The sequence below is a fragment of the Archocentrus centrarchus genome, chromosome 8 (assembly GCF_007364275.1).
Source record: "Archocentrus centrarchus isolate MPI-CPG fArcCen1 chromosome 8, fArcCen1, whole genome shotgun sequence".
Lineage (NCBI taxonomy): Eukaryota > Metazoa > Chordata > Actinopteri > Cichliformes > Cichlidae > Archocentrus > Archocentrus centrarchus.
In genome coordinates, this window is record NC_044353.1 from 13,581,454 (window position 1) to 13,725,632 (window position 144,179).

Here is a 144,179-nt window from a genome sequence, read left to right on the forward strand (position 1 = left end):
CTCAGTGCAGAGAGCTATCGAGATGAGATTCCCCTATCCCCTCAGTCTGGGACTGAACTCTGTCCTCCAAGATGACAGCGCTCACCCCAACAAAGCGGGATTTACCAGAGACTACCTCCAGAATTTGGGAATGGAGAGGATGGGATGGCCTGCCTGCAGTCCTGACCTCAATCCCATTGAACATTTTGGGCATGCTGTTCATAACAGACTGACCAACACAACCACATTGACTGACTTGCGACAAATGCTGGTTGAAGAGTGGGATGCCACGCCACAGCAATGTGTGACCAGCATGAGGAGGAGCAGCCAGGCTGTTGTGGTTGTGTGTGGTTGTTCCACATCATACTGAGGCTGCTGTTTGTTAAATGAATCAATTGTTAAATTGCCAACATGTCTTGTTTCTTCAGACTTCAATCATCCAATCCAATAACCCATACCAGACAATCATCAATAGCAATAATGGATCAAACACAAATGTCCTTACTTTTTGTGCTGTTTATTTTAACTTTTTTTTAAAAATTAAAAGCACGACTGAAATTTGCAATCTTTATGTCCAAACATAAATCATTTACAATCATTTACCCTTTATGTAAATATACATATGAAAATAGATGTAATAGAAGCTGAATGCAGTATTTTAGAATCCATTCATAAATTTCAATTTTAAAGATTGCAGATATGTTTGTGGCCAAAATGTTGTATTTCAAAGAAGAAAGGCAAGCGTTTTGGATTTGTAGTTAAATGATGTAGTGCGGCTCAGAGTACATTTTTGGCTTCAGAGAATCAAATTTGTATTGATTGTTCTGGGTTTTAATCTGGAGTCTTTTTGGATATTGAATGGATGCTGCTTAATAAAAGAGTCAAATGTGAAATAATCCAAATCCAGTACAGCTTTATAAGAAGGCCTTCGTTTAACTTTAACATGCAGTAGGATTCAGATGTTTTTGTAAAACTGCACTTCCTTATCACTATTTTAACCCAGTGCTTTACATAGAACACCTGATGTGGCAGTCACAGATCCTGTACTTGTTCAAAACTTCTCAGGTATGTAAACAGCACTGAGGAGCTTGGACCAAGTCTAGGAGCAGAGACAAACACTTTGCCAGGTACTGTAGGAATTTAAGATGCCATTATGAAACTTACGTCTTTTGACTATATTTCTACTTGTTGCTGTAGGAGCGCTAAACTAGTCTGAATAGTTTGTATTTTCTTAACCCTTTTCTACAACTGAGCCTTTTGCTATGCCCGTGTCACTGCGGCCTTAATAAAAAGGTTTAGATCGCACCTGAGTTTTAAAAGCAAGGGCTTCCCCCGGGTCTTCATCCATGTGTCGAAACAAACGAGTTTGTGAATCTCAGTGGACAGCTGGGAGTTTAAACGAGGCACAAAGAGGAACTAGAGATCTGATAATTACAGATCACTTCCTTGTCTCATTCCAAGGAAACAATGTACCTTATCTGAGCATTTTTGGAAAAAGGAAGTGTAACTTTTTGTCTCTTTCCCTAAGTCTGCTTTACCTTTCAGCAGTCAGGACATGTTAACAATGTGTATGAACAGCTGTTAGAGAACATAAAAAGTTAATATTAAATAGCAAAGTACTAAATACCATTTTAGCTGAGTATGTTATAAGTATCTGCTTTGATTTATGTAACTTTATTCTAAAGTCTCTAAACTAGATGAGGATCATTGCTGTCATCACTAAGAGTGGCAAATTAGATAGAGAACCATCTTGAGCCAGCTCTGTATTAAAATCATCGTGAATTTTCTTCAGCAGTATATCAGATTTTAATAATCATTATTGCATGTGTGGGTACACACAAACACACAAAACTCCTCGATGTAGCTGAACAACACATGCAAGAGATATACAACCAGATGTGTTCTCAGTAGCTAATTTTACTTCCAGATACATTGTGTTATTATCTGATTTTATCTTGCACTATTGGAATCATTGGAGGCATACGCTCACTGGTCATTTAATTAGGTACTCCTATTTAACTGCTCATTAAGACAAATATCTAATCAGCCAATCACATGGTAACAACTCTGCATTTAGGTATGCAGACATGGTCAAGATGACCTGCTGAAGTTTAAACCCAGCTCATAATTGGTGTTGATCGTTGATGGACTGATGTGAGAAGAGAAAATATCCAGTGAGCAGCAGTTCAGCAGTGGGCAAGTTATTATTCTACTTAGTAACTTGCAGTAACCATTCATCACACAATGCACACATCATCCAGTGCACCACCAGAGGGCAATGCAGCACAAAACAGAAAGCCTGTGGTGTTGAGATTGTGTGAAAGACAAATTCAGGGATCCTGTTGTTTGCTTTAATTCTACAGGATAATCCACTCAGTCCCATCATGACTTTTCAGGAACTTCGGAACAAACTGTAAGACATGCCAGTCAAGTGATTTGCATTTTACCATCTTAAAAAACTAAAACAAAACAAACAAAAAAAACTTACAGATCTGGTTAGACCAGCCCTGTTCTTTTTTTTTTTTTTTTTTTAAAGCCTGTCACGTCTGGCAGGTCTTGCAAACAGAACTGTGATCTGAATGCATTGTTGTGCCAAACATATTTGCTATTTCAAGATGAGCTCTATAGGTTCTCTATAGGCTCCTCTTGTTACTGTGTGACCCTTTATTTTATTTGAATTATTTTTAACATGCTATTTAACAAATTGTGCCTGAAATGACAGGTTTAAGGAATAGAAAAGAGAAAAGAAAGAAAAGAGAAAGGGGGAAAAAAAAGGGGGAGAAAAATAGAAAAAAGAAACAGGAAAGAGTGCAAGTAGGTAAACCAAATAGTTCATCACTTGTTAAACGTAAGATATTGACAATATTTGCAAAATTAAAGATTGTGTGGGGAAAACAAAATAAAAGAAGAAGCATAGTTACACAAACCAACCATTTGTGTTATTATGTGGGTGTATGTGTTTGTGTCATGAAATGTGCTTACCAATGAAGGCAGAAAGCTGCAGCCCCGCCCACCAGAAGCTAGAGGCAGGCAAAGAGAACCCCAGGTAGCCCAGGCCACCAGCAGCCCATCAAGACCTACGAAGACCCACGGGCCACTCATTCTAAAGACAACCGTACACCCCTCCCAGCAGACGGGGGAGGGGGGTCTCAGATGGATGTTTAACTGATTCGGCTTAATTCTTATTATGTTTCAAGAGAAACAGCATAGCATGTCAATGTAGTGTAAATCTTTTCAGGAAATACAAAACAAAATAAAATGTTCACATAAAATTTGTTCTATTTATTTTACACCACACATGGGCAATCACATGAACGCTAAAAATGTGACCCGTTTTCATGTGTTAGATGTTAGATTCTGATCTGTAAAATGTGTTTGACTTTTGGTGCCAGATAACATTTCACTCAGGACTGTAATAACTTCCCCTAGTTATATAGTAACTTTCACTCATCTAGATACACACACTTCCTGTTCGTCTCATCCATCAAATAACAAAGTCACAGCAGTAAGCAAGATAAAATAATCATCCAAAGTTTATTATGAATGTTAAGAGAATGGATTAAATAATTACATCATTAGGCAAATGTTTTATTTAACTTGGAATAAGCACTGAAGAAGTACATCAAACATGCCTTTGTGCCTCTTTGTGGTGTCACAATAAATAGAAAATACCACTTAAATAATAAAACAAACAAACAAACAAAAAAACATTTGCAATGGACTGTCAGCTATTTATTAAGGCAAACTCACATAACTAAAAGTCTAAACAGAGAGAACCAGCAGTGAATGTGCTCCGTGTATTTAAATGGTGGCTTACAACTTCATGTCAAATGATGCATGGGAATCCATGGCTTTCCAAACCAGCTTCTAAGAGCTGTAAATCAGGTTGCACCAACATTCACAAGATAAAAAGTTTAAATTTGTCTTTAGTTGTTCACTTGATTCATAAAGCTGACATACGCAGGTATAAAAACACTTGGGCATTTATGTGGTTTCATAATTATTGCACTTCTTCTTTTTTTTTTTTTTTACAGCAGTAACATAGTGGCCCCAAAACAAACATTACCATAGACTTTGCATGATAACTGAACTATGCACTATCAGCTTTTCCTACATTTATAACATTCACAGTAAGTAGTTTCTAGCACAACATTCCACACTGTCTTTATTTGCATCACTGCATTTCAGTCCTCACTGCAGTATCTCTGTGCTTTCAGTGTCTCTGTGGAGTTAACTGCGATGCTTACAAGACTAACAAAGAACAAATTTACTGACTCGGCATCTCATATTGAAGCTTAAGATGTATAACAACATTTCTTGGTTTGTTTCTGGCCAAATCTGACCCCTGCCAATCAGGAACTTTCAGCTCTTTTTTAACAGTTTCCTCTCCCTCAGTCTATTTTTTGGGGTGTTTATCTTCGAGCAGCTCTGCAGCACTATGACAGGAGGCAGCTGTTGGTTTTGTTCATAGGAGGTCGTTTGTTGCTCTCCTTGGGGAAGGTTTCCCGCCTCCGGCACAGTGATGGACTGAGTTGACTAGGAAAGTTGGCCTGGTGGAGCAGCTCCTTGAAAGCTTCCCACACGTTGATGTTGTCTTTGGCTGAAGACTCCAGGAAGCTGTGGTTCCAGTCCAGCTCCACAGTGGACACCACATCCTCGTTGGACACCTGTCGCTCATCGTGACGGTCAATCTTGTTGCCTATCACCACAATTGGTGTGTACTTGTCCTCTTTGATCTCTAAGATCTCGTCCCGCAGACTCTTGACTGCCTCCAGAGATTCAGGGTCATCCACGGCGTAGACGAGAGCAAAGGCATCACTGTTCTGGATGGAGAGCCTGCGCATGGCGGGGAAGGAGTAGCTGCCACTGGTGTCCATGATGGTGATAGTGACTTTGACACCCCCCACCTCATATTCTTTCCTGTGGAGCTCCTCCACTGTACGCTGGTGCTTAGGCTCAAAGGTATCTTTGAGGAAGCGTTGGATAAGGGCTGTCTTCCCTACTCCACCTGCTCCCAAAAACACCAGACGCACCTCTGTCTTCTCGTTCACTTCAAAAGACATATTGATGTGCTTTTTTTCTCGTAACTCAAATAATTTGCCTTTTCTTCTCTAGTCTTTTTCCCGGTGGCTGTGGATCCTTAGCCTGAGAAAGGTTTTGATGGCAGTGATGGAGTGGTTGTGCTAAAGAGGCAGAATGCATCTGAGTCTGCCTGTAAGGCTGCACTCCTCATTTATTTACACACATTACCTGCCCCCTTCACTCCCGGCCAATCAGCAGGGAGCAGTGTCTCTATCTTCAACCTGAACCAGCCAATCAGAGATGCATGTAAATCAAGTAGAGTAAGAAAAAAAAAGGTGATAGTGATGATTTCACTGAGAGGCTTTGTGTGCATTGCCGAAGGCATTCCTGGCTCAACATCAACCACAAATATCTCTGTTTATCTGAAAAATAATATTTCCACTTGTAGAAATATATTCATCAGGGGCCCATTTTCATGGTTGGGGAAAAGGTGGTTAATCATTTTCATCTTTTGCTTCGAGTTTGTTGTTAAAGAGTTTATTCTAAAACTTTTGATACTCGTGGAGTTTTTCTGCAAACATAAAAGTTTTAAAATTCAGTTTTTACTAGAATCAGGAAAAATCTGCCTTCTTCCACCAAAATAAACAAGAAAAAACTGTTAATTCAAGTGAACCACAGACAATTCTGAAAGATCAGCTGATGGATCAGCTTTCTATTTATCCAATTGGCAAGTCTCATATAGGACATACATTTTAAACTGCTTCAGCTTGTGAACACTTGCTGTGCATGCACAAGCCATTTTGCAACCCATCTTGGCCCAGTTTTGTTCTTTTAAGACTGTGTCTGACCCAGTCATATCTATTGTAACTGATCCCTGCTTTGTTTGGTACTAGTGGTACTTTATCCTCCCTATAGGTCCCAGGACAGAACAACAATGCCAAATATAAATTACTGCAGATGGAAATAATCCTCTTTTGACTTCAGCTGTCCTCGGTGAAATACCGGAATTTACAGTAGGTATACAACAAAGTGAAAAGGTTGTTAAAAAGGTGAAAAAGAAAGTTTTCATTGTACTCAATGCACTCCTGTGAAAAAGTAAGTACATCCTTAGTGTGTCCATAGAAAATAGGAGAGTAAGTAATAGCCAGGAAAAAACCCAAGAGCTTTATCTCAGACTCTACAGGCCTCAGTTAGCATGTTAAATGTTCAAGTTCATGACAGCACAATTAGAAAAAGACTGAACAAGTATGGCTTGTTTGCACTTGTTTGCCTCCTCTCTATACACAACGTGGCTGCACAATTTAGTGTTGCAATAGTTGCACCTGAACAAACCACAAGACTTCTGAAACAATGTCCTTTGGACCAAACTGGAAATGTTTGGCCACAGTGCACAGCACCACATTTAGAGAAAAGCAAACACAGCACAGACAGCTCATACCAACTGTCAAGCATGATGGTGGAAGGGTGATGATTTGGGCTTGTTTTGGAGTCACAGGACCTGGGCACCTTTCAGTCACTGAGTTGCCCATGAACTTCTCTGTATACCAAAGTATTCTGGATAAAAAAAGAGGTCATCTGACAGCTAGAAGCTTGAAGCACTCTGTCTAGAAATGTGATCCTTAGTCTGTCATTCGTTGTTGACTCCAACTGTTTGCTGGGGAATGTTAACAGCAATATAGTGGCTAGTTGTGCAAATTAGCACACTTCTATTTTGAAATGCATTCTAACTTCAATACTTCTAAAGTACAGCACATGATCTTATGTTAGTTCTACTCATTAGGATTGAGTACTCATTAGTTTGTTCTTAGTTCTAGCCATTTTGAGTTTTGTATTCTAGTTTTTTTGTCTCCATGATTTTATTCACAATCTGGGTTCTGCTTTCTTTTGTAATTTGTAAGTAGAGTTGTTTCCCGAGGTCATTTTCCCGGTCTCCTGTCTTCTGTGTCAAGTCTGCATTTCTGTGTCCTCGTATTTAGTAACTTCCTGTTTTATTTTGCTAGTCTCTTGTCTCATATGCATTGTGTTTGCTTCCCCTTGTCTCATTACATATGACGTATTTACCCCAGCTGTGTCCTCTCTCCCTAATTACCTCATATGTGTATATTTAAGCCCTTGGTTTTCCTCAGTTCTTTGTCATGTCCTCCCTCATGAATTTGCATCTTCCGCTCCGTGTCTTCTCATTCATTCCTATATTTGGGTCCACATTCTGCCTGCCACACTTCCTACATATGACACATTATCAATTTTTATATACAAATTAAGTTTTTTTGTTAAGCCTTTTAAAACATCTACTTCAGGCTTCTTAGACGTCAGATACAGATGTGAGAATAGTAGCAGCACCAGCAGACCTTTACTTTGGCGGGATGGGGTATTGAGTTGCTGTTCTCTTGGAGGTGTTGGTTTCTGTTGACTGACTGAGACAATGGAAGGAACACGCTGTTCTCTGAACACACGGTCTTTCATTTGATCACATGACTACACCCTTCAGAACCTGATGCTCTGTTAAGCAACTATGACTTTTGTACACTGGTTATTTGGGTATTAATCAGCCATAAAAGAAAAAAATAAAAAGCTTATTTTTGATATTTAACTATGATTTGCTCAGTACATCTGTCTTCACTGTCCAAAGCAAAATGAAGGATACAGGTTTGTTACCTGATGTTCACCTAACTTCCAAAACAGTTTTAATTAGGGCATTAGGAGCATCAGTTGTGTAAGTGCTATAATACTCTACAACTGTTGCATAAGTTATGTATTATATTGAATACCTATCTGTTTATTTCTGACTGTTAGTTCAGCAGGGTGTGTTGATATGAGCAGTAGCCCAGCCCATCAGTCAACACTCATGATGTGTCATTAGATGTTTCCTTGTTATACTACATCGGTTCAGTGTCACTGCTATATACCCAGATGTAAAGTCCAACTGTCTCTATTTAGAACTGTGAAGTCTGCACTGTGTGCCACAACCTGAAGTACAAAACAAACTTCTTGTACTAAAAGTAAAAGTTTAAAGTTTATATGTGTGTTTGTGTGTGTTGGTATGTGGTCTATGTGTGCTCGCGGTGCCTGGGTGCCTCTTTGGCGTGGGGGTGGGGTGAGGGGGCAGTTCTTGGGTGCCCAAAGCCTAGGGCCATGTTCTCACTTTATGCTGGAGGAGGCTGACCTCTGGCAGGGTCAAAGGCCTCCCTCCTTCTTCTTCTGGGGTGTGTGGCCTCGAGTCTTCAGAGCTACTGGGGGGGCTGTGGACGGCCCAGGTCCCTTGGGTCTTTCTCTGATTCTCTCTCTCTCTCTCTCACACACACACACACACACACACACACACACACACACACACACACACACACACACACACACACACACACACACACACACACACCAAGATTATTCGTGTATCTGTGGTTTCTTATTTTTTTTTCTTTTTCAGGTGCTGTGTGTGAACTTCTACATGTATGTTTTGACCTGTGCTCTGTCCCCTTATTCCTTTATTTTCTTCCCTTTTCCTTTTTTCTTTATTGCTCTTTTTTCCTGCCTGCCAGCACTGACAATATCATATTACACATGCACTTGTGTGAATAATAATAGGAATGGATAAATAAATAAATTAAAAAAAAAAACACTAACAAGAGAAACCTGTAGAGAATCTTTAGAGCTCATCTTGGAAAAGCAAATATGTTTTGCACCACAGTGGCCTCAGATCATGATTCTGCCAGACAGGACAGGCTTAAAAAAAAAAAAAAAAAAAAAAAGAATTGTAAAGTTTCTACTAAATGCCAGAACTTGAAACGCAAAACAACCTACTTGTAGTAAAAGTTGTTATAAATGTACATTTATATAGATACTGATATAGAAACTGATTTTTAACAAAAAAAAATAAATACTGTATTTGTGTTTAGTGAATTCACAAACAAAGGAGTAAAAGATAAAATCAAGGTGAGCTAAGGCCAAAATGAAAAAACAAACATTACCGTCTAACAATACAAGCTCAGACAACCTACCCAAAAGTGTCAAACCAAAATACAAGCGCTTACCTCCCTAGACTAACAAAAACAGGAGGAAACAGCTAGAAAAAGAAATGGTAGTTCATCCCTACTGACTTCCTTCTAAACACTGATCAAACTTAAGATTACGCAAGTCCTGGTGTTCCTGGCTGGGTGAAAGGGAAGCAAATTATCCTCTGCAGGTGGTGACCATGTTGGCTCCATATATTGGGTGTGGTCCTCAGGTTGGAGCCAATCATCTCTTTGCTTTAGCCTTACCACATCAATCCCAGCTGGGCACCTCCAAAATCTAATTAGCATACACTCATTCCACACAATACAGACATTTGCATCATAGGAAAACACCAGATGCACAAAATGAAACAAATTCGACAATAGTTGTAAGACTTCTGGAACAAGGTCCTTTAGAGAGAGGAGACCAAAGTGGAGATGTTTAGTTGCACGGGACCATGCTTGGCAAAAGCCAAACAGCTCACACTAACTGTCAAGCACGGTGGTGGAAGGATGATGATTTGGACTTACTTTGGAGCCACAGGACCTGAGCACTTTGCAGTCGTTGCGTCCTCCATGAACTCTTCTGCATACCAAAGTACTATAGATAAATATGAGGTCATCTGTCTGACAGCTAAAGCCTGGCCGGAACTGGGTCTTGCAACAAGACAATAATTGCAAGCACAGCAGCAGCAAATCTACAACAGAATGGCTGAAAAAGAAAAAGATTCAAGGTGTTGCAATGGTTCAGTCAAAGTCCAGATCTCAGTCTGATTGAAATACTGTGGCAGGATCTTAAGAGAGTTGCTGTTACAGGTATGACGTAGCAGAAGGTAAATCCGTTCTTCATCTGCTGCAGGTTGTGGTTAGAGTGGCCCGTAAGCAGCACTCTAACCAGAACCTGCAGTTCAAGATGGTGGAGTTAGAATTCATCCACTTTAGGGACATGATCATCTATGTAGAAGAAGCTGATTGAGATTAAGGATGACCCTAATGGGAACCTGGCCAATGAGCCTTCTAGGAGCCAGAGGGGAAGGGCTGGAACAAGCTATTTAGGAGCAACAGAATTTTCAAAATAGAGGATATAGTCCACTAGTAAATTGATGAGGTGAAAAAGGGAGGTGAAAGGTGTTCTACTAGATGGATCTATGGACTTTTTTGGTTTAGTTTTTGTATACAGAAATTGTACAGTTGTACGGACCACTCTCTTTAGAAGATAACAGTTTCTTTGAGGGCTTCCAGTTAAAATACTTTGACTTTGATGCACTGTCTCATTATTTTCTTACACAAACACATTCTCTCACAAACATGGGCATACTGATCATCAGTCGGACACAAGAAACAGCATGACAGCATATTATTTCAGGACTTTGGCCCAAAACGCACATCATTTTCTAGCACTGGCTGAAACTTCAGAATATTCAGTCTCCTTTGTCTTAATTTATTTTCCTATTTTACCAGATCATCTTATTTATTTATCTTTTTTTTTTTTTTTGCCATTTCTTTAAATCCACCTTTTTCATTCAGTAGCTTTGTGATTTTTGAAAGAACAAGAGCACCCCACCCCCCACCCGTCTAACACTGGCAACAGGTCCTCTGACTGTCCTTTGACTCTGGAACATCATGTCCTGGATAATGAAAGGTGCGATGATGGAGGGGGCCCAAGCAACATACCCAGTGGCGAGCGGTCTCATTACTCCTCTCTGTAGCAGCGGGTCTACTTAGCATTTGAGAAAGTATTGTTTACTATGAGTTAAAAGCTTTCATCTCTATTTCTATTTAAATAGAATATATATATATATTACTTTACATGAAGAAATCTAAAGCATCAGCCATTTAATGCTTTTTTTCCTTGAATCACATATTTATTTCTTTTTCATATTTCATCAAGTTCTAAGAATTAATCAATCTATAATCAGCAATCTCCACTTTATTCTTTTTCACCATGAAGCAAGGCAGCAATGACAGTTATGGCTCTCCTGCCAAGGTTTACAGTGATTGAAGATGAGCCTTTGTGTGCATCAGATTTCTGCAAGGCTGACTGACCATTGCAAAAACCCACTGAGTGGGAGACATTCACAGAAGCATGCATGTGGATGTGTGTGTCTTATGTGTTTGCATGCACTCAACAACAAATCTTTGAACATCCTGAGACACAGCTAATAACATTTGGACTGGGTGTACCGGGATTTCGTTACGCAACCTGCGACCCTGAAATGCGAAGACAGCAGTGTAACAAGGAGCGAGACAACACGTACATTTAATGCCCACTATGCTTTTTATATGTTAGCTTGCACAAACTGTATGGAATATAATGGATGCATTATAAGTGGAGAAAGAAATGTTAGCTATCCCAGCTGATATTGTTAATATACTTTAGTATATACTGATTTTATTTTTATCAATTAAATCATGATTAGTCTAATCATTTTCAAATGATTAGTCATCTTTGTTTATGCCAGTAGTTAAGGATTATATTGTGTTATGTATTATACTATATGTACTATACTATGTAAGTGATAAGACACAGCTCACAAAACACACCGTATATTATTTTATATATTTGCAATGATTGCTGGATATAATTGTTGTTTTGTAATAAAGGCTTCATTACTGATCACTGACCCTGTTCTTATTCCCAGTGCATCAAACCCTGCAGCTTTATTGAAGCTGCTGATTCCTCAGAGATACACACAAGGTATCCTTTGGCAACGGAGCCATGAAGCACCTGTCACCACAATACTGAGACCACTTTCACTCCAGACTCTTTATGGACAGTTGCAGGGGTATCCTTTTTTTGTGTCATTTTCCAATATTTGAATGGTTGTATTTTAACCCAAACCATAATCTTTTGCTAAAACTTGCAAGTAGTAGTTTTGGTGGCTAAAACCAGCAAAATCAACAATCCATAATGGAAATCAGTTTTATCTTTATAATGCACAGCACAGCAAGTAAAAACCAGCTACAATATTTTAACAACCTCAAGTGCAAAATGTCAATAACCATCCGAATAATGGGTGAAGATGGATTACAAAGCAACCGTTTAATCATTTAGAAAAGATTATCAATTGTTATTTTATTAAACGATTAGCTGAAAAAAGTCATTAACTCTTAATTTGATGGTTATTGTAGAGTTACAACATTTGGTCTTGAGTCAGTGGCCCACATATCACTTTGACAAGTTAACTGAAAGGGTGGTAACACGATCTTAAAATGAGATTTAGAGAGCTTTCATAACCTGAGACCTTTTCCAACATGTTCCTCTGTGCTCAGTACTGTCAGGTTATGAGCTCCTAAGCCTTTTGGTCCCTCATGTCTAAAGCATCAGAAAGCCGTCTGCAGCAAACTTCTTTTTAATTTGAACGGTGCTGTGCAGGTTTCTACCTGAAGGTTTTAGGATTCAGTACTTAGATTTTCTTGATGAAAGGTGTTGTGTTTAGAATAGCTGCTATATTAAACACCATACCTTCACTTCGCTGAATCCTCCAGCAACATTATACTTTTAAAAAAGGTGTAACTTTTTTTTAGCCAGGCACAACCATCTGCTCCCCCAGCAGGCATTACTGCGACTGTTGGAGACCCAGAGGGCAGAAAATAACTGGATTTCTTAAAACTTCAGAATATCACATCAGAGTGACCTCCGGGTGAAAGTGTACAATTATATTCATAGTCTGCATTGATCCACAACCCCCACCCCCCACCCCATCTGAGTGCGCTGGTGTGTGAAGCCAGTTTTTTTGGTGCTTTGCCGCTGTAAATATTTATATATCCCTGACCCAATTTCTCATTTCAAACTTTATGGAGTACTTTGCTCACAAAGTATATGTGGGGTGGTATCAGGTGAAGCTTCTTTGTGGGGGGTAGTGGTGATAGCCTAAAAGGATGCAGGATGACCACTGTAATGACTGACTGCACACAATTCAGGGGAGCTTCTCAAAGGAGCTTCTCAGTTCTAGAAAATAGGATTTTTTTTTTCCCACTGTCAAATTGTGAGCTCACCCGAGCTAATGCTATTTCTAAACCTGAACTGACTGACGTAATGTTCTTAGGAGATCTTTTTTAACCACAGTGACACAAATGAGGTCCACTAATACCAATAATATTAAAAGCTAAAAACCTAAGTGTTGTTAATGATAAAATACTAATGATAATGATAATAATCCATTGCACAAATATGTCAGAAGAGCAGGCCAGGTCTTCTAATGGTTTCTCTCAACCACAGTCAACCTGAGTGACCAAGCACGTGCGTCTTTAAAGTGTGTGCCTAATGACAGGGTTGCAAAGCTCAGTATTCAGTCAGGCCTGAAAACTACTGACCTCTGTCACATTCAGCACGTGCAGACTTGTTAAGGAATGTGCTTTGGTCATTGTTACTTCACTTGAAAGCTTCACCTTCACATGTCTCCCATGCAGGAGTCAAAAGATAGGAGTCAAAAATGCTGCTTTAATGCAGAAGCCTGTTACAAAAATGCAAAACACAAACAAGGCTGGACTGGAGCCAGAGATACAGAAACTCAGAGGGAAACATAGGGAAAGCAGGGAAACTGAAACTCCAGCATAACCCAAAATATAATTCCAAGAACACAGAAAATCATAATTGTGAGCTAAAGACAACACAAACTCACACCACTGGATACAAGACCCAGGAACTGTGACAACCTCAGTGCCAACATTTTGGGCACTCTTCCATGTCTTTTGTCCTGTCTCTCTCCCCTCAGCCCCAACTGGTTATGGCAGATGGCTGCCCTCCTCTGAGCCTGATTCTGCTGGAGGTTTCTTCCTGTTAAAAGGGAGTTTTTCCTTCCCACTCTCGCCAAGTGCTTGCTCATAGGGGGTCGTTTTGACTGTTGGGTTTTCTCTGAAACTATTGTAGGGTCTTTACCTTACAATATAAAGCACCTTGAGGCGACTGTTTGTTGTGATTTGGCACTATATAAATAAAATAGAATTGAATTGCACAGAATTTTTTGCAGACAGACAGTATCAAAGATGGATGTAGCTTCTGTAGCTTTTTTTTTTTTAAAGAGATTTATCTGTGGTTTCACAGTCAGACCACACCTCTTTGTCACAACTGCTATTTGAAATGATGCTCTCATAGCTTAATTATGAGACTTCACAAATCAGTGGGTGATGTCACAGTAGCTACGCCCATCTTTTATACTATCTGTGGTGGAGCACTAAATTGTGAGTCCAGAGGTGGAGTGGTTAATGCATTTGCTTGGCAAGTGAAAGGTTGCTGGTTTGATTCTAGCTGGAGACACAAACACCTGTTGGGGTTATGTAAGGAAGGACATCTGGAGAAAAGTTCTGCCAAATCAAGCATGCGTAGTGACCCCTGTGGTGTAGTGCTAAGTTATGTATTAGCTAACACAATCTTGGTTAGCATGTTGCATCCAGAAACCATATTGGAGCTGTTTACTACTCATTAAAACACTCACAAAAACTGATGCACAAATGTCGGGCTTTATTGCACAAAGGACCTTTTTTTTTTTTTTTTTTTTAATCAGATAATTTCGTAAAAAGGCATCAACACCAAAAAATACCAGAGGTCCAGTACAGGAGCTGAGTCCTGACAAAAAGTTAACCACAGCTGTCTGTGTTGGGAAACCTGACAATTAAGGCTGCCACACCCCCTAACAGCGGTATCCAGGTGGATGTGTTTCAAAAAAAGCTCCTTCCCCCTAAGAAGGGGGAAAACTAGCCCCAGAGGCCAAAACCAGGTGGTAAACATTGTTTTTAATGCTGCAAACATGGGAATTTTAACTTGGGACTTTGTGGGGATTGACTCTTTTTGGATCCAGCCTCAAGTGGCCACTAGAAGACTGCAGCTTTGGCTTCATTGTCCACTATTTGATTTCAGCCCATTAATCTGGTCTACATACGCACTTTACACTAGTATGTCAACACTTGAAGCCTGCATTGCCCATAAACTGAAAACAGATAATTATTGCTGAAACATCTTAACTTTGGCAATGAAAAAATATTAGCATATTTGTAAATTTGGGATTTAATGTGGGATGAGAGATTACTGCTATTTTCTAAACAGTAACATATAACACACAGAACATATGAAAATAATTGGTATTCATAGAAATATAAATCTTCCAAAATTGCATAAGATTCTTTAAACAAAGAGCATATGATTACTGCACCAGGAAGAAGATTAAAAACCTGACCTTTGTAAAAATCATAATTTAGCTCCTGGATTACTAATAGAAACCATTATATCACAGTCATGGATTAATTCAGTTTTCAGTGCTGTTATTTTTTTCTGAAACAATGCTGTGTGATAAGTGAGCGCTGAGCTACATGACCTTTGATTAGTGCCACGAGTCCAAAACTAATTTCAGTTTCAGTTATTAAGTTGATGAAGTTTAATAAAATAACAAACTTAATTACACACCGGATTGAAATGAAAAGAGAGACACAAAATTAAAATATGAAAAAAAAAAAAAAGATAATTAGACTTTCAGAATTAATGAGACTTTCAGATCCAAGAGAGTCATATGACTTTCTCTTTAGTTTTATCTTTTTTTCATGGAAACACATTAAACCTTAATTCAATGAAATTTGATAAATTTAAATAAGCTGCTTGGGGTGGGCTTTTTTACCTTCCCTGGCACTTTGCCTCCAGAGTTTCATGTCTTACAGTACAAAGTGTATGTGTCAGATTAATTAGATATACACAATACCCACTTGTCTAGTGCCTAGGGAGTGCTGATCCAAAATAAACAACCAAACCATGCAAATCAAGTTTATACTGGCACAAAACACCTCCAGGAAGTAGCAATGTGATGCTTTCCAAAGTCTGGCATGGCTTGACTTCTTGACTTCTCTCGCCTTAGAAGTGCAGCTGTGGGGGATTATAAAACTTTAATAGGTTTTTTTAAAAAAAGAACTAACTTGACCTTTTTTTAAATCAGCCAGTGACCGACCCCCCCTCTCTGATCTTGCAGTTGCTCCAAGATTGCCTGACAACAAATGTTAAATCATTGTACCAAACACTTTTGTTTAATATTTTGGACAAATTCACAACCAAGAAAACAAAGCATGAATGTGTAAAACATGTATTTATTGAGACAAACACATTTTTGACACCCTCCAGCTATGTTTCAAGCAAGCTTTCTTCAAATATGCAACAAGCAACAAGGACATGTACATATTCATAACTCTAACAAGCATGACTGGCAGGGATGATGTCATTTGAGGAGGGATACTCAAACAAGGATGTATAGGATCATATTTTTTATTATCTTAAAGTGAAATTACCTGGATGTAAACACAAAAGGAAGTTTTTATAGATTAAACGTTATTATAGATTACTCAACCTTTGCGTTATTTTTTGTACAGTGTACAAAAGTTACCGCATAGCTGCATAGTTGTACATGTGGCAATGCTGGATTAATGAAACACTTCATTACTACAAACCTGTCTAACTCATCTGACTGCACTCTGAAAGGTATGTGATACTGAGTATTTGAAGTACTCAAAATACCTCATGATACTTAATACATAATATTGTTCAGACATAGTATTTGTAGCAGTGCTATGTAAACTCATAGCACTACCTGGTCGTTACCTGAGACCTGTGAGCGGATACTACAACGGACTTAGGGCTCAGTCACAAAGGGGCCTGCTGGCGACCACCTGGCAACCCTGTAGGTAGGGACAAATGAGTACTCCCCAACTGGCTGAGAGTGGTGGTTGGAGGTTGCTTGCAGTTGCTATGAAATCACTTGCTAAGCCCCTGTCATGCAGGTCAGGGACCTCCTGGTAACCACTGCTTGCTAGGGAAAAATTTGTAATCTCAGAGTGGTTGGTGAGTGGTGCGGGAAGTTGCTTGTTGTCGCTTACAGGGTTGTTGCAAAGAGGTGTACAATGCTGCACTGAAAACCTTCTTGTGATCACTTTGGTCACAAGCAAAGCAACCTCCAGCAACCAGTCAACAACAAGTTGGGGAACACTTATTTTTCCCTAGCGACAGGTTGCTGGGGGTTGCCAGCTGGTCTCTAGACCTGAGTAACTGAGGCCTTAAACGCCATCCACAAAGGAAGCACTTTGCATTGCTTTGTTGGTGATAGTTGGTTGCTAGCAGACATTACAGGCAACGCTTATCTAGTTAATCCTCTAATGTATTTACCACCTTTTTCACATCTCAATCAACAGTCTCATGCAAACACAAAAAAAAGCTTACATGTGATTTTTTTCTTCTCAAAATGTACAATCTTTGGCAGCACAGTTTACAGGCAGAATCCATATAGAAGAAACAATAAAATGAGTCAGCCATCAGTGAAAAGTTATGGGAAGCTCTGGAAATGTTTCACAAAGAAGCACTTGACCTTTAGATCTGTCAGGAAAAAGGGGAGTTAATTTCTTGCATTGGTACTGTACATAAGCCACCACTGAACAGAGGACTGTATTTGTAGGTTGCATCACTGTGCGAGTGAATGCTGGAGAATCTTAAATGTCATCTGTATGTATTCTGTTATGAAACCAAGAGCAGGTTTCTCAAGTGTCTATTTGTGAGTCTCATGCAGTCAGTGTGCATAGACATGTTCCATCTAAACTTTATTTCCACTGAAAGGTGAACAAGTAACCTTTGTTATTCTTTGCACAGGCAGGCCAACACTCAGAATAAAGAATCGCATGCACCGGAGGTTTTTTCTGCTGACTTCTGTTTGCTGTGGTTCAAACCAGCAGGAGTGCTGGCGCAGCCGAAGCACAGATCTCCTGTCTTGTTCAATAACATCAAGCAGAAGACCAGCTGAGTTTATTGAACTACTCCAAACATTTTGTCTGAAGAGTTTACTGTGAACACATGAATACAGCAATGCTGACAGCTTGACAGTTCAAACATCATGTTAAGAGTTTATAGGGTTTTTATAGTACCCAACAGCTGCAAAAAACTGTATTTCTCTTATACAATCAAGGTTAAATTACAGCGGCAGATTATTAGCATCTGTGGAGGACAGACACTTTTGTGATCCAACTTTTTTTTTTTTGCAATCAGTAATTTTTTGTCACCCTGAGGTGATAAATGTCCTTCTGTCAGGGTTATATGCTATCTAGCTAAGCACTATGCAAATCTGAAGTGATGCCAATGATCCACTCACCAGCCATCCATTAACAACTTATGCAACGAGCTATGTTGGTGGAAATGGTGAATAACAATTCTCTTGGGGACCTAGCCTGAATCACTACATAGATGTAAGATACTATTTTCAGTCTCTAATCAAATTCAACCATGTACAAGATAAACATGTCCTCTCATCTATTGTTTTGAAGGTCCTGCATTTGCATTGTGCCTCCCAGGACCTTCTTCAAGGTGAATGCCTTCTTGAAGCACTGGCAACTTCCAGCATTGAGTAACCTTGGTGGTATTTACATCAGCATGACTGAAATGGAGCAAAATGGAGCAAGGGTCTACCAATACTGTTTTTATTGTCTCAATTTTACCATAATAATTAAAAAAAAAAAAAACATATATATATATATATATATATATATATATATATATATATATATATATATATATATATATATATATATATATATATATATATATATATATATATATATATATATATATATATATATATATATATATATATATATATCTTTGGTACCAACTGAGCATAAATGCCACCGCTTACCTGAGTATTGCTGCTGTCCGTGTCTATCCCTTTATAACCTCAGTGTTCCTTCCTTCTGATGGTTGCTTCCAGCAGGGTAGCTTAGCATGTCACAAAGCTCAAATCATCTCAAGCTCTTTTGTTTTTCAGCATGACAATGACTGTACTGTGGCCTCCACAGTCACCAGATCTGAATCCAATAGAGCGCCTTTAGGATGTGGTAGAAGAGGATCTTCTCATTGTGCATGTGCAGTCAATAAATCTGCAGCATCTGTGTGAGGATATCATGTCAATATGGACCAGAATCTCTGAGGATGCTTCCAGCAGCTTGTGTAAACGTCACTCTTTAGCTGTTATTTCAATAATATTTTTAGAGATTCAGGACAGGTTACAGCCAAATAGTCTTTTTTGTTTATGAGGGTAAAATGACCTGCAAGAAGTGGTGTCCAGTATCAGCATGGGTCAAATTCTGTAAATACTTCAGTGCTTATATCCTTGTGTTGTTTTAAAATGTGATAAATAATAAAATTTGCCATGAAATTGAAGTGTCAGAAAAATCTGACTAAGAAGCATTCTTTCTTAAGTATGCTCAAGATAAAAAAAAAAAAAATCTATTCAAACTGTATAAAAATAAAATCTAATCACATACTGAGTGAATAATCTATATAATATAATAATTTTTAAAGTTAAGCAGCGCTTTGGGGTTTGATACTGTGGCACACACAGACAGTGACATGTTTCACCTCACTACTCAATTCAGCTCTTCTCAACTTCTGGCTGATTTTCCAATGTAGGTCCTAATGTTAGTGGGCTGCCAGCTGCACTCTGCAAACACACAGGTAAGCACACACCCACCCACCCATACATACACTGCCCCCCTGCTTTCAAGGTGGAAGTGTGAAAATTCTCAAGTGTCGTGAACCTCGTTGAGAAGGTGTAGTGGTTGGAGTCTGTGTTTGGGTTCCAGGACACATGACCCGAGGCTTTGTTTGACTGTGTAATGCAGCGAGATAATGGATAGTAATGTGACCAGTGACCAGTCGACCAACTGACTCAGAATCACACAATGAATTCTGTGTTTTCATTTAAAGGGAACAACTTATTTTAGCATTGCTGTCACTCTATCCTGTTTTCCTCACAGCCCTGCAGGGACAAATTCTTTGAATTGTAAATAAGTTATCTATGGTGATTACCTGAAGTGTATTTTACATATTTTTAAGATCTGTTATATGCTATATACTGTGTTTATAAAGATGTAATGTGAGGGTTCGGGATATGCCACTGATTCTCTCTCAACTAAAAGAAACAGCACGATGGAGATGATAATTTTCTCAGCAGCCTCTTTGTTTACTTCACCACACTTGTGTACAAGACAACTTCCTTGTTCCAACTTCCCGTGTGACTCACACAACCAATCAGAAGCCAGAAACTCCTAGCTTTAGGTAAATGTGGGAAAACCACAAAGGTACATTCAACACAGTATTAAAACTTCACTGAAATGTGCATCAATAAACATCCTAACGTACTTACAAAAACATGTAAACGCTAAATATAAATGCAAACATGTCTATGCTTAGCTTCTGTAACCACATCTCTATAAACTAACTGAAGTATAAGTTTACCTCTAAACTTTACAAAGATAAGACCATTAATTATTTAAATTCTATAAGTGCTCTGTACCTGTGCCCCAATTATCTTTTCAAATACAGGCAAAAAAAAAAAAAATGACTGGTGATACATTATGTTCACTTCTATGTCAAAATTTCCACTGTGACTCATAAAAAATATTACCTGCAATCATTGTCAAATGGATTATTTAGCCACTGGAGTGAAAATGTTATGTTTTGCAGTTGATTTGATGCACATTACAGCACAGCACACATCTAGACCTATCTGCTCGTCCAACCATGATGACACAGGAAAAATGTTTTTAAGTGTGTCTACGAGCCACAAAAATGTTGCATGACCACAATCATAAAACTGAAGGAGTTAAATGGAGTTCTCTCCTCATTCATGTTTTTGGACCATTGACCTTTAGCTGTTCCCTGTTCCTGTGTGGGTTTTCTCTGGATGCTCCAGTTTCCTCCCACAGTCCAAACACGTGCACATTAGATAAATTGGTGATTCTAAATTGGGCGTAGGAGTGGATGCAGACAAGTTTGTTTTACTCTTCGTTAGCCCTGTGATGGACTGGCAGCCCATTTATGGTGTACCTAGCCTTCGACCGCTATCCAGAATTATTAAGTGGTTAAGAAAATAGAGGTTCGGTCAAATCTCACTCTTGCAGTCAACAGCAAAGATAAATACATAATGAGGCTGGCAAAACTTTTAAGCAAGAGCAAAATAATTTTGTATGTGTATATGAATCTGTAGAAACAAACAGAGGAAGGACAAGAGGAAAGAGAGTGGACATGGGTTAGGTTACAGTGGCTGTTTTGCAGTAATGAAATTTGCTCATATTTCAGGAACTTCATGACTGATGATTCACAGAGGCAGGTGCTGATGCAATCAGAACTAGAATAAATGCTTTTTCAGATACACATCTTCCTTGTTCCTTCTACTTTACGGCTTGCAAATGTTTGCTCAAGCATAACGATCAGATGTTAAGAAAAAGTGCTACAGTACGTTTGAGGGATGTGAACAGTCTGTCATCTATTGAAAGAGAGAGAGAGAGAGAGAGAGAGAGAGAGACAGAGAGAGAGAGAGAGAGAGTAAATAACATGCACCACTGAAGCTTCTGGAGAAGCGTGCTATTCTAAGAATCAGGATAAGGAGGGGTTATGAGTTCAGGTCTGGGTTCAACCAGTCCAGTGACCATCATCATGCCATCAATGCTGTCACTTCAGCATCTCTAAGCAGTCTTCACTGTGATAATATAATATATGCAAAAACAAACAGACTATAATCATTTGGATTTGGTTTAGAACAATAACCAACATGCCAGTAGTTAAAGTTTATAACAATGGAGCCTCTCTCTATGGGGCTTTAGCAACTTAGTAACTTTGTAACAACTTAGAAACTAGTAAGTTACCAGTTAAGAAATTATTGAACTAGGTACCCCCTGTCTTAAATATCTTTAAACCTGTCAGCACTATTGATCTTGGATTGTTTATTCAAAGTCTTTATTGTTCCGTTCCTTCCCTTGATCTCATTCCTCGTCTCCTTTATAAAACAAAATTTCTAAGGATGTTTTCAACACTGTAAGCACTTCTCTATAAATTGGTATTTTTCTGCCACACTGATAATCTTCTATTATCTGTGATCTACTGTTGTAAAGTGACTTCTAGAGAAACCCAGCCTATATCTGTCTGTTTGTGTTACAGGCTGATTTCTAAGATTTCTAAGTTTATTGTTTGACATAGAAGCAGTTGATTGACCACTTTGCTACCAGCAGCAAACACGATCAAATTTAGTCTGGGCTTTGCTTCAACCTCAGTAAAAAAACAGCCTTGGTCAAGGTTATTAATGACTTTAGAATCAAATGTGACAGCTGTAATTCTTGTGGATTTAAGTGTGGCATTTGATGGTTTTCACTGCAAGACTGTAATTAATTTGAAATGCAGGTTGCCCATCTGGATCAGCACTTGATGGGTTTGTGAACATATTTTGGCTCATGTGGTGTCCTTATTTTTGGCCCATTAGACTTGTGGCTGTGGCAACTAGATCAACTTACATGCATTGTATTCCATGCTGACTATGCTGACTAGAGACAAAAAAAAAAAAAAAATCCCAGCTCACCCTGCGGGTGATCTTTTTGTCCTCCAAGCTTGGGTCCTCTACCAGAGGCCTGGGAGCCTGAGGGTCCTGCGCAGTATCTTAGCTGTTCCCAGGACGGCGCTCTTCTGGACAGAGATCTCAGATGTCGTTCCTGGAATCTGCATTTTGACCTCTGGACTTCCAGGTTAGACTCGGCACAGATGTTCCTGTATACTATGCCGGCCACTTGGTTGTGGTGTTCCATGTATGCCCTTATGTGGATTGTCTCAGGGGCATCTCTGCACAGCCTGCACCTGGGGTCTTGCCTTGTGTGGTAGAATCTTGGGCACATACACTAATTTCATTTCTGGCAAGAATGCTTGAGAAACAGTTATTTTAGGAGTTTGTTGTAATTTGGTTTTGTCTTTATTTAAAATACTGGATATTGATAAAACACTAACATCTATCGTTGTCAGTATAACTGAATATTTGTCATGGTTCTGGGTGTGTTACCCAACATTTTGTGTTTTTAAATTTTTCAGTTTTGCTTATTTCATTATCTTTGGTGATCCTTGGTTTCTTTAATGTTTATATTGTTTCATGTGTTCTTAGTTCATTCCTAGCTCCCCACTGCTTTGGGTTATTTCCTCCCTCGGTGTTCCTCCCCTCATGCATCAAGTCTCTTGTGTTTAGTCCATTCATGTGTCTTTCCCTGTTTAGCTATCACAATTCCTGTTTTACTTTAGGAAGGTTGTGCTCTTTGTGCGTTGCTTTTAGTTTTACTTCCTTGTCTCACCCTTGATTTACTTCAGTTGTGTTTTTCCCAAGCTGTCTCTACTTCCCAAATCATCCCTCTGTGTGTAAATTATCACTTTGTCTGTTTTCCTCACCCCAATGGGTTCCAGTGAGTCTCCTAGTGTCATGTTTCCTTAGCTTTCAGTTCTTAGTATGTTTTCCAGTTTTGTAGTTTAGTGTCCTCAGTCGCCTTTTCATATTTAGTTCTGCCTTCAATGGATTACAATTTTCATAAACTGGATGATTAATGTGCAGAACTGTCCTTTTAATTAGCTGCTTAACATGCTCTATATGAAGACATAATCCATTTGTTTTCCCTTGCAGTGTGTTCAGCCTGACTGTTAAACTACGCCTCACTTTGTATAAGTAAATGCAACTAATCCTCTGTCAAATAATGCCTAGACTAATATGAGTTTCACCTTTGTTTGGGAGAGTGCTGTACTGCTGCTTGAATTTAAGTGCTTTTCAGGCATATCTAATTGAGAGGGCCTCACTCGTCTGCAGCAAAAGATGAAAAGGAACAAATTTGAGAAATAGCAATATATTCCTCTCATGGCTTCAGTGGCTTTGCATCACCATGGAAACAGTGTTCTACCTAATAGGGAGACAATCAAAAATAAACTTGTTGTCTTTGCAAACTGAAAGAGTAATGTCATAGTTTCCAGGTCTGGTTAATCTGACTGTACGTACTGTTGCTAAAAGTAAATTTGGTTTACTGGCTTTTTTTTTTTTTTCTGTAATCAACTGTGAGTTGATTTTAGCAGCACACTGCATGAGTTTGCAGACAGCATGGTGCAAGGTGCAGTGAAAGTGAACATGAATGACAGTTACCTCCCTGAGAAGTTGGAGATGTGCGGTCTGTCACCTGCAGTTTTTTAATCTAACAGTTTACTGCCACTGCCGCTCATGTTCCACTCTCAGAAAGTGAAAGTTGTCTATATTTATTTGTTGAGGTGCTCAGGGCGCCTCAAGATGCTTTTTATTGTAAGTTAAAGACCCTACAATGATACAGAGAAAAACCCAACAATCAGACGACCCCCTATGAGCAAGCACTTGGTAACAGTGGGATGGAAACACACCCATTTAACAGGAAGAAACCTCCAGCGGCGCCAGGCTCGAGGAGGGGCGGCTATCTGCTGCGACTGGTTGGGGGTGAGGGGAGGGAGATGACCAGTTCTTCATAATTCAAATGCATATGAATTACAAAAGGCTAAACTACCATGGCGTAGACAACAGATATTTACTGAAATAAAAATCGAGACTATTGCTTAAAAAAAGGTCAAGAATGTATGAAAGTGCCCAGTCAGCTGCAACTTTGGCATCTACACAAACATAATTAAAATGTTTTAATTGGTTCAATGGCACAGCAAATCCATCCCACTAAAAAATAAAAGGTCCCAAAATTGAACATGCAAATTGCTGTTAAAAATGCAAAAACAAAACTGTAGGCTACCTGTATGCTGTTCATCACTGATGACTTTCTGGATGGCAGTGCTTTGCAAACACACACCTACACATAATTCTTGTAATTATCTGTATATTTTATTATTTCTGACACAACCTGGAGATGCAGCCTACAAACCAGTAAACATCCTCTGCTTGACAACACTCATTTGCATATAAATGTCATGCATAATAACCATTAAATGGAAATAGAAACTTTGTAACTCTAATGTAAAAAAAAAAGGAACAGTGACGTCTCATGGCATTTGCTGAAATGGCCAATGTTTTATTTTTATTATGAGGGGAACTTTTTATTGTCTCATCAGTTGTATGATTTTAATAAGATGAACCTCAACACTCCTCTTTTATGGAACCAAAACCAGTACAAATTCTGAGCATTTGGCTTTTTGCACATTGCAGCACATAAACAGGTCGATATGGAGCACAGAAGAGAGTTTGCAGGCCTAAAGTTTGGGTCCAGGCATTGTTCAGATACCTGGAAACTAATCTGTGTTGATCAAAATTGAAGCTATTCCCTTTGGTCCCTGCCTCCTCCTTAAGCCGCGCTCCCTCCGCCTTGTTCACAATTTCAGTCCCTAGATTGAGTGGCACACAGTGCTGCTGCACACTGCTTTACAGCTGTTTGCATTTTCCAAAGCATGCCTTTGGAAAATTTGCTCCGAATGAAAGCTATAGATTTTATTCACCAGGTTCCTGATCAGACACTTTGCAGCATACAAGAAACACTTCCCCTTTAACACACACGTGCTCATGCACTCACATTTATTGAAAAGTTCTACTGCCTGCTTCCCTGTCTCATTGATCTCAAATGAGTCTTTTATCTCTTCCCTGTGTTCTATCCTCTGTAACTAATCTGTAGTGTGTATCTGCTCAGCATCTCTTCAAGTCCTCTTATTTATTATCTGCTTGAGCAGCTTGCTTTACCAGCTCAAAAGCCCTGGGGCTGAAGGTTTTCTGTACGTAGCTCACTGGGGACCAACAGCGAGTCAGAGAAGCACATTTATATTCCTATCCAAACAGGCCATCATTCACCTTAACTTCCAAACATTTGAGCAGCAGAAAAGTTTTCCCAAGTGCACCAATGTGTGAACACAACTGTGTCATGCAATGGCTGCACATGCTCTCAGTTCACTGATTAGTGACTTTTTTTTGTTATCTCATTCCAGTGGAAACTACTGTTCTTTTGCTAAAAGTTCAAGTGCTTGAAGTGCAAAAAAAAAAGATTGCGGACCAGTTCGTACTGTCTACTTCTCAATGGCCACCTAAAAAAAAATAAAATAAACTGGGTGCTGTTTCTATCTTTTCCCACCAAGCAGAGAAAGATGCAAAACAAAACAAACCTTATGTGTGCAGTCGCACAATGGCAGAGCAAACATGTCTGGTCACAGTAGAGGGTGTACACTCACAGTTGGATGGTGTGAAGTCTGATATGAAATTTATGAAGCAGTTTTACTTGCCTTATTTGCAAAAAGCTTTCATAATGTACATTACATTTACTGCATTTCACAGTTTTATGTAGTAAAATTTAAAAAAGTAAAATCCCCTATACACAAATCCCCTATATCCAATGTCCAAGCAAGATACAACATCAGCCACTGTACATTATGCTAGAGTCCACTTATGATACATTTGAATTTGAACTGAATTTAAAAAACAAAGGCAAATAGGATAAAATAACATGTATGACTTTTAACTGACAAGCAAGTGGTTAACATAAAAAAAAAAGCTTTAAATTGTGCCCAGTATCTAAGTAAATGTGAGCATGCTGATATGGTTTCTCAGAAATGTTTTGGCATTTTTTTTTGATGATATACCAAGATTCACATGCTCAATCATGTGAATCTCCTTTTCACAGTGAGCAAACAGCCATTAAACAAGACTGGGCAGGCAGGTGGATTCACTGAATCTGCAAGGTGGAGATTTTCTAAAGGTTGCCTTCACAGAAGCTTAACATGAATTAAACTGTTCGCATCATTTGGACTAAGAGATACTAATGTTAAAAGTTAATCAGTCTGCTTCTAGAGAAGAGCATGCCCACCATATTCGAGCGCACTGCACGGACTCTTCACATGACGAGAAATATGGAATGCTGTGCTGCCATCAAGTGGGGAGCGCTGCTTTCAGCGATCAGTGCTGTGATTTTAAATGAAGCCGTTCAGTGCTGCCAGTCCTGATTTAAGTTAAATGGTGATTTTGCAATCTTCCTCTCCAGATAAAGATTTACTAAACATTTCAACAATTCTGCAAACTTATTTCTCACCACATAAGACATTTGCCCAAATGTTAACATTAAAAAAAATAAAAAATCTCTTGACAAGTAAGACTTCAGTGGCTTCTGGCAGCATTATTCAACGTTTGTTCCCTTAATGATACATCATAAGATTCACCATGACGATTCCCACCACTATACATGCCGACCGCACCAAACTTCCTGATGAGCCAGTAAGACTCAAGTTGTTCACCCTTCCTTTGCGGATGTCAGATGAAGGATTTATGGGACACTCTGTAAAGATAGAAGACTCTTAGAAAGAAGAAAGGAAGCCACAATAATGCTAACACCCATTAAAAGTGAACTCACCTTGTATTGTAACAGAAAAGTTTGCTTCCTTTGTTCCTTCCCTTGCACGCAGTTTGCAGATGTATTCTCCCTCATCAGCTCGAGTTATATTGATGAGATTCAGGATGATTGAAGTCTCATTTTTTCTTTCACACGGATCGTCATGGACAATTTCATTACCTGTATATTCACATAATGTTTTATTTCTCACCCAGATAAATTTCTTAATACTCATTGAGCGCGATGAACTGGCGTTACATAACAATGCCAAGTTTTCTCCACACCGTGCTGGACCACTGGACCAAATCTTCAGCTCTATATTCTGGGCGCCTGAAATACCAAAGAGAGAAAACACAGTGTTATGAAGAATCCATTCAAGTTACACACTTAACCGTTTTTTCTATTAACAACACATCATAAGATATATTGAATTTTATTTATTTCAGTATTCCAATGCAACAATCAGGATGTTTTAATTAAGTAATAATTGTCATCTCTACGCAAGTACTTCCTAATACTTCTTCCTAACCCTCTTGATGAATCTGTTTACTAGGATCAGTAATCAGTAGGTATTCTGTGTCTGGATTACAGTTTAATCTGATTTCAGGCAAATGTATCCAAGTATTGCCAGCAAAAAAGATTTAGGATTGTCCTAAAGGAATTGTGACTTTGGGAAATACTAACTTTATGCCACTTTCTTTTTTTATGTTTGTATCGCGATAGCTGATGCCAGCAGCTCATCAGCTTAGCTTAGCACAAATAAAGAGACGGCTACCTCTGTAGGATTGTAAGTCCCCCTACTAGCAGCTGTAAAGCTCACTAATTAATGTGATAGGTGTGTGTACAAGTAGATGTTGTTTATGTTGCTTTTAAAATCTCACCAGTGACTATGGATGAAAATTAGCTTTGGTTGACTCTGGAGCATTTGCAATAATGTTTATTAATGTTACTTAATGCTAAGTAAGACAATCAGTTGCTTACTCTAGGTATTTAGAAGGATCACACTGAAAGCATGCAGACTAGAGTCAGTCACACAAATCAGAAGACATTGAATTTATTAATGCGATAGGAAAATCAAGCTATTTGGAAAACAAGGATTCATGAAGGAAGACAAATGCATAACTATGTTAGTGTTACTGTTATGTGAAGATGTATGTTCTGTCAAAATGTATCAATATGTGAATGAGGCAGTTATTTTAGGAGTTTTCTGGTTATTATTCCGCTTTTTACTGTTATTCTAGAGTTCTAGTAGAGATATTGAAAGATCTAAGATTGATACTGATATTTGGTGATTTAAAATTAAGAAAAATATCAGCTGATATTTTTTTTTCTTTACAGACACATGAATCATAAACAGAGTTCCTTAACATTTGTTATTTGTAGGTATTTATTTACTTGTTGAAATTCTGCCTGACTCTGCAAGGATCAGCTAGCTGTTGCTTCCTGGTGTTCCAAATAAGCATGTTTCCAACAGGGAAGCCACAGAGTGCCCCCTGGTGGATAAACTATGCAACATCAGCACTCATAACATAGTTGGAAGGTGTGTTCCCGTCGCTTCTTCCTTTTTTTTTTTTTTCAATTATCATTTGTTGGCAGATACCATCAAAAATATAATATTAACCTGCTAATTATAGAGCTATAGTTCCTGGTTAGTAGTCTTGGGGTTTATTTATATTTGGTTTCTTGTGTTTTCCTTTCATTTTGGGTTATTTTCTAACCTCCCCCAGTGTTTCCCTGTATCCTGTCTGCATGAGTTTCCTTAACTTTGTGTGTGGTTTAGCTCCCTTGGTGTTCCCTGTTTTACTTTGTTAATGGTTATCTTGTATCTTGCTTTTCCCCAGCTGTGTCCTCTACCCCTGATTAGCCCTCAGTGTGTTTAAATGGTTTCATCTCTCTTTAGTCCCCTGTCAGCGCGTCTGTGTATCTATCTTTGCTTGCTCTCTGTTTTGCCTGATTCTGGATTGCTGTTTCTGACTTTGAAGTAGTTTTGGACTCTGTTTTACAGCCTAAACAAATGTTTTTTCTTCTAGCCTGTCTTTGACTCCTGCGTTTGGATACTTTTCCCCATGAAACCTAATATGTTCATTATTTCCACTACAAAGAACTGTTTTTGAAGCACCATAGACACTTCCTGATGAATGTTAGATCACAAGAATATACTCATCTGGAGCTTAGTAAATATGCAGAGAAAGAGAGCAGCATTTTTTTTTTTACACTTTTCTTTCTTTGCACCTACAGTAAGTTAATGTGTGCGATTTTAAAGAAGCTCACAGGTGTCGTTTGTTATCTTTGGTCTGACCAGTTCTATTTCCCTGTTTTATGGTTATTGTGCTGAGCAAACTAGCTGCTAGCAGTAGGTACATATCTGCCATACAGAAATGGGACATGTAGGCTGTCAGTCCTTGTGGTTCTGCAGAAAAGCCACACTTGCTATTCAAGCATACCACACACAAACTTAAGATCATGATTTTACAGGAGATGATAAAAGCTGTCAGGCAGAGAGATAAGTTTTCAAAAGCTACTGTTGTGGGCATTAAAAATAGGTTTAATTCAAGGTTGAAAGAAAACATTTTATTCCAACCAAACAATGAACTGACATTTGCTAATTAGTTGCTCTTGCTCTACCCAAGATTTGATGGCATACACTCTCATACTGTATTCCAAAAAAGGTTTTGGTAACAATTTCAGCAGCATAGACGAAGTTAAGTGAATCACACCTATTCTTTCATAATTACCAGTCTGTTATTAGATCATTTTCATTATGGTCACTAGCAAGAGGACCAGCTTGACATGGTTTACTAGAAATGCAAGTAGCTAACAGAGAAACCAGTATCTGACTACAAAGCAAGTTTACTGTCTTGAGGTGCAGCACATTTACACTTTTCCTGCTTAAAACAAAGACTTACGGGCAACACTGACAATTGAAGTGAGCCAGAAAATGGAAACGAAGGCAGAAACATGTTTCCATTCAGCAGATGAGGAAGCCATGGCTTTAACCTGCATGAAGAATCAATAATTTTCCCATTAGATAAACCAGATAAAAGCCAAGCACAGAGAGCTGCTACATGGAAGAAAACAGTCTATACGTACCACGGTGCTCGCCTGTCTAATAAATGTCTTTCATCCACGGTGGATATCTTTAGATCGGCTCTATTTTATGGTGTCACAGCACACGAGCAAAGACCCAGCAACTCATTCTCTGCTTCTTAAGGTGCTTCAGCTCAGGGTATCAAATTTACACATAAGCATGAATAGACATGCCCTGTAGTGCTTAACAACTCCAGCAGAGAGAGTTTCCTCTTCCTTATGACACAGCCTAGAGGAATGGCTTTAATACTCGCTCTTACAGAGAGTTTGTTTATTTTTCATCTTATTTTGCACTGATTGGCTTTAGCCTTCTTTTCTGATTGATTGATGCATTGATATTTTATCAAATTTCCAACCAACTGAGCAAATGTAGGCATATTTATATATCAGTTGTTTGAAAGAATGTGTATTGCTTCATGTGTAATCTAGGCATTTTCTTCATCTCACATATATTTACCATGTAAACAAGTATGTTTGACTTCATAGGTCAAAGCCAGACTTTGTTCATTTCTATCCTTCATGCAGACCTTTGGAAAGAGAAATGGATTTTTCTGTCAGAACCAGTGAGAGCACAGACGACACGTCCCATTTTATTCTAATAGCAGGACACGCAGTAACATGATTTTCAATGAGCTTATTTAATTTTAGTTTACAGAACTTTGGCTAACATCATGTTTTTGCAATGGCTTATATTGTTCTGACTCATTCAAATGCAAACTATGATTCTCTGGAAGATTAGTGAAAAACAAAAAATGTGCTGGAAAAACAGACACTGTAGGTGATTTTCACTGCATCTCTGACAAAGACTCAACATGTCCTTTCCCCTCAGTATGTGGGGAGTGTCTCTGATTGAATCTAAGATCAAATTCTGTGGAGCTGAATTTTGCTGAGCTTTCACAACTTGAGCTGGAATCTTGGCCACGATGACTAATGAGCAAACTGTGAGGCTGTAATTAGATTAAGAAAAGGACTAGAGAATACAATGCTGGTTTTGAAATATTCTGCTGTGTGTGTCCCCTGCTGACTCCAAACGAATAGATTTTCTGTTTTACTCATAAATAGTTCATACTTAAAGTTTAGTCAGTAGTTCTGTAGACTGCAGCAACAGGTATATTGCATTTTAGATTTGGCCCTACCATTTTCTGTATGCTACATGTATAAAAATAAGTGCATAAAAACTGTATTTATTCAGTGAGCCACCATTGTTATCATCTGTAGCAATGATGGCAAGAAGCATGATCTACTTTCATTATTTACAAAACGCAAAACTAAAAAGGTAGATCAGGAGGTACAGCAGGTTATCCATGAACTAGAAGATCAGTGGTTTTGTCACAATTGTTGAACTCCAAAAACTGGCCCAATAGACCATCAGTGATATTTAAAGTGCTGTATTTATACAATGAAAGTGCTATATGCAGTCTTATTTAAAAGAGTTGCCAGGAGAAAGCCTCTTCTCTTTGAAAATAATGTGGCAGCACAGCTTAAGCTTGCAAAGTTTTGTCTGATGAAAGGATAAGACATCTGAAACAATGTCCTTTGGACAGATGAGACCAGAGATGTTGGTACATGTTGGACAGCTCTACATCTGTTGAAACCCAAACACAGCATGTCAGCAAAAATATCTCATACCACTGTCATTGGGGTGATTATTTGGGCTTGTTTTGCAGCTACAGGGCCTGGACACCTTGCAGTCATTCAATTGATCTTGAACTCCTCTGTATACAAAAGTATTCTAGTGTCAAGTATGGGGCCATCTGTCCAACAGCTAAAGGTTGTTTGATCCCAAACACAGCAACAAATTTATAACACAATGGCTGAAAAAGAAAATAATCAAGGTGCTGCAATGGCCCAGTCAAAGTCCAGACCTCAACCTAATTGAAATGCTGTGGTGGGATGTGACATGTTCATTTATTTGCGAAGGAAGAAACCTGAAACACTTTAATTAAAAAAAGTAAGAGACAGCCCTGTGTGTGTGTGTGTGTGTGCTGTCTCCCTCCCCCTCTGAGTCCATGTTCCTCACTAACCATAGCATTTTATACCACTATGCCACTGTCTACATGTAAACGGAGTCTGTGTGCTGGGGGTTGGCCTTTGTCATTGATCTTGTACAGTGCTGGTTTTTCATGACTCAGATTCAGAGATAAAGCCTTGTACAAAAAAGCACATCTTCTCCCCTGATGTTTCAATTAATCAATACAGAGCAATCTTATTCAGATTAATAACAGAACATGGTGATGTTTTAATTGTATGTACTGTGGCCGAACCTTCAAGATAAGACACAAGTCTAATATTTAATGTATGTATTTATTTATTAAATCGTGTGTTGTTTGCTTCAGCCACTGTTTATTAATTCATTTACAGGAGTTTACTTTTAAACATTAATCATTTTATTCTTTGGGTTAAAAAATAAAACCCCAACAGGACCTTAAGAGAGCTGTGCACAAAAACACACAAAATTCAATGAACTGAAGCAAAGCTTTAAAGAAGAGTGGGCCAGAATTCCTCAATAAAGGTGTGAGAGACCACTAATGTAATACCAAAAATGATTACTTCAAGTTATTGCTACTAAATGTGTTTCTACAAGCTACTGGATCTTTACTTTCACAGGACTGCAGAGAGTGAAAAACTCTTTTCACATGACTGTTACTGTGAATGTGGGCTCTGGTGTAAGCTATCATGGATGAGGTGAGGAAAGTGCTATATAAATACATTCAGTTTATTTATAGACAAGCATAAAGTGGTTCCCATAAGTGTATCAGTAACTGAAAGTGAATGTTTCAAAAGTTGAGAAAACTTTAAGAACAAGAATAGTAATGGGTAATGGGTTGAGACGTGGGTAAGTTATAGCCTCAAGCATATTCACAAATCACACCCACAAAGTTGTATTTTGTTTTGTTTTGTTTATTGATTCTAGGGATAGCTGTGTATTTTAACCCAAATCATAGTCTTTTACTAACCCTAACCTGTCCTCCAGTCCTCCTGGCTAACTCACTGACTATAGAACATAAAGCCAACTGGTGGACCTAAAAAGGTAGGCTAAAAATAGTAGTAATAAATCAGGTTTTTATAGCACCTTTCAATAAACTGCAAAACCCTTTACACATAAAAGTCAAAGGCTTCAGTGAATAGGTGGCATATAAACTGTTTATTGAAAACATCCAGAGATGGGGCACTGTGGATTATCAGAGGGGATCCTATTCCAGAAAGTGGGGGCAGCAGCACTAAAGGCTCTGTCCCTGAAAGACCGCAGTCTGGTGTCAGGGGTGGAGTGTAAGCTTTTATCTGTAGACCACAGAATCCAAGATGGGGAGGAGAAGATCAAATAAATACTGGAGAGCATGCAGAGATTTGTAGGTCAGGAGGAGGAGATGTGGGACTTAACTGGGACGCAGACGAAACAGGACAGCATCACAGTCGTCCAGGCAGGAGGTGATGAAGGTGTGAATAATGGTTTGAGCTGCACAGCCTGAGAGCATTGGCCAGTGTCTCAAGATGTTCTTTAGGTGGTAGAAGTGGATTTAATATGTAATGATAAGGTGGAGTCCAGGCTGCAATCAAGATTGTGGACCTCCCAAGGTGGTGAGATAGAATGTCCATCCATGTTAAGGCACAGAGCAACCACTTTCAAGAACAATGACTGGAGAACCTTAACCAAGAGTTCAGTTTTATTGTTGTTCAGTTTGAAATCCAAGCAGCTGACAAGGGAAAAAGGATGGAAGTGGCTTGTTTTGTGCTGAGATACAACTGTCAGCATAGCAGTGGAAACTTAGCCCATCATGGTAGATGATCCAACCAAGTAGGGGCACGTAAATGATGAAAAGAAGAGGTCCCAGCACAGATACTTGAGGGACTGGAGCAGAGGGAGAACATGAGTCTCTTCAGGTGACACAGTGAGTTCTCCCAGAAAGGTAAGACTGAAGCCAGCAGAGTGCTACACTATTGAGTCCAATGTAGTGAGACAAGCGGTCAAAGAAAATGGAATGAAAGACTGTCAAAAGCTGCAGAAAGGTCCAAGAGAATGACAATGGTGATATGGCCAGAGTCTAAAGCAATGAAGAAGTAATTTGTGATGTTGATGAGAGCAATCTTAGTACTGTGATGTGCTCTGAAGCCAGACTGAAAAGGTTCAAAGGGTTAATGGATAGACGTGCTGCCAGAATTGGGCAGCAACTCCTCTTTCCAGGATTTTACTGATGAATGGAAAGTTTGGGTGTTAACTATGGAGATCATCAGGGTCCAGATCAGGTTTTTTTGAGAATGTGGGAGGCAACAGCTGTTTTGAGAAGTGAGGGCACCTGGCTGTTTTCTAAGGATTTGTTGATGATATCAACCATGATGGGACACAGGGTAGATATGCAAGACCTGACCAAGGTTATCAGGACTGGAGATGCAGAGGACAAGTGAAGGACTTAACTTTGATGACTCAGCTCAGTAACTTAAAGACTCAGTTTCCCGTACAGGGATTATGTCTAATCATGGACTAAATACTTTTTCCTATTTTGGGCTTCATTGACTTTTTCCTTTTAGTCTAGGACCATGCTTAATCCATGACTGGGAAACTGGCTGAAAGAATGTCCAGTGGAAAGAAAGAGTAGTGGGCATGCCGAGGCAGGAACAGAACAGTCAGGAAAACACAGTGAGGATGGGATGAAAATGGGAAGACTTTGTATGTGACAGTAGTTGTTCAAGGATTGAGTCCACTTTGGAATGGAAGAAGTACAGTAACTTGGAAAGGAAGGTTTTGACAGGTGTCCCAATCCTGTATGCGATCCATGGTCCTCACCAGCATCCCACCCCCAGCACTCCCAGCAATCATCTACCTTTCAAGAGGGCAAAATGCAACACAATGAAATCCAGAAACCAAACACTCAAGCAAGGACAGATAAACAAGCAAGTGGTGGTCTATTCTATGAAGACACCCCCACTTCCATCATGGCCACCAGAATCACCAGACCCCAACAATATACAGAGTGGTGATGGGAGCCCACACAATCCCAGAAACCCCAAGTGGCTGCAACCTACAGCGAAGACCAAGCCACAGTGAGCATATCTTTACAAAAGAACTGAACACAATATTTGTCTGCCAGAATTTGGTGTTCATTTATTTAAGGAAATGCTTTTATATGTCATCATATTTTGGAGTGTAGCAGGTTAGGACCCAAATACAAGAAGCTGCAAGACAGGGTTCAGAAATGAACCATTTATTTGGCTGGTAAAAGTCCCAAATATAAATCCAAAACAGAGGCAAATACTGATTCAAGATTACGACTTAACAAAAATCCAAAGGTGCAGATAAACAGACAGGCAAGGGCACAAGCAAAGTGAAGCTTTAACCCTTTAACAACCAGCTTTTGCTGTTGATATGCCCTTTAACAATGTTTAACACTGAGAACATCACTGCTGACATGGTCGCGCCAGCACACTTTGCATTACACTAATTATGCAACAGTTTGTCCTATTGGAAAAATCCAAATGGTTTCTGTAAGCTAAGAAATTGCACTTCAGAGCCAACATGTGGTTATTACAGAGATATCAGTTGCGCTCTTGCAGGAAGCCCATGAACACCAACACATTTGAAACACAAGTCAGCAAGGATACGGTCATTGTAAAAAGGTTAAATAAACACAAGAGGTAATCAGGGAGACTGGAAACACAAGGGTAACAAGAAACAGCTGAAATTAATCAAGGATAACAAGACAAGGGAAGTAAAACTAGGAACAAGACACAAAGCTCAAACAGCTACTAAAAAGACAGGAAATCACTGGATAAACACAGACAAGACCCAAACACACTTAAACTTGACACAGAAGAACAAAAGGTGGAAGGCTATGAAACTAACACAAGAGACTATAAAAAAAATGAACCCTAATCAGGATACTAATGGAAATAACTAGGAAATAAAACAACTAAGGCTCAAGATACTAAGGAATGTGAAAATCAAATCTAAACAATGAACAAACTAAGAACCAAACAGAACCTCAAATAATAAACAAGAAACCTCAAAACTGGCTCCAAGACCCAGGATTATGATGGATGTATATTCAAAATGAGTCTAAAGATCATGATGTATTTAGGTTTCTGAAAGATGCTCAGGATAAAAACCTGGCATGAATTGGTGATAGGTGGGGGGCTTGTTTCCTGTTAGACACAATGTTAAGCTAAATATCATTAATAAGGCACATGCATGAGCTACAGTTTTTTTTTATTATTATTATTATTTTTTTTTTTATTCAAGAACAACCAAGTAGCAGCCTGTCTGAGTTTGGGAGATTCCCCTGCTCACTGATTCTTAGTGAATGGCATGTCTGGCGTGTTTCAGCTCGCACTCTCGCAATATGAAAAATATACTCACCTGAATGAGTTCAGTGATGAAGTTATATATTCTAAATCAACTTAAATCAATGTCACATGTCTTGAGATTTCCCATATATCATCCCAGCAAAATGAGGAATAGCCATCAACCAAAAGAGGGGAGCGGTCTGTTCGTCAATACAGTACGTCATGATGGTGCTGGCAAAGGACTGAAGTGAGCCAACATATATTATTCAGTGGACCTAATAGCAAAAACCAAACGAGCAGCTTTTAAATGTTACAGCTGCAGTAAACATGTTGGGGCAGATGGAAGGAATGTTCATGGCAGGCTTCAGTGTTTTCAAATAAGGATTCATATTGCTCCATAACAGCAGGAAAGCCACTAACATTAAGTTTAGAAATGGCTAGAAATAAGATCATTTCCATATCAGAGTAAATGTTTATACTTGGTTTTCCTTAGTCAGTTTTTATAAATAAAGTTCCCAGTCTACAGAATGAATGGAAAAAGCACCTGAAGGTGATTTGTATTTTAACAGCACTGCACTATGTAAAGCCTCAATTAAAATAGTCTCCAAATTTATTTCTGTTTATTTATCTTAAAGTTCAGAGCCACTATATAGTTTTCACTTCAGAAGACAAACATAAAAACGAAGTGCACATTTATGCTCATGTTGTGCCTACAGCCTTGTTGATGCAGTAAAGCACCATGTGCAGTTAAGTATTTGCTCTTTTTTTTTTTTTTTCTATTTTCTTTGACCTCAACAGTGTGGTGGAAGGTAAACACTGTTCAGAGAGTTCAGACCTGTCTATTGGGCAGTGACTAATTCAAAGTTTGCCTTAGGATTTTCCTCCTATTACAGCTTGAGACATGCTGCGTATGTTGAGGTCTAACAGTCCAGTATAAGGGGATTTAAGACTCAAGCCCTCAGTATTACTTTTGAAGGAAAAGTGATATTTGAGGAGCCAAACCTGGCAAGAAATCACCCAAAATCCCCTAAAACTTTGATTTTTCCAAAAAGTGAGCTCACTCCTATATTGTATGCAAAGAAAAATGAAACTATGAAAGCTGAGTGTGGCTCTGGCAGCAGCTGAGGCAAACACTCAGGTGTGGGAGGAGTTCAGAGAAACCATGGAACAAAAGCAAGACAGTAAACCTTGAGGTGATTCTGGCTAACAATTAGGGGGAATTGGTGCTTGACTCACACTATATGCAGTGGTGATAGGGCACTGCTGACTTCAAGATATAGTCAGGCAGTGGAAAAAACACTTTGAGAATCTCCGCAAGCCCACTGACACACCTTCCATAAAGGAAACAGAGTCTGGGAATGAGGGGCACAACTTGTCTGTCACTGGAGGTGGATCACATTTGCCCTGAATTCTTAACGCTCTGAAAGTTGTGAGCCTGTCCTGGTTGACATGTTGTGTGGAGGTCTAGAGTGGTGCCTCTTGATTAGCAGACTGAGCAATGCCCCAGAGGGGGAACCAGAGGATGTGCTTCAACAATGGAGGGGGTCTAGTTCAGTCCATGCAACCATAATCATCAACATCCTCCAAATCCATCCTCCAAGACAGTCCAAAGATTTTATCCTTCCAACTGCTCATGAGATTTATGAAAATGGCAATTTCCTTTTCCAGCAGGACCGAGCACTTCTCCACAGTGCCAAAACTAATGCCAAATGGTTTGCTGACAGATTGTTACTGTGCTTGACTGACCAACCAATTCACCTGATCCAAACCCCACAGGAACTCTGTGGGGATTTTTTTTTAGGAGGAAGATGAGAAACACAGACCCAAAATACAAACAAGCTAAAGGCCGCCATCAGAGCAGCCTGGACTTCATTAACACCTCTGTAGTGCACAAGCTGGGCTTGCAATAGCAAATTATGAACATTACCTAAAATAATTTAAATACTCGTTCTGATTAATTTGATGTTTTTTTCCCCATTATATTTGCAGTTCAGTGGCTTAGGTTGTGTTTTATTTAACCCTTGTGTGTTGTTTGGGACTGCTGGATGCAGTTTTAATGTTAACCAAAAGAAAAGGTATTCATTCACAATTATTTCAACCTCAGACTCCTTACCTCTGGCTCATTTCCTATGAGAACCAGACATTTTTAGTAACTTCACACTTTAGGTCACCAATCTTTCAAGAGAGCCCGGCAACCATTCACAACTACGGTCAATTTAGAATCACCAGTTATCCTAATGTTTTTGGACTGAGCACTCAGAAAGAACCCATGCAGAACATGTAAACTCCAACAGACTGGATTCAAACCCAGGGCCTCCTTGATGCGAGGCAACAGTTCTAACCACTGCACCACCCTGCTTCCTGTACTCAAGTATTCAAATTAATAATATATGACTGAAAGTGTGTGGCAACAAATATACACAGGATGAATTTAGATGTTAATCAGACTGGGTCTGCCTTACATTTTATTGATTTTGTGAAAGTATGATGTATTATTCTTTATGTACGAGGCAGCTGCCACCGACACATAGGCAGAGTGATGCAAATTCATAAATGTTTGCCACCAAGCCTCTGCAGAGGGTCAAAGAAGAAAATAAGTCAGCTGTAAAGATACTTTATCTATGCTGGATCATGTGGTGTTTGTTGCATGCATATTTTATTTGCTATGACATACACACCCATTCAGCACTTAATGGTTGTGAATCTTGATGGAACTGGTTAAATTACCATTAAGACTGATGCTTTGCTTGGACTCAACACCAATATCAGTGCATCAAGTGCTATGCATCACTTACAGTACTGTACAGCTGTTTTTCTTTTTTATGCATTATGATATTCATGCCTCTGTAGAGGGGATCTATTTGTGTGTAGTAATCTGCAAAGAACCCCATTGATGGAAATAAATCACTGAGTGCTGCAAGTGAGTATGACAGGTTGGTAAAAAAATGATAAAATAATAAAGAATTTATATGAAATAATGTCCATAGCTGAAGTCAGTCAATGTCAGAAGACTGTCGCTCTGACACGAACTCAAAATGAATTAATTGCAGGGAAACATGTTGAATGATGTGGTTTTGACAGCTGTTATAAGCGGAAAGAAATCCAGAGTCAAAACAGGCCTATAAGAGTCTGTGCTGTTCACTTTCCTTCAGATTAGCAATGCGTAGCTATATATGTGCGCTTGGCTTTTGAAAATGTGATATATGTGCAGTGGAACTGCTTTTAAAATATAGCTTTAAATGCAGCTACATTTTTATAGTAATGTGAAAAAATTATTTCAACCAACAGCTTTTTGGACATATCTGGGAGAGCAAAGGTTTGATCCTCCTTGAAAAAGTGCACGCAGATAAAGGTGCTATATGAAAAGAAATAACACAACATTTACTTCTTTTAGTTATTTTCATGAAATTTACATTTACCTGTTTGAATTATACACTTTTATTTGTTCTTCACTTGCTCCCAAGACATAAAAATGGAAATATTTACAAGTTTGTCAAGTGGCCAGCAAAGTTGATGTCAGTACTCTCTGTTTTAGAACCATGTGGCCACACAGAGGTCGATAGAACAATGAAATTGCTTTAAGATTGCTTGCAGCAAGCAAGTAAAATAAAGCATGATATAAAGCTCCCACTGCTGAAAATCTCTACCTCTCACTTATCCTTGGAGGCCCAAAGTGTTAAAAGGGTCTCTAAAAATCTAAAGGCTGTCTTATCCGTGCCCCAAGGTTCTTGGGGGTCTTCTCGCAATGAAGCAATTTTCCAGCAGGTTTTATAAGTAGTGATTGCTTATCTCACACATAACTCGCACCAAAGCAAGTTAGGTCTGCAATGTAAGTTACCATGGTGATAAACTCTTTTTATAATGTGAAGTGCCTTTGTGACCCTGGAAACCCTGGGTTAAACCTGATGTTACCACACTAAGACCGCACACCCTTGTCGAGCATACTGTGAGAATGTATGAAAAACCATGAATCATGGCCACAATTACTGGGCATTTCAACAAGGGCACTGGATATATGGGGATGTTTCAGTGCTTCAGGTATTTGTGCTGCATTGAATGAAACTCAGCAAGCAAAGAAAGTTACGTGGGCTGAAGAACTGTGCACTCTTTTGCTGCAAAGCCAGTCCCTGATTTTCTCCCACACATCTTCTCCTGCTAGACAGACACCAGAAAAAAAAGCAAAAAAAAAAAACCACACAGATGTACTAAATTCACTAGAGCCGAATTTTATATACTGCGACCACAGATATGAGGCTTAATAAATGTGATTTTTTGCCAATAGTCTAACACATTCTTCACTATTCCCAGGTGTATATTTCCCTGTTAAATACAAACTCAATGTTTAGTATAACACTTTTAAAGACTATTTTTTTTGTCCTTGGGCATCTGCCTCTGTGAATTTTCAGTAAAGCAGAGGGAGTCCAAACCAAACAGTGGGAGGGGGAGAGAAACAGCACTGGAAGTAGATACTCAAGAGACATGTAAACAGACAGAGAGAAGAGATTGTGAGATTAAGACAGTTAGAGATAGAGAGGCTGTAACGGTACGCCAGTAAAACAGCAAATATCGTGGATAATGCTGAGACGGAGGGGTCACTGTAGTCACAGTGACCACAGTGATGGTTTATGACAAGAAGAAAATCAAAGGAAGATATTTATTGTAGCTGATAAAAGTCCCAGGAGAAGAGGATGGCAAATAAAAGAGAGGAAATGAAAAGAAAGAAGATAGTGTTCGAGATATTAAAGAGGGTGCTGCTGCTAGCGGAGTCTGTCTCTGGGATTAAAAGAAAGTACAGCCAAAGAAAGTTTAGCATTTATTTATGAGTGATATCTTTGTGTCTAACTCAAAACATTTTTGTGATTAGGAAAATATATATAAACAAATTGTATCCCAAAGTCAGTATTTTACTCCCCTTTTATGAACTAAAGTATTGTATTTAACAGTAGTTTCCCTCAATCTGATTTTCAGGATTTTCAGGTTCACATCCAGAAACATAAAGCTTAATGGGAGTCCAAATTCTGGGAGTGCAATGACCACTTGAAGATGTTTTCCTGAAACAAGCCTCAATCAAGCTGGAAAATCCGATGATTAATAAGCTGAGGGTTTCTAATTCTTCTAAAAAGAAAAAAAAGAAAGAAAAAAGAAAAAAAGAAAAAAAAAGGCTTAGCATTTAAAATGGGTGAGTTAACCAGGTCCTACAGCAGCAAAACACTACGACAGGATGAACCTGCTCACACTCAGCTGCGAGGACAATGTTTTTCATGTGCATCACCTGTTCAGCAAGGGTCTTCTCCTTCTTAGACCAAACACACTGGTGCTGTACGATTTGAATTAGTTTTAGTTTAATCTTTCCACAGAAGAGACTCTCACATCTCTGCAGGCCCAGCCAGATGTCTTCTTGCACATTCAAGTCCACAGTGATGTGTCAGAAATGTAACACGGACAAAGGTTTTAGGCACAGCAGCCCTGTTTTGTTGCTCTTCTCATTTTCTCTACTGATGCTTTTGTTTCTTTTTCTTCTTGCACTCATTTTCTCAGCTGGTGTTTTCATTTGCCTGCTGCACCATGTGCTTCAAACTCTGATACGATGCTGCTGTTTCTCTTAGAAACCAATGCCTGTAAATAAAGAAATGATCTTTTGTCAACTTTTGACGCAACTCCATGTTTGCTATGCACACACACACACACACACACACACACACACACACACACACACACACACACACACACACACACACACACACACACACACACACACACACACATATAAATGGTAATGTTGAGAAGGGTCTAATAATTGTGACTTGGTTGATATAACAAAGTTTGATTATGTCAGCACATACACACTTTCGATTACAACTGTACATTTATGTGCTCGTTTCGCTCAGTTATGCAGCTACATGCACATATTGCTTTCAGATAAAAAAAATTATAAATAATATATGCATAAAATAAATATCATATTAGCTCTTATAGCACAGACACACATAATGTGCTGTCTGTTATGGGTAGCTCCTGCTGGGATTTTGTGTCATTCAGCCCTGCAGTCAGTCAGATGATGACCTGTCATGCTGTCATTTTACAGTAAGTGAATGTGATCTCACCGGTGATGAATTTTAAATCTCAGCTAGGGCTCGTAATGTCAGCAGAGCCAGTCTAACTGGGCTGCAGGCCAAGAGGCAATGTAGCAGCAACAGATATAGCCAAGACCCAACATAGTGAAAGCAGTTTCTATAGCAACACAGGATGTTGTTGTCTGCCATCCATTAGGCTGACAGTGAAAGTGGCCCTGGACAGCTTTTTTGTTAGTGAGTTGGTATTCACACTTTCCTTTATGACTTTAAAATGGCTTTTTTTTTTTTTGTTTTGTTGTTTTTGCATTTCCTCCTTATAAATAATAATAAAAGAACAATGCAATTGGCTCAAGTGTCTAAAGGATGGCACCAGATTTAATGTATTTAGGTTTCCAGAAGCTCAACAGAATAGCAACTTCTTATTCCTGTCATTGTCACCATTCATTTTTGAATGTGTATAATCCATGCACTATTTGATGTACACTCAAAATTACTCACTATGCACTGTCCAGTGATGTGTGTTTAGAGTTAGGTCAGAATGAATTCAACCTGCACATCTTAAGCATCTTATCTTATTTTGATTTGCACAGCTGTGTGCAAATCAAAACAAGCTCACAAGAGGAGTCTAAGATGACGTTGTTGTATTCTATAGTCTGGCCGCTGGGTGTCGCTGCTGATCTGCACTCTGCCTGCAGGTGGAGCTGTCCTGGGTCCTGAAATGTCACTTCCAAAGGAAGCAGTTGCTGGTGTGGTATCACGAGTATTTCTGAAGACTGTTAATACTGTTGGCACTTCTGTGTTGAAATTATATGTGCTGCAGCTTTTTCAGTTTTCATAGCGCTTTCATGACATGCTTGGGTAGAAGTTCTGTCTCATCTCCTCCTCTGCTGCTGGAGCTTTGAATTCAACTGCACCTAGATGCATTTTACAGATCTTTGTATCGATACTAGTTTTCTATCTGCTTTAATCAAACAACAGCTGCAAAGGTGCAGTCTTTCCAACAGTGCCAGCCTGCATGAAGGACGCATTATTCTTTTCCATAACACCCATCGTAAAAGCATTTTATAGAACACAGTAGCTCATGTTCTTCTCTGAAAGCACACTTCACTGTTTTATTCCCTTACAGCACACCATATAGGACTCTTCACCATGTCTTGTCTCCACCGAAAGGCCGCTAGTCGTGGCATTATGCTTTAAAAAATCACCTGAATCTGCGCTTCAGTATGTTGGAGTATTTTTTTTTCTACTAGAAAAACGCCTATACAGAACCCCCCAGCTCATCCTCTTACACCAGCAACTCAGGGCGCTGCATTACATTTTCTTTGCAAGAGGGCATTTTATCATGTTTTCTAGTTTGCGGTGATGCTTCAACAAGGCACCGACGCATTTTATTTCACTGAGAGGATACTTCTGAGGGCAATCGATTCCAAAGTGTTACATATAGAGGCGCTCCATCCACAACTGAGAAAAACATTACAGAACTGGGTTGTGTTTTCTCCTTTGTGTGGGTAATTTAGGGGGCAGCGTATTGTCTTCTCAGGTTATGGTAGAATACTCACTTCAGTTATTGCAATTTTGAGAGAGGCGCAGTGCTTGTTTCGTTGCCATACCCCACTAAAATGTAAAATAAATACAGCTGTTTTGATCCTATTAACCTTTTCGAAATTATTTTAGATTTGCGTTTTTTTTCTATATTCATTCATCCATTCGTTTATATTAAGCATATCAACTTTTGTGTTTTAGTCCGAATCGTTAGATGGCGCTATCAATAAAATATCCACTGCTAAAGAGCCACTCGTGTAATAGGGAGAGTCAGTCCTCCATCCACTCAGAGTAATTCAATGAACTCAGCAGTCCTGGGTGCTTGCGCTTAATGTCCCGTATATTCCCAGGACAATTAACAGCATCAGCGCTAAGATCATAACTTATTAAGAGACAATCAGGGCGCATATTGGTGCCCATTTGCGTCTCTTCCGTAGCCGTAGAAGGACTATCCACCCGCTGTCTGCAGGACCCACCGGCAGGATTTCCGCTGAACTTGTTCACAGCACACCACGAGCAGCAGTCAGGCTGGGAAGTTGCGTTTTTTTGAACGCACCTCCCGTCGGTCTTCAGGACCCTGGCTGAAAGTTATGCTTTTGACGCCACTTGGCACGCAGACTTGCACAATGTTAGACAGACCCCGCGCTTTCTATGTGAGTGGAAAATGATCGCAGCGAGCAGCGAGCTTTCCATTATGCTGAGGAGATGCCTTCTCACTTTCAAACCGTTCAGGTAAGAACGCGCTGCCTTTGGTTTCCCACAGCTTAAAGGCTTTCAATTATTTAGTAGGCTGACTTTTGAAATGATAAGATGAGAGCACATTTCCTTTGCTTTTTGGCAACGTTTTCTTTTCCTCTTCTTCTTATTGTATTCTTGCCGCAGCGTCAAAGAAAATTAATGGAATTGAAGAGAATGTAGCAAAACACTGCAAAATTATCGATTAGATCAGCATTAGAGGAAATAAAGCTACATTTGAAAGCAGTGTTTCTTTCTTTTCCAGTAGAGAAAAAGTTCAGAGCTTTGCAATTAATTGGAGCAACGGGGTGGCCACTGTACCACAATTAAAATTTGCTTACTCAGCTAAAATTCTCCACACAAGCAGCTGGAGAAGCAGTGGAAGCAAACCAAGCTGACACAAACTCATTAAAACTTCTGAGTTTGACAACACTGGCTAAACTCATGAACCAAACAGCTCCACATAATTAGTAATCATAACTATGGCCATGCCCTCTATGTCTTTGAGATTTTAAGTTTCCTGATTCTTTGCAGTTTTTTTGTCGTGATGCTCCACATCATACCTGACTCAGCGTGCCACTAAGAAACTCCCATGACCACACTGCAGAGTTCAGTGGAAGGTGCAGAGAAGAGGTGTCACTGTAGAATTGAATCGTTGCTGTTTTCTCTCACACTCCTATGCCATTCTGAACACAAACCCCAGTTTTTTTCCACCATTATCGCACACATTTGTTGTGGCTCTATCTCACACACACGCACACACACACACACACACACACACACACACACACACACCCACACACACACACACACACACACACACACACACACACACACACACACACACACAGACACACAAACACACACACACACACACACACAGGCTCTAGCTGAATGGCTGCAGTCAGCTTTCAGCCTTATCAAAAAATAAAAACCTGCAAAAAGGTGGATAGCATAGAAGTGTGACGATCTGTCTGCTCCATAAAAGGATTGTTTCCAAAACACTTTCTCAGCACGACTGCTGGAGCGTTCAGAGGAGCCAGTTTTAAGTCAATTGCACCAAAGCATTTGTTTTTAAAGCTTAAGAAATGTTTGCCATGCTCTCTCCAATATGCAGCCATTTGCCTGTAATAGAATGCTTTTGTTTTGGAGTTTTGCTCACTGAGCACAGTGTGATGCAGAAAACCATCCATGTAATGGTTCATTTGAAATGACACAGTCAAGCGAGTAGAGTACACAATTTTTGGGGAGGGCTTGACTGATATGATACGAATTTTGGAAAATGGGACCAAAATGTCATAAAGTATTCAGCGTCCTAAGTTTAAACTGAACGCTGCTGCAGTTCTTCTGTGAAATTACACCATCTGGCTTGCTTTTTTTTTTTTCTTCCCCTACTTTTCTGCCCTTGTCTGTCCTCTGTCCTCTGCTTCTTTTTGTCTCCTGAGCTTTAACCTTGGCTTTTGGTCTTAATGTCACAAATCGCCCTTTTGTCTCCATCTCTCTCCTGCAGGATCTTTGTGGTGGGGATTGGCTTCTTCAGCCTGTGCTTTCTAATGACTTCTCTTGGGGGCCAGTTCTCAGCTAAGCGGCCCGGAGATTCCCCCTTCACCATGCGAGCTGAAGGTAAGCCTGCGGTTATACATCAGTGCTGTTCGGTAGCCTGTGACTTCAGTGGCTGTGCCTTGCACTGGTAATGAACAGACTGGAAACATGCTGAGAGCTTCATGGGGCTTCCTTGATTACTGCCAGCGAACTGACAGACCTGCTCACTTTGCTCATCAGGAGTGCATCGGGGGGTACTGTCGCCTGGAGAGGCTCCTCTCATCTACACCACCATCACCATTTTTTTTTTTCCGTCTACTTTCATGTCACGAACCTTTTCTGACCTGGTGGGACTTGATTTAGTTGTAGCTGAAAATTGACTCAAGGTTTTGTCCATCTTTACGCTGGTTATTGTACCCCGCATGTGGGCAAATAGTGCAGAGCCGCACGGTATGCTGTGTAGAGGAAGTAATCTACAAGTCGGACACATCCTGCAAGCTCAGGATGAAAAATCAGTTATTTCAAGCATCTAAAAAAGTGAAGTTAAAATTACTGCTGCTAATCATATTGAACCTTTACCGGAGATTTCAAAGATGATGTGATCATTGGAGAGCTGAAAGCTGCAATGTTTCAGGGTGACGGCTTCAGTTATCACAAGGTAATTTTAAAATAACAGCAAAGACTTTGTCATCACAGATATCCTTCAAATGAAAGCCACTCTTGAAAGAAATCCAAACTATGCGCAGCCATCCCTCAGAGAAACCTGTTATCTTTCAGGGCACGTCCTCTGTGTTTGCGCTATGTGCCTCTGCATATAAACCACTACAGCACAAGCCATTTGGGAGAGTCACTGTTAGCTTTTGGACTTTTGTCTCTCACCTTTTTATCACCGCTTGGCACATTGTTGACACTGTGTGTCATCCTCTGTGACAGAGACCAGCTGGCATTAGAAGAAGCAATGCTTCTATCCATTGCAACCCATCCAAGGACACCAGTTGTTACTAGTTTGTGTGGATAACACACTCCACTGATGTCATTTCATTTCTATTCAAATTATACAACAGTTTTCATCTCATCCCTGTTGAATAATCCAGTTTGGCTCTATGTCAATAAGTAAACAGAACATTGCTGTGTGTGTGTGTGTGTGTGTGTGTGTGTGTGTGTGTGTGTGTGTGTGTGTGTGTGTGTGTGTGTGTGTGTGTGTGTGTGTGTGTGTGTGTGTGTGTGTGTTTTTTTGTTTTGTTTTTTGTTTTTTTTGTGTGTGTAAGCTGTAAACATAATGTTGACTTATCCAGCTGAGCGACTAACTGCTATGAATGTCTTGGTTATTCAAAATTTTTAATAATGCTCTCACTACAAGAAAAATCAGTGTAATTCTGAGAACATAGATGGGAATGTTGTATCAGATGTCATCATAGGTGATAATTTCAGAGATAACACCCATTTATGAAAGGGTATATGGTGATCTGGTTCAAGGTGAGGGAGACAGAAAAGGGAGAGTGTAAGACAGGAGAGCTGTCTGATTAATTAACCACTCACAGGCTGCAGTCAAGGGAATCCATGAGGCCTCTGGCTCATTAAACGCTGCTAACCAGGGAGAGCCCAACCATGTAAAGGCTCATTCTCCATGCACGTTTCTGTGTTTATGCACACATGCAAGTTTGGGAGTGAGGATTAGTGGACCAGGAGTTAGCATAATGAATTAGCTGGGATGAGTTTCTTGGTGGAACGGTACCTTGATAGTGCTTACTGTGGCCTTCACACCCATCCAGCCTTTGCACTGGATGGTCTGGAAAGCTGCAGGAGATAAATGAACACGTGCAATATCACTTGACCACATGTTGTGGCTCTTTTCGATTTCATTGTGATAATTTCATAAATAGAATGGAAGCACCTTAACACCCACAGTACTTTTAGTATTGATCAAAATGGCCAGGCTGTGCAGAGAGGAACCACTACTCTGTCTGCTTCTCATCTTGTGAATGACAATAACTGCCTGAAGAGCTAAAGATGTGGAAAAAAATGTAATTACTGGGTTGCTACCTTCTGTTTCTCTCTCCTGCCTCGATATTTCTATCGTTCTCTTGTCTGTTTTTGACTCTATTTTTGCACTGCTTCCATGTATGTGATGATCTCTTTGACACTGCACAGCCTGAGACAGAGAATTGCAATAAGATACACATCTCTATCCAGATTTAAAGTGCATGCACTTCCTTCATAACTTCCCTTTGAAAGTACAGGAAACTAATGATGTGGAAAAAGTAACGGGTGGTGGTGGGGGAGACTATTTCTTCCAGGGTGGGGTGCCTGAAAGGTGGAGGCGTTTGATCCTACATATCTGAAAGACTCCAGAGGTGTACCATAGCTTTCTAATAAGCTCTTTGAAGACCACCTTCACAGTGTGTCCTTTTGCCACGGGGGTCTTGATGTAGTTCAGCCATAAAGAGAGAAATGGGCCTAGCACAGTTTCAGGTTTTACCCTGCTCAGAGCAAGACTAAATGGTCCGGATGTTAATGTGCTCTTCATTTTTACATGCAAGCTCCATTACCTGAGTAGCTTTTTTTATTTTTTAACTGCTTTTCCTGCACCCTGTGGATTTAAATCCATTAATTTGGCTCTCCATATTAATTAATGAGTGAATATTGATGAACCTTTGTATAAATTGCTCCTAAAAGATTAATAAAGTAATACAAAAAGGAAATAAAAATAATAATGAATGATTACAAGCTGCTTTACCTTCATAAACTGCTGAGTGATGGCAGGGCAGCAGGTGTGCAAGGAGCATCGTTCAGCATCCTGTTTACTGCCATCCTTTCAGAGACACTGATGGAACTTTTTTATTTCACAGCTCAGTAATCTTCACTACATGATGAATGAAAATATGTGTTTTCTGACATCAATTGCAGCAGGGGTGTGGCATCTGCATATCTAACAAAGCTGTGAATGTGAGTTTTTTTTTTTTTTTTGAATAAAAGTTTGATAATGTTCTTGAAATTTAAGCACTGTCCTCCAGCATGTGTGTGTTTTCTACTGCTGGAACTCCAACAGTAGTTGTGAATAAATGGGAAATGATGGCACAGGTGACTGCCTGGATCTGTGTCTGACAAAGAAGAGGTGTGGATAAAAGATGACTGCTCACTGTTCACACTTTTGCCTGGTGGGGGGGGGAGCGATTTTTGTCTTGGATTGTGAGGCGGATATGACAATGGAGCCACTGATTGCTGTTTGTGACAGTTGACTAGATTCACCCACTAACATGTTTTCTGCTTCTCAGATTGTTATTTACAGCTTTCTGGCACTGAGCATCTTTTATTTAAAGACTCATCATCAGGGCGTACTGATGCTGATTTTATTTTATTTTATTTTTTTTTTCTCCTCTTGTTTTTTGACGTTAAAATAGACACATTTAGGCAGAGATAATGCTCATATAATGTTGTTGCTTTAGCCTAGTATAAAGAAGACTGTTCATTATTAGGCTTGCACTGACTGGACTGTTAAGTAATACTGTTTTGTGTGTACATGTTAGTTAATTAATTGTGACTTAGGGTAAAATAAGTACAACACTTGATTACAACTTTCTGTAAATTAGCTGCAGTAAAATAATTGCCTCTGTTGGACTGTGGCCATGGAATATGCGCATACACTTGGACATATCTGCTCTTGTAAAGGCAAAAGAGCGGAGGAAAAAACCAATAGATTTCACACGAGCACTTACAGCATACTGAGTTCTGTGTTAGATGAAATTATTATGGCAGGCTGGTTGACTTCAGTGCCTTTTCTGAGCGGATATAATACTGATCAAGTATTGTCACTTATGTGAGCTGCAAACTGGGTCAGGAAGTTCACTTTCTATTCTTGTTGTTTCTCTTTGCTTCCATGTATTCTTTTTTTTGTGTGTGTGTGTGTGTGTGTATGACTGTATTTGTGTGCAAAAACAGGAAATATGTTTATGCAGAATAGTAAGCAAAGGATAAAAGTACTACACTCCCATCCTGGAAAATAATGTTAGACATTCTGCAGGGACACACATTCAGGGTGCAGGGACATTCTATTTCTCAGTGAACTGAGTTGTATATGTCTTCAATAAGTGTACAGTACAGAAGGTGAGCATTTGGACAATTTATGGAGATTTTAGGAAGATTCCACAAGTGTCATGGATTTTTTTTTTTTTTTTTTTTTTTTTAAAGAGTTAGGCCCCTCTAGTTCAGCAGTGGGCAATTGATTTTCCCAAGGGGGCCACATGAGAACCTGTTGTGGAGGACCGCCGAAGTAAGCTGAACTGCTCAATATTAGTTTTACCTCTTTATAAGCTTATTGATGCAACTGTCCACAGCAGGTTCTCATGTGGCACCTTGGGAAAATCAATGGCTCACCCCTGCTCTAGTTGGTGCACTTTTAACTATTTTGAGGAGGTCATCATATGATACTATCACAATACATTCCCCCAAGTAAAGTTAGTGTCAAAGACAATAGTCGACAGTACAACACATCAGGATATCTGTGGAAGTGAAGAACACAGAATACCCCTAAAGAGAAAATCTATTTGATAAGGACCACTTTGGGGAGTCATGATGTAGTGATAGGAATCAGTTTAGTGTGCATACATGTCAAAAAAACACAAAAACTAATAACTGTCTTTGTCACCTGTCCCCGATGAGTGACCACTCCTACTCAACAGAGCCATTTAAGAACAAAATGACCTCACTATGGGTTTTCAGTTTCTCTGCATCAACTCAATACAGCAACTGAACATAGCCTGGCTGCTTTATTTCCAGTTTTTCCCTTATCTGGGAGGGTAGACTACACATACACAAGTTGTCAGTTAACCTAACATAAACTAGAAGACCCACAGAGTAATACGGGCAACATGAAAAGTCCAGGCAGGTTTTAAACTCGGATCTTTCATGCACCAAGGCAACAGTGCAAAACAATTCACTACCGTGCTGCTTTCTTATAATAATAGATAATTTTCCTCCCTACAGGCATAAACAATTTTTTTCCTAAGGTCTTTGCTTAGGCATAGTTCAAAATAAAATAGTGGAGACTACATCAAAGTTTTAAGGATCAGCTTTAATTGGAGTAGAATTACAAAATTACCCAAAGAACTGTTTGTGAGAGAAACCTGTTTCCCCAGGAGTTCAAAAGGAACTGGAGACATGTTTACCAAACGGTTCATAACAGCTGCTTGTTGTTGGAATGGTGGTTCATGCACAAAAGAGCTCACGTGTGGCTCATGAGGTTGAGTGAAATTTGAGTTTCTGCAGTATTTAGCTTGAGGATCAGATGCCTGTCAATTTAAAGCATAAACATGCAATCATATATAGGGGAAAATAAAACGGAAGCGATACAAAAGGTAGTTGGTAGATGGCACAGCACAAGCTCAAAACTCTGTGACCTCACTCACAGAAGGGAGGGTAGGGGGTAAAACAGAATGGTTCGTGACCCAAAAGATCCCATCCCATCTGTCAAACATGGTAGGGCGTCTGGCATGGATCTTAAATGGCTCCCAATGGAACTGGCACACTGCTGACAGAAGCTTCAGGATTGATGCAGATCTATGTATAGGAGCATTTTTTAAGCTTATCTTCAGAAAACTGGCAGACTTGAAGGAGTGAATTTTATCACTCAGCAGGACAACAATCCTAAACCAACATCCTATGCATCTAAAGAGCTTTTGCGGAGGTCTGGCTGAGTCAATCACCTGATCTGCTGAAGATTTAGGCGTTGAGACATCACAACAAGCAAAGCTGGAGCTGGCTCTGCTGAAGGCCTCAGAGATTGTAGGGGATGATAGCTCCCAGACTTCACTGAATATACAGGATTTTCCATAAAATAATAAATTCTTTATTGCTATCACTAATGTTTGGAACTGCGTCTTTAAAGAGCTATATCTTACACATAGTTCTTTCAATATTAACCTAAACCTACTCAAATGAAAGCTGAGACTTAGCACTTTTATGTAGTCTCCACTTCTTTTTTTAAAACTGAATGTGCTGAAACGTGGAGCTTAGGGAACAAGAACTGTAAATATCCACAGATTGTAAATTAACAGCTTCCGTGCTGCTGTTCAGAATAAAATCACACAATCAAAGATCTGATTGAAATATAGTTTCACATTTGCAAATTGATAAAGGTGGAAATTCTGTAGTGTTTCACTGTGTGCAGTGTAATCCAAAAATCATCATGCTTCTAACTAAATGTGTTGGTTTATCTGCATACTGTGGATAGAAGATTAAGGTTTTAATTGAAGTTAGAGGGAGTCGTGTTTTAAAAAATAGTGCAGGTTGTTTCCATTTTTCCAGGCTGTCAGGCATAATAAGAGGTTGGAGCTGCACACAGAATAAGTGACAAAGGTTTTCTGCTCTAATAGCTTCTGGATCTGGCAGCTCCCTCACATGTGCCATAAAGCAGAGAGCAACTCAATCTCAATCAGCCTTTTCTGTAATGAATATTTGAATTTGCAGTGAGAGGACAGGGGGAGGGTTAGCTGAGCATGTCTGAGTTCAGAGCAGGAGGGAATGTCTGATTTTTATCCTGGTGACAGGTGAGGTGGAGAGGTTCAGCTCTAAGCTCCCTCACAGAGAAACCTTGCCAGCCAGAGTGCGTAGCAGGGATGATTGGACTTATTTATTTAGCTCTCAGTGGTGCTAATGGGAAAGAAGAATACATTCTTGAGTAAAGAACAGACAGTACACATTGCTGCAATCAATAGTTTGGCTGATAGTCTTTTACTTGATTCATTTGATGTTGACATATATGTAGATACCATAATTTTTAATCCCTTATTTTGGCCTGAAAAATCCAGTGTCAGTTGATCTGTACTGTTAAATCTGACTTGTAGGAATTACAGCCATTTTTTATACACATTCCCCAATTCTGGTTCATTCTTAAAAATGAAAGATCAAATAAGACGACTAAAGTGGATGTTCACAGAATTATTTCCATGGTTGAGAAAAACGACTTCACAACATCTAACCAAGTCATTAAAACTCTGGAGGGAGAAGGTGTGTCATTGTTGAAGTCTACAATTAGGAGACGCCTTCATGTATGCAAATACGGAGGGTTTACAAGAAAGGTGCAAACCACTGGTTACACTCAAGAACAAGAAGACCAGATTAGGCTGCAGAGTTCCAGGGAGGAAATAACAGAAAACAAACGAGCAAAATCTTTGGACACATGAAACCAAGATGAACGGGAAGAGAATGATGGGAATGAGAAAAGTATGGAGTAGGAGAGAAATGGCTTGGGCTCCAAAGCATACCACATTTTTTGTATGGCTGCCAGTGGAACCAGGTCACTGGTGTTTATTGATGATGTGACTGCTGATAGAAGTAGCAGGATGAATTGTGAAGTGTACAGGGCTGTACTCTCTGCTCAGATTCAGCCAAATGCTGCAAAATTGATCGGACTGCGCTTCACAGTGCAAATGGATAATGACCGAAAGCAAACTGCAAAAGCAACCCAAGAGTTGCTCAAGGCAAAGAAATGGGATATTCTACAAGGGCCAAGTCAGTCGATGTTATAGAGCATGCTTCTCAGTTGTTAAATATAAAACTGAATGCAGAGAGACCCACAAACAAGCAGCGACTGAAGGTGGCTGCAGTAAAGGTATAACAGAGCATCTCAAGGGAGGAAATGCAGTGTTTGGTGATGTTAGTGGGTTCTAAGCTTTATGTAGTCACTGATTGCAAAAGATTTTTGACCAAGTATTAAAAGCAATCATAGTATGTAAAATTATGTTAGTTTGTCGAATTAATCTTGCACCTCTGAAAATGAGGGACTGTGTTAAAAATGTTTAAATAAATACTTTTGTTAAACTTGAATTAAAGCTGAAAGTCTGCACTTCAGTCACATCTGGATTTTTTTTTTTTTTTATTTAAAATCCAAAGTGGTGGTGTCCAGAGGGAAACCCTACAATGAATATATGTCATATGTCAAATATGTCATTGTCTAAATACTTATTGACCTAACTATATGTCCGTATGCTAGGTAATTAAAGAGACCCGAGACTGCTGTTAATGCATCTATATTAATCAATGAGCAATGCAATAAAACAATGCTAGTCTACTGTTATGGTAAAATTCACACTTCTTCTTCTTCTTTTTTGAAAACGACACATCTCCAAACTCTTTCCGTGCACCTTTTGCAGCTTCAGCTCTACCTCTGTTACACTTTGGGCTCTTCTGCTGTACCCACACAGATTTATTCTGTTTTTAATATTTCAAGCTCTATCAATGATTCTCATTGATCTCTGATGTACAGGTGGGCAATATGACCTAAAATTTATAAAACTGTATTTTTTTTTATTTTTGTTTTGTCTTTTCTTTTACAAAGGGATCTAAACATAGGTCTTGAACCCATTTTTTTTTTCTTCAGACAAAGGGACTTTCCTCCCAGACATTTATCCTGCAGATTAATTAACAGTAAACTACCCCTCTCTTCATAACCTAGTGTTACCAATACAGCCTTGACCTTCAGCCTTGACCAAATGCAGCCTTCAGGAAGACATCCTTAAATGGTGGTTTACTGTTAGCCTGCATTTACCTCAGCATGGAAAAATATTGGGGGAAAAAAGGGGCACCAAAAGGAAATGATGGGTTGCCTAACAAAATACAAATGGGATGAAGACAGCACTTTTTTCCTGGAGCTTGTAGTTACAGTAGTTTAACCTGTAGGAGTGATGGCTATCCGGAGATGGATTTCTTTCAGGGTTTTCTGGCAGAAAGGATCTTTTTTTTCAAGTTTTTCCTTTAGTTAGGCTCACACAGTAAAACTTGGTGAAATGTGCAAACATACATGGAAATACATTATATGATGTATATGAGGGAGTTTGTACAATTCCAATGATAGATAGATAGATAGATAGATAGATAGATAGATAGATAGATAGATAGATAGATAGATAGATAGATAGATAGATAGATAGATAGATAGATAGATACTTTATTGATCCCACAAGACAAATTACTGTGTTACAGCAGCAAGAAAATAATACAATCTATGGTAACTAAACATCAAAGTGAGTGTGCCAACAATGAGTGCAAAACTTTACATATAGAAACAAAAACAGATAAAATATAAAAGCTTAGGTAAACAAGAGTTACCTACACTGAGCCTGAAAGTCAGTGTTTGGTATGACCACCTTTTATTCTTCAGCACAGTCTGAACTCTCTGAGGCAGCTTTCTTCTCATTTCTTTAAGTGGTCTTCAGGAACAGTTCTCCAGGCTTCTTGAAGGACATTCAAAGCTCTTCTTTGGATGTTTCTGCCTTTTTGTTCTGTTCTCTGTCAAGATGATCCCACACTGCTTCAATAATGTTGAGGTTGAGGGTCTTGACTGATAGTGTGTTTTTAATGTATGCTTTAACTGCATTAGCAGTGTGTGTTCATAATTCCATCAATTTTGACAAGATCTCCAACAAGACTGGCTGAAATGCAGCCCCAAATCGTAACAGAGCCTCCACTGTGTTTGACAGATGACTGTAGACACTCACTGTATCTCTCTCCTGACCACCTTTTTTTTAGGCCTGCCTGCCACTTCTTCTTTTGTCCTCCACTCCAATTTCTTTTTCTTTTTCTTTTTCTTTTTCTTTCCTTTCCTTTCCTTTTCTTTTCTTTTCTTTTCTTTTCTTAGGATACACTGCAGACATGCTGAGATATGCCACATTTTTTTTAAATTAATTTTTTTGTGAATAGCTCTTTGGGAAAAAAATACTATTTCATACCTGTCAAACTGTGTTCTATTTGGGATTTTTTAAAGAGCCATCTAAAGAAATGGGAACAAATGATGTCTTTACAAGAGGATCCCTGTAACAAAGTACCTAAACATGTAGACACAACACTGGCTCATCCCTTGAGTTAGGTGATTTTTTTGTTTTTGTTTGTTTGAATGTTTCATGGGTCAGTGTTTAACAATTTAAGAAAAAAAAATGCTCTCAGTTGTGCAGACAAATCTCCTGCTGGTCCTTCTTCATGTGCCTCTGCATTCTTTTGTTCCCAGTTACAAATCTGTTGCTGATTTAAGCAGACTTGTTCTTGCAAACAAACTAGGCTTGACCTTTTCTCTGAGCTCACTCGTGTTTGCCATTGTTGCAGTTTGTTTCTTTATAGTGACTGTATTTTTTTAAATTAAGTAAAAAAAAAAAATAAAAGCTTTTTATTCATTTTTTCTCTTTTGTTTTGTATGTAGTGTCAAATCATAATAACAGTCATCTCACAACAATTTTTATTGCATGCTAAAGACTCCACAACATGTTCCATAATTCCAAGGAGGCACATACATTTCAGTCCTCCTCCTAGCTTGATCTATCAGTAAGCTAAAGTTAAACTACCATCTTTAAGTAGCATCTGCACACTGCTCTGTCTTTTACAAGAGTATGTATAAGAAATGCCCACATAAATAAATCACAATCAATAAATGTGGAATTTCCCCCACATTTTTTAAAAACAATTTACCACTATCCGGGTAACCACACGTGTACATCATCATATTAACCTTTCAATAAGTCTGTGTAGGAGTTTGGATGTTCTTTGTGTGCCTGTGTGGATTCTCCCTGGGTACTCCGGCTTCCTCCCACAGTTCAAAGACATGCATGTTAGGTTAATTGGTGATCTGAAATTGGCTATAGGTGTGAATGTGAGCATAAACTGTGGTCTTTCTCTCTGAGCTAGCCCTGCCATTGACTGACAACCTGTTGCCCAGTGACAGCTGGGAAAGCCTCTGTCTCAAATATTAATTTACATAGAATTACACGAAGTACCCATGTCATCCTCCCAAAAACCTGCCGATAGTGTTTCTCCCAGCACATTTTGGGACCACTTTATACACGTCTGTGTCTTTGGCTCTTATCTTGACTTGCAAGTGCTTTATTGTCCTTATTTGTGGCATTCATTAAAGCAGTGTTGTTTAATTAATTTGTTATGTAGGAATTTCTCTTAAAAGAGCAGAATTTGCAGCCATGTCACATACAGAGAAAATGTGAAGACTGTGACTTTGTTAAAGTTGCCCAGAGGTTTGCAGGAGGCAACAGCAATCAGACATAAAGCATAGTGTGGGCTGCACATGAGCACGACATGCCCTACTTTTTTGTCATGCTATTTTGCAACAGAGTGCATGGCTCTTTGGTTTTTTTTGAAGACTGAAGCAAAAAAATCTGTAATGACTATGAAGGGGATAGGTCTGTACTGCTTTATGAATTCAGTGTCGAGGTCATATTTAAATCATTAAAGGCAGTGGCACCTCTCTGACCAACTTGTGCTTCACACACTCAGAGCCATTTTCTGAGCACATCAACATTTTCTTGGCCCAGGCGAAATGTTTCTGAAAAAGCCCAAAGGACAAGCTTTGAATGCCACTGACTTGAAGACTGAACATGTAGGGTAAAAGCAAAATTTGCTATTGTAGGCTCAAACACTGCAGCTTAGATGGCACATAAACAATTTGCTGAGGAACTATGGCTAGAGGGCAGAGACATGGCCTAACGTATTTCAGGGTGCTGATGAGAAAGCTGTGTACAAATGTGGATCAAGTGATGGAGAAAGAATGGAAAACACTGAGGGCCTCAGCTAAAAAGATAAAAAGATGCCGTATACTTGCAGACAAGCTGGGTAAAAATGCTGGTGTTGAACTTCTACATGGAGCCTGTGGGCGTTGGAAAGCAGTTGTTTATAGCTGGTCATCAAGTCTTCCAGAGCGCACATAGCAGGCTAAAGTAAAAATGGTGATCTAACTAGAATTTGTTCATGATATTGATTGTGCCACAGCACTCATGAAATTGAGTCTTTAAAGGAGATTAGCTGTTGCTAAATCTGCTTTTTTATTAACCAGCTGATGAGGAATGACACAGAGGAGGCTCTACATTAGCACATAGATACACTATCAGCTCCTGCTAGACCACTGTCGGTGCACTCACATCTGCATGGGAAATAACACACTAGCTAATGTTTCCCAAGAGGTGGCAGAAAACAGGAGTAAAAAGCTGTCTGATGAGCAGTTGATTGCAAACATATATAAAGCTTAGTGCTGAAAATGCACTGTGTAGGAAAGGGTGGGGGTACGGTCTTGGTAATAGTGATTTACTTGCTCAATGTGTGAGAGCGGGATCAGTACTGTGGAAAAAATGTGAATTCTTCAAACACTTTAGCCCAGAGGCTTTGTTTAGATTTACTGCAGCGAGTAGACGGCAACTGATAGGGGATCTTCTGAACTTAGCAAAGAGTCTGAATCCTCCTTATTAAGACACAGACTTTCCTTTTCTACAATAATCCCTTTAAAAGATGGTTTTAAAAAGTGGTTGTTGTTTTATTTAATTTTCAAATAGACTTGAGCGTTTGTTTATATGGCCTTACATGCTCCAGTTTGGACAGCGTGCTGATTTGCTACTAGGTATCTTCTTTCTAATCTCTTTAAAAAAAAAATAATCCTGGTTTAGTCTTTCTAAAATTGTAGTATTAAACTGCTGCTATAAAGCCCCAAATCTGAAAGGGGAATTTATTTATTCTCTTTCTTTCTGCTCATGGAATAAAAATTTGTTGTCTAACTACTGAATTATTCAAAAGGAGACATCTTTAGGCCAGTTTCACTGAGGATAATAGGAAAGACTCAGCCAACGAAGAAAATATGCGCAGGCAATAGAGGAAGGTATATCAGTGCAACATTTCTGTGAACCTTTTTTCGAGAGGCTGGATAACTCCTTTTAAAAAAAAAAAAAAAAAAAAACTCTCACAAAGAGCAGGAGAAGTTAAGTTTTTCTCCTTTCCCCTTATTTTATTTACTGTTGATGTAATGCAGTTTATTTATTTATTTTATGTGAAAGGTGACTTTTCTGGGGCCAGTGATAAATGAACACTGACAGGGGAAGTGAGCCTGCACACAATGCAGTTTCTAAAGCCTAATGCAATTGATGAGGGAACACTCAAAGGTGAGGCTTTATTTTCACTCTCCGAGAACAATATGAGGCTGTTGTTAGTTTCTGATTTTTTTTTTTTTTTTTTTTTTTTTTTTTCAGGAATTCAGGTCACAAATTCATTCAAGTCCCAGGAGTGGCACTGTTTATCTCAGTTCCTTAAATTTTCCTCATCAAAAGCGACTTAAGACCTACTGCCTGAGGCGGATGAAGCTAATTGTGTTTTCTTTCACTTCATGCATTTACATTTTTTAAATAAATACATGGAGTTGAGCTTAGTGTGATTGAAGCAAACACCAGAGGGTCAGGACCTTGGCTCAGTAGTGGTGCAGTCTGGGACCTGACTTGACCTTGTTGGCTTTAGCTGCAAGCCCGTTAATTGATGAGGTATTTACAAACAGCACCCTTCTGGGTTACCATCCGTCAGGTCATTAATAATCTGAGCCAAGCACGAAAACAAATCCAATACTGTGAATCCAATTTGACCATTCCTGTGTTTTGTTAGTGCTGGCTCCCAGTGAGAAGCCGGATTTAGTTGTGAAGGATGAAATAAAATAGAAAATAGACTGAGATGACATTCACAGGAACCAGAGTCAACTGGGTAATGAAATAAAGTAATTTAAGATGTAGACTTTGAGAATCCATGCTCCTTTGTTGTATTTAAACTGGTACTATTGTCAATATTCATTAAAGGAAAAAAGTGTTTAGAAATGTTGCAGTGGTGATGGACAGGCGGACAGACGAAGTCAGGCAGGAGTCTCTGTGGAATATGATGTTCACAGACAACGTTGTGATCTGTAGTGAGAGTAGGGAGCACGTGGAAGAGAGCCTGGAGAGGTGGAGGTATGCTCTGGAGAAAAGAGACATGAAAGTCAGTAGAAGGAAGACAGAATACATGTGTGTGAATGAGAGGGAGATGGGTGTAACAGCGAAGCTGCAAAGAGCAGTGGTAATGAAGATGGATGAGTTTAAGTACCCGGGGTCAAACAATGAACAGTACACAAGAGAGGTGAAAAAGAGAGTTGCAGGCAGGGTGGAGTGGGAGGAGATGAGGATCAGAGGTAATTTGTGAGAGAAGAAAAGTAGCAAGAGTGAAATGGAAGGTTTACAAGATGGTAGTGAGGCCTGCTGTGATGTATAGTGGCACTGAGAAAGACAGGAGGCAGAGCTGGAGGTGGCAGAGTTGAAGATGCTCAGATTTTCATTGGGAGTGACCAGAATGGACAAGATTAGAAATGAGTGCCTCAGAGAGACAGCTCAGGTTGAGCAGTTTGGAGACAAAGTTAGAGAGGCAAGGCTGAGATGGTCTGGACAGGGCAGAGGATGAGGACAGTGGAGATACTGGATGAAGGAAAGTGAAAATGGAGCTGCCAGGCAGGAGGAAAAGAGGAAGACCTTAGAGACGATCCATGAATTTAGTGAAGAGGACATGCGTGACAGAGGAGGATGCAAGGGATAAGGTGAGATGGAGGTAGATGATCTGCTGTGGTGACCCCTAAAGGGAGCAGTGGAAGGAAGAATTCACACTCAAATGATATCTGTTATTTCCATTTACCTCTTACGCCTCATCCTGTTGCTCTTAATAGCATCATCCTCTTTGTGCCTTCTTTCTGATTTATTTGGTACTGTATTATAAGTCACATAGTATTTGCCTGTCTCTGTGTATTTCTAGTACTTGGTGGCCAAGAGTCTCGTGGGGTACTGAGGAAAATCTGTGACATGCTGGAGGTAATAATGAAGAGGATGGATGCTCTGTCAAAACTTGGCAACACCACCGACACCCACAGGCTGGATGAGCTGAGCTTGGCCCTGGACAGGTACAGTACAGCACTGGCCTGCATGATGATCTCTTTGCTGTCACCAGACAAACACCTTTGATTAAGAAAAAAATTCACTGCTGCCCTTCAAGGTTGGACCTGAAAGGTCAGAAACAAATGAAATCGATAAGCATCAGGAAATTTTAGAGGTTGGTAAATTAAGTACAGTGTTTTTAAACATTATTATTGTTATTATTATTATTATTCATTTTAATTCTACCAAGAGTCCTTACTTTATAATCAGTAAAATCAGAGAAAATTCAAGATATACTGAATGTACATTGTATTAAATGGGCTTAAAATCAAGAAAAAATTCAGCATGAAAGAATTTTTATTTTGGCTCTGAGTGAGTCACATAGATCTGAGTCTCCAGTACCTATCAACTAACCTTACTTGGCTTGGCTAGTGCATCTACTAATGCACTAATGCATTATGTATTAATCCATTCCAGGCTTTCTCAGATATGTATTTAGGTATTAATACAGCAGCTTCACGATTTCTTCTGTAGGCCCCCGAAATCACAGAGGCAAATATTCAAGTCCCCTCCATTCCCACCCCACTCCCACAGTGCATCCACATAAATCCTTTGTTTGCAAACCTCTCTAGAACTTTTTGCCTGAAATCAATACAAAAAGACAACAGTGTGTGTTAAGGAATAAGGTACTCTGTAAAGTTTTCTAGTGGTTCAGCTTTTCTGTCAGAAGCTAATATTTTGAGAGACACAATATTACTGCCACAGTAATGCTAGAAACCCTTTGATATAAGATCAAGGATGCATGTTTGTTGGCTAACTGAGGTACAGAATGGCATCATGAAAGACAGGTCCTGGATGAATAAGATGTCCATAACAGAGGTTCTAAGAACTGACAAACAAATGCTCACAGCTCTGACTAAGAAGCTGATGAGATACACCAGAGAAGCAGAGGCCAAGAAAATAAATGACCTGCTCTCCAAAGATCCATCCAGCATGTACTCTCAGCAGCAGGGAAGCAATATTATGAGAGCAGCAGTGCCCAGAGCTTAGACTGAACAACACTGGAAGAACATCAAGGGGAAAGAAGGTCACACAACAGTGACACAAGGTATCATGAGCACAGCTCAGAAGGGCACTGGAAATAAAACCAGAGGGCTAAAGTACCAGCTCCTGGTTGATAGAGCAGTACACCTGGACTCTACAGTAAGACCAGGCAGACCAACCTGAGCACTGAGATCTTGATTTAGTCCTCTTTACAGAAACTCTCTAAATCCTTTAGGTTTCTTGGCTGCTTCTTAGCAACTTGAAACTTCAACTTCCTCAGCAGATTTTCCTTTTTTATTATTATTATTATTATTATTATTATTATAGGATTGAGGTCTGGAGACTGGCAAGGCCACGCCATGACCTTAATGTGTGTCTTCTTTGCCTTGGTGGTATGTTTTGCATCATTGTCATTGTGGAAGACCTATCCATTTGTTCTTTATGTTTCCTTGGCAACTGACCTTTTCTTATGCCAGCACTTGCTCTAGGTTTAAGGATAGGAAGCTCCCTCCTGTTGGTGCTTTTGCTCCCTCCTGTTGGTGCTTTTGCTCCCTCCTGTTGGTGCTTTTGCTGTTAGTTTTCCTCTTGGACATCATCGCCGTCTTCCTCACAAACAGGAAATTTCTCTCAAATTCACTTCAGAAGAGCCTGATGTGTTGCGCCTGATAACAATGACCCATCTGGTAATCTATAGAGCGATCTGCAGGGATATTTTCTATTTATGGTATGTCTGGCCACTGTGTAATTGATTCAGAGTGCAATTAATGAACAAAGCAGAATTATAGCACCTCACCTAACCTGACCCATGCTTTTCACAAGTGTGATGGAATTTTTTTTTTTTTTTACTCTGCTCTGGCTAACGCTCAACATATTTATATTTCTATGTTACACTCAGTTTAGTTTTCAGTTCAGAAAGCTCCCTGAATATACCTTCAGTCACATACTTCTAACAATCATTTAATTGGCCTCTCAGGGACTAAACTGGAAATGTTACAGTGACAAAGGGCAAAGAGTTTGAAAACCAGGCACACATGCTGCTACTTTGTGGGTAAGGGTTCACCCTTGAGGTTAGCGTAAAATCTTTCAGCAGGAAAAATTTTGCCCACCTGGTATAATGCTGAGAAAGTAATTAAGTTGTCCTCTTGCTCTTCAACAGCTGATAGTCTTTCCTCTTCCCCATTAGTGTAAATATGAGGTGTGTGAAACAACCAATGTCTGTTTGCTCAGTAAGAAGCTGTGTGTGTGATTTCTGTACTGTATTGTATATCTGTGTGACTGCCAATTAATTAGTGCTGACCTGCTGCAATTTAAAGGGTAGAAAAAGATATGTGGCTACCACTTGCCTCTTGGGCACTGTATGGACTGAAGTGAATGAAATTTGGTTTTAAAATTAGTTAAGTTATGCATATAAGCACACTAAGATTGCTTCCCCTGACACACGCGTGCACACACAAAATAATAAATGCTGCCTAAATGAAATCAGAGTTTTGCTGCTTGATCTGCATCCGGCTCTGGACCACTGTTCCATTTGTTTTTGCGAGTTTCCCGGGTTTACATATTCAGAGCTGTTTAATGAGCAATATAAATTCCAGAAATACTACTATATAACAGGAGTGCTCATTTGAATAATTCATTTAAGTGTCATGTAAAACAGCAATGATACACCGCAGTAAAGCGGTTCCTCTAATGAATGTTGGTTGGTTACGGCGCAGACAGCAACCATCATTAAAGTTGTGTGCTGATGTGCAAAAGTTTAAGGTCAAAATTTACTTTTTCTTAGTTTTTTTGCTTGTCAGATGTTTATGAGGCAATGTGTTGAGCTGTGCAGAAATGAGGATCGGACCACGAGGATCATCTTTAACCATTTTAACGGCTTTTCACCAGCAACTGCAAACATAAAGTATTCCTGCAAGGCAAATCTAGTAATTGCAACATATAATGTTATTACAGGGCTACTTTTTCTTTTGAAAATAGTGCATATCTTAAATATAAGTGTAAATAAATTTTAAAAAATGAATTTCTTCACACCATCAGCACTAATGCTGAATTTATTTAGTTATTTGGTTAATGATCAAGAGGATATCGATCTAAGTTCTACACTAGCTGTAGTTACAGTTCAGTCCATAAGTATGTGGACAATGACATATTTTTGTAATTTTGCCTCTGTTCACCACCACACTGGATTTTAAATTGAACAACCAAGACCTTCAGTATAAAATTAAAACTGTAATTTAATACTTTTGCTAAGCCCCTTGAATTAAAGCTAGCACATCTTGATTGGCTAATTTAAATCCACTGTGGCGGTGTACCGAGGCAAAGGTTGCACACGCACACATATAGACACACACCACAAAAAAAATGTCATTGTCCAGATACTAATGGAAAATAAAAGGCTTGTCAGGTTTTTTGCTAGCTTTTGCAATACTTATTGTAGCTGCAAGAGGCTGCAGTTAGACATTAAACACAGCTGTCAACTTGATTTATATCTGGACAACAACTTGCTGAAGTAGAACACTGGAAGGGTTGTTGTGAGAAACCTTAGAAAGCCAGGTGAGGAAGTCTGAGAAAGGGCCAAGACAACAAGGGTAGCAGTTCATTCAGATAACAAAACTACTAAGGTGGGGTGAACTGTAACGGCTGTAGGATCAACCGTTGCATTCACCAATGGCTGATCCTACAGGCATCCTTTAGCAGGGCAGGTAAAAGTATAATATCCAGAAAGTCTTGCTAGATACAATGTGAGCAAGTATAATCACAGAAAATGGCCAAGGACTCCGTCTAAAGGTAAGTGATATCTTAAATTTAGTGTTTGAGCTTAAAGGATCATTTAGGTTTTATTTGCAGTTGTGTATGGTTATACTTGCAATATAATATCCAGCAAGATTCCAGAATTTATTTATTTTTATTAACAAAACTGCTTTGGTTAATTAATAGAACAGAACTACTTCCTTAAGATCATTGGATTGTTTTACATATACATCCAAATGTACATGACACATAGTACAAGCGAGTGAATACAACTTCTGGAGTGTATGTGATAAAAACAAGAGCAATCACATTGACCAAGAGAATTAAATTCCCCCCACAGTAACCAGTCCTGAAATTGTCAGGACTGTGTTGACTGTACTGGTTATGGTTTTTATATATGTACACAGATCATTTTTCTTATCTGCCAGCCCACACACAGATTTATAATTTAAAAGCAATCAGTGAGAAAGTCTGTGGGCATACAGACACAGTTACGTAATTTCTACATTCAGTTATAAAATGTAAAGCACAATGGTAGAGAGTATTTAACCTCTTTAGGTGCTTATCAGATACATTCGAAAGAGAAGGTCACAGAATGTAAGATTTTTTTTTTTTTTAAGTTTCAGAAATCAAGTGTGTCCTTGCCTGGAAAAGTTTATTCCAAAAAAAAAAGAAAAAAGAAACTTAATTTAGGTTTCAGCTTGAACACAAGTTTTTCAATGTGAATTTTAAATAACAAATTATGATTTATAATGACGCCTAAATATTTATATGTTGTAACCATTTCAATTTCAGTCCCTTGAGCTGTTTTGATGGTTTTGATGTAAGGATGTTTATATGTAAACTTTTTGCCATTTGAAAATAAGATCAAGTTGGAGTTTCCTGCATTAAACATCAACTTAAGCTGAGTTAAATGGGACTGAACATCAAAGACAGACTGCAGAAATTGGAGGATTTGTACTAATGAGGGGAGGAACGATAGGTAACTGAGTGCTCTGCATAAAATGACAAGTTATGAAACACTGTGGAGGAGTTTTAAAGCAAACTCTTTCACAGTAAATGTAAAAAGCCTTTCTGGCAGAAAGGCCTGAAGACAAACTTCTCTAATAGACATGCAATTAGCATCTTTTAGCAAAATTAGCCGCAGGTTGCTTAGAAAAATTTCACTTAAAAATGAACATGTTTATTTAAATATGTAAATATTTTGCATTTATTCTTAAATGTACTTGATTTGTGGATTTCCTTTGTGTATTAAATTAAATTCTGAATACCTTTGGGTTTTCATACAGTTGGTTGGATAAGAGATTAGCAGACATAGAAGACATTTTTTTTCAAAATTCATACTGCAAAATAATTTACACATCAGTTAATAATCAAAAATCATTAACAGTAGAGCTGCAAAACCAAGCAGTATAATCAGTTACACAAGTTACAGAAATGTATCAGTGGTTTCATTACAAGCTTCATATATAAAGTGCATAGCTGACTGCACAGGAATTTTAGGTATTTAAAAATATTTCTTTTCAAATATCAGCAGAAATTAATAAATTTTGTTCTTTTCCCTTTTTTATGCCGAGTCATATAATCATTGCATAAATTCTTTAACAAATGGGGGATACTCGAGTGCATTCCTGTGGTGTTGGAGCAAATATTAAAACCTTTGCTCTTTTCCTTTAAAGGCTTCTGCTAAGACTGCACGTGCATCAATAAAACTTGAAATATATTTTGGTATGCTTATTTTTTTAATACTCATTTTGGTATACTTGAAAAACAGTTTTCACAGGATTTGATGCAGTTCTGTGAAAAACTAAATGCACCCCATGATTCAGTAGCATGCAGCGCCACCTTTTCAGGCATTCTGTTGTAGAAATCATCACCCCTCCACTGACATGCTTGACAGTTGTCTTGTAGTTGTTCAGATCCAACACTGCAAACCTAAGCTGTGCTGTCAGGTTCTTTTAGAGAGGAAAGGCTTTCTCCTTCCAAACAGGCCATACTTGTTCAGTCTTTTTTTTAATCGTCCTGTCATGAACTTTAACATTTAACATGCTAACTCAGGCCTGTAGAGTCTGTGATGCAGCTCTTGGATTTTTTTTGCAGTTTCTCTGAGCGTTGCATTCTGAGTGTTTCAGATAATCTCCGGTTGGATTTTTATTTTTCTATTTTTGTTTGTTTTCTGACATGCCACAAATTACAGGACAATCGAAACTATGATATTGCAGAATATTGCACTTTTCTTTTTTTGTCTTCAACCTGTTTCTTCTTCTTTTTCATCCACCATGTTGTCTTCTCCGTTGTAAATATTGGTCCCTGATTCTTTTGCCAGCAGCTTTAGGCACAGAGGTCAATGGGAGTGAAACACATTTGCGAAACAACCTAATTGTCTTCTGTTTTTATTTCCCCAACAGACCCCCAGTAATATGCTGAGTTACTATATTTTCCCAGCAAAATAAATTATCTTTTAGTGTTTTAAAAGATTTTCACGCCTCAAGATCATGATAATTAACATTTCTTCTTGTAGTTCACGCTTACTGCAAAGAGTGGGAAAACAACAAACACTGCTGAATGGAAGGAAGTTATCGTAGAAATACGGCATCATCTTTCATCGAAGATGCCTGTTTACGATTCACATTTAAAGAGAATTCAGGTCATTAAAAAGTGGTTGTGTGTGTTTGATATGCTTGATCAGGATCCAGCCTATTGGCCTAGTGGAGCGGATCCAGGCCATAGCCCAGAACATGTCTGACATGGCAGTTAGGGTGGAGCAGATCCTGCAGCGCAGCATAGCCAACAGCAGAGGTATGATTCAAAATGCACACACACACACACTTGCGTTCCTGTATGTGAAGAATGCCAAATATAGCTGCAGCCCTTCTGATGAATCCTCCCGTCAATCTCAAATCCATCCAATCTGTAGACCCTTTTCTCACTGCCCACATACTTTCAGCCAAACTGTCAAGTCTGGATCCACTTTAGCACTTGGATGCACAATTTATGTCTAACAGGCACTTGCTCGTTGGTCATATTGAACATGATAGACATTATTCACAGAACATTACCCTGGAGAACAGCAATCCAAACATGCAATATCAAAACGAAGCAACTTCAGGACATCTAAATCACTATGATGAATTGCTGCCTCGTTAATGGGATCCGGGACTTGTCAGCTTTCTTTATTACCCTTCATTCTCAGTTACTTTATTGGAGAAAGAATAGAAATCAGTGTGATTTAATTCACAGCTCAGTTCCTCCTCTGTATCGCCACCTTGTACTTGACTGAAAACAATTCAACACACCGTCCGATTAAAATATGGCGGATCATTTTTTTGTCGTCATAATGGCCAGAATCATTTAAATGGGGCTGATCTGGTTACCTTTCTCACAGCTGAATGGCAATGGCACTTTTCTTTGTGAGAGGCCTGCTGTTATGATGCTAATCAGTAAGAATAGCTGCCAATTATTTGCTGTTCATTGTGCTCTTTGATGCTTGGTAGGTGCTGATGGAGGAGCTGCAACTCCTTTTTTTTTGATTAGGCTTACTGGTGCTGGGGTTTAAGACAGGAAAGAGGAAGGGGAGAGATACTCCTCACAACAGGAAGAGGCAAGAGAGGAGAAGGGAAGAAGCAGGGGGTTAGTGGGAGTGGATTCTGAGTTTTATGAATCACGCTAATGCAGTCTATCTATAGTAAATCCAGCGAGCTGGCTGGTGCAGAGATTTGGCCATTTAGCAGAGGAGACCAAGCTTTTACAGGAGCTTGTCTGTTATCTGCCTTACTCTATAATTTATCTCTGTTCATCCCAAAGGCTGGAGGATATACAGTATACTTTAATACAAAAAATAAACAGACTTTAAGCCCAGAGGGAAACTGTTGGGCTTTGTGCAACTATATAAAAGCTATAATAAAATCTAACATAGTGACAGGGTTTATAAAATATTTGACACAAATGCAAAACAAGGATTTTACTCTGGTTGACAAAAAACACAGTAGATATTTTAGATGAATGTTGTCATCATGTTTCACTCACCTTCCTCTCCACTATATGGACAAAAGTACACGGCAACCTACACATTACACCTGCAGAAACTGCTCAGCCAGGGAAACCCATGCCATGAAGCTTCCAAAGCACAGTTTTTGTGCTGATGTTAATGCCAGAGGAGATTGGAGCTCTGTAGTTATTGACTTAGCAGAGGAGCAGAGGGTGGGGATTTTTAAGCACATGTGCCAAAGTGGCTGTGGTACCTAAATGCTTCCACTTTGCAATACAGTTTCTTACAGCTGATCATGGAATATCTAGGGGGGGGGGGGGGTGTTTACAAAATTCACAAACTGACTTGTTGCAACAGTGTTGTCCTATTACTGTAGTATGCTCAATGTCAGTGAACAGTTAAGAACCCATTCTTTCATTTGTAAAGGCAGACTGCATGGCTAGGTGTTTGGTTTTATACACCTGAATACAAGTTTAAGTGTGTGACCCAATACTTCTGTCCATATAGTATTTGTGTTCAGCGTGAAGAAAAAAAAAATCTCAGCAATGCAGCTTTTTCTTTGTGGATTAATGCCAGTGTCTGATGAGGCTGGTCTTTTGTCAGAGTGTGTCTTTAAGCTTTGATAAACATCCTGCATTTTTCTTTTTCTCCAGTTAGGGACGGAGCATTCGGACAGTGTGAGATTCCTAAAGATCCCCGTTATCCAGATTGCCCCAGCAAGATGGATGTAAGTCTTTATATCTCACTTAAGTCCAAACAGAGGAGCAGTCTGGTGTTTCACCTTGGTACAAGCCAACATAAATCTGGTATAATGAAATAAGGGGATGTTTAACCCTCAAGCGACCAGCTATTTTAGTGTCTAAAGTGATGTTTTAGAGAATAATTTTTAATGGCTATATTTAGGTTTATCATATACATCTTGTTTTGCTCATCATTGTAATTGATTATTTATTATTTCCAACCATTTTTATGCAAAAAGGAGTTAAGTACACTAATTGTATGAACAAGGTTTTTTTAAACAATTTTTGCCTGTTACGTCTTATAAAACAAATCATCTTTGCTTCTATAATACTAAAAAATGAAAAGAAAAAACTTTGAGACTTAAATTGAAAACTTACTGTAGGAAACATTTTTATGACTAAAAACATGACAGTGGCTTATATAATATAAAAACCATGAAACCCCCATTTGGTCACTTGGAGGTTAAGGGCTCTTGGTGGAAAACTGGGTCTAAGCATTGGATTGTACTGCCTAATAAAAGCAAAGAAAAGCAGACTATAAAAATGATGAGTAAACTAAGTTTCATAAGTACACTTGGATAAAAAAATATACTGAATGACATAAGGTTGTTTGAAAAACAGATTGGGTAAATCAGCAGCAGTAGCAACTAAAGAAAATAGGAAAATGTCATCGTGCTTTATGAACAGCTGCTTGTTCAGCATACTGCTGTCGCAAAGAAATGTGCAATGGCTGTGTAGGACACATGTGTGCAAGGAAAACAGTGTATTTATGAAGCAGGCCTTCATCATATCAGTTACATGTTATATGAATGTATTTCAATATAGACTATATGGACAAAAGTACTGGGTCACCTACACATTACACTTACAGGAGCTGCTTGGCCATGGAAACCCATGCCATGAAGCTCCTGGTGTACAGTGTTTGTGCTGATGTTAATGCCAGAGGAAGTCTGGGATGCTGCAGTTACTAATTCAGCAGAGAAAAAAATATCTTTGGAATGGAATTTAGTGAGTTTCAATAACTGCAGCTTACTGTGGAGAACACTGGATTGGAAAAGTTTTTTTTTTTTAGATTGACATCAAAAACAAAAAAACATTTGCTGACTTACTCTGTTATGTGAAATAAACAGCATCATAAAACTACTTCATAAAATGGATACTTAGACAAATTACATTTTAAAACTAATCAGGACTAATTAAAACTCAGAAGTGGAATCAAGTTGAAGCCAAAAGTACAGACCCCACTGCTAATAGCAAAACCCACACTCACATGAGGATGAGCAACATTATGGATGACTTAATCAGCAATGTCTTTGTATATGTGATGCAGACAATCGCTTTATCTGCTCAGTATGTTTTCATGAACTGGGCTGACTGAGAGAAATGTCTGGATTCCTGTTATAACATAGTGATTCTTGGCAAAGTCATGAGTATTTCCCTATGTTATTTTGTTCCCTCACATCATGCGTTTACTTAGGTTGTTATCCTGGAGAGAAAACAGTTTGAGGTCATGGTGAAACAAAAATAAAAGCAATATTCATGTCTGCCATAAACATGTTGACAGAGGACTTCTTGAGGTCTAGGCCAAAGTGAAGGACAAGTCACAATTCCAAGTATTAGGAAAAAGACAACTGGAGAACAACTTTTTTTGTTGGTGGTGTAATTGTGGATTTTCCTTTTGCAAAGGTTGTCCAGTGTATCTTAACTATTCAACCTCAAAATAGGTCTTTTCTTTCCAGTGGATGCGTGCTCGTTGGACCTCTGACCCTTGCTACGCTTTTTATGGTGTTGACGGCTCTGACTGCTCCTTTCTCATCTACCTGAGTGAGGTGGAGTGGTTCTGCCCCCCGCTGGCCTGGAGGAATCAGACTGCTACACCTACCTTGAAGCCTCCCCCCAAGAGACAGGTGATATAACATTTTCACACCATTTGTTCTAATTACACTACAACACAGTTAGCCGAACAATAATTAGGAACAGAGTGCAAAGGGACAGTGATTTAGAGGCTAAACATTTGCCCACTACTGCCCAGACATTGATCTAAACCCCTGCATGTGCAAACACCAAAAACTTGCCCCTTTTCTGCAGAATTAAGGAGAATCCCTGTTGCTGAACTAAGGAATCATGCAGAGTTGTGTCCACACCTGTGTAATAATGAAGAAGAACTCAAGGGGGGTGGTGCAGTGCTTTTCAAGTCTAAATTCACACTGGCAGGTCAAAACGGGGCTGATGCTCCCCTGAGGAAATGTGTGGTAGTCTGCACTCACATGAAATGTCACCAGTGGTGTCTATCTCAAAGTTATCGCGTGCCTAAAATTGCCAAAAATTATATGAAATACATGAAATTGACAAATAAAAATAAAGTAAAATGTTGAACGGTATGTGCTTTGATGTTACACGATTCACTGGCCGCGTTTGTTGATAACTTGCTCCTGGAAGAGAATAAGCAGCTGTAAATTATCGCTCGGGGGGTGCTAGGTGTCGCTTCCAGTTTTCATTGCTGTTTGCATTCCTGCCTCATTTGATTTTTATTTTCAGCATCAACACATGATGCGCTGAGCTTACAATCACTCTGCTAGGTCTACCCATCCATTCGCCCCCGTCCTCTCCTCAGTGTTTCTCCCCAGAGTAATACACTGCCAGCAATGATGGGCCCTGACGTGAAGTCTTTCTGCAGCTCTGCCTTCTGCTGTAATTGCCAGCCGGTACTCACTGGGAATATTCCCAAAGCATCCCTTCAGTGCTCTGCATCTTGTTTTGCTGTACACAAGTTGCTCTTGAGGGCAATAATCCACCTGCATTGTAAGAGGACAGTACAGATGTATGTATTTTCTTTTATTGTGTGTGTGTTAGGGAGAGACAGTATATTTTTTTATTTTATTTGTGGCCATCACTTTCTGTTCTCTTCTAAGTCTTTTCAGCTCTAAGAAGAAGTTGCATGATTGATTAATAATTCTATACTGGTAATGTCTTGTGATGCAGTGATTACACTGGGCAAAGGAGGAGATGTAAAATATGAGCGGATCTTTATAAGGAAACTCTGTGAATCCCTCAGGCATCCTGTCCAAGAGGCCTAGCCCCAGGGTAACAGCCTAAGATGTGAGAGGCTGTCTGTGCTCTGTACACTTTTGACTGCATCCAATGAAAATGGCTTTATAACATCTAATTATTTTTTTTTTTAGTATCTCTCATCCATTCAACTCAATACCAGCCTGTTCTCTTTTTTTCTGGTGTAAAATTCAAAAAGGGAATTATTGCATTTAAAGAATTAAATTAAATATTGGCTCATGAAAAAGCCACATCTGAATTTCTGTACAGTTATTATTATACTTTACAATTCCCTTTTCTCTCATGTCATCCAGGCTGTTTTTCAGTCTGACATTGGGACTCTGCTGGAGCAGGTGGGCACCGGGAAGGAATCTCTGAGCTTCATGAAGAGACGCATACGCAGGCTGGCAGCGCAGTGGGCCTCTGCTGCTCGGCGGCTGGATGACAAGCTTCGCAACCGCTGGAGAGAGCAAAAAAGGGTGAATATGAGGAACTTTCACGCACAAATGCCTCTGCGCACACTGGAGGATGGAAAAGTGTACAATAGAAGGAGACGCCTGTGATGTGGTTTCATCTTTTCAAAGTGTTTTGATAGCAACAGACAGCAGGATGAGTGCTCAGTATAAAGCGTTTTTCAACAGAAGTTCTCTTTTTTTTTTTTTTTGCTGTTTTTTTTTCTTGTTTGTAAGTCTGGAAACATATTCCTCAGCTTTTAATTTGATGTAAATCCATCTGGTTAGGCACTGAAGGGGAAAAAAAAAAATCTCAACACAGAATATTTTGAATCAAACAAACTTGCCCACACAGTAGACTAGTAAGTCACCAGAACAGTGCCATTCTGCTAGAATTTATTCTTTTTGCTTAATCTTAACCTGCTTGGTATGAATTACATTATGCTGAGTTACCGGCATAAACACAGACTCAGAGTAACTCCTGGCAGGCACTGATTTGCTTTGATTCCCTTTCACCTCTGACAGCTGTGTGTCACAGAGTCAAAAAGCTGCTCAAACATATGTGCAGAGAGAAGGCACTGACATTAGATCTGTTCTGAAAAAGAATTAAACCAAGAAAATGCTTTTTAAAGCCTTTTAAACTTAAAAATAGAGAGTATTTTGCCCTTATGGAAAGAATTTGGATTGTATATTAAAGAATAAAAAGTAAAAGTTCCATGCCTGTCACAAAGATTTATGTTAATTATGTCATAAAATAACAATGTGTCATGCAGAATGCCCACAGGATAGAGCCATCTCAGATTTCCCCACCACTAGACTTTCATCTGAATTGCTAAGGTATTAGCTGTTTCATATCTCAATGACGCACTGATTAGTGTGCTGTTGAAACTTCTGTTGCTGCCTGTGGGGTGCCAGCAGTCTGCTTTGCCTTAGGCCACTTATGTTTTTGGTCCAGAGCACAGGATTAAAAAAGTAAACTGTTTTTAACAACTACAACCAAAAACAGTTGAAAATTCAGTTGGAAATTCACCTTAGAATAATGCAGAAACACACAATTTAGAATATTAACTGTTTGTTCTGTTCTTAATCTTAGTTTAGAAAAAACTTAACATACATTTTTTTTTATGTCTCTTTCATTCTGATGTCAGTGTGAGCACAAGAGTAAAGTACTACCTATTCTACAGTATACCATAAACTGTATATCAAAGATGGACTATAGACAATATAAAACATGGACATAGCTTCCAGGGCAGAAAAGGTTGTAGGGGTGCATTACACAGACACAGATACCTTCTAGCTAGTTCTAAGTGGTATGCTAATGTAATGCTAAACTTTCTCTCACCAAAACTAGACTATGGTCTTCCTGGACAGGCAAACATGGCTGAAACCCTGACATCATTTCCTTGGTCAAACCTGGGTCTGAATCATAAACAGACAAATACTGACACTGTTTCCACATAGAAACGAGATCCAGTCAGATAATATTGTAATGAAGGAATTAAATGTCTGAACTAATTTGGTTTATACATGGCTATGAACAGAAAGCCAAATAATTGAATAATTTCTTCTCCGTGTACAGTATTTCTGTGGCATGTTGTTGTTTTTTTAAAGCCACTTACACATATGTAAATTCTGGTGATCATAAGGTGTTGGACTGTTACATCGCCTCTCCCAGATGTCAACATCATAAACCCAATGATGTGGCCACTTGAGTGTGAAGTCAGTTAGCTCAGCAGGAAGAGAAATGGGCCTGGACATGTGAGATTATGAGTTTGAGTCACCACTGAAATATGTTTCTCATTCTTTCAAGAATATTTTATTCTAATGGACAGTTAGCAAAAGAAATTCTTGAATACAGGTTTAACAAGGACATCAAGGTAACCTTGATCCAACCAGCAATTCTTCAACAATGAAATGTTTGCTGGGCTGTTAAGCATTTAACCACACAGCAAAGTGTAATATTTGCTTAAATAAAAAAAATGTTTTCAAAGGCACCAACAGTACATTAGCTAGCCTAACTAGCCACCTAGTCAGTACCTGTCACTCAAAGTGGTCACTTACTTATGCATAGCTTAAGGCCTTTATTATGTACATAAATAAATAAATAAAAAAATAAAACGTTATTAAAATAAGCTATACAGTGGTCAGAAATGGATAAATTAGTTATTCCGATCAAAACTGTATCAAGTTGTAGACTTCTCTGAAGTAAGGCCCTTCGACATAGTCTGTCGAACATGACTTTCTTTTGGAGTCACCCTCAAATGGCCATTAGTCCTCAGTTCAGCCTCAGAGGTTACACCTGTTCCACACCTGTTAAATACCAGCTTTCTGTGCAAAAATGCACCATAACTACATAATTTGCATATATTTAATAATACAAACACAAAAGGCTTCAATTTGTTTTTCCAGCAGCAACATGCATCCCCAACACATCTGCCTGAATGCCGTGTGTGTTCTTTTGTAACATTTTATTAAGAAACCAGTGTCCTTATACATACCTTGCTTCTCATTATCCTGCTGTTGTAGTACAGACCTTAGTTTCACAAGTTATTTTTAGTGAGATGATGTAGCCCATTCTGAAACTTTTTTTGTAGCTAAAATGAAATGTGAGGAATAAAAGAAATTGAGATTTGCTGAATTTTGTCTTTTGTAAATGAACTCCCATTATCCTGTCATTATATTATGCGTGTATTTGTGTTTCTTTCATCAGGCAGTTTTCAACTGAATAAATCAAAGTTTGTTCTGTTAATAGGATTACACTCATCCCAAATGCCACTTTCTTGTTCCCCACTGGGAAAAGACAGCTTTGTTTACTGTAATGTCTGTGTGACAGTAATAGTTACTGTCCATTAACCAGACCCTGCAGGCTTGGCTTCCTTTGCTGAAACACTGAGTGCTGTTGAGCAAACAGAAATAGACTGATTTCTGTGAAAGGGAGATCTTTATAGAATATCTCGGGCCAACCTGTCTGGTTTTCTGATTCCTTTACTGTTTCATGGTACTCTGTGCTTTTAGCGTTTGAGTGAAGAACTCCTATTCACCTGCTACTTCACTGTTGAGTAGGTATGACTTGGCATCCATGTGATGCTTCAGTAAGTTATGAGTCACTGGTGATGAGTCTTTTGTATGGTTTGTAGTCTAGCTAGAAGCAAGCAAGGGACTTATTTTTATCTTGAATAGAAAGGATTAAAAAAATGCATGCATTGCCAACTGCATGTTCTTTTAGGTTATAGGAAAAAATTGCTTGTTGAAAGAGTGGGCAAACAAAGAATGGTTGGAGAAAAGTGCATGACTACCATTCATTTACAGGTTACCCTTGCTAAGGGCATGCTGTCTGGCAGTAATGCATGGACTGCAGTGCAAGTTTGTTTGCTTTGTTTCTCATTCTCCTGCTGGTGCCTTTTGTTGTTTCAAAGACAAAAACTTTACCTGTGTGTTTTCACATATCAACTAGACATAAAATTACACAAAAAGCTAAAAGCTCAACAGATAGACAAAGTGTTGCATGTCCAATATCTAGTGCAAAGAATAGTCTGGAACTATTAAATATGTATAGACATTCACCACAGCCAATGCCATTTGGCTGTTCTCTGTGTCAGCAGAAGAGGAATCTAAACAGTCTGTTGACTCAGATTGGATTTTAACAGTAACAGTAATGATAAATTCCTTCAGTGAGTAATACAGATGCATTCCAGCAGCTAGCAGTTTAATTTTCAAGCCACAGAAATGTTCCTTTGCAGGAACATTTCTGGGATCACGCTACTTTCCAGTCACTACTAGTTCAATTCTTCTGCACTTACCACTGCCCAAAAAATCCTGAGGGCAAGTAGGGTCACACTGTGGTCTGAGAAGTGAGTGTGGCAACGTCTCGCTGCAGTGCTTCATGAAGCACATCAAACTACATGCAATGTGTTCCCTCTGGTCTTAACATGCTACTATGTTATTGTCTGAACACCTCACATCCCCCATGATAATCACAGGGAACAGTTCGAGCACTAAAAACCCATCATTTCCTCCTTAACACCTCAGGGATACCAGGCCTCTCCAGGCAGTAGAACTGTCAGCATCAAGGGCGTAGGAAAGAGTTTACTATTGGGGGGACACATACCGGAAACCTGACAGATCCGTAAATACTCGGAGCAAAGCATAAAAAATGCCATTTGATCTTTTACTTCCTTCTTTTTCAAATGTTTCTTGGAAAAATAGTGTTGTGTACACCTATATTATTGCATGTATAATTTACATATATATATGTTTTATAATCATAAGACTTGGACAAACCACCAAACAAAATGGCTTGAGTCTTTTATGAAGCATAATGACCATGTCATTCCAGGCTTACTTTAACAGCTGGCCACACTGGTACTAGTACAAAGGAGTATTAGGGCCACATTGAGAAAAAAAATTGTGCATTTTGAGAATAAATTTAAAATTTTGAGAAAAAAGTCGAAACGTGCAGGTTAAAGTTGTTTCAAGTCAAACTGCCACAACATGTCTGTTATACCCTCCAGAATGTCTTGTACTATGAGTTACTGAAACTATACTTTAGAATCCGTTTTAGTAACAAGGAAATGATTTCTCTTTTAGTACATAAACACGATGTAGTGATAAGTATGAGGACGTTAAAGAGAGTGCAGAAAGCTGCATCTGCTCAGAAGGAAAAACCACACAAACTGGCAAAGGTTAGATTCAAGGATGGCTGCACCTTCGTACAGTACAGAGGGGACATGTAGAACCACAAGACACAATAACACAGCTGATCAAGCTGTTTCTACCCAAGGCATTTTGTAGAGAGTATAGCAGCTGTGGCTGTTATTTGACTTGAAATGACGACTTCAACGATTTTGTCTTTATTATCAAAATGCATAAAATGATTTTTTTTCTCAATGTGGCCCTCACACTCCTTTATATACTAGCAAGCTAAATATTTCAGTAGCAGAAAAATAATTTAGTAACGCACAGAAGTGCAAAGTTTGATATGTTTTATTGGTTGAAAACATTTAATAATGGTCAAAAATGCATTTATGTAGGTTGACTAGCAACAGAACTGGTTCTTTAATTAAACAACGTTCTGACATGAAAGAATCCTCACAGATAATGTAATGAACAAATTATTCACTTTTAAGTAAAAAAAAAAGGCTATTAAAATATGCCTATTCAGTTTGAAACTCTGATCTAATAAATCAAAATAAATATCTATAAAAATAATAATAACCAAAAGAAAAATAAAAGTGATACCTCTCACATTTAATAGACAAACTGTGTGCCTCTTTACAGCCCTGCATTTAGCCAAACAAAAGGTTAAAAACATTGGCCTAAGCAGAAGAGCCAAAATGATTTTTCCGCCTCTCATTTGAAATTCATTCAAATTGACTTCTTGTCCAGTAAGTAAACTTTATCCTATGTATGAAAGTAAACTGACAAACAACCAACTTCATGGTAACATTCCCGCAGACCGTTTTACCTCATTCAAAGAGTTTCTGACTCTGTCTTTAGGGGGGGGGAGCGAAGTGGCATGACGCTATGTTGCGCCTTCAAAATAAAAGCACGCGAATTAAAAATTTTTTTCTCCGTGCTGTAATTTTTGGGTGGGACAAACGCGCCTGCCCCCCCCCCCCCCCCCCCCCCGTTCCGACGCCTATGGTCAGCATAATCAGCTGGTGAGGATTTGCTGTTACTAAGAGTATAATGCAAAGAAAAAACACTAGTAGGCTTGTAAAACTTGACTTACAAGACTTGAAAAATAAAATGGAATCATTTCACCGTCAAATAAATCACAAGCAGGAAAAGGCAACTGTATCAGGTGTTATAAAGTAATTTTTAATAAAGGACAAAAAAAAGAGACACTGTGAACTGCTGCAAAAGCTGCCCACTCAGCATGGTGCCAGGATAAAAACATTTATTCAATAGTATTATTTAAATCATATCTAAAGGGTGTCATGGTGGTGGAGTCTCGGCTCACAGCATGAATGGTCTGGGCTCAAACCTGCTTGCCGGCTGGGCGTTCTGTTTGTGCCTGGGTACTCTGTCTTCCTCCCAGAGTCCAAGACATGTTAGATTAATTGGTGATACAAAATTTGCTGTAGGTGGGACTGTCTGTGTTGCTGTCTTAGCCCTCGGATGGACTGGTGATATAGCCAGGGCGTACTCTGCTCTTGCCCACAGTCAGCTGGGATAGTCTCCAGCCCTCCTGCAACTCTGGCTTGGATAAGTCAGGAAACATGAACAGATGGATGGCTTTCTCTAAATAAACTTTAGCTTCACTCGTCTACTCATTAGATCTGATTAAAAAAACCTTTTACCAAATCAAAGTTTAAACTCTCCCTTTTGCCCTACAACTTTATAGATCTACCACCATCTTCACTGTTATGAAATTCTCCCATAAATTTCTCTTTAGAAAAGAGAAGAGAAAGAAAAGAGAAAGGGAAAGAGGAAGAAGAAGAAAGGGGGAAAAAAAAGGAGAGAAAATAGAAAAAAGAAACAGGAAAGAGTGCAAGTAAGTAAACCAAATAGTTAGCCACTTGTTAAACTTAAGATATTGACAATATCTGCAAAATTAGAGATTGTGTGGGGAAAAAATAAATAAATAAATAAATAAAAATAAATAAAGAATAGTTATACAAACCAACCATTTTGTGTCATTATGTGGGTATATGTGTTTGTGTCATGAAATGTACTTACCAATGAAGGCAGAAAGCCGCAGCCCCGCCCATCAGAACCCAGAGGCAGGCAAAGAGAATCCCAGGAAGCCCAGGCCACCAGCAGCCCTCCCATTCTCCCATAAATTTCAGTTGAGAAGTGAAAATGCTTTGTTGTTCATTCTAGATGCTCTGCAAGAAATCAGCAACTCGATCGCAGTCCTTGTGTCTACACACTGGTTTTGATCACTTTTGAGTGCGATGTGTAAACCGAACCATTCCTGTCTTTAAATACATAATCATGACTTTAGCTAAGCCCTAACTATTTGAAGGAAAAATTACAATTTCTAATATTTCTAAAAACCTATTTTTCTTTGTCTAATTATTGAACATCTATTGATAAAGTCACCGTCTGCTGATCATCATTATGCTCTGTTTATGTACTTTGCTATTTCATTTTTTCAGTGTGTGTGCAAATTATAAAATTACCCCACCCCTTACACCAAACTGAGATTTTTCTTTTCCCATTGTTGTTGTGGCATCTGATATGTGTGGGTACAGCTCTGCATGCTAAACAGTTTTGAGGCTCAAGCTGTTTTGTGTTATCAGTGTCAGAGACAGTACATGAATTTATGAACTGAAAAAAGAAAATCCTCACAACTTGTGAGTTAATGTTTGGTCTACTTTTTTTTTTTTTTTTTTTTTTACATTTTTCAAAACACATGTAATGGAGGAATAATTAAAAATTCAACATTGCCCTCTGTTGAAAAATCTATTTTTATTACATATTTAACAGCCTGTGAAATCTATCCATCGTGATCAGTAATTATAATGACTCGTGTATTGTTGTGCATATGAATTATCCCTGCACAGGTCAATTTTTATCTTAACTTCAGTCAGAGTTGACTGTATTTTGTGGCATTGCATAGTGTGAGTATGCTGTCAGTCTGTTTTCAGTGTGTTTGGGGCTTTTATGTGGATTTGTTACATATTCAGTATTTAAAATGTGACCTCACTGATCCATGGCTAATATCTGAATAGATTTATATGTGAATTCTTTGAGATATCTAGGAAAATTGATTTCACAAAATTTCACTTATTCCCCATGCAGTACTGGAGATTGTCTGAATAGAAAAGTCAAAATTGATGGGAGTAACAGAGCTGAAACACTGTCTGCAATACATTAACAAAACATTGTGCTGTGGTGCACTCAAATCCATTCCTCTCTTTTGCCTTGACTTTCCTCCTCTTCCTTCTGCATTCAGATTCTTGTCCATGTGGGTTTTCTGACAGAGGAGTCTGGGGATGTCTTCAGTCCCAAGGTGCTGAAGGGAGGTCCTTTGGGCGAGATGGTGCAATGGGCCGACATTCTCACAGCCCTTCACGTGCTGGGACACAACCTCAAGATCTCATTTTCTCTCAAGGAGCTGCATGGGTAAGTTAATATAAAACATTCATAGCATCCATAGCTTTTGTGCTGTGGTGTGAATTAATTCAGTTTTGTGTGAGGGCATCTGTGCGGGAGTCATCTGCTCTTTCATAACGGTTAAAAAAAAAAAAAAAAAACTGAATGAAAAATGCTTTGTTGTTCATTCTAGATGCTCTGTGAGTGATCAGCAGCCCTATCGGAGTGCTGTTGCCCACACTGTTTTCGATCACCTTTGGCCACACACAGATAAGCTATCTCCTCCTGCTGTAGAGTGCTGTTTCAGCTCGAGGGCTTGACAGCATCTCTACAGCTTGTGTATCTCCTCCCTGTCGCATCTCACTGACTCCTGACTGATAGCGGGCTCGTCACTTGTCGTCACAAACATAAAGGCTTATGACAGAGGACATACAGACCCATATACACAACATGTCTCGCAGTCAGACTGACAAGCTGGTTTATCTAAAACCAAGATTATTAATTGCCACAGCGAGGTGGTGGAGTACGGGAAGTTCAGAAAGCAGGCATGTCCAGTCCTGCCTGCTTGGACATTTACTCAGTGTCGTGATCTTTTGGAGCTGCCCGGCTTCACGCTGGCTGCTCAGGAAAATGACTGTGTACAAGTCTGGATTTGCTGTTGCTGCTTCTTTTTTTCTTTACCAGTGCAGTGATGTGATCCCAGAGCAGACAGGCTGATGATAATATGCACTGGTTATTGAGCCATTGCTGTAGGGAAGAGGCAAGGGCACTGATGAGTTAGTGCTGCCCTTTCATCGTAAATTTCAGGCTGTGAAGAAAAGCCACTTTGATAAGAAAAGACTAAGGAGATCAGTGAGGTGGGGAAGCCACTGTGGGAATGCTTCTGCTCGCCGTGCCATTATTTACCCCACTAATTGGTGTCATGGTGTATTGAATCACCGCAGTCTGTTTCCATTGGGAGCAGTATCAAAAATGTTTTCAAAATTGCAGAAGTTCTATAAGAAACTCACAACGAAACATTAGCCAAGGTTAGGACCAATTCTTTCAAACAGCTGAATATAACTCATATTTGTGTGTGTTTACATTTGAGTGTATGCGTTATAGAAAGAGAGAGACCATTGTGTTTTTTTTGTTTTGTTTTGTTTTTTCTTGTACCATTCCAATAATCAGCAAATGAAATGTCAGTCATTGTAGAAACATAATGGAGAACTAAAATTAGGGATTCTTGGATGCAACTTCCAAAAACATAAACATTTTTAGATCTGCCTCTCTAGTTTCACGGCCTTTAAAAATTGTCCAGTTAATGACAGATGCTGAACATCCATCAATCCCTTTGTGGGGCGATTAATGAACAGGAAAGGAGAACATTTTTCTCCATCCCGTACTTTAACTCTCCCACACGCTATTAAATTGACAGATCGTTATGTGGGTTGTGCTCCCACAGATTCCCTCAGGCATGTATCTATTTACATTTCCTACCCTTCACTTTTCCACCAAAGAGCTGGATGGCCTGCTGTGGTGCTTATGTGGACAGCCCTGTTGATATTTTCAGCATTCTCTCTGATAGGCAGATTAGCCGTACTGGGATTTTACTTACAGTGGGAGGCCAGCTTTTGGTTTGTATCACACAATTGTGTCTGATTAGCAGCATTTGTGTTCTCTGGTGACTTCACTGTGTGGTGACTTTGGCTGGCATCTTCCATTTATGGGCCTGCTCAGACAAATCAATTATCCTCACACAGTACATTTTTAGGCAGATTTTTTTTTTTCCACAGAACGATGCTTGTTTATTTTCCCTGCAGATGCTCCACTGAGTTTTCTTTTGGTTTTTTTGTGCGCAAAGATCCACTGATCACTCCTTCTTGGGAGAAGAGGCTGAATTAATAAATATTAATTCAGCATCTACTTTAGCATCTACTTTATTTTACAAAATCTGTTGCTTTTTTTTTAGTGTTATGTGTCACTTAATATTTATCCAAAAAGATGGGAGAACAACAGATGGCATAGATGTTAATAATTATCATCTAGGCATTGTCAGGTGAAAGGGGTACATGTCATCTTAATGATATTTTACCTGGGTCTTTTGATGGCATGAGAAAGGCTTTTGGCATCGTAAACTCTTCCTGTTAGTTTGATTTAAATAGTTCAAATATCAGATAGTTTGTGATGAAATTTTGCACATATACTTCCAGAACTCTGATCATACTTTTCATGTGTAGCTTTGAGTCAACTTTAGTAGGTTCTTTTTAGTACTAATTAGTAAATCTGCTAAACATTTGTGTCACTGTGAACATTTTAGCATGCTAATGTTAACATTTAGCTTAAAGTACTGTTGTGAATGGAATATAGATAAAAGATGGACGTAGCAAACTTTCCATTTGTCTATTTTCCATCACTTATCCAATTCAGGGTTGCAGGGTCCTTGCTATACACTGCATGACTGCTGTATGGAAATTAGCTTATGAAAGTGTGTCAAACCATTAAATCACATTTTTGAGTTTACCTGAGGATATTTTTTTCTTTAAAAAATTACTTGTTTTGGTTTAGAATGTCTAATATGGAGGGATTCTCCTGTCTTGTAAGATAATGGTTGCACCATGGTAAATGTCAGTCCTTTTTTTTTTTTTTTTTTTTTTTAAATGTCCTGTTGTCCTGTTGAGTGCAACATTTGGAGTGACTCAATAGTCCAAACTATGCGGGACAGTCCCTTCTGCACAAGTTGTAGATGAACTTGAAGACGAGAGCCTGGGGATGCTATCTCTGCACCCTCCGTCTCCTTCATTGTCTTCTTTCCTCTGACTGTTGATAAAGCTTTTCATCACCATTTTTTGAGACCTTCATATATGATTTGTCACCAGCAACTGCAACCTTCAGCAAGTGCCTCTCAGTTATCTCGGTTGATTCCTGTAAGTGCCTGTAAGTGAACCAAGCTGAATAATCTTCCGTCACTTTTGGTGTGTACATGGACACCCTACGAGGAATGTTTGACTGTTTGAAGTTGAAAGATACCGAACAAAGTTGGTGGAAATACACAACTTTGTTTCATACAACTCTGGATGTATGAAACATCTGCATAGAACAACTCAGGCTTACTTTGTGGATCAGGTAGTAACATGAGCATTACCATCTTGTCTTTGGAGCCAGAAAAAAATCAAGGGAAGGTCATCAGCTTATGCTATCAAGCTTGTTTAATAAGGTGCATCTACGGCATGTATAGGTCAAACACACATAAATACCTGCTAATTATTGCTGAGTAATATGCAAAATAAATACAGGCTGTTAGCACACAACAAGTCCTATTATTTATCGGATAATGGCATTAAAATGCTCTAAAAGGAACATCATCACTAAACAAGACTAACTGGACCAGTATAGCAGATAGTTAGCTGCCTAGTAGGCACCCAGATCACATCAAGGTAAAATCATTCCACATGATATAAAATACTTTGAAATGGAATACATACTGAACCTTACCCATTTCTACATCATAAATGCAGAATTGCATTCTGGAAATGTTGAAATGTATAAATGCAGACATCAATTCGAGACATGAATCTTGATGCAGGAGGTTGGCTCATGAAATAAGAGCCAAAAAGGCATATCCATTTAAAGGCAGGCAACCATTACTAAAAGAGCAAGAGAAGAAATGCAGTCTCTGTCACTCTTCCTTACCAGATTTGCTCTAATTGAGGTGGAGGCTGAAGTGGCCTTGACATGATTTCTGTCTGTAACATCGGCACTTGTCGCGCACAGAGGGGAGGGCCCTACAGTAGCTTGAAGAGGCGCAAAGACAGCTGTCTCTTCTGCTTGGGGATCTCCCCTCATCTCCTCCCAGAGCGACACGGGTAATTAGCCTGCAACAGAGCATGGTGTCTCAGCACCTGAGGAGCGAGAAAACACAGGAGGGAAAGGAAAAAGAGGGGCGACAGCCACACACTGTCAGGTATAGGAATTTCTGTCAGCAGAGTGGAGAAGTAATGTAAGCAGACACTTCTATGAAACAGTGTTGTCATCCAGAGATAATCTGAAGAAAACCAATATTTCAGTGCTTTTTCAAAGAGAGTCCCTGTCCTCCACCCACAGGATATACACCACAGCTACAGCTACCGCCACATATCTCCCGTGACGATTCTCGACTCTCTGTGTCCATCTCTTTCTGAAACAGTGTTTGTTGTTTCTCAGGCTCTCCTACTTTTCTATGCTATGCATAGCCATTTCTAGATCAGTTGTGTCTAATCACTTGACAGAGCCCATTAACACAACCGCCAGGTAATTTCACCCTGTTCCTGGCTGCAAACATGAAGGCGTGCTTGAATTGTGAGATCACTAACCCTGAGAAATTATTTAACAAATGTCAAATTCAGGGTCAAATACGTCTGTAATCCACCAGCCTACTCCAAACACTGGAATTAATGACAGACGTGCACAGACATTCAAAAATATAAAAGAAGAAACTTGAAATCAAAGCATTTTCGGCTCCGACAAAGACCCCCCATTACACTGCAAGTCTCAGGTTGTGCTTCTCCATAAGTGCTGATGCATTCTCACCCAGCAGCTTTCTGATTGATGTTTCTGTGGTTTAAGATCAAAGGCAATGCAGCAGCATTGTTAAAAATAGCCAGAGTAGACATCAGTGAGATAACGTCATAGTGATTTGTCTTCAGTACAGGAAGGAAAATTAAAATAGCAGGGATTTTTTTTTTGTGTGTGTTGCAACCATAGTGAGATATTTCTTCATTTAAGATTATGATTGAGCTTTCAGTTTCTAAGTATGATATTCTTAGGGTTCTGAGTTTTTGCTTTTTTTGCCTTTGTGCCTGCAATAGCCATGGATGGAGGGTTTATCCCCTTCTCATTTTTTTTTTTTTTGAATGCCACAATCTCACTATTCAAGGATGAACTGCTTAGATTTTGGTGATCTAAAGTTAGTTCACACAATGCATTTTTTTTTGTGGATAACCCAAAAATGTGTATACTACTTAAACATCTAATGGGATAAAATGATTAAGTGATGGCAAGTTATGTGCATAAGGTTAAAGAAGTAAAGGCAAACGCAGGCGAATGCAGACGTAACCTGCAGCTTTCCTGCAGAGATACAGAACCTTACAAATGCAAGCTGGTAAGTCTCGTTTCCATGTTTTCACTGAAGTTTTAAAGGCAAAGCCAGATTCACGTAAACAGATTTTCACACGGATTTTACATCCCTAGACATCCAAGATTGTTCTCATTTTTGCAACATGAGGACACTTTCAAGAATAAGTCCTCTTGTGACTTCGACAGCTCAAAGTGCTTCAAGAATAGAAAGTGAGGATAAAAAAAATAAAATAAAAAATGGGGCAAAACCACCAGTGAGCTGCTGGTTTTTGGTCTATAGTACTTCTTAGTGAGTACAAAAACAACAAAAAACTTTAAAATTCATTTTCCCAGATGTTTTAATTTATTTATTTATTGCTTTTTATTTCATTTTTCCCCCCCAATAAAAAAGCAGATGTTAAACAGTTTTATTTTTTTGCAGAATAGAGAAACATATTGCATATTTATGCATTCACACAGCTGTTCAACATGAATATGAAGAGAGTATTTCTCGTGTTGTGACAGCCGCCATATTTTCATTAGCCGTTTGAAGACGAAGTTTGAGTCAGACAGTGCACATCAAAGTGGCACATCAGCTGTTTATGATCATAACAGAAACAGCATATGAGTATTTGTCCCCCTCCTTCTGTCTCAAGTGGTTGATTAGCATGCCAGACCCCATTCCCTCTGCCAGGCCAGCTTTACAGAGAGTGACCCATGTCATTCCCCTCACGCTGTGAGCCCTCTCTCCAGCTGCCCTGCAGCCCTCAGTAAACTCCTTGCTTCCAGGCTCGGCTCCTCATATGTGTCGGAAAATCTGCCTCAGCCAATTCCCCTCCCTGCTGGACATATGCACCCTTTAAGAAGTAACGCAATGTGACTGTGAAGTCGCTTTCACTCGTTCATTTCTCTGGCTCTCTTCCTTTCCCCAAACTGTTGATTTGTTATGGTGCCAGTGGCCAGCTGTGCAACAGAGAAATTGTGCCCAGTGGTGGTTGTCAAGAGGAGTAAATTTATGCAAGTCTTGCACCTTTGTTCTTCACTTTGCAGTGTTCCTTTTATGCTGTCCTTATCTCACAGCTCATTCCTACTCTATGAAGACTGAGTGGATCATTAAAACCCAGAGCTTATTTTCAGTGGAGCTCACATGTATTCTGTGTGTCCAAAAAATGTATGCACAGATCATTTTATTCTTTTTTTAATGAATAACAGAATAATTTACCCTTAAAATGATTCGTTTTCCAGCCATAGTCTACATCTTTGTTCATATTCCTTCATTATGATGAATATGGCATGTAATTTATTCTAAGGGAAAACGGTAACTGCATTTAAAAAGTAGGTCTGTGTTTGGAAGGCATCACTGAGCTTGGTCATGGATGTACTGCCTGCTTATGAAGTGGAAAATAAATTGCATTAAACAAAATATTTGTTGTAATGTGTATGTTGATGTGATGACAGTGGAAATGTACTTCATAAACTGTGGCTGCACAGACAGCACTTAGGATGAATTCATTGGTGGCTTTGGTCTTTTCATGGGATTTGCTGCTAATCATAAAAAAGATAAAAATAATGCCTGCCTTATCCTTTAATCTTGTGTGTGAGGGAGATAAAGAGAGAGAGTTGTTTGTGTACTAATGTGCATACTATGTGTGCCTGAGTTACAGTATGTTTGCACTCTCGTTTCCACACTCCCAGGCCCTTAATGCACTTTAATCCCTTTACACTTCCCTTAAAGTTTCTCTGGATTTGCATATATCCAATTAAACCTCTGAACAGCAGCAGCATTAGTGGATCTATGAGGAGCAGAGGCACATACAGCTCTGCACTCAGTCACTGTAATACAGCTGCTCTCACATTAATGCATGTCAGCATTACACTATGAGAGCTCATACAGGCCATATTTCAAACTAACTCCTACAGTGAAATCTTAGAGATACAATCACGCAAAGTATCAGCAAGGGAAACCACACAAAGTAGTGTACAAATATGAATCTATGGCTCTGTATGTGTGTATGTGTGCTCTTATATAGTGTGAAAATTAATGTTTTCGTGCTCGGAGAATGGTTCTGTGACAGCAGTGTTGTTTTGTTGACTAGCTGTCCATCACTTTATTTCAGAATGACATATCTTGACTGTTGCATGACTTTTCATGAAATTCAGTACATATTTTCCATGTCCTTTGCTTTTTTTTGCAGTAACATATCCAATTTCATTGTATGTTTCATTTTATGCCTACAAAACTAATAATACTCCTTGCAGCTTTATTTTTAGTGTAAATACAAACTTATTAAACTAACACGGTGGACAAGCTAAACAGCTGCATGTTAGAATTAAAAATACTGATTTCCAGCTTTTAGCTCTAGTACCTGCTCACCAGAGACTGGAGATAAACGATGGAGTGAGCCTCTGTTGCTATCTTGGTGTTTTGAAACCAGGCATGATGAGCAAGAAACTAAGAAGTTTAAGGACAGTGCACACATATATGGTTACAAAGGTAGACCCACTCTCACTCTGCTGATTACTCTGCTTTTTGATTTAATGTGGATCATAATGTACAAAATTAACATCAGGCTGCATTCAATAAGACTTGAAACTAGAATTTGAGCACATAAACTCATCAGAAAAATGTTTATTGAGGTCATAAATACATTTATATATAATAAATGTATTTATGTATTATATATGTATATATATACAATATATAATAAATACACTTATACATTGTACAAAAAAGGACTGTGCATATATATATAATGACACCTATTTAAAAATTTTTGCACTCACAATTTTCATATGTGTATAGATTTAGATGTGTATATAGTCAAAATATCTCTTTAGTCTTTATACTTTTATGCCTTTAGTGTATGTTATTGTGTTTTAGGTTTACTCGTTTAAATGAAACGTTGCAGCTGTAACAATAGTAATTTCCCTTGGGATCAATAAATTCTGATTCTGATGATTGATAATCAAGGAAGCTAGAGAAGCTTCTGCTATTATGTAATCAAACTAGTCGCCCCCTGCTGACCATCGGCATTTACACTTTTTTAGTAACAAAGACACAAGTGGAAATGGAGTTCTTAAATAAATGAAATTCATTAAATGAAGTGAAATTAAATAGTTTTTATATATATATACTATATATATCTATATATCTATAATACTATATATATTCTCTCTATATCGATATATCTCTATCTCATCTCTCTCCTATCTATCACTAATATATCTCTCTCTCTCACTCTCGCCCCCGTGCGTTTCCACCAGCGTTTTTCTTACTTCCTGATTAAGTGTCTTAACCACTAACACCCACTAATAGATTCAAGCTCAGGAAGTGATTGATTTGGTGACTTTGGCTTTTACTGTGTTTAGTTCCACTGCAGTCTTTAAAGGTCCACATTTTGATAGGTTGGTGTCAGACAAGGCTTTTAAACACTCCTTTGATCTGCTGTTAATGGTATGATATAAAAGATCTTAAAAGAAATGTTCCACTTATTTTTTTTTTCTTACACCTCACTTTATAATGATGGTCCATTGTCACCAAAGTAGAAATGTACTGTGTGTGTGTGCGCGCTGAAATGCCTGAAACAGAAATGGAGGGCATCAGTTACTCAGAATACAGGCATGCCTATAAACCCCATAGAAATGTCTGAAAATTTAGGTTCATGCCAGGGAAAAATTTGTGTTTGCTTGGAATTTGGCACTGATTACTCATAAAATGTGATCTGATGTTCATCTAAGTCACACTGAAAGTCAGGCACAAACTAACTAAACCAATTAAAGACAAATGGGTACACTGCTGATGCCTTTATTGAATACAGTACAAGTTGGGAGAAGTGAGTAAACTCTTAAATTTATGCAGTAGAACCTCACTTAGCAACAATAAGTGCAAACAAACATTTCCTGTAGCCACTTAAGAGACTTAAAGAGGAATTTTTGGCCATTCCTCCTATGGGTTCTTTTTCACCTCATTCAAGATTGTGTGTGATCTTTCAAGGTCCAAACACCTAGAGTTAGGAGCAAAAATAACCAAACATTGTATGGCTCTAATTATAGGAGGGACATATTTACAACAGACACATCTGGATGCATGAAGTTGCTTTTCAGAGTGGCACTGAATCACAAAAATGATGTATTTTGAATATGTTGTCTCTTAATTTATCTTTTTCCTTATCCTATAACTTTATTTCAATAAAGAGAGATCACTGAAAAATTTTAGAATGGTTTATTTGAAGCCCTCCTACATAGCACAGTGGATATCAGCTGTAGTAGGAAGTAGGACAGGACCCTGTGGGGGTCTATATGATGGTGGTGGTGGAGATGAAGCAGGTGGAGGCTTGGATAAGAGTTTGCTGAAGGACCAGGATGATGTGGAGGAGGCGGGTTGCTTAAATGGAAGTCTGAAAGGCAGAATGATTACCAAGATTTAAAGCACAGGGGCCACCTTCTGGAAGAAAATCATTGGATCAGAGTGATGATGATGGAATTGAGTCTGACTGCGTGGGAAAACAGAAGCTATGCAAAGAATAGACAAGCAGCCCGAAGAGCCAGCAGTGCAGACAGACGAGTGACTGCGGGTCTTTGTTAGTGAACGTGTGCTTTTAGCTTCATGCTGTCATTGTTCCTATATTTATCATCCTTAGTTCTCTCTTGGCTTTCACTAATCTGTGAAACACCATACAATCTATTTACCATATATAAAGTTTACCTTATTGTAAATCTGTCGCCTGCTTATGGTTGTGCTGTATTGTATCCACCTGGCTGCATACTGCAATTTAAGCGTATAGCACAAAAATCCAGCTTTAGTGAAACACCCTTTTGTTTGTGTAAGTGCCGAGTTGCTTGAGTGTGTATCTGATGAAACTGCACTTTAAATATCGCTGGCTGACCCTCTCCTGCTCATTATTCCCGTCCACTGTTGAGGAACCGGCTGCCCCGCTGGTTTCCACAAAGCTGCCGTGCTGACTAAATATGTTCTCTGTCCAAAGAAAGATCGATGGCTCTTCTTTTGTAGGTGTGTGTGTGTGTGGTGGATGCTGGGTTGTACGGGATTTGCTTCTGATTCAGGTAGTAAAAGAATGGTAAAATGTAAGGCCATGGATTTGTGACTCCAACTGTTAGCAATTTTTCTCAAAGGAAATGCTTAAAGCTTTTTTCACCGGACCCTCCAGCCTTTTGTTGGTATTTCTGTTGTGTCTTTAGTGCAATTATAATCACCCTGAACTTTAGAAATATGTTTTCATTGCTTTTGTTCACTTTGATGGCAGGCAGGGATTCATTTGTCTTAGAAGCAAAAACTTTGAAATGCTTATTTTTGTTCTAATCTCAATATTACATTTTGCAAATCTTAGAGCAAAATTTAATGTTTTGCCAATGACCTTAGGTGGGCTTGAAGGCAAATAATTTTATTCATTGGGCTTCACATACGCATGCATTTACTATTTGATAGAAGGCTGTTTTGTGTTTATGGCTCTCATATTCAGTTGTACAAAAGTAATTTATTGACTGACTGACTGACTGACAGGAGTAACTCATGGCCCAGGTGTTTCCATTTTTCTTTTGATCACACATAAAAGGACAGCGGGTTTCTAACCTGCATCTATGTTCTTTTCATCTGTTGAGATTGCATTTAGTGCCAGAAGGCATAGACCAGTATGAAGACCAGAGAAATGATTGTGCCAGAAAAGACTTCATCAGTAAGAACAGCAAAAAATATATAGTCTGAGAACCACAGCAAGGGAAATAATATACAGTGGGGGAAATCATTATTTGATCCCCTGCTGAATGTGTAAAGTTGCTCACGTCCAAAGAAATGAACATTCTCTATTTTATGCTGCTTTCATTTTAATGGAGAGAGACAGAATATCAATCAAAAATCCAGAAAAAGAAAAGAAAAAGAAAAATTATAAATTGATTTTCATGTCATTGAGTGAAATAAGTATTTACTCCCTTATAACCCAGCCAGAATTCTGGCTCCCACAGATTGGCTGTGTGCCCACATGGCATACAGATAATCATCGATCGATCAATTACAGAGACTCATGATCTCAACTTGTTATGTGTATAAAGCAATGTAAGCAATGAATTCAAGAGACAAAAATTTGGTCTAATTACATTTGTAAGTTGAATGGTTATTTTTATTTTATTGTAAGAGTTTGTTTAAGGGATACATTTCAGATCATCATCAAAACAATATTGCTTTGAAGGTCAGGCTTGGGTTTGTAGACGTTATGAATCAGGTGAGGGTACACATTCATGGAATTAGTGTGTATGTGTGTGTGTATCCTTGCATAAATATAGAATGCATCCCCTGGTATCTTCTATACCAGAGTTTATTCTTTCAACAAACTGCCTCAGATAGTTTCATGTCACATTATCTTGACAGGCAGTGAGCTCTCTTTAGTATACAGAGGATTTTACAAATCTTCACATCCAATTACATTTTTTTTTTCTGCTTTGCTGTTTTGCACTGTGGTGTCGGTCTTTAGAACTGCTGAAGTTTGACGAAATGGATCTTTCCTTTTGTAATGAAAATAGGCGTGCTTAATTGCATTTTTCTCAAACAAAGTGCAACCTTGATCCCAGCTGAAAGCCGAGTGCTCTGAAGTTAGACAGCACTTTGTGATAGCAGACAACAAATTTATATCTGCTGTCTTTCCTTTTTATAAAGGCTCTTTTATAATTTCCCTTCTCTGGTTTTATTTAAGCCTAATTTTTTTATTTTTATTTTTATTCATTTATGTATTTTCAGGCAGCAGATTTTTCATATCGGGACTGATCAAGCTGCAGAGCAGCAAAGTGACAGGCATCTTAATATGGTACAGAAATGTAAAAATACCCAGATTTCACAGAGCGTGCCCCGTGTGCACGTTAAGGATGAGAGTAAAAGATCCGAAGCCCGACATTATGTGTTTAATGTTGCTCTGGTGGCCCTGTGGCAATGGCAGATTCTGCACACATAATGCAGCCACCCCTTCATAGGTGTCAAACAAATGTGGCGTTTGTCTTAGATAATATGTGTGTTTTTGTGTGTGAGCTGGAACAAGTTGTGCAGACAAACTGGGTGGCTCCCCGCTGCGAGACATTGCTGCCTAGTACTGCTAAATTCTTTGTTGTATGCTTGAATAGCTGCGCCATCTCGCTGAGAGCGCTGACATGCTTCACGACGTGATTGGGCTCTTTCATTCACTCTGCCTTCTGCTCACTCGCGACACATCTTTGGCATCTTATAAGCTCTAAGTTTCCTCTGCAGGAATATTACTGGAGCTGCAGTATTTTCTGGCACCGACTTCTTATTATTTTTTGATTAGTTTAGTTAGCAAGGATACTTTAACACAAAGGAGAATTTCAGAGAGCTGAAAGGGGGGGAAATACATTACAGGAAAACATAGTCAAAGAAAGCAACACTGGAAAATATTTCAGACTAACTTATCAGCAGAAAAAATGCTGTGGTTGGCTACAGTACAGTACAACACTGGTGAAATGTGCAAGACTTTCTCATTTGTGCAACCTCTCATGGATTTTCATTTAAGCTCGTTCCACATTTGTTGTGTTCTGCTCAGTGTGATGATGAAAGCCCATCTGACCTGTGTGCAGGTTTTTGGGTGTGCCTCCAGGAAGAGGAAGCTGCCCACTGACAGGACCTCTGCCCTTTGACCTCATCTACACAGACTACCATGGCTTGCAGCAGATGAAGCAGCTAATGGGTCTTTCACTGAGGAAGCACAAGTCAGTTCTTTATTCAGTCTCTTTCACTTTCGGCGTTTATTGAAATTTACATTTCTGTTGATGTAACAAGCTCTAGCAGCAATGCTTTTTATCCTTTTGGTTAACAGAAATTAATTTTAAACACTGATCAGTCAGCCCTGGGTTCACTCATAGAAGTCACATAGATTCATAGAAGTCACAAAGTCCTTCTATGAATCTATGTGTAACCTATCTACTTAGAATGAATATTTAATATGTGTATAAGTGCATGCAGTGAAAAATATATAGCTCATTTTATCCGTAAATGCTCAAACAAACCACTGCGAGCAGCAGGACTGACAGTTAATGCAGCCGGTAGAGTTTTTGTCCTTGTTTTCCAGCTGTGCAGCATTGAAGCAGTCACAGTATACAAGCAAATCCTTTTATCCATTTTTAATCCAAGAAAACAAAACAAAAAAAAAAGACCAGAAAATCGATTAATGAAAAAGGAAAAGACAAAACAAAACAAAACACTTATGCTATAGTGATGTGTAAATGATGACAATCACCTGGGCTTTTTTATCCCATCTTTTACCCTGAATTGATGAGGAAGGGGTACTGCATTCATGAAATAACAGCAGCAACCAGGCACATTTCCCAATAATCAATGTTGATTCTGCTGCATTTTGAATTCTCAAATACACCGGCGAAAGCCTCCGCTGGTTCCAGTCAGCATCAGTTCAAGGTCGGCTGATCGACCAATAGTCCTCTCCTGACAAAGTGACAGGCCAATACTTTGATTGCCTCTACAGCTCTGACACTGATTAGAGTTTCACGCTATTGATAAAATGTCTCCAATTTCATTACATCAAGTGCTTTTTTTCCGGTTCCCAGTGTGAATATTTACACCAGTTAAAGTGCTAATAAGTAATTTCATCTCTTAAGCTTGTCGTTGTCAGCCAATTGTTCTGTTTGACTTTGATCTCAGAGGACAATCATCATTTTATGTTTTCCTGTTCATGCACTCACAGCCGTGTAATCTTTGACATTATCAGAGAGAATCTCAAACAGTTTCTAGTCAAAACCCTGCACATGGAAAGAGAGCCTCTCCCTAAAATGTATTTCTTAGAACCTGGCCAGGTTGGACCAATCTCATATCATGATCTGTTGCAGTAGTGTGTCCTGTGGTGGCTGTAAAACAAGTCTATTATTTAAGCTCCTATTGTCTCACCTTGAGGCATGTGTGATCTCTGTTTATTGGGGGCGATGGCTGGGGACGTGGACATTTATCACCACTGACAGCTTTACAAACCAAGACTCTGACACCCAGACTTTGTTAGAGTTCTCAGATGAGCTCCCATAACTCAAAATCATATATATTTTTTTCATGGTTGTTGTTCATGTTGTTCTGAATATTTTATTATGTAGACTTATTCTTACTGTGTATACATATGCTCTTGTGATAAAGTACAAATGGCTAATGAATTATTTTTCTCTTTTTGCAGTATCTTCCACTCAGAGGAGAAAATTAAAGCAAGAGACAACTTTGTTCTAATTTAAGCTGAATGTAGTTCTTATTTTGTCCCAGATGCCACATAAGAGTGATTGATACCTTTGGTACAGAGCCTGCTTACAACCACGAGGAGTACGCAACTCTGCATGGCTACAGAACCAACTGGGGTTACTGGAACCTTCACGGCCAGCAGTATATGACCATGTTCCGTATGTGATTTTTGTTCTCACTGAGAATGAGAATTTAAAGTTAGTGTTAATGTCTGTGTGAAATTACAGATGATTTAAATAGTTTTGATGCATACTGTATATACACTCAGACACTTTATTAGGTACACCTGTTAACTGCTCATTTCCATGAATATCTAAACAGCTGTTCATATGGCAGCAGCTTGGTGCATTTAGGCATGTAGAAATGGTCAAGACAACCTGCTGAAGGTCAATCCAATCAGAATGGGGAAGAAAGGTCATTTAAGTGACTTTAAACATGCCATAGTTGTTGGTGCCAGACAGGCTGCTCTGACTATTTCAGAAACTGCTGATCTACTAGGATTTCCCCACACAACCATTTCTAGGATTTACAGAGATTGGTCTGAACAAGAGAAAATATCCAGTGAGCAGCAGTGCTCTGGGAGAAAATGCCATGGCGATGCCAGAGGTGAGAAGAAAATGGGCAGACTGCTTTGAGCTGATGGGAAGGCAACAGTAACTCAAGGTCTGCAGAAGAGCCACTGAATGCACAACACATCAAACCTTGAACAGTAGCAGAAGACCACATCAGGTGCCACTCCTGTGAGCTAGGACAGAAAATAAAACAGGAAATTGTGGCTACAGTTCACACGGGCTCAACAAAATTAGAGAATAGAAGACTGGAAAAATGTTGCATGGTCAGTTCCTATTTGTCCTGCAACTTTAAGATGCTAGGGTCAGAATTTGGCTTTAAAAATGAAAGCATGGATCCATCCTGCCTTGTATCAGCAGTTCAGGCTGGTGATGTTCTTGGCACAGTAAGAGTTTAAACATCACACTTGAGTATTGTTGCTGACCATGTTGATCCCTTTATGATCAGTGTACCCAAGTCACAAAGTTCGGATCATCTCAAACTGTTCTTGAACATGACAGTGTTCACTGTACTCAAATGTCCTCCACAGTCACCAGATCTCAAACTCTTCTGTTCCTCCTTTCTCTTCTTCTCTTTCTGCTTCTCGAGCTTGAGCTGGAGTTCCTTGGATTGCTCCTTCTTGGCAAGCTGTTTGGGATGTGGTGAAATAGGAGACTCACATCATGATGTACAGTTGACAAATCTGCAGCAACTGTGTGATGCTATCATGTTGATGTGAACCAAAATCTTTGAGGAATGTTTCCAGCACCTTGTTGAATCTGTGCCATGAAGATTTAAGGCAGCTCTGAAGGCAAAAGGGGGTCCTGGTACTAGCAAGGTGTACCTAATAAAGTGTCCAGTGAGTGCATGTTTTTAACTGAACGTGTGAGCTTATAAAGGCCTCAGGCTGTCACAGGCAAGGCTTTACAGCAGCGGGCAGGAAACTAATCAGTACAGCTGGGCCTGCACAGATGTCTAATGCCTCCTGTGTGGGACACACACACCATAAATGTGCAAAAACACAAGTACACACAGACATTCATGACACATTTGGTGAAAATTGTGTCAGAGGAAACTTCTGATGTTTGTCTCCAATTAATTCAGTGACAATGTGCAGACCTTCTGTAGCCAAAATACTTGTTATCACAAAGTCATACACCAAAAGATGCCAGCTTTCATTGCAGTTCTGAAAACTGACTGTTTCTTTCTCCATCTTGCTCTGCAAATCCCTGCTGTACTAGCCTTCCCTTGTGTCTTCCATCATTCATACTGCTTGATTTCCTGAAAGCTGTGGGATTTTAGGGCAGGGGTCCGTACAGCTTATTGAAATGGTGACGATGCATTGTCATCACCAACCACACAGATCAGATCATCAAGTCACCCGATCAAAATTAACAGCAGCCGAATATGAAAAGCATCCTCAACCCCAGCAAGTGCATCATTTTCAGTGTTTCATTCCACTCCACCACAGCCATGGATGTAATGCCAAATCACTAAGAAAAACCATGAGCTTCACTTCTCCTAAATTCCTGCAATGCTTTTTTAATTCTGTACTGTCTACATGCACCACACCTGGAATCTTCACAGCTGCTGCAGTTTGACTACTTTTTTGATACATGTAATGGACTTGAAACACTGTATTGCCAGTTATTTTTGTTTTGTCCTTGGCAGCCCACACTCCAGACAATTCTTTTATGGGTTTTGTGGCAGAGGAGCTGAATGAGACAGAGAGACTGAATATTCAGCGGAACAAGGTTAAAAACATGGCGGTTGTTTATGGCAAAGAAGCCAACATGTGGAAGGTTAGTATACCATAACCACTACACAACTATCAATAAAGCTAACATTTGTTTGTTTTTTTTCTAATCTGTGGGAGGAGGAAAATATTTAAATCTTGATTTGTATCATGTAATAATTTTTTCCTGGATGTGAAATATTTGTAACACAAGTATATTATACACTGTAGACTACAGGTGCTTCAAATGTGATAAAACTCCAAAATATGATACCTTTGGAGAACATCTAAATATCACTTTCCTTTTCTGTGAAACACCCACTAGATTTTACATTTCCTGCAAACAATTTCCTCCTCCAGGAATCTGGCCTGAAGTGTGATGCTACAGGAACAATTGCTTTTGTTTAGAGAAAATTTTCCCTCCAAGCGTCTGCCAAGGCTTCGTTCTTTCTGTAACTTTGAAGCGTACTGCAGCCTCCCTCAAGATTTGTTTTACTTGAGTCTGGCTGCAGCTTTTGTACCTACACTGCAATAGTATTCTCTGTTTCTCAAAACAACTTGAGCTGCAGTGTAAGATTTGTGAAATAGAAGGAGTGCTGTGTAGAAACCAGTAGTATTGGACTCTCCCCAGACAGAGAAAACCCCCTCATTGTGATCAGTGTGACTTTAGAGAGTTGGGCTTTTAAAGGTCCTATGAGAGGAAGAATGACTAATACTTCGCTATCCTTTTCCCTCCACATTGGCCCCCCTTGATTCACTTCTCCCCTCTATACTTGTGTTGTCTCTCTGCTCTGGATTCATCATCTCACGGTGCATCTTTGATGGCTCCACACAGCTTCAAGTAAGTAGACCTCCTTTTTAATTAACTCAATGCCAAATTCAAGCCAAGACAGACTGCTGAAAGTTTATGTAAAAGAGCCATTTACACAGAAGTTATTCCAAAAATACACCCCTGATATACTGTACTGTACTTTGCAAAAGTCTCAAACCACCACTTATTTCTTTATATTTTGTTGGGAAAATGGGACAAGAAGCAGTGATTTATTGAACTGTGCAAACATACATGGAAATACAGCATATAAGGCAAAAACAGAGTGTGTGCAGTTCTTTCAGTTTGTAGTTGGTATGACCACCTTTATTCTTCAGCACAGTCTGAACTCTCTTAGGCAGCTTTCATCTAATTTCTAGACTTTAGGAATAGTTCTCCAGATTTCTTGAAGGAAATTTAAAACTCTTCTTTGGATGTTGGCCACCTGCCTTTTGCTCTGTTCTCTGTCAACATGATCCCACACAATGTTGAGGTCTGGGCTCTGGAGAGGTCAATCCATGACTGATCCATTGTGTGTGTTTGTATCCAGGTATGTTTTTATTGCACTGGCAGTGTGTGTGTTTCATAATTCCATCAGTTTTGACAAGATATCCAACACCACTGGCTGAAATGCAGCCCCAAACCATCACAGAGACTCCACCATGATTTAATAGATGGTTGTAGACACTCACTGTTGTACCTCTCTCCTGACCTCTCTCATCCATACATATTGATGACCATTTGAACCAAAAACCTCAGATCCTTCACTCCATCAGTCCTGTTGCCACTGATTTTCCGTCCAGTTCTTGTGTAATGTGGCATACCTCAGCCTTTTTTCCCTGTTTCCCTTCCCTTCCTTCCTTAAGAATGGTTTCTTGACAGCCACTCTTTCACTGAGGGTCCTGATGCATCTCTCAGGTCTTTGCTGGATTTTTTTTTTCCCTGTTTCTTAAGGGCATGACTTTCAGATACTGGTCATCTGCTGTAGATGGTTTTTAGGCCTGCCGCATCTTCTTTTGTCCTCCACTTGTCCCACTTTCCTCAAAATTTTTTTAAGAACACTGCACACCATGCTGAGATATGCCAAGTTTTCTGCTAATAGCTCTTTGGGAATCATCTTGTTGATGCAAAAATATTATTTTATGTCTGTCAAACTGTGTCATCTTTAGCATTTTTCATAGATTCAACTAAAGAAATAGGAACAAATTATATGTTTTGTTTTTCAACCGGCTGCAAGTAACAAAGTGCCTAAAGATACAATTCAAAATTGGTTCTTTGATAAGTTGTCTGTTATATATGGAGGCACAACACTAGCTCATTCATTGAATGCTTGAATGATTTACAGATGAGTGTTGAGTGGCTTAACAAACAAACAAACAAAAAACATTCCTCTGAAAATGTCAGGTACAAGGACTGGACTGAAAATGAGAGAAGAGCAGAAAACAGCAGAGAAAGATTTTACAGGAAAGTTTGGCTCCTTGGAAGCAAAATATGAAGAAATGAGGGGTGGTTTGAGACTTTTGCACAATACTGTAATATCTTTAGATATATTTTAAATGTGCAAACGCGTGCAATGTACCATAGAGGAACATTGGATTAAGCTAATTAATTAAAAATTGAAATGAATAAATACCTGAAGTTTTGTCAGTTCACTTTATTTTTCATCGTGAACAGCTGGTCACAGTTCTATCTCCCAAGATTCCCTCTGCTGCAGCGAGCGAGTAAACCACCAACCTTTTAATCTATTAAGTCTACATACTTTGATGAGAGTTCATGTTTTGTGATGGTTGTTATCCCTTTCTTTAAAAGAAACTGTTTTCATCACTTCATTGCTCTTAAAAAAAAAAAAACTAGCCCAAGATGAATAATGAGGAGTAACACGATGCATGCCTTGAAGACATAGCGTTAGTAAATTATTCATAGCATTCCCTCAGAAAAACTTTTTGAGACAAACCAATTCAGTTGTTTCAATAAAATGATTAAAGCAAATTGTCCCCACGGGGAAACGCAGAGCATACAGTAGACCCTGGTATCGGTCTTTCATGTTCCTTTAAAATGCCACAGGTACTGAGTAGTTTTTAGTTAAAAGGTGACAATGTTACTGCTAGTTTGGACAGACTTAGCTCATTAGATCACCCAGTGCTAGTGTTCAGGTTGGGGTGATACTCTGGACTCTGTGACACCTTTAGGTTTTGGAAACTAATTAGGCATAACATCTTCACAGAACATATATGTACAGTTTAAAGCAGCAAAAAACCCAACTATACAAAGATGATAAATATAAAAAATATGATACATTATAGGGAAATCAGCTGCAATGTGTGTCAACAACAAAGCTAATTTAAAACTCACTAATAAGGATTTGAAGAACTCAAGAAAAAAAAAAAAAAAGCAAATTTAAATGCAAATGCAGTTCATCCACCTTTTTAGTGTTTGCACAGACAAATTCATAATTCATACATTCACTTTTCGGCTCTCCTCTTTAAGCGCTTAGCTCATTTTGCTTTCCTCCTGTGTATGTCTCGGTAAGGGTAAGGAAAAATTTCTGGCAATTCTGCATCGCCACATGGAGATCCACGGGACGGTGTATTATGAGGTGCAGCGTCCCCCGGAGGTGCCTGCCTTTGTCAAGAATCACGGCCTGCTGCCTCAGCAGGAGCTGCAGCAGCTCCTCAGAAAAGCTAAGGTGTACCTGTAATACTGACAACATTTGCACATAATTCCCACATCCCAATAGACTGGAGAAGCTGTCGTGCTTTTGTAGGGCTGAAAAAGGATTGATCTGGGTGTGCGCAGTGTAAATACTTACAATCTGCTCTCCTTTGTCATTTTTCTGACTAGTTATTCATTGGATTTGGCTTCCCCTACGAAGGTCCTGCCCCTTTGGAGGCAATAGCGAATGGCTGCATCTTCCTGCAGCCAAAGTTTAATCCACCTCACAGCTCTCTCAATCATGAGTTCTTCAGAGGGAAGCCCACATCCAGGGAGGTAGAAACTCACAATACAATGCTATTTTTTTTTTTTTAATATTCACATTATACACAGCACACATACATTACAGTAGACAACAACACTATCTGATTTTAACTGTGTTTACCGCTACTATGATTATTAATATATTCCATTTGTGCCTCCCTCAGGTGTCCTCTCAGCATCCCTATGCAGAGCAGTACATTGGCAGGCCACATGTCATCACTATTGACTTCAATAACTCTGAGGAGTTTGACGCAACCATCCGTGAAATCATGAGGATCAATGTGCGTTCATTTTTTTGTGTTTGCCATCCAAACTTAACAGCACTCATTCAACAAAATAATGGTCTTCTTATATTATACTCTACCACTGTACTCACTGCTGCGTAATAGCAAACTGAGGTGAAAGTATAATTTACTCTCACACACTTCACAGTGGGTTTTGACCCGCTTTTGAAGCCCTCAGCCTTTAATAGAGCTCTTAATCATGGCATCCGACATTACAGCAAAATGCTTAGCTGGCTCCCGCTCTGCTCTCCGCACTCCTAATTGCTTGAGATATTGAGCGGCTCAGTAGGTAAACTGTGCCCACACCTGGGTTTACATGGCAGCTTTCCAGAGGCCAGCCCCACAGGCAGTAAGCATTGTCCACAGCACATCTTATTAATCAATCAAACTGTGCTCAATCTGTCACCAGAACAACACAGAGCTACTGCCAAGCCTCGCATAGTGCCAAGACGCATGTGTGCCTCTACCTGCCAGGTGTGTTAAACAGACCTTATGTTTCCTGCTGATAGATGCAAAATGAAGTACCACTTATGATCCTGGTAAATGCTTTAAATGTGAATGCTAGGGGAATAAAAACAACACTAATCACACAAGATGTGCAAGTTTCAATTTAAAATTTGAAAGCAGAAAGAACAGAGTCGAAAACAGTGGAGCTGTTTTTTTTTTTTTTTTCTCCCATGAAACTGACAAACAGACCTCATGCATATTTAATAAGACATATATTTAATAGGGCAAAAATATATTAGATGCTATTTTAAAATATGAAGGAATACAAAGGCTATGTTCACTCACTTATTAACAAAAAGTTGAAGAGAACTACAAAACATGTTTCATGTTTTTTTTTTTGTTTTGTTTTGTTTTTTATGTGTGGTATTTTGGGAATCACACTTAAATCAGATTTAACGCTGATACAGTTTTGATGTCCCGATAATGCATACGACGCTAGTGCCAACAGCCGCTTAGTTTAGCCAAGCGTGAAGACTGAAAAGCAGCTTGGCTGTGTCACAAAATCTGCCTGCTAACACCTCAAAAGCTCACTTATTAAGGCATCACATCTTGTTTGTTTAATCCACACAAAAGCCAAAAATTGCTATTTTTCATCAGTGTCTGGCTATTTCTTTACAGGGAGTAGTAACTTCCTCCTTAGGTTGCCTGGCAACTGGTCCCTTTGGTCACCCCCCCCCCCCCCCCCCCCCCCCCCCCCCCCCCCCCCAATGCAAATGCATTAATTACTGAGCTGGTAGGTGGATTTTGCTCATTGGATGGAGCCTTGCTAGTTTTTTCCACCTGTTCCCAGTTTTTTTTAGCTAACAAACTGGTGGTGGTAGCTTCATATTTACTATACAAACAAGAAAGTATTGTAGGCTTTCTTATTTAGCCTTTGGTTAAAAACAGCAAACATGTGTATGCCCATAAAGTTCCATGACTCCAGCTACAAAATTCACAATCCACACATAATTTATCTCCTTCAAGGTTGTGTCCCTGCTGCAACCATTTCCAGTGTGCATCTGAGATACACATTCAATCTATTCTGATGTGTCAATACTGACCCTTCAGCTTGAATTAAATTTTATTTAATGCTACTGCCTACTAGGGAAAAATGAATTATTGTGATCATGTTGCATTTGAATGATTGAGACAAGTGCACTCACTCACAGCGGTCACCTTCTTCAGAGTGATTTTGGTGCAACAGGATGGTGATAAAACAACAACAGGACAGAGTCGGTCTGCTATCAGTCTGCGATTGAATGGGGTCAAACATGCAATCTTTTATGACAATATGCTGATTAACTTTGATAAAATTAACAAACACAACAAAGCTATTGCTGATAGATATTTCACATAAACAGAAATTCACATGAACTGCATACTTGATCTGAAACAAGTTCCTCCACAAATAGTGATGTAAGTTGCTCCGGATGGTGATTTGGCAGCCAGTCAAGTCAAGTTCTCTTTTGCAAGAGACATATTGCAGACAAGTTTGGCTCCTCATCACAGACTGACTTGGACTGATTGCAATTATATTTGCAACCTTTGCCAATCTATCTGAGAGTGATTGCAGACAGTTTGCCCTCTCTCCAGGTGATTTGTGCAGTCACATTGCGACTGAAGTGGTTGGTCCAAACCAGTTGTTGCTGCATCCCAAATCAGTCCTCTGACAGCAAAAAAATTCAATGCTTTCACTGAGCAACCACCGATTTTTTCCTAGGAGGAGGTTGCCGCCCTGTTTTTTACTCTAGTGTGACTGAAGCTATAAGGGAAAAGTCACAGGAAACCACATTTGGTGAGTAGGGTGGTTAAAGAGCCTGGGCTGTGTTGGTGTATCCAAAAGCTTCCTGGATTTCAATGGAACATAGTACACTCAAATTCATTTCCACTGAATGCTCATTCTCTTCGAGATGTTCAATTAGACATGTTCATTTACAGTCTGACTCTGCAGGGAAAAATTCACCATGCACTACCCTAGTAATGTAAAAAAAAAAACAAATGAATAAATAAGCGGGGAGAATACGCCTGTTCGTGGTTTTGACCTGATGTGCTGCTGGATTTAGCACAGCACTCTTGCAATGAAAACTTGCTTGGTCTCCCAGTCATAGCTCTAATTGCAGTTCTTGCTACCAGTGTCGGGTTAGTTTGACACAGAATTTTATCTTTGCACCTTGTGCAAGTTTGAGATTGATGGTGAAACTGCAGACACACATGCACATGTGGCTAAAATGGGACTTCCAGAGAGAGAGAGGAGAGCTAAAAAGAACAGCCAGGGTGCAGAGGTGCACAATGAGAATGACCTGAAAAGAGAAATTAAGTTCATCTTAAATTATAATCAGTTATTGTCTTTGTAAAAGCATTTTCTTGTAATACAGTTACTTGGATAACAGTTCAGTTAATGTACAGTTTAAGCTCAGAGAGTCACATTCAAGTGTAAAATCACGCAAGCTACACATGTAGATGGCATTAAGTGTAGCATATCTGGTTGTCTAGATTGCATAGTGTGCGTTTACTTACATTTATTCACAGACAGCTCAGCACGTAACACTTTTTTTTAGTGGTTTGTTCGTATTTCTGCTGCTCATGTTACTGATTTACTGTAGATAGCTCACTCCCTCAGTCTGAAAAGCTGCTGGCTTAGCTTTAATGACACTATGGAAACGGTGCCTTTTGATTAAATAATACTAAAATGCCTGTAACACTGGCCTGATCTTTCCTGCCACCCCACCCGGACGTAGCTGCTACCAGCATAATTTGCCTAGTAGATAACGTATCATTTTATGTCACTGATAATGGTGCAAAATGATGAATGCTGCTCACATTTTTTGTGGCCACGCAATGCAGTCAGTTTACTGTAGGTATATTAAACGTGCCGTCATATAAAGAATGTTTCTACTGTTCAATTCAAATCACCCTTTATGAAAGTTTTTTTTTTTTTTTTTTTTTTTGGTCCTCCCCAACTCAGATTCTATTATATAAAGATGCCCAAAAGGGCAAATTGCATTGCGGAATAGCTGATGAAGTGCCAGATACATTTCATTAAACTCAGATGAAATAAAGTAATAAGAGAGCGCTAAAAGGAACACAATGCTAAAAGGAGCCATTTATCAATTTAAGCCTGAGTGCTTTAGTGGCCTGATGGTAAACAGTGAGATCTAACTTCAGATACCATGGGGGACATTCTGAGAGGTTTCTACACCGGGGATGCTGGCAGAATCTCTTCCATCCTGATATATTTTACAATTAGTCATGTCTTCAACCCACAGTCAGTTTAAAAATGCTGTTATTGATATAAATACCTGTCTCCAAAGATTCCAACCTACAGTCATTATTCCGCTCCAAGTGCTGGGCTCCCCCATGACTCTGCCTGCATGAAATATGAGCAGCAATGGAAAGGTATTGATCAGTGCTCTTGTTTTTATCCATGGCCTGTCATCAAAAATCAACAGTGAGTGACAGGTCTTCACAGCAACACTGATAACTGCACCCAAAGGATCCAGGAGACCCTCAAACAGCCTTCTCAGTGCTGCGTGACCTGTGGTCCAGTGTCAGTTTAATTCATCATTTGACATATTGATGTAGTCATCACTAAAATTAATGAAATCAATTTTCAAAGCTGTCACCTGTGATGTATTAGGTCGTTGATTTTAATGCGAGGCTTGTGCCATGATATAGGCCTTTCACAATTATGCTAATGAATGTGTCAGCTTTGATTAACTATCAGATGCTCGGGTCCTGTAATTACCATGGCTTGGCTTTGTGGCCACATGCGCGCACTCTTGTCCACTGTTTGCTCATCTGTGTGTGTATTTGTGTTTGCAGGTGGAGCCATTCCTGCCATATGAGTACACCTGTGAGGGAATGCTTGAAAGAGTCCATGCCTACATTCAGAACCAGGTAGGCTTCGACATTTGAATCGTCAACATGCTGGCACGAATCTTGATAAATCCAAGATCAATGATTTGCTGGTGGCACATGATGCCTCCAGCAGTTGGTCCCAGTTTGCTTTTGTGAATTGATGTGGACGTTGAACTTGAACCACAAGATTCATTGTTATTTGTGTCTGGCTCAAGCCTTAAGGCCCTCGAGGAACTGGTGTTTATAATAGATACAGGCAGTAATGTGTTACTGTTGTACTTTAAAATATGAAGCTACAACCAACCTTTCGATCTATCCATCCATCCATTCATCTTCTTCTGCTTATCTCTAACCACTGGTTACCAGCTAGTTTAATCATTTTTACTGCACTGGTTTTCCTTGAATAGTAATGATCTTCTGTCTCATCATGACATTGGATCCCTTAAAACCAGAAAAGTCTTCAGAAAGTTGTTGTCCCAGAACAGGAAAATGTATTGAGTGAAAACAATGGAGTAAAAGGAAGAAAGTCATCTTTTAAAGTAGAATTTCTGTAAAAATGAAACAAATAATACATAACATGCTACTAGGCACATCTGCTTTTCCACATTTCCCTGGCTCTAGCTTCAACGAAGGTGAGAGAGAGATCATTCTTAAACTTATAGCAAGAAAAGGAATAAGTGCATGTCCATTTAAGAAGATTGGGGATATCCCACAGAATGGGGAAGTTGCATAAAATTCAGCTCTAGAGATCTTGTTGTGATCTGTTAACCAGAAAAAGATGATTTTCAGTTAGGTGTATAACAGCTTGCTGTTGTCAGTCATGTGAAATCAGGGTTTTTGAAATACTGGCATGTAGTGAAATAAGACCCTGAATTATATCATATCTTTGAAAATCCACCTTTATTTGGGTATAAACTTGGGTGAAATTTCAGGGACCGTTTGGTCTATGCTGATTTTATTCAGGGAAAAAAAAAAACTTCACGCCTAGTTGGTCAAACTCTCTTAAGTCATCTGCAAATGGAAATTACCAGTGTGGGAATGGTGCCAATTGCCATTGTACAGCTAAACCAATTAAGAGTGTGATCACCTGCACGTCCTCTCACATTGTGTTGATGATACGTTGCACTCGCAGGCTCACATCAGTAGAACCATTAGAAAACTTAATGGGATAAGTAAACATAAAACTGCTATTTGTTGCCAGGAGATTATCCAGTCGCAGCACTTCAGCTTTTTGATATCCAACTTGTTTCAACACCATCCAGGTGTGGAGACAATAACACCGGGCCTCATTCACAAAACAATGCGTACTCACAAATCTGTGCAAAAGCTGCACGTACAAACATTTAACACACAAGTCAGTGATTCAATATTTCATACCAGAATTTGTTTATATAACAAACACAAACACAAATGATGAAGGCCTTTCTTAGAACAGTTTTATTTATATAGCGCATTTCATTATACACATTAAACTCAATGTGTTTAACACAGAAGATTAAGAAAACATAAAACATATGTGGGTTCACAATGAAAGCAGAAAAATAAAACGTTAGAAAGAAGTAACATACAAGTTTACTTCTACATACACACGCGCACACACAGTTACTAAGTGTGGGCTTGTGAGAATAAAAAGATTTTGAGTTTGTGTTTAAATATAGACATAGCTGTAACTGACCTCAGGTCAGCAGGCAGTGTCTTCCAAAGAACAGGACCACAGTACCTGAAAGCACCCACAAATCGCATGTAAATTCTCTCCAACGGCATCGTCACTGCTTTGTCTGCTTCACCAGGCGGTAAACGTGTTCCCTGATACAGAGAAATGGGGGCAGGGCAGCGTGCAGATTGTAAGCATATTGCACAAGTCTGTTGGTTTACATTGATTCTACACCATGTTAACAAAACAGGCCAATGTGCACGTTTCATAAATCCAAGGGGAATTTTGCATATGCTTTTGTTTTTTAGAAGAAGAAGAAGAAGAAGAAGAAGAAGAAGAAGAAGAAAGAGCTTTATTTGTCACATACATTTACATGCAGTGAAATTCATTCTCTGCATTTAACCCATCACACACATGGAGTATGTAGTACACACAGCACAGCATGGAGCAGGGGGCAGCCAAAGGGCGCCCGGGGAGCAACCTGGGGGGGTGGGCTTGCTCAGGGACCCACAGTGATGCCAGCCCGAGGATTTGAACCAGGGTCCTCTCAGTGACGAACCCTCTTCTTCTCCCCTAGGCCATCACTCCAGTTTTAGCACAGGCTAAGAACATTTCTATGAAAATATCAATCGAGGCCCAATGTCACTCAGGGGAATAAACAAAGAACATTCACTCTATGTAATATTACAGTTTCTTTTTGATTCAAATGTCAAAAAGGCCAGGGATGACAAACTGAATGACAAGTGCTTCATTTGGAGCTGTAAATTGATATAACCGATTTTTTTTTTGTAAAGCCAGTATTAGAAATCTTTAATACACTAATGAATCCTGCGTATCTTTTTGCTGTTTTATCATTCAGTCCTATGTATGTAATCCGCTGTATGTTCATCATACTGAAGAATACTTGTGATTACATTTAATCCACATTAACTTGTATTACCTATTGGATATTTTGAAACATAAAGATTTGATATTTTTGTATCTGATTTCTGTATATCATAAATCAAATATGGCTGATAATGGAGCGTTTTGATGTATCAAACACTTTTTGATTTAGAGCCTATTTTTGTTTGCCCTGATGAGTTTTGAACTTATATGGATGTCACTTAAGATTAATATTATCACATTTGCGATCCTGTTGATGCTTTTGGCAGACTACTGGCACACAAACTGTACGTGCAGAGTGTTAATGAGGTTAATCTTATTAGTCCTCTGAGAGAACGTGTGAATGATTGAGGCGTTTCTTATGCAGGAGTGTTTCCCATATACCTGATACAGGTCAGATGGACTGAAATGTTGTAGTTTAATATACCAGTAGTAGGCGAGACAGTGAGTTCAGTTTAATCATTTTTATGTCCACCATTCAAAATGTGTCTTAATAGAAGTAAATGCAGTTCCAGGGTGGATTGCGGCTGGGGAAAAGAAGCATAACATTTAAACACAAGGTTAAGAACAGAAAGGATGCGTTTATTCAATTCTGCTCATCAGGTCAATCCCCTTGACAGAAGAAAGGAATTAATTGGCTTTCATGTGAAGCGCCAACTGTTTCACAGGAGCTCGCTGATGCATTTTAAATCTTTGTTCCTGAGCTGATCCATTTTAACCTTATTTTTATTCTATTTTCATATTCCAAATAGTTTAGTCATTTATTAATTCTATATCTATGTGAAGACCCACATAAACCACACTGAAAATATTATTATTTGTTTGTTTGTTTAATCCTTCTCAAATCTGTGATAGAAAACTTCTTTCTCCTGTCTTATCTTGATGGTGTATTAATTTCAGCCTGTATTTGATGGAGTTAAAGGACTGATACACATGTCTTCTTCAAGCATACATTAAAAAAAAAAAAAATTTTGTGTTGTTATACTGGCCTTGTTTTTAAAGGGGTTCCCTTTGTGGATTTTTCAGTTGCTTGTCCAAAATATTTATTCCTGTGCTAGACTGGCTGGGTCAGCAATTAAATCCCTTTTTGCTGGCGCCAGCTGCAAACAAATAGGCACAGTGATTTGTTTTTCTTTTTTTTTTTTCTTTCACTGATGCCTCAGGATCTTAGTGATGAAAGAGAAAATATTGCTCGTATGTAATGTACTTGAGTTCTGATATTCGCACACAAAATGAGAATCAATCAGCAATCTAGATGTGTTTAACCTTATCAGTGTTTGGTATTCCTACTACTTTAAAGTTATTTACAAAAGAAAATCATCTGAAATTTTGACACAAACACCGACACACACGCACACCTACACAAACACACACATTCATATGCAGTATATTTACAGATGCTTTTGTCCTCTGTGGGATGTGTCATGTTTTGATGGTTGGTATATTGTCTGGCAGTGGCAGGTTAAGGAAATGTGTTAGCCTGTGTTCTGCTCTGACACCCCCCCTCTCCCACTGTCAGAAATAATACACACACAAAATAATACACACACATGCACTCAGCGTGCCGTGACTGACTGAGACTGTGACTAGCCGCCTGGTGTGTACAAGTGCAGACTTCCAATCAGACTCTCCTCCCTGTTCTTTCTGCCACTTTTCTTAAACCTTCTCTTTCCTCTTTTCCAATTTTATTTCTAACTCCTCAAGTTCCACAGATCCTTTTAGCTTCATTTTTCTACTTTCTGACTGAAACGGTCATACTCGTTATCTTCCACTATAAATTCTCCTCGCCTCTGTTCACTCTAGCTGAGCTCTAGCCCATCTGTGACCCTCATACAATAAAGTTTGGTGGCAGCTCAGTATTTTTTTTTCCTGAAAACATTGTCTTTGTGATGACAGAGTAGCGTGCAAACAATGGATTTCATACAAACTTGCTGGCTACTTCATTAGTCACATGTGTCCAGTCACATGTTAATGCAAATATCTAATCAGCCAATCACATGGCAGCATTTAAATGCATTTAGGCATGTAGACATGGTTAAGACAAGCTGTAATGGTGTGGGCGATATTTTCTTAGCACACTTTGTGCCCCTTAATACCAACTAAGCTTTGATTTAATGCCACAGCCTAGCTGAGCATTGTTGCTAACCATGTCCATCCCATTATGACCACAGTGTAGTCATCTCTCTGATGGCTGCTGAAGTATAATGTGCCATATCACGAAGCTCTTATCACCTCAAAACTGATTTCTTGAACATGACAATGAGTTTACAGTACTCAAATGGCCTCTACCAAATCTCAATCCAGAAGAACACCTTTTGGATTTAGTGGAACAGATTGCATGTAATGTGCATGTATTTAGAGTATAAAATATAACTGTAAGAAAACTGTATCTAATTAGACTTACAATTTGTATAGCTGATTTTCTCATTCTAGTTAAATGACATCTACAAAAGTATACACAAATAAGATACATTTGTTCATTTTTTTAATTACATAGTCTTAAATTAGATATTTGTAAAGTTGCAAATATAATATAATTTAATACTTCTATACCTTTCAGATAATAACGGCAGTCACTGATGGAATGAAGAATGACAAAGAAAATAATGGAAAAAAAATTATTAAAGATTTAATAAAGTGTCAAGCCCTCAGTCTCCTCACCTTGCCCCTTTCACACTTCCTTATTTCACTGATGAACACTGTATGTGTGTGTCTGTGTGTGCGCGTGTGTGTATGCAATCAGGGATGTAGTCTGTTTTTAGAAGTGGAAGTGCAGCAGAGATGGAGAGATTGGAAGTTGGGTTATTGCCTGCGGGAACTAGGAGCCTATTTAATAAACGGATCTGGAGGCCAGAGGGACATGTCAGAGAAATGTTATTACCTGGGTTTTATGAATAGCCCCAGCTAAAGGGGGGGATCTAGTCAGGGCTCTCACCACAGGACTAATTCTACCTCCAAATCTTATTGCGATTGGGAGCCATAACCTCATCCACATTATTTCTACGGAGGATGACAAGGACTTCCCAGTTTTGATAAGCAACTGTTTGTATTTAACAGTTCCTTTATTATTTCAGTAGCATTAATTCTGTTGCTAAGCCAAATGTACAATTTTTTTTCAACTGTGGACTATAGGAGGATTTTTTTCTTTGTATTATTGCATGTTTGTGGGTTTTGTTTAGTAGGTTTTTATATATTTTACATTTCCCCTCTCTTTCTTTTTTTTTTTTTTTTTTTTTTTTTTTTTTTTTTTTTTTTCTTTTTTTTTTTTTTTTTTTTTTCTTTTTTTTTTTTTTTTTTTTTTTTTTTTTTTTTAAAAAAAAAAAAAAAAAAAAAAAAAAAGGGGAAAGAGCACAAGTCTATTAATCAGATAGTTCATCACTTTAACATATAAAAAAATACTATCAATACTTGCAAAAATAAATTTGTGTGTGAAAAACAAAACTAACAAAGCATGTTACGCACACCAACAATTTCCCCTCTCTTTCTACCTGCAGGACTTTTGTTCTCCTGAAGCTCCGTTTCCTCCTGTAAACTCATCTCAGACTTGGTTGGGCAGTGCTCCCAGTCCTTTCACCCTCCTCCCCAACTCCAGAATCCTAACTTGGGGCTCCAACGCCAGCTCGTTCTCATCCTGGCCTCCTCTCAGCGCACTCCGTGTTTTGGCTTCACTTGAGAGCCAATCGTGTGTGAAGGCGTGCCAGACTGCGGGATTAATCTGCGAACCCGCCTTGTATCGTTTCATCAACATTAAGGAGGCTTTCACCGCGTAAGATCTTTCTTCAACTTCAGCTGTGGTGTATACCCATCCAAAGTGCAGCTATTTTTGCAAAATGTAACATCTTAAAAATGCATCTCATTGAGCTCATCCTGCAAACAATTATTTGATTGCACCATTCCATCAAAACAGTGCCATGCCTCATTTGCACTTCTAGTTTCAATATTATGCAGTAGTAGAAAGTACTGATGTAGCAACTGGCTCACCCTTTCCTCTTTATACTGCCTGCTATTCGTTCCCTGTCATTCTGAGTAACAGTTATAGTAAACATTTTAAAGAGTTTGAGTGGATCTTTATGTATAAATTATCAGAAAGAAGGGCATTTACTACTCATAAAACGTTGTCTGATCTTCAGTCTGTTTACATGTTCCCTGTCTTTATCGAGCACACAGAATAATCATTCATAGTACAAGCTGAAAAAAGTAAGTGAACTCGTGAATTTAGTTGTATGTTGTATAGTTGTAGCCTTCTTTATCAGCAGCAACCTTCACTGGGTGTTTCATATCTGCTTACAGAGTGCATGTCAGTGCTTAGGGAATTTAGACCATTGCTCCAGCAAAACTTTCTGGAGTGTACTGATTTCACCTCTTCACGTCATGCCAGGACATCTAATTTTGGTTAAGGTCAAGATTCCTACTTGGTCATTTCAAGCACATGCTTTAGTCACCATGCTTCACAAGTTGGCATGAGGTTTTGGTGCACAACACTTCAAACATAGCACTGTTCATTTTTTAAAATAAGTTCAACTTTTGTCTCATCCGTCTACAGAACATTTCCGCAGGAATTTTGTCAAGCAGTTGTTGTTAACTGTTAACCAATTGCTCATCCTTTGTCTTTGTTCCCAGCCTGAATTTCCAATGTGAAGGAGTGGAGTCCGAGAAGAACCACCTCTTCCCTGCATTCTCAGCAGAGCATGCTGAATGTGGCCTGCAGCACGACCCTCTTCTGTTCAGCTGTGCTGGCTCTAGTGCCAAATACCAACGCCTTTGCCCCTGTAGGGACTATCGTAACGGCCAGGTGGCATTGTGCAGGGACTGCCTATGACCAGAAGAGGACCTGGAGGATGGAGGCTCTTTTGGAATCCTCGGATAGGTTCGGGCAGCCCTAGGAAACTCCCTTTGGTACGAGACTCTGTGATAAAAGCAGTAAAGTATATATACTGACTTTGCTTCCTTACCTCTGAATTGGAACTGGCTGCCAAAGTAGGTAAGGTGTAAACCTCTCAGGGAACTGCATGATTGTACTTTAAATTTGAAGGGTTTGAAGATTCACTTTACAGGTGTGCGGCATTCAGGCCACAGTCGTTACAGAAATCATGATGAAATGTGTAACTTAATGGATAAATTATAAGAGTAATCAAGGAAGATTTCCATTCATCCATCCATTTTCTTCCACTTATCCAATTTAGGGTTGCGAGGCAAGGAAGATTTGATTTAACAAATGCAAATGCTTGATTTTTCACAAGTGTGGTTACTCGTCGTTGTGTGAATACTTACAGTGCCATAGTGGAGTTGGATATTTGTACTAGATGCACCCAAAGCCATTTACACTATATTGAGATGTACTATTTTAAATGTCTGTGATGATAAATTTGTACATAAGTGTTGTTTAATAAAATACATGGGGAAATATTTTTGTTTGTTTTTCTTAATTTATTACATTTAAAAATGGGATCCACTTGAACTGTACTTTGATACTAAAGACAGGTTATCACAATTCAGTCTTTTTTTTTTGTTTTTGTTATATTCAGTCTGAAAAAATATTTTAATGTAAGTTTCTGAGATTTTTTTTTTCCTTTTTCTTTTGAGAGTACATCATCCATCAAGGTCAGAGCCCCATCTTACAATTTCATGATTCGGAATGATCTTGATCTACACCAAAATTTAATGAGGTCTGTCTTTTTAAATGCTTCACAAAGTTTCATGAAATTTACCTAGAGAGATGTCTTTTGTAAACTCATTGACTTACAGACATGGCAAAGCACAAATCATGATTTAAGGTGAAAAAAGTAGCAATATCTATGATATTTTATGCCAAAATATAACAATTACTTCTTTCAGTCTGATTTATAGGGACATAATACTTTGCTGGCATAGACTCATTGGTTATAAAGCATACTTTGGATACAAGATGACACTGTTTGGATTGATTCCTGCACTAATGTTTCATTTTTTCCCCAATTATCTCCTAAGCTGATTTGTTTTATATAATGTATCCCTCAAAAGACACACCTCTTCAATTCTTATACCCTAGCCCTTGCAAAAATTTATACTGTCATAATAGATAAAGACATACTTTCTTAAATAGTAGAACAAATGATGAAAATAATGGAGTCCGACATCAACCTTCTATACTTGGATGATAAAAACACATCTTTCTGTCCCAAAATACATATTACAATATGCTGCTATATGACTCATGGAAAGGGTTTAATATTGTTATCAGGTCATAACACAATAGTGCTCATTTGGTAGCTGTAATTATTCTCCAGCTTGCACAGGCTATGAAAACACTTCTTTCTATTAAAGGACCAGAAAATCCACAGTTATGTTAAAAAATGAATTCTTTAGTTTACACACAGCTAATATGAGGCTTCAGCACTGCAAAATTTCATCCTTGCTTTTTCAATACTATTTTATGTATAGTAGGCAGGGGAATAGTAGCACAAATAGGGAATTTCAGAACTAAATGATTTTTACAATACCCTGTACCTACTTGTCTGCAGCCTTATGTTAGCCTCTCATATATATATATATATATATATATATATATATATATATATATATATATATATATATATATATATATATATATATAAATATAAAATATATATAAATATAAAAATATATAATATAAAATATATAAAAATATAAAATATATGTATATGTATGTGTAAAAGATGGATGTTACCCAAAGCCTGTGAGGAACTGCATCAGCGTTAAATATTTAAATTATGTCAGTAGTAATAGGACACATTATTCAAGAGTGATATTCATATGCAATACGATATTGTCTTGGCAGACTAACAGATCTGTGATTTTATCTCCCGCTACCATGCATCACTCACTGTAATGCTGCTATCTGCTCTCATCACTTTCACAGTTGCTTCTACTGCTAAAGAAAATATCTGCATGCAGAAAAAGAACTATACAAATTTCTTAAAGAGTAAAAGAACATCTATATCTGTATATATATATGTATCTATATATCTATATCTAGATAGATATATAGGGACTATAAAGTAGAATAGGACTAATTTAAAAAGTCACAGCATGGTATCAACTGACTATCATGAGTCACATTATAAGAGGCACTGTGAAGATAGGAAATGCCCCCCCCCCCCCCCCCCCCCCCCCCCCCACACACACACACACACACACACAAACACACACTTCTTTTCAAGTCCTTTTGGTAGACTGAGAGGGAAAAATATATAGTATATAATGAGGCAATGCTGGGAAATATAAAGGCTGATATCATTTTAGTTCTGTGTAACATTAACAGGCCATATGCAAACTTTTGTTAAATGTTTCCAGTGCTGTGCAAAAATCTTGCCACCCCTCATTTCTTTACATTTTACTTCCAGGGGTCCAGACTTTTTAGTAATTTTTTTTAAGTAGTCTGGAGCTATAGTTCTCCAGGTCTTTCAAAGATTTCTTTGGACATTGGCTGTCCAGTCTCTTCCTTGTACTTGAAAATTTTCAGAGGAATGTTTTTTTTTTTTCCTTTTTTTCTTGTTGTTGTTGTTTGTTTGTTTGTTAAGCCACTTAACACTTTCCTATAAATCATTCAAACAAAAATAACAACAACAACAACAACAAAAAAAGCCAACAGTCTACACATAACAGAAAACTTAGCAAAGAACCAATTTTAAATTGTATCATTAGGCACTCACTGCCAGGTTCCAAAAACCCATCTTTTTGTTGAATCTACAAAAAATATTTGACAGACATAAACCAGGTGATTCCCAAAGAGTTATTAGCTGAAAACCTGGCCACTGTCAATATAGTGTGCAGCATGTCCTTAAAGACTTTGATGAAACTGGACAAAAAAAAATAAATACTTACAGCAGATGAACAGTATCTGAAAGTCATGTCCTTAAGAAATAGGAAAAACTCCAGCAAAGACCTAATACAGGACCTGACACATGCATCTGGCCCTTCAAATGATGCATTTACTGTTCAGGGTGGCTATCAGGAAGCCATTCTTATAAAAGGGAAAAAAAAGAAAGGCTGAGGTATGCTAAATTACACTGAAAATGAGTCATCTGTATGTACAAAGGAGGTCAGGAGAGAGGTACAACAGTGGGTGTTTGCAGCAATCTGTAAAACATGATGGATGCTTTGTCATGGTTTGGGGCTGCTCTTCAGCCAGTGATGTTGAAGATCTTGTCAGAACTGATGGAATTATGAATGCAGAAAAGATCAACCATGGAATACCATCTGGAAAGTCTCTGATTGGCAATGGCTTCATTTTTCAGCATCACAATGGTCCCAAACACCGCTAATGCACTAAAAGCGTACCTGGATAGAAAAACACACAATGGAACAGTATTAGTCATGGCTTCAATAATATTGAGTCCAGACTTCAACATTATTGAAGCAGTGTGGGGTCACCTTCACATAAATAAAAGGGAGCCAGCATCCAAAGATGAGCTGTGGATATCCTTTCAAGAAGCCTGAGAGAGTTCAGGCTGTGCTGAAGGATAAAGGTGATCATGCCAAATATTAACTTTCAAGCTGGTTAGAACTGTACAAATTCAGTTTTTTTTTTTTTTTGTTTTTTGTTTTTTTTCCTTACATATTGTATTTCTATGTATATTTGCATGTCTCAGTAAATCACTGCACCCTTTTCCCATTTTCGTTGCAAACTATAAATAAACGAGGGATGGCTCGAGACTTTTGCACAGTACTGTATAACACACCAATGCTGCAGTTTATGAAATGCTTTCATCAATAATTCCTCATGTTAGCATACATAAGTGAAGATTAGGTTCTAAAATATTTTGAGTAAATGCCAACAAAAATCATGAAATATGTCTTGGGCCAATGGCCAATATACTGTGTTATTAATTTTTTTAAAAAACAATATGCCATATCATAGGAGCACAGTTTCAGTGCAGCTAACAATAATGTCAGCAGTGTTCCTCCATGGCTTTGCTAGCTAACGTTAGCACACTTTCACAGGGCCAGTAAGCAGCTCTCTTTAACGTCAACCTTAAAGACTTTTCAGCACTTCAGGCAATCTCATTCACATTTAAAATGATCTATTTTTGCTTCATGTGGACTGCTCTGACACTTCACAGGAAAATCTGTAGCTATATTTTATGACGGATACTAACATTTTCCAGGCATTTTTTTTTTTTGTTCGTTTGTTTTTTAATTCCTTTTTCTCCCTTTTTGGTTTTGTTTGTGTGGGATTTATGAAACCACCAAGTGAAGTTGAATATTCAGAGCTATTTAAAATCACCTTTACAGATGGACATTTTAATATGCACAGAATGGCTGCAATGTCACTGAAGTCATTATCATGTGAGCCGCTGCTCCACTGAAGCTGAAACCCTTCACTATGATAAGAGGATTTTAATGAGAATCCTCTGAAGACAGAGCCAGAATTTGCCAGTTTTCATTTAATGACGGCGCTAGTGTTTCTTTGACTGATAGTAAGGAGCGTTTCACAATGTGCCCATTTCTCCTCTCCAATTTATAATCTCTAAACTAATATTGAAATTTGTCTTGATCCTCCAAAAACCACAAGATGAAAATTATATGTGTGGCAAGAGTAGTCAGGAAAGCTTTGAATCTTTTAGGGCTTTTATGGTGAGATACGGAGTGTTGAACAAAAACTTCTTAGACCTAAACTTGCATATAAAGAATTTAAATGTAACACTTCAGAGTTTTTTTTTAGATGGTATTTTTATCTGAGTAAAACCCACAAAGCTGCACCCACCTTTAAGTACTGCTCTATTCACCTGAGCTCGCCTTTTACTCTGCTTTTCAGCACTTAAAAAAAGTAACACTAATTTCCCAGAAAAAAAAAAGAACGGCGACAGTATGAAACTGATTTTTGCAGAAACCACGCAATGATGGTTTGACATTTTCCAGGTAAAATGTGCTTCTTTCACACGTGTTTTGCCTTAAAGACCTGTTGACACCGAGCTCAGGTAAAATAGTCTGTGTGCTGCTGTGGATCAGGCTCGTGTTTCCAAAAAGAAGGTCTGAGAGACAAATGTGTTTCAGGGCTTTTTATAATTAACAAGATTCAAATTGTTCATTTCGGACTGTTTGCAAGTTTTGATAAATTTATGCACACAATTTTGGTTAAGACAGAATGCCAGCTCAAAAAGCCAGCCTTTCAAAGCACCAGCTGCCTAGTGAAACATTGTTGAAGCATGGTGTCTTTATCCAGCTGCAGCCAGCAAGGCAGCAAACTATAATTGTTGTGTAAAGTGATTTTTTTGGTGACACTACACTGTGTAAGTTAGTAAGAGAACAAACGTATCAGTTAAATGCACTGGCTGCAGCTCGGCCTAGAAGTTAAAAGCTGATGAGAACAGCCACCTTCAGAGCACTCTGGGACAAGCACTGCATACAAGGCCAAGTATGATACCCTGATTTCTGTATGTACTATCCCCAGCTTCCAGAGATGTCTCAGCTAAGACAGTGCAACAAAGCCATTCGCTTCTAAGTCTAAATCTCAACCATATCTGGAACAATGCTACTGAGCTTCTCCACAATAACCTTTCCAGAAATGATTTGGACATAACCTACTCAGATTTCATCCCTTCAAATTTGGGAGACCATGCTTGGAAAATTCTCAAGGTTGTGAATTAAAAACAGGCCATTTCCCCTGATTTCCAACAATTTCACTCCTCCAAGACAGATGGGCACAGTGACCCCAAAGTTCAGACCAGATCTCTCGTCATTCAGAATCTCATATAATATCATGCACATGTTCATTATGTGTTAGCTGTTTAAGACGCAGTTTTAGCAAAGGACTGACTTTTACACGTCACTGTATGATTCACGGTGTGGCAGGCCACCTTTTTCAAAGAGAGAGATCACACAGACTAGGATTAATAACTTTTCTCCACACACTGCAGGCATCTTCATTCGTCCCGCTTCATGCTCAGCTCCTCACCAGTGCCCCTCGCTGCTCCCTTATTCTCTTCAACTCCTCTTCTTTTCATCTTTTTCTAGTGCTTCTCAATTTACACAGGTTTCTCTTTCTCCTCTGTCTCTTTTGAAACCACCATCATCCTTTTCTCAAATTGAAATGGTTTCTTTTTTCCCTTATTTCCCTTTTTTTAAAGAAAATTTCTCCACAAACCAATTCCCCATCCTTAACATAGTTCTGATACTCTTTTTCAAACAGCTCTCTCTTCCTCTCTTGCTCTCTCTCCTCCTATCTCTTTAGTATGGGTGATGGAGTGGGGACTATGCTGCCTTCTGCTCATGCTGCTTCACCACTGCCTCCCACAAAGATAAATGCATCACACATAATGGTTCTGCCCCCCCACCATCCCCACCCCCCCACCCGTGTGTGCATTCTGCATGCAGATATCTTTCTCCGTAACAATAGGTGAGAAAAACTGACACTCTCATAGAGTGTACTTAATAGAATGTAACAGACTGAAAAAAATATTAGTCAGATTGAGAGGGATGTTGATCTAACTAGAATGGCACTCAGGGTACTCATCCTCCTCCAAGGCTAATGTCCAATCCCATAATTTTAAAGAAAGCGATCCACATCAAAGGTTTATGGGTTCTTCCTTTGGCCAGACTCCACATCTCCAACAGGTTCTATAAATTTGATCTGGTAGGGTTTTTTTTTGTATATTCTTGCTGAGAGACAGCCAGACCACTTGGCAGATGAACTGTGGTGTTCCAGGTCATCGATGTGTATCAAAGAAAGATGTATGTTTTAGTTTTGTTAGGGAATACTTCATAGATACTTCATATTTTATGATGCAATATTCACTTTTTTCAGAAGTTATGTGAAGAAAATGCTCATCTCTCTCCAGCAGTCACTGTATACAGTATCTCTGCCACAGTGAGAACTGAGGCAGTAGGATCTGGTTATTGTTGTTTCTTTGTCTGTGAGCACGATTGCACAAAATCTACCAAGCTGAACTTCATGATACGTGACAGAGAGGTAGCGCATTGTTTAATGAAAAATCCATCTAATTTGGTGCAGGCCAAGATCACTTTCTTTAAAAAATCTGAAACAGTAAATTGGCCTTGGTGGAGCATGTCCTCTCTGGGTTTCTCCATAAATTCTCTTACTTTTGCTGTTTTTCGCCACCATGTTGCCCTTTTGTTTTCAACTTCCTCATCACAACTGAATAAAAACTAAATGGTTCATTGGGTGCTGAAAATAACTGATAACAGTATTGTTTGGTCCATTGGTTTTAGTCCATTCTTACAAGGTTGCTATGCAACATAATGGCATCACATGATGGCATCACGCATAATTAGTTAATAAGCGTGTATATAAATTAGATGCTGTCTTCCTGAAGTTAAAATCATACAATGCCTTTCTAAGGTGTTGTAGGTGCATAAACACGACAAGTGGATCATGTGAGCTTATTGGTACAGTAGGTGGATGCTAGGCAACATGATGACATCATGGTATCTGATATAGATATGACCCTTCAGGGATCTAAGATGTACCTGTGTGCCAACTCCTGATCATATAGGAGGAGTTTGGAAACAAACAGACAGAGATTTTGTGCAGTATAGTAAGATTGTCTGGTTTCAGCATTTGGTTTGTGCCTGGTTTACACTTGCGATCAAAAGTTTGCATACACTCACAAATGGGCCCAGCTTTTAAACAAAGTCCACAAATTTTCAGTAAGGTTGAGGTTGGGGTTTTGGGAAGGCCAATCCGGAAGCTTAATTGGCCATTTCTAAACAACTACTGACTCCAAGATCATCAGTTTAACAACTGTAAGTACAAGACATTCAGTGTCACCACTTTGCCAAGGTCTGGGAGAAGACCCAAACTGTCATTATCAGATGAGAGGAAATTGGTTTGGGTGTTCAGTAACAACCCAGGAACCACCAAGGCTCAAGCCTGCCATGAACTGGGAACTGCTGGAACGCCAGCATCACTGTTAACAAGTTTCACGTCACCGAGCAAGTTTCACATCACCATGGAGGGAGAGGTTCTTGACCAAAAATGAAGCTCCTGCACCAAAATCCACACCTTCAAGCTCAACTGAAATTTGCTGCTGCCAGTGGTACTGGTACATTGCACAAAGTGGATGGAATAATGAATGAGGACTACCTCAAAATTTTTCAACTTCACCTCAAATCATCAGCTAGATGCTTGAAACTTGGGCACCGTTGAGTGTTCCAACAGGTCAATGATTACAAACACACTTCAAAACTTTTGGAATGGATAAAACAGGCTAACATTAAGCTTCTGGAATGGCCTTCCCAAAGCCCCAACATCAGTGTGCACTACGCTTAAAAGACGGATGTCTACATGGAAACCAACTGATTTAAATAAACTATGCCAGTTGTCCCAAGAAGAGTGGTCAAATAGCCAGCCAGAATTATGCCAGAAGTTTGTTGATGGCAACCAAAAGCATCTGGTCAAAGTGTAACCTGCTAAGGGACATTTAACCAAATATTAGTTGGGGTATATATATATATACTTTGATCTGGTGTGGATTAGAGAAAATCCGAAACAAATTCAAACTTGTGCACCCAAGTCTTGTTTTTTAAAGTGATTAAAGATGAATGCTGTACAATTATTCCTCCCTGGAAAAAGAACAGTTCAAAGAAATCATTAAAATCCCCACATTACCATGACATTCATGCCCATGATGAACATATGCAAACTTTTGACCCAAAATGTATTTTGTCTTTTACTTGTGCTCTACTTGCACAATACTTACCATTTAAAAATGGGTCTGCTGCTGTATGGTGAGGTTCAGTGTCTATCACAATAAAGCAGACCTAATTTTAACTGGGGCCTCAGAGGTATGAGAAGTGCAAACAGAAAAAAAATATTGAAGCAAACAGGCTCATGTTGATTTTTCAGCTACAGACCCTCCAGTACAGACAAACCAGAACACTATAATTACTACAGGAAACGCTTTTTGATCTGCAGTATTGCCCACAGATGGCTTTAAAACTCTTTCATGGTTCATTAGAAAGTTCACTAAAGGTTACATACTGTTCAGGCTATTTGAGTCATAAGAAGCATAATTATTATTGATTGTTTAGCACTAAAAAGTTGATCAGCCTGAACATGTGTAAAGATTTTTTTTTTTTTAGAGATAATAGTCAAACTCACTAATGACAGCCAACAGTTTAGCATAGTAATGAGATACAACTAGTTTGACTCTGTCCAAAGGGACAAAATTACCTATGAATTAACATTTCAGACAAGAGGCACTGTTAAAGGGTGGATGTATGCTCAGATTTGCAAATGGCACAAAGGTCATTGGTTTGATCACCAGTGATAATGAGACCGCACATGGGGAGGAGGTGCTAAACCCGGCAGCTTGGTGTTCCACCAGCAATCTCATCAGCGCTCAGAAGACCAAGAAGATTGTGATTGATTTCAGAAAGAAAAGAGCTGTGGAGAGAGTCCCCAGCTTCCAATTTATGGGAGTGAATATTACTGAGGCCCTCTCCTGGTCAGCACACACCTCTACTGTCATCAGCAAAGAACAACAACACCTCTATGTTTTTAAAAGCCTGTGGAGAGCTAGACTTTCACAAGATCTCCTCTTCTACTTCTACCAAAGCGTTGTAGAGAGTGGTCTCGGTCACAACATCACTGCATGGTACGGCAGCTGCACTAAACAGGACCAGAGGGCTTTGCAGCGTGTTGTACTGTTCGTCGGTGCACAGCTGCCTGCTGTGGAAGACGTCTACTTGTTTAGATGTCTGAGTAGGACCACTGAGATTATTGGAGACCCCTCTCACTCCATTCAAGAACTTTGAACTGCTCCCCTCTGGCAGATGTTACAGGACTTCCCACTCACACACCACAGGGATGCTGAACAGCTTCTTCCTCCAAACTGTTAGACTCATGAATCAGTGAAACATGACATTGTTTGCGCTCTGTCAATGTTGCACTCTACTATTGTATCGTATTGTTTATTCTTGTTTCACTATTTATAACTTACTGTATGTCTCTTTTTTATTTTTGTCTATAGAAGCAAAGGATGCCCACCCAGTGTCATTGTAATTTCTCAAATTAGAGAAATGAAATATGACATGTTAATTAGAGGGCTTGCAGGTGTCAGGTGCTTTTGTTACGGCTAAGTTTGCCAGGTTTACTTTGAGTCACCAGCTTTTCCCAAACATTTGACTTTTCCGTCATACATACGCTGTGCCATCATTTGTTTTAAAGTCAGTTTATGGGCTTTGCAGAAATTTAGGATCAAGCTGAAAATGCAGATGCACCTTTTTTCCCCTGGATTAGGGGAGGCATGTGTGGCAAATCCTTTTTCATATGTGCATGTTGATATTTTCTACATCTCCAACCTCCTGCTGACAGAGTTATGACCTGCAGGCTGTGCCTCATTCTGCAGGAAATTCCACCCTCTTAGAGTAAATCACATTTCACATTTGATGTATCTCAATGTATTTTTCCAGTAATGCATGTCCTGAGTAGCAGTGTAGAACACAATGACAAGTCAAGAGGATACTCCACAGTCATTCTCAGTTACTGAGTCATCCTGGCTTGAACTGCCAGCTGGCAATTGCAGCTACAGACTTCCAGGCTGCAGCCTCCGTACAATACCAAAAGCTGCTCCGTCGCTCGATTTATAGTTATGAATCTAAAGCTAACTGGAGATAAAGGAACCAATCCTTCATAGATTTTCAGTTCGGGGGGGTGGGGGGTGGGGTGGCAACCTTTGACTGAAGAGCAGAGCTGGCTGTCTGTGAAACATCTTTTGGGTTGATTTGAGAGCCTCTGTGACTGCATACATTCAGTCCTGACAAAAAAGGTAGGCGGAAAGAGCAAAGGGAGGGAACGAGAGAGAGATCCTCATTCGTTATAGACAGCCCATCCGCCCTCATGACCCTGCTGTCTGATTGGACTGTCAAGCTGTAATAGAAGTGATTGAGAAGGTGTGAGAGGAATTAGGCATGGGGGGGGGAGTGGACAAAGACTGACCATTCTGCAGAGAAAATGAATCAAATGGAAAGAAGATATAGACAAGAAGACAAATGATTGAAAAGTAGGCTAAAGGATTAAAAGCTGGGTGGGTGAAGTAGATAAGGGAAATGACAGAAGGAAAAAAGCAGTACGAATATATTAAAGTTTTTATTGGAGCTTCTGTGGGCAACTTCCAAGCACTCTACAAAGGCCATACCGAGGATATACAGGAAAAAGGCGAGAGCCCTCAAACGGGAATCATTGAAAAACATGTTTTCTTGGATCAGCGCTAGTGGGACCTTGATGTAAAAGTTTTCAGGAGGATCAAAGGTGTCTAGCAGTTTTACAGCCGGCATGCTGCATGTCCTCATGAATTATTAAGTGAGCTACAGATTGATGCAGGAGGTGAGAGGGCTGGTGAGGAGATGAAGATTGAGACTGAGTGTGGGCGTGTAGGTTCTCACTAATCAGCTGCAGAAATATTTAAGAAAGTGCTGTGCCAGCATTTAAAAGTTGTTTGTCCCTGAAGCTGGAAAATTAAGTCAGCAGTCAGTGAATGCCTGTACTTACACAGGTCATACTGGCCAAAAATGCCCAAGTGCAAAAATATAGAAATGGAAAAAAATAAGCTGCCTCCGATATCTATCTCAGCTGCTGAATATGTTAAGACAGAAGAATAAGGTAAGCTCATGATATATATAGTCTTAGCACGCTCACCTCTGCAATGGCCTAAACCAGTCTAAGCATTTATGGTCACCATCTCATCTTTCACTTATACCCTGATGCTTATCACTTACTTACTTCTTATTCATCTTGAAGTGGACCAAGGAAAAATGTAAACGTAGGCCTACTACATACAAGTGTAAAAGACACAGACACAAACACATCTGAGTGACCCCCATGCACGCTTGCCTACATGCAGGGTGCATGTGTGTCCAGAGGGGGGCATGAGGTGCATGATGAATCAATAAATATGATCCAGAAGGTGCATGATTTTGGGTAATGAGTACTTCACTACTTAACTATTAGGCTACTGAAGAATAATTATGACTTTTATGTTCACTGACACACTGGAAATGTCAGTGACTGCAACAGTTCCTCTTCGTCTTAGGTAAACTATTAAACTTTACTACTCCTGACCACAGTGACACTCATAACATAATATTTCAACAGTAAATGTCACCCAGTCAACTACAATTTAAACAACTCCTATTTTTTTTTTATATTATTTGGTCTTGGTTTAACTAAGAATCAAAAAAAACAAAAACAAAAAAACTTTATCCAGTCTCTTTACTTTGTATGCTTTGCTCTTTAGAGCCCTAAAGTCGGGACAATCACTCTGCTGGCACAAAGATTAGTAAAGGTGTCCTAAGTAGTAATCTTAAGTCTACATAAGAGTGAAATGTTTTAGTTTGCTTTCTGCACCAGATTTTCATGCATAGTGCTTCTGTCAGCTTTTCACAGCTTTCTCTCCATAAGCCCTGTCACGGATGATGTCCCTAAGCAGCAAGTGGCCTTGTGCCAAAATGCACATCCTATGCGGTAAATCATTAAGATGTTTACCCATGATTAAAGACGTTCTTTCTGCCTGAAAAGCATCAGATGTGCACCTCGGTACACTAAGAGCAGGCGTAAGACGGTGTTTGATGAATGATTCAACACTCGGCTAATCAATTCCCATGAGATCCTGGTTGCTGCTTTGGATTAATCCATGACTCAGTTATGGGCTGTATCATAGAATGTGCTGCGTTTGTTTGAGTAGGTCCTCGTGGGACACGAGCTGACCTCTGTGTGTGATCTGTTTATTTGATCTTTACAAATGAGATGAAAGCAACAACAGTGAATCCTGTGAAGAATCTTTGGGTCTTCTTTCATAGATTCTTCAGACAGACTTTTTATTTTCTGTCACTACCAATTATTTTTTAAGAGAGAAACTAAAAAAAAATAAAATTGACAATATAGAAAGCTAGTTTTTCAATTGATTTAAGCTACATATAAGTCATTTCACAGGGTGACAGTATAATAACAGATCACTGTTTTCTGAGCCACAAGACCTTCGTAACAACTTAATAATTACTGATTTTCTGCTTTTCCCCCCTAGAACTAAGTGGCACTGAAATGAGGCTTGGTGTGTGTATGAATGTGTTTCCTTGTGTGATAACAGGCACTGCTATCAGGACTTGATGCTTGGATCACATCGGAGTGAACAAATATTCAGGGTGGAATGTAACTGTCACGCCAACCTGCTATAATCTCCCACTTTGATTTGCCTTAATTGATCTAATTTGAGTTGTTAGGGCTTCCTGTACTGACAGAGCTGTTACAGCCATTGTCAGAAATTACTAATTACATGTCACAACTCTCATCTGACACCAAGTTAATTCTGGCAATACAGACTGGCCTCATAGCAAGAATTAATTAACAAAAAAAGAGGCTTGATAAAGTTTTAGACAGGCAGAATGTCTCCTATACATTCTGCTGCTGTCTGTTCATATAGAAGAATAAATACGTGTTACTTTGTGTGCCTTAAGCAATATTCAGCATAGAGATATCTTTGAGAAAAGGCAGAGAAAAAAAAGTGGACATTGCTAGTAACCCGCAATGAGTTTAACAAGCTGCAATGCAAAAATTTAAATAAAGAAACATCATCACCGTAGTTGCAACATGCACACTGTAAATATACACAGCACAGTAAAAAAAGAGGGAAATGTCTGCAAGTACCAGAGATGCTAATGAAAATATTTTCAAAAGGTTATAAAAAAAAAGTGATGAAACTGGCTGGGGATACTTGCATTTTAGCTTACTTTCCCAAAACAGCTGCTACTTTAATATCTCCAAAAGTCACAAAACACTCAACAGCAACTGTCCCTGAGTCTCAGCCCTGCCTTGACCTTTTTTTTTCCCAGCTGGACCTTTTTTCACAGCAGAGATTCTGACTTGTCACAGTGGGAAAAGCCTAGACACATTAATAATGGCCGTAATAATGCACTTAGGCAGGAACTCCTACTTAAGGGAGGTCCTGCTTTTGTGCAGCATCAATACACCTGTGCTTTTCCTGCAGTCACGAGTCAAAATGTCTGCTGTGAAAAATCGCCTTCCAGATGCCTCCCTGTACTTAAAACATGCTTCTGTCCCGTGTGTAAAAATAATAAATGAGAAGAGACTGTGAAAGAAAGTGCGCTGTGTGGTGGGCAGGAAGTGGATCCAAATGCACGACTCGCAGGACAGGACTGGAACTTAGATGTAGCTTTACTGCAGAATCACACAGGATAAATATGCTGCAGCTACACTGGGCTGGACAGGTGCCAGAAATACTCTAACTGAGGAGACTGGGAGGAAACTAGGAAACCACATGGGAATACACAGAGCTAGGGAACACACAGCAAGGGGGTGGGGGCACAATATACACACAAGAGGTAACGAGGGGAGAGTGGAAACAGCTGGGGAGAACAGGTGAACTGAAGCACACTAACAAGACAAACTGCAAAAGCTACAATAACCTAAGAATCAAACAGAAACATAAAACAGAATTTGAAAGTCCAAAAAAGAAAACGCTTCGGCCTAGACCCAGGACCATGACAATCACAGCTGCAAGTTCATTTAAACCAGGGCAGCCCCAGTCCATTTTAAATGAACAAATCCACTTTTGTTGCTGTGCAAATGTTTTGTATTTGGTTTTGAAATTTGCTATTCAAATACAGTCTTTAGAGTAAATAATGTCTTTCTCTTTACAGTTTGGCAGGCAATTATTAGTTTTCCATTTGGGAAATCTGCTTGTTGTTTATTGATTGAACGTGTGGTGATTTGTTATTTTTGGACAGAGGCAGACTAGCTGCCCCACCCCCCACCCCCCCTGCATTGCTGTGGAGTCTCTGCTAGCTGTAGCTTCGATAATCAAGAACAATTTTTTTGTGTTTATCCCTGCCTTTAATTACACCTTCCAACACTGTAACACATTTTAGATTTTCCAGGAACAAGTCACTACACAAACACCTCAAAAATGCAAGCTGTTAAGACGATGTTTCCTCAGAAATGTTCAATAAAGTATTGATGCACACTTATGAAATAAAACCCAGAACTGGAATGCAGTATGAGCGCAAGCATGACTAATCTGAGATGGTGATCACTCCTTTAAACCTCTGTTAGTTCTCCTTTCCACAGCTGCCCAGATTCTGTACACTGGATCCAGTGTCCTCCTCATTTGAATATGAAAGGGCAGTGGCAGCTTACATCAAGATGATTGGGAGAGTCGTTTGTCATTTTGTGTCTCTCTGTCTTTGTATTGGAAGACCTACACATTAAAGATTTAGTAATTAGACATTCATATATTATCATAATACTTGAGTCAGAACTGGTTGCAGCTGCCAAGTCTTTGGAAAATGCATGTTTTCTGGTAATCACAGCTGTCTAGAGACTTCCACCTGCACACCACCCCTTACTCTACCAGCCAAGTGTCAAATGTGGCAAACAGCCTGCAGAAACACAGTTGCATACTTTAAAGTTACTAACTGTGCACAAATGCCCCACTAATTGTAGTCATGTATTACTTCCAGGGCTAATATACCTGCTTATCTCAAAGAATATGAGATCTGGTGTATTTTTCAGGACAGTTTTGCATGTGTGGGCCAGCTGATTGGTCTCCCATCTTTTTTTATTGTCTGCTGCGCCTATTTCCTAGTCTCCACAGCCTCTTTAATCTGCTTTTGAAATGTATTCCTCTCACATGTAATTATTTTTGCCTTCTGCCAAGACTTTCTGTCTTAGAGGCATTTTAGACTGCAAATTTTAAGTTTCCCTACTCTGCTTGATGTTCCTCTGAACGAGAATGGACTACAAGAATCTTTCTTCTTAGATGAGAGGCATGGGATTTAATAAATCATACCTCATTTCTTTTCTGTTTCATTTTTTAACCTTAGGGGGTGTAATAGAAGCTGCCACATTCTGAGTTTTTACAGGGGATGGATGGAATGTATTTCATTACCGTGTGTATGTTGTAGTGCTATGGCTATTGGAAAGTGTGACCACACTGACGTGTGGAGGAGTGGACTTCTGCTTAAAAAAAAAAATTCTTAACAGTGACAACTAGAGGTAGCACACTGGGCATAAAAATATATAAGCCATGATCAAATACCTCACTACAATACTTGATATGAAGTTTGATGTGTTGTGCACTAAGAGATCTGCATTTGGTTGTAACAGGGTGTAAATTTGAGTTAGTGTTGCCTTCCTATCAGCTGGAAGCAGTCTGGCCATTCTCCTTTAACATCTTAGATCAACAAGGAATTTTCTCCCAGAGAACTGGTTTCTCTTTTTTGGACCATCCTCTGTAAACCTGAGAAATAGTTCTGTGGGGAAAATCCCAGTAGATCAGCAGTTTCTGAAATACTACAACAACCATGCTGCTTTCTGAGTCACTTAAAATCACTTTCTTCCCCATTTTGAAGCTCAGTTTGAACTTCAGCAGGTCACTCTTGACCATGTCTACATGCCAAAATGCACTGAGATGCTACTATGTGATTGGCTGATTAGATATTTGGGTTAATGAGGAGTTGAACATAAAATAAAGTGGCCAGTGAGTATATATTAAATATATTAAAGAGTATATATATGAACATCTCACACTGTTCCTTTTCTCTGTTTGTTGAATATGTGTTTAATATTGGAGCATTTATTTGGACTAACATTAATCTCAAAAATAATGATCTGATTTCATCAACAAAGTCCAAAAAAACCAACATCATGCTTGTTGTTGTTTTCATTTCCTCACTAGCCTGCTTTAAGATTAGATTCATGAATGTGCTGAGCAAAAAGCATGGGGCTAATACGCAGGATAGTGTGTGTGGGTGGAAAAGGCCGGGGGAAGAAATCATTGTGCTGTTCAAAAAAGAAGAGAGAGAGAAAACAGAAAAAAATGTGCAGAATATCTCAGACATTGCATTTATATTACACCAGTTGAATTAAATAGTTACACGTTTTCCTCCCACTTTAATAAAACACCCAATAATAAAAAAAATCCCTCAGGCTTAGACAGCACATGTGGTTCTTCTGAAACTAACAGAGCAGAATGAGAACATTTGTATTGTGCAGGTCTGTGAGTTTTCTTTCATGCTCACAATTACACTTTACCCTGTGTTGTTGCCACATTGATAAACCACTTAAAATGGTATTAATATTAAATAAATAAGTACATTTTCTGTCTTCCTACAAATCATAAAATTCACTCAAAGAAATAAACATATTGACTAATTTCATTTTATGTGGTTTGTTTTGACCTTCATTTCTTTCTTTATTTATTTTTGACAGTCTTTGTCTTACGGCTGGTGGGACAGAAAGTTGGAAACACTGGTGTCCTGTACTTCAGATATATTCTGGAGAAGCTGTGAAGGTTGATATTAGAGTGTGACTGGAGACTGTGGTGAAGCATCGTGCAGAGATATTTTACCCTGGTGCTACAGCTTGATCCTGTACAGCAGTGGGGTGACCAGAAGCACTGAATTTAATATGATAAAAAATAAATAAAAAATTCACCTGAAACATCCTGTTTTGTTTTGGGTTTTTTTTTTTTCTGTTTTTTTGCTAATAAACTAAGGACCTCAAGTGGATGGCAAATCAAACAACAACCCTCCGTGTGAGAGCCACATGACAGAAATGAAAAGGTCATAACACACTTTACTAATGGGGTTTATCCAGCCTGATATAATTGGCCTTGGTTTCCACCTAACCCACAATTTTCCTATTCAAAGACAAGCAGCTCTCGGGAGCCATCATAGACTGAAAGGCTAATAAATCAAATCCTTTTATTTTAACCGCTATGTTATCAGACTAAGTGTGTGGCATCTCATCTGACAATCCTCAGGCCAACTTTCATTTGGGAATGTATGTTGCATTTTGATGACTGCATTTCTCTAAAGCTTTTTATGGTAATGATAGCAAAACACTCCTTAATTGGAGCTCATTGAAAGCTAACACAGCGAAGTGAATTGAGCTGAAATGTGTCGCAGCCACTACAAACATAGAATCTGTTTGATTTGCAGTGCGGTTACTGAAAGGTTTCCTTTTTTAAACGTTCCTTGTAGAATCACTTTACTGTAAATAGAAATGAAGCCTGAAGAAATAACACTCTGAAACAGTGCTAACCCTTCATCCCTTTTCTCCCCTTATCATTTTAATGAAAGATTAAATTGCTACACTAGTTTACTTATGAACTGGGATAAGTGGATGCACATTTTAACCAAGTATCCACCAGTTTTCTTAACCACTTATCCATCTACAGTTGTGGCATCCTGAACAGGTCACATAACAGAGTTAATGCAGAGAGACAACCAGCCAGTTACATCCACACCTTCTTCCACACCTACAGTTAACCTTGGATGCATGCTTTGGACTGTGAGAAGAAACTGGGCCACCTGGCACAGCAATGGCTGACATAATGGAGAACATGCAAACACAGAAAGGCCCCAACTGGGCAGCAACCCTCGTCGTGTGAGGCAACAGTGCTAACCACTGCACCTTCACCTTCCCAGTTCCTTCTGTTAAAACAAATTCTGATAGAATATTGCCACAGTTGATTTATTTTTTCTACTTTCAGCCATTTAAGCATTATTGGTTTTATCTGACTTTTCCATCACTGTCTCTGGCTAAATATCCCAGTTGTTTATTCACTACTTTTTGCTAGCTTACCTTATGTTACCTTAACTCTTCCTTGTTCATTTATAGAAGATTACAGCTGTCAGTTGATGGGCCACTTGCTCTTTGTGGTAAACTGATCAGTGTCAGTTTGTGTTTAAAAGTCTTGAGTCACCATTCATTTATTTATATTTTGCAAGGAAAATGGGAAATAAATGCTGTGATTTATTGAGATGTGAACATACATGCAGATGCAGGCTATAAGGCAAAAACAGAGTTTATACAATTCTAACTAACTTCAAAATTAATATTTAAAATTATAGCATTGCATGCTGGATCAAACTCTGATGGTACTTTTCTGTGTTCATAATTCCATCAATTTTGAAAAAATCCCCAGTACCACTGTCTGAAATGCAGCCCCAAACCATGACAGAGCCTCCACCATGTTTTACAGATGGTTGTAGACTCTCGCTGTTGTACCTCTCTCCTGACCTCCTTTCAGCCCAAGGGTGGGCTGAAAAGTTCATAGGCTGACCACGATGCAATGGTTGAACTTGACCAAATGTGTTTTATTTTTCAACATAGTCTCCCTTGCGGTCCACACATTTCTTCCATCGGTGTTGCAGTGCTTGGACTCTCGTGGTATAGAAGCTCTCATCCTGACCCTCAAAAAAGTCCTCAACAGCAGAGATGACCTCATCATCAGCTCAATACTGCTTCCCAGACAAGTGTTTTTTGATGTTGGGGAACAGAAAATAGTCAGATGGTGCCAAACAGTGTTAATTTTGACAGCAAATTTTGATTTACTTTTAGTCATAGTCTTTTGATGAAAATGTAATTTAGTTTTAGTCATAATTTAGTCATCTGAATAGTTTTGGTTTTAGTCTAGTCTTAGTCGACTAATTAGCGTAAGAATATAGTCTACTAAAATATAAAGGGTGTAAAATGTAAATGCTTTTTCTTCAGTTTCTTTCAATTAGTCATTATACACACTTACATGAAATTAAACATTTATTAAAAGTTATGGAATATTATTCATGCTTGAAAGACCAATACACACACAAACATATTGAACAAATCTTTATTTACCTGACCTTGTTTATTGAGCATAACAATGCAATATTGATGAGTAGGCCTGCTCTGCCTGAAAAATTCACAGGCTAGTGTGGCCTTACCGAGTTTAGATCAAATTTGTGCAACTGTGCGTTTGATTGGTTGTTTTCCTAACTTGTCCCGCCCTGTCACAAAATTAAATCAGTTCTGACTGGATGTTTCCCTAACTTGTCCCTGCCTTTCAAAAAATTAAACAAGTTCTGATTGTATGTTGTCCCCACCAAGCATTTTCATCTCGTTTTTATTCGTTAACGAAAATGTCAGTTAATTTCGTTTTTATCCTTTGTGTCGTTTTTATCTAGTTATCATCTTGTTTTCGTCATGAAAAAAAGGGTCGTTGACGAAAACTATGACGAAAATAGTTCATCAATGAAATTAACACTGGTGCCAAATCAGGAGAATGGGGAGGGTTATCAACCATGGACTTGTGTGCAGGAGAATTGTTCTGGTGAAACAGGACCCCCTTTGTCAGTTTTCCAGGTTTTAACTTGATTGCCTTTCGCAGCTGCCTCAGCAATTTGGCATAGTATTCGCCAATGAAAGTATGGCCTTTTTTAAAGTAGTCAAGATGACCAATCATCTTGCCTGCATATGATACCACGTTGGCCTTCTTTGGTGGGGGAGGAGATGGTGTTTCCACTGCAAGGACTGCTGTTTCGTGTCTGACTCAAAGTGGTGAACCCAACATTCATCTTGGGCGAGGAAACATTCCATAAAACCATCTGGATTTGCTTTCAAAAGTGCCAAGTTTTCCTGCGACATGACCCTGCCTGGTACACTTTTGATCAGGTGTCAAAAGGCATGGCACCCACCGAGCAGAAACCTTTGACATGCCAAGTTCGTTATGCAGAATGTTCTCAACAGGAGATTCCTACAGCATTAGCTCTCTTTGTTAACAATTAAACGTCTATCATCCATCACCATGTGGTGAACACAGTCAATGTTTTCTTGGGTGGTGACTGCGGCAGGATGTCTGAACCTTGGGTCATCTTCAAGGCTCACCCAACCCCTCTTGAATTCAGCTGCCCACTTTTGCACAGATGATAAAGCTGGAGTATCATCCCCTAATCTAGCAACTAATGCCAGCATGAATGTCCTTGGGGGCTAACCCCTTTTTTTGCACCACGGTGCCAAATTTGATCCATTTTCACAAAATGTCTCTAGTACTACTTTTCCAAGTCCTCAATTCTGTATCCAATGTGGGTTTATCTGGAAAGAAAACATGCAGCTGGCATCAATAAAGGTTGAATTTAAGGCATGCCAAATTTAATTACTGTATAATAACTCCTTCCTAGTCAGCCTATGAACTTTTCAGCCCACCCTCGTATTGATGAGAATTTGAAGCAAAAATTTAAAATTTGAATTCATCGCTCCATAAAAGCTGTCGACAGTGATTTTCAGTTCAGTTGTTATGTATTTTTGCCATACCTCAGCCTCACCATATTGGTGTAAAATACTATTTTCTTCCTGTCAAACTGCTTGTTGTAGAATCAATAATAACTAGTTATGGATTCAAGTAAAGAAATGTGAACAAATTATGTTTTTGTTTTTTTGTTTTTTTGTGTGTGTGTGTGTGTGTGTGTGTGTGTGTGTGTGTGTGTGTGTGTGTGTGTGTGTGTGTGTGTGTGTGTGTGTGTGTGTGTGTGTGTGTGTGTGTGACAGGCTGCTAGTAACAAAGTTCCTAAAGATCCAATTTAAAATGGGATTTTGCTAAGTTGTCTGTTATGTCTAGAGACAACACTGGTTCATCCCTCGAGTTAAGTGCCTTTTGTTATGCACGAATGATTCATAGGTCAGTGTTAAGTGGCTTAATGAACAAACGAATGTTCCTCTGACAAAGGACTGGAGTGAAAATGAGTGAAAAAGCAGCCAATGTCCAAAGAAAAACTTTGAAAGACCTTCAGAATGCCTGGAAAACTAAAGCTCAAGAACACGTTAAACAATTAAAAGAAAGTCTGGCTCCTTGGAAGCAAAATATAAAGGAATGAGGGATGGATCAAGACTTGCACAGCACTGTAATTAGGCTGTCCACATATTCTCTGGCAGCTGCAGGACATGTACCCCTTGCTGGGGTCCTGAAAACACCCAGTATCCATCTTAAATAAATTTACACATATGTTCACATATATACGAACAAACACCTAATTCACAGTGAAGTCTTTTTCTTCTGTTGCATGTTGGTTATGAATAAATAGGGAGTACTTAAATTGAATTTCAAATGATCTATTTCATGCTGCTAAACATAGAGACTTCTAGAATATTTCTGTTTTGTCTGAAAATCATTTAAATTTCTCTCAGCTGAGTCTATTATTTGTCTCCTAAATAGCCCCCATTTCAGAGCAGACTTCTTCCTTGAGGTGCTTTTCCAGGAGAAACAGAAGAGAAAAACAGCAAGGAAACCTCACAAAGAACCTCATCTGTACCAGTGCACATGCATTTTACTCAGTCCAAGCAGAAACTACTTTAATCCAGCTTTTCTTGATTTTTGGCTCATATTTATGGCTATCTGCTTTAAATACCTCTCTGAGGTAAGCACAGTGCTTTTATTTTGAAAATTTGGCGACAATTTAATTCGTAGGAATCACATTTGGGCACTTTATTCTTATGAAGCTGAAAGGCAGATCAAAAGAGATTTATTTATGCTCTGGATTACCAATGCATGAATAAAATGTTGTACTGTATGTCTGAAATGTGTGGTGTTACTGTGAAGACTGAGCAGCATTGAAGAGAGAAATACATCTGAAGTGCTTTAGTCATTATTACAGTTAATTAGACAGGGAAGCTAAGAAGGGCCTGAAAAGAATGATGAGCTCGAGAGGTGATGAACCGAGCTCAAAGGAAACAATCAGTAAACTTCCGTGTTCATTTTTCTCTGTCGGACTATTACCACAAACATCTGAGCGTGTAGGTGATCATTTTTGTCAACGGGAGTAGATGAGTCATTGTGTTTGTGATATTCTTCGCCTAGGCTGTGGGATATGGCAGGATATGAATTTCAAAGTAATCATCTTTGTCATAATAGAGCCAAGGATGCTCTTTACAGCCCTTGATCATAATTAGAGTATCAAATGGAAGTGACACACCAACTTTTACACCCTAAGTAAAAAAACAACTAAAGTATCCATGCAGGAAAACAGGAAGAAATCTTGACAAAGAGAGAGAAAATTTGTCTTGGTATAAAGTCTACAGTGTGTTTTATCAAGTCTTTCTATTCCTAATTATACTTTTCAATATTGTTTCATCATCATAAATGCCAAAACTTTGAAATGGTTGACAAGCCTGACAGAGGGAAAAACAAAAAAAACAAAAAAAACCCAAAACAAATGGGAGATCTTTTGTGGTACTTTGCAAGAATAAACCAGAATAAATGTGCAGTTGCACCACCAAGGTGCAATTTTATCCAAATTTTTTACAGAGACAGTTGGTAAGAACAGCTTGCTCCATGGTAAAGTTCTTCTTTGTGCCTGAGGCTGATTAGGAAAAATAGCTTATCTGAACTCCACTTCCCCCTCTCAGGATGTCCCCTGCTGGACTGCAGTACCTTTTGTAGGCTGCCAGATCCAGAAGCTTTGAATTCCCCCACAGATGCTGCTTCTGGAGTCTCAATGTGGGACCAGCTGCATATCCATGGGACAGAAAATGTGAGGCAGTGAAGACACAGTAAACACCTTTACAAAATAATGGTATGGAAAACACATCCAGTGTATCCAGTCTTCACACTAACAAGGCAAAACAGCAGTGATGGATTTAATACGCCTATTGTATATCCGGTGGGTCCAAAAGGCTGAGGCCACTAGTGAATAACCTTTGTTGTATTAGCTCTTAACTCATTACAAATTATAAAATGAACTTAGCAATCTGAGTTGAATGTCAGATGGTTTCAGAAAGTTTAATCTGCACCCTTTTTGTCTTTTAATGACAGCATACACTTCTCGCCCCAGCATGATGTGACAATGTTCCAAATAACTTCTTGTGATGTCTGGAGTGCTTGGCTTTGTGCCCCTGCAAATTTTCACTGGGGGTAGAGGTTATTTGCTGATGATGGCATGGTCACTTATGGCCTTCCTGACTGTGATTTAGATACAACTCATCCAGTATCTACAAAGCATTTCAGAGACAGCTTCAGTCTGGTCCCTTTTCACTTCACTTCACTTGAAAATTTGACTTCTGATACTTTTACTTTTGTGCTTTATGCTGTCAGTGTACTACTTAGTGAGGAATATTCTGCTGGAAACCACACACACATTTAGAGGTGATGAACAATCTATTCAAGCTGATTCATTTAAAAAAAGCCTCTGAAGAGCCATTCAAGTCCAGATTGTGCTCTAGTGGAAGGATAGAGCTCAAAGAAATCTGACATTTTGTTAAAAGGGGTTAACATGGTAAACGCCACCTAAGTAACTGTAACTGCTGACCCTAGAAATTGCAGAACCTCAAATGTTTCTTCTTCAATTTAAACTAAACTTTCTATCAGTTTTTTTTTTTAATGTTAACAAATACAAAAGCTTTCTGACTTCCTTCTACACAGTCAGAATACCACTTTGCTCACCTCATTATTATCAATCAGTTTTTAACCTACCACACTAACTCTGCATGTCCTAACAATATAAAAAATGTGTCATATGCATGTTATATTTATTTAAAGAACATGTTCTGTCAAACATTTACGTAAATAGCTTCACCTAATCTGAACACAGTGCAAAGTTAAATGTACTTTTCTGGGGGAAAGAAATGAAAATGAAAAAGTAAAGTAAAAATCAATACTATAAAATAGTCTTATGCATCTATATAGCCATATATCGCCTAAAATAATTGCTAATCTACTTTCACATACATATAAGCGAGTGACATTCCATTCTTAATGTCGGGCCCCCTTTCCAGCTATAACAGCTTCAGCTCTTCTGGGATGGCTTTCCACAAGGTTTAGGAGTGTTTATGGGAAGTTTTGTCCAGAAGCCCATTTGTTAGGTCAGACACTGATGTTGGATGAGAAGGCCTGGCTCACAGTCTCTGCTCTAATTCATCCTAAAGGTGTTCTATCAGGTTGAGGTCAGGACTCTGTGCATGCCAGTCAAGTTCTTCCACACCAAACTCGCTTATCCATGTCTTCATGGTCCTTGCTTTGTACACTGGTGTGCAGTCATGTTGGAACAGGAGAAAACCATCCCCAAATTGTTTCCACAAAATTGGGAGCATGAAATTGTCCAAAATGTCTTGGAATGCTTAAGAGTTCCTTTCACTGGAACTAAGGGGCTGAGCCCAACTCCTGAAAAACAACCCCACACCATAATCCACCCTCCACCAAACTTTACACTTGGTGCAATGCTGTCAGACAAGTACAAGAACATCCTGGCAGCCACCAAATCCACACTCAAACATTGGATTGCCAGATGGAGAAGTGTGATTTGTCACTCAAGAGAACACATCTCCACTGCTCTAGAGTCCAGTGGCAGTGTGTTTTACGCCACTACATCTGACGCTTTGCATTGCATTTGGTGATGTAAGGCTTGGATGCAACTGCTCGGCCATAGAAACCCATTCCATGAAGCTTTCTGTGCCCTTTTCTTGAGCTAATCTGAAGGCCACATGAAGTTTGGAGATCTGCAGTGACTGATTCTGTACAAAGTTGGTGAGCATAATTTTTTTTACTGTGCATTGTGCTGTGTATAACTGTGCATGTGACACATAAACCTTATCTTATATAAATATATGAGACAGGACTTGTTGCACAGGTGTTATTATTGCTATCCATGAATTTTCAAATTTACTGTTTTACAAAGAAGCAAAAAATGTAAAGCACAACTATCACCTTTTTTTTTTTTTTTTTTAATTAAGATGCATTTATTATAGTTAACTTTGTATCCATGCCCTCCTGTACTGGTATCTAAATCAAAACAGGCAGTAGATGAATTTTTTCTATACAGTCAACCCACTAATTTACTGGTTTTTGTTAATTTCTCGTTAGCAGGTGCTGTATTTAGATTTTTGCTTGGAAATATGCCACTAAAACGACTTTTCTGAACATATTCAAGCGTCACGTTGATTTCCTGTTTGGCCGAGGGGGCGGAGCCAACAGTCTGCGCCACAGTCAAAGTGCCGGAGTTTAAGTGTTTCATTTTGCAGTTTTCATTGCGGGGAAAATAAGCAGAGGCCCGCTTTCCTCGCTCAGCCGACGATATGGATGCACAAATAATTGGACAGCTACAGTAAGGCATCGAAACCTGCCAACCGTGAAAGGAAAAACAAACGAAAAAGTCTGCTGTAAGTCAAACGTGTCGAAACTTTGCCAGTGTGGTTTATGTCATTACATTGTAACGAACTTTGATTTAACTTTTTCCCCCCTTCCTGGATACTTATAAATATCAAAATATGCCAAGTGGTCCCAAAAATCTTTGTCAAATTCTCCCTCTGTACCGCGCAGGTTATATTTCAGCCCTAATTGTGGTCATGCGAATGTCACTTGCCACTTCCACTCCTCATTGACCTTTACTCAGCTGATGTAACGTAGACTTTTTTTTTTTTCTTAAGAAGAAGCGCCAGTAACCCATACTGACAGCTGCCATGTCATATCTCTGTGGTAATTTAACAGAGTTTGCTGCTGACTGATCTTCAGCCATGGTGCAGGAATACCAGTCCCCTGTTCGGGTCTACAAGCACCCGTTTGAGTTGATAATGGCGGTAAGTAACGTGCTTATATTTAGGAAATTGTAAATTCACAAATTGTGTGTTTATGTCTGTCAGCCGTTGTGCCAAAAAGTGATTTCTGACGATAACATGTATTTTTTTATACCTAATATCTTTGCTTATATTGGTGTTTTGACACTTTTTAGCAAGATAAATAAAGGATATATATGTCACTTTTCCAAAACTGACTGCAGCCTTGTGACAGGAGTGTTGTTTCTAGCTCAAAATTGACTTGATAGCATCCTAAAGAGATATGTTTGACAGATTATAGTCATTTGCAATGGTTATAAATACGGGCAATCATCCTTTGGCAAAGAACGGAAATCACTTTTTGGCACATCACCTTCTCCTAGCTCACAAAACAGCAATAGACAAGCTTCGTATTTGCAAATATCCTTCATAACCAAACTAAGGATCAAAGTTTGTCTGTCTACTTTTCAGTGTAGGGCACTGACCCATTGCACTCCATACTATTCAGCTTTTGCTCATAAAAATAAAGTTCAGATTTTAAAAGTTTTTCAATTCATTCCATGGTTCAGTAGCGATGTAAAAAAAGACCAGATTCAGAAAATGTCTGTAGCCTTGTCTGCCTCTGAGGGTCATGTGTCTCATTCTTGATATTCACTACCTACAGTCTGTGCCGTGTTTACTGACTTAGTAGAATACTGCATATATCTTCTTGCATGCTTATGCTGTGGTAAATACAATAATCTAAAGGGTGCATTTTGCATTAAAGCACACAGCACAATAAAGCTTCTTTATTCAGAGCCAGACTTAGATTTAGTGTTTTGGCGACTGGCCTTGAATGGTTATGCAAAAGTTCTTTATATATACTCAACAGCCCACTTCACTCGGTACATCTGTTTAACTGCTCGTTAACACAAATATCTAATCAGCTGAAATTTGGCCAGTTTTATTTCTTATGTCAACGAAAGATGATAAATACAAATGCTGAGGTTTAAACCAAAATATTAAATCAGTACATGTGTTGTGAGATATTTAATCATCACAATTCTGACCGCATTTTAAAGTAAACAATTCAAAGTATTTCACAGAATAATTAAGGTAAGAGTATACACTCACTGGTCACTTCATTAGGTACACCTGTTCAACTGCTTGTTAATGCGCATATCTAATCAGCCAATCACATTCTGAGGAGAATGGCCAGAGTGCTTTGACCTGAAAGGAAGGCAACAGTTACTCAAATATCCACTCATTATAGCCAAGGTATGCATAAGAGCTGAGTGCACAACACAGTCAAACTTTGAATCAGATGGGCTGCAGCAGCAGACGACCACACCGGATGGACAATAGAAGACTGGAAAACTGTTGCCTGGTTTGATGAGTCTCAGCTTCTGCTGCAACACTCAGGGTCAGAATTTGGTGTAAACAAAACCCTGGTTCATATGAATGGCCTTTAAAAAAGGCAAAAGGGAATCCAACTCAATATTAGTACGGTGTAACTAATGAAGTGGCTGATGAGTGTATATTTGAAGTGTCTGTGGGTCATCAAAGTTCAGCATGCTTGTTGTTTTCTTATCATATGTTACCTGGGTAGAGATCAGGAGTTCTTGAGTTGTTTTGTGTGACAGTTTTAAAAATAGCTATTAGTTGCGTAAGTGCCAGGCTGACCACTTTTCTTATTCTTTGGACAGCAAACAAAATGTAACACTAAGAAAAATAGGCCACAACAGAATTTGTCAGCAGAAAAGTTTGCAGCTACATTTATATAATTCACAGTAGCTTTGTTTTTATTATTCCAGCAGCATTCAACAGTTACACAGAAAAACAAACCCCACTGAAATACTATGCTATGAACTGGCTTTTCTTTGAATGGGAAATTTTTCATTATGATTCTGATGTATTGCTTTTTTTCCTGCAACCTGCAATTCTGTGCTAAAAATTAACATAAGCACAGGAACACTGGGCAACGCAACAGTAGGACGAAAGAAAAATAAACGCAGATTTCCATGAGAGGCACCCACCTATACAGTCTGCTCTTTGTGTTTTCTCTCAAGTTACACATTAAGCAAAAGTGTTGTGCAATAGCCTCAGTGAAGGGTAGAGACTGTGATGCAGCTGCGGTTACAGTTTGCTCTGTAGCTAGTACACAGTCAAAGTTAATACAATAGACTTCATGGGTAACACCTACACTAGAGCCATTAGATGCTTCCCTGTGAAACATCTGCAGGTCTAAAATTCTTCCTGCGTCACTGCAGGTTATTGAAAAGGGTCTCAAAATAAGCCCTTTGTGAAAACTAAATCACAGCTCTTTTAAGAAGAGGAATGGGGCTATGACAGCTTAAACAAGAGAACCCAATGAACAGTCTAGCACCTCTTCTGCTCCCATTTATCTCAGAGCTTCTCATTAGCTCCCTGACTGCTACTGACAGCTATTACTCTGGCTAACAGTGCTAATCAGCGCCCCGGATATTACTGGATGATTAACCAGTGACGTCATTGTTGTACCTTTCTTGACATCTCTTAATGACTCTCCCAGGCCTTTATGTAACAGAGCTAGATTGCTTTTTATAGAGGTCCACTAAGTTATCTGTAAATGGTTGACAGTTGTAGAATTGCATTTAATCAATATCACCTGAGGAAGCAAAACATTGTTTATGGCCCACAGCTATGGTTATTTGATTTGCAATGGCTTGCCAGTGCGAGATAAAATGGTGCGAAAACAGTGAAAGTACCGTTTTCTGATAGTTGACTTACACAAAGTCCTCTGGGTTGCTTTGCCTAAAACATTAGAAACCTGTTTCTTTTATTATTAAATATTTTGTGCCTCCATTATGTGGTTATGCTTATAATGCTGAAGGGAAAGAGGCAGAGCAGAGGTTTCAATTTGTCTGCAATCAGTGAAACATACTGTTTTTGTTAGTTTGCCTGTTACACAGCACCAGTCAATGCTGCTTAATTAGCAAGGAAACATTTCCCAACAATTTTCTTAGTGAATAATTTCATCCTGTTGATTGGATTGTTCATACGCTGTGCTGTATTGATGCATGCAGGATGTGTGAGTGCATGCGTGTGCGTGTGTGTGTGGGATTTTGAGAGTTTAGCTCTTTAAACTTTAAAAATTTTAAGTCTTGGCTGACTTGGTGATTTATTACATAATGCATGCACAACTCTGAGTGCCTCAAGATATTGACAGTACTTTTCTTACCCCATGGTGAAATACTTATTTCTTGATCCGGACCATTACACAGGCAGCTATCCGTATTGTAAAGGTCTAGTTCATCCCCTGCCTTTTCTTAGTTGTCAATAGTTTGCTATCAGAAGCTGCACTCCCATTTGTTAAATAAGATCTTTTACTACAGATCTCGAAACGCCTTGCCTGGTGGCTCAGTCAGTGTTGACAGGTGAACCCTGGTGATTCTGGCTTGGGCAGATGGTCATATATGTTGGCTGTTAAAACATGAAGCAATTACTGCTTGTAAAAGTTGGTGCAGCTGCAGGCTGTTGGTCTGCACAAAACAACATTTTAACAGGCATTTACATAAACTAAAGATACTAACTATTAAAAGTATCCTAACCTGACATCGAGTCCAATATAAATCTATTGCTAAAAATCTATTCAGCCAGCCGTGGTGATTATAGTTTTCTTTTATGAGAATACATAAAAACTGTGAGCTGCCACATAGAGGCAGAGCCCCCACGTGGAACAAACTGAATGGACTCAGCCAAGCCATTAATACAGAAAATATAATAATAAACTCAGTCAGTCAATTTTCCTATGTAAATGTCTTTCAGGCCTATGCAAGGCGGTTCCCAAAGTGTCCATTGATCCAGTCTTTGTGGACAGTGAGATCATAAATGAGAGTCATACTGATGATGGATCTGTGCTGGTGACGGAGAGGCGCTGCACGATCGCATTGAAGCTCCAAGACTTCTCAAACGGGTACTCCCCCCTGACCTTATGAAGAGGCGAGGGCCGTGAATGAAACGAGGGGAATGGTTTCTATAATCAGATTTTTTGGTTTTATTTTGATGGTACAAATTAGGATTTAAATTTAGAAATCTAAGCCCTGGAGTGTTATCAGAGGATATTGTAAGCGTTTCTGACTTGTGTTTTTTTTTTTTTTTTTTTCAAATTTTTCATTATGTTGCAAATCAAGTTGCCACATGTTTCCTGCAAAAAT

The 144,179-nt window shown here is 38.9% G+C and overlaps 3 protein-coding genes across 3 annotated transcripts in view; 2 read left to right on the forward strand and 1 right to left on the reverse strand.

Moving 5' to 3' along the window:
- Positions 1-3,623: 3,623 nt before the first annotated feature.
- On the reverse strand, positions 3,624-5,163 carry LOC115784922 (ras-related protein Rap-2a-like). Its single transcript, XM_030736325.1, has one exon. The coding sequence runs from the start codon at positions 5,040-5,042 to the stop codon at positions 4,416-4,418; it is 627 nt and encodes a 208-aa protein (XP_030592185.1). The 5' UTR covers positions 5,043-5,163; the 3' UTR covers positions 3,624-4,415.
- Positions 5,164-44,500: 39,337 nt separating this feature from the next.
- On the forward strand, positions 44,501-114,088 carry mgat5b (alpha-1,6-mannosylglycoprotein 6-beta-N-acetylglucosaminyltransferase B). Its single transcript, XM_030735813.1, has 18 exons — positions 44,501-44,848; positions 46,362-46,474; positions 60,971-61,115; positions 67,571-67,680; positions 69,523-69,596; positions 71,349-71,516; positions 72,972-73,136; positions 81,013-81,182; positions 93,819-93,950; positions 95,497-95,630; positions 97,693-97,823; positions 98,592-98,597; positions 101,095-101,250; positions 101,406-101,552; positions 101,705-101,821; positions 106,136-106,210; positions 112,205-112,476; positions 113,331-114,088. The coding sequence occupies exons 1-18, from the start codon at positions 44,781-44,783 to the stop codon at positions 113,527-113,529; spliced, it is 2,382 nt and encodes a 793-aa protein (XP_030591673.1). The 5' UTR covers positions 44,501-44,780; the 3' UTR covers positions 113,530-114,088.
- Positions 114,089-139,426: 25,338 nt separating this feature from the next.
- The window catches only part of LOC115784650 (SEC14-like protein 1), a 14,226-nt gene continuing 9,473 nt past the window's right edge, over positions 139,427-144,179 (forward strand). The window contains 5 exon segments of the mRNA XM_075074397.1: positions 139,427-139,611; positions 139,942-140,028; positions 143,791-143,821; positions 143,824-143,904; positions 143,907-143,938. Coding sequence (XP_074930498.1) covers positions 139,966-140,028; positions 143,791-143,821; positions 143,824-143,904; positions 143,907-143,938 — 207 coding nt within the window. The 5' untranslated portion in view covers positions 139,427-139,611; positions 139,942-139,965.

What these genes read in the sequence shown, in the direction of transcription:
- LOC115784922 (XM_030736325.1), bottom strand. Translation starts at nt 5,042, where the DNA reads ATGTCTTTTGAAGTGAACGAGAAGACAGAGGTGCGTCTGGTGTTTTTG.
- mgat5b (XM_030735813.1), top strand. Translation starts at nt 44,781, where the DNA reads ATGATCGCAGCGAGCAGCGAGCTTTCCATTATGCTGAGGAGATGCCTT. An exon ending in GCAGTATATGACCATGTTCC is followed by an intron (nt 95,631 to 97,692) that starts GTATGTGATTTT and finishes TGTCCTTGGCAG; the next exon opens with CCCACACTCCAGACAATTCT. An exon ending in ATTAAGGAGGCTTTCACCGC is followed by an intron (nt 112,477 to 113,330) that starts GTAAGATCTTTC and finishes CTTTGTTCCCAG; the next exon opens with CCTGAATTTCCAATGTGAAG.